The following is a 138,308-nucleotide window of genomic DNA, read 5'->3' on the forward strand; positions in this document are numbered from 1 at the left end:
GGAGCATTAGTGACCAGAACTCCAAATAAATCGCAACAAGCAAATTTTCAGACAAGAAACAGAAATATGATGAGCAACACAGGAACAAACAATATCCCAGTACCTCACAAGCTGAAGGTTATCAGATGTTACCCAGCAAGATCACTGGGCAAAAATTGAATCATCACATGCATATGATCTTACCTTGAATACCAGTTCATTGACAACCACAAGAAAGAACAAACAAGAAAATAAGAAATCATCAACCACAACAAAGAAATAATAGGTCCATCACAACCACAAGTTCAGGTGTTCATGTCTACACCTCACAACCTCCTCCTCATTTCCTGAGGATCACACATCCATCACCATGTGTCCTATGCTATAAAAATATATGCAGCCTTGGACAGACTTCAAATGGTATCTCTATCATCACCAATAGTGGTTAGTGCTAACCCCGAAGGTCAGACTATAGCATGGACAATTAGTATGGCTACTTGCAAAAGCACAGAGATGGCATCTAGGAGAAGTAGGCTTGGCTCAGGTAGGTCCTGAGCCACAGGATTCTACGGGCTTCTGTCATCTGAATAAAGCACAGGCCTTCTGCTTTGTTCTTGAGCAGGTAGACAAGGGTACACATGAGTGCGTCATGTGAGTACCCAAGGCAAGCCATGACACAGCCATACAGATCTTCATGGACTTCATTATGCTGAGGAACCTTGAGGGCATCTGCAACAGAGGTAACAACTACAGTCATACGATGCATCAATTGGTATTCTTCCTCACACAACTTCCTCCTTTTACCACATCTTTCTTCCTTGTCTTTGTCATCACTACCTTTTGAGTTGTCTACCCCATTGGATGCTTCAATTGGTTTGCCAGAATCAGCTTCAGTCCCACCTAAGTCAATGGTCTCTAATCTAACATCTTCCTCAAGGTGGCCAAGGTCAGTTGGTACTCAAGGTGGCCAAGGTCAGTTGGTACACCTAAGGGTTCATTGGAACCCATGACAAATCTACCTGTAGCCTAGCTAGATCCAAATATGGCCTTTATCTGAACATAGTTCTCAATAGGGGTGTTCAAGAACTTGGCATCAACAGGGTGATCCTAGTTGTGCAAACAGATAGACATATGGTATAACAGTTAGACAAAGGGCAACAATTACACATAATAGTTAGACATATATGGTTGTGGTCTAACCTTGGTATGGCCAATCAGATGCTTTTCCTCAAGGACTATCGTGTGATACTTCTCATTTCACAAAGTACCACTAGGATCCTTGAGCCTAACAATCTTAACCCACCTCTGGTGCTATTTGCGCAGGTGGTTGTAAATCTGGTTAGCGGTGACATTGACCTGAGCAAATTTAGAAACCATCCTAGCAACTTGCCTAACATGAACCTCTTTGAAACCTTTGTCATTTTTCACCCCTTGCCCAGCCAGATCATGAAACCTCCTAAGCATGAAGGCAGAATAAACACTGATCCACTACATTGGCCCCCCAACCTGGGCTCCATTGGGTGGAGGGGATACTGGGTTGGCTTCCTCCCCAGCTGCCACCCCATCGTGAGCTCCAACCTCATTAACAACACCAACAACATTGGCCACAAGTTCCTCACCCATTTCCTAACCACAATTATAATACTAATCATATCCAGAACAATATAAGAAAATGTGCTTAATAAATAAACACTTGAAACAGAAGAAACATTAACACCAAAACAAATGAAGGTTCATGATTGCAGAGAAACATCACAACAAAGTGCCATAGGTCTCAGCAAATATTACAAGTTCCATCAATGCTACTTAATAGTACATAAACCCTAGGTACTTCATTGCAACATTAGATTTAAACTCTAGAAGAACCCCTATTCTGCTATATTTGTGCAGCCCATGCTTCCCTCTGTTGTGCCCAAGTTCCATTTTCAGGATCATGCTCTGCCTCAGAGGCAGTGTTAGTGGAGTTTGGAGTCCAAGCAGCTTCAGTGGGGACATGTTCATCATGACCATGCCTAAGTATCCAACTGTGCAGAATACAACAAGTAAGAACCAGCTTTACTTGGATTTTGTAAGGGTGGAAGGGCTTGTTGTCAAGGATCCTGAACCTATTCTTGGGAGCACCAAAAGCCCTCTCTATTGTCACTCTAAGAGAAGAATGCCTTAGGTTAAACAACTCTCTTTGGTTTTGTGGTCTGTTGGAACCAAAACCCTTCAAGTGGTACCTTGTACCATGAAATGGCGGCACGAACCCAGGCCTGGTTGCATATCCATCATCCACAAGATAGAATTTCCCTAGATAATGGAACAAAACAACATGGTTTATCAGTTTAGTGGGTGCAAATAGTTTGGCATGCTATAGATGTGTGATGTATGGTACCTTGTGGGACTCTAAGGCCATCAGCCCTTTCTAGAGCATCAACCAAAATTAGAGCATCATATGTAGATCCCTCCCAACCAGCAAGCATATATGTGAACCTGAGGTCAAAGTCCACTGCTGCCAAAATATTCTGAGTGATAGTGTGCTTCTTGCCTCTAAAGATAGCTTGCATATTCACATGAACTCTAGCCAAGACATATGTCCCATCAATTGCTCCTATGCGTCCTAAATCAAGTAAACAAATAACCATATCAAAAGGTTACTACCATATGGGTTATTTAACTTGGTTGCTGTGGCAGAACCGTCCAACTTAAACTGGTTTAAATGCGCCTAATTGCTGCCGACGCAACAATTATCCGAGACACACTTAAAACAGTATAAGTCCGGTCGTCCGTCGAGTGTCCTTAGGACTCCTCGAAAGATCCACGTTGTGTTTCATAGCCATACATCAGGATAGTATCCGCGATGGGATAACATCAACAACATTACATTTTTACATACATATAAAAGGTACGAGTTATTACAAAACATAGATTGAAGCAAACTTAACAGTGCAGTGTTAGACGGGGTTCTAAGATTTAAAACAAAAATAGTTCAGGAGGAGATAAGCATTTAAGAACTTTTTCTTAAGGGTATTGCGAAACTCATAACAATACCCTAGGGCTTCGGGGCTTCCTCCTCTGTGGACTCCTGCGGAGCTTCTGAAAGATAGCCACAAGGGATAACCCTGAGTACGGGGTACTCAGCAAGTCTTACCCGACTAACCAATATAATAGCTTTATTTGGGTGTATATGATAGCTTTTGGTGTACTTGGCTGATACAACTTTTGCCGAAAAGCTTACTACAAGTGATACCTTAGTTTTATCTTTTATTCGGGTTAAGTTATTACCTAACCATTCTAATTGATGATCAGAAAGTAAAAGCAACAATACATATTAAGTCATACATCAAACATTATCAGAAAGATATATTTTTCATGAGTTCATACTACGATGCTCAACAATGATCAAGTGCATTCATATCCGAGAATTGCGGCGATCTGGATCCATTTACATCCTGCAGGAGAGTACCCTGATCACCAGCTTTATACGACTGTCCAGGTCGTACATAACAACCTTTCGATTAGCAAAATCAATGATTGGGAATAAGACTACCCGGACCCAGGGATGCACCCCCACATGAGACCCCACGTCTGGCCCGATCACCATGTGAGTTTCAGGCTACACCCCTGCCAATCTCCAGCACGTCAAGCGCGGGTACGAAGTATTCCCGATCATAGAGTTTACTAACCTACTGGGCTTTACTGGTCCCATACCCAGTAAGTGATCAGATGCTTATCACTTGATCAAAGGTTAAGACAATGAATCGGGCCTTAACCAAATTAATCTAGCAGACATAACTACATCTCTAGCTTCTGTCCGCTTCTCAATTTCCAAGTTATCTTTTCATAAGCAACATGTATGACTCAAAAGTTTTCCTTAAGGTTGGTAAACCAAGTATGTAAGCAAGTAAGCAATTCTAGACTTGGGTTATCTATTAAAGGGTTGAACAAGTGGCAAAGATGTCCTTAAGCAAGGCATGATCATACACAAGAATAGGTTTCAAGCAATTCCTAGACGTAGTGCATACATATAGCAAATAACCGATAATTGGACACATGAAATAATGACTCTAAACTAGATAGGTATAGATGCACCGGGGCTTGCCTTGTTCGCTTAAAAAGTTAGTATTGTCTGACGGGTTGGCTTCACAGGGGACTAATTCAAAGACTTCTTCGAGTTCCGAGGATCCTTCTGAAAATTCCAAATAATCTGCTTCTGGTGCTTCGGGATCTATAGCACAACACATGCAGGGGTTAGGATTGCAAAATTTTGAATAAAAGACTATACAACTTTTCTTCATGATAAAGTTGCAAGCCAACAAGGACTATACAATTTATCATGATAAAGTTGCAAGCCAACACACAAAAACCTAACAAGATTAACCCACAATTTTATTTTCTCACCTAACCTTACTTAAGGCCTTTCTTTTATTTTTGGAAAAAGGTTATAATTATTTTCTAACTTGAAACCTATATTCCTATGAGTTGAGAATAATTTGTATTTATGAAAATGTTATTTCATATTTTATGCATTTTATAAAGATTAAGTATTTATTTAATTACCTTAAAAGAAAGGCATTAAATAAATACCTAAGCTTTTATTATTTTTCTAGGGTGTAAAAATTTTAATGCGTAAAGGAAAATAAAACAAGCCTAACAAAATTGGTTTCACTAATTTTGGACACTCCTAGAAATTTCTGTGATTTAAATGGTGAAATCTGGATTTAAACTAATTATTCTATAAAGGAAATCAAATTTTCCCGAAAAACACCCCGAAAAACTTTTCTTACGCAGCTCGAACCTACCCTCTCTCACACGCGCGCTGGGCCCACGGTGCGGACCCACCTTTCTCCTGTTCCACTTACCCGCCGGCCCTTTCTCCCTCTGACGGGCCTAGCGGGCCGATTCTTCCTTTCCTCGGTCCACTACCGGCCCAACGGCCCTCTTCTTTTTCTCTTTTCTTACGCGAGCGTGGCCTGCTTCCCACTGGGCCTCCGGCCCCTTTCTCCTTTACGGTCGACCGCCTCGACTTCCTGGGCCTCCGCTACGCCGGCCCAACAAAACGGCCGCGCCCCGGCCTCCTTCTCCTCCCCTCCTTTCTCTCTCTACCGCGCGGGCCCAAGCTCCAGGCGCTTCTTCCTCCTCCCGCCAAAACGCGCGCCCGACAGGGGGCGGCGCGACTCGCCGGCCGGCGCCCTACCGGCGGCGGGAATAGGTCAAGACAGCACCTCTATGCCTCCACGCACCCGCGCGCGGCAACAGCTCCTCGGGAGACGGCCGGAGCCACTCCCTCCACGGCGGCGGGCGGCGACACCTTCGGCCGGTCGCGACTACTCACGACGACGGCACAAACTACTCGAACAACGACTACTACACCATCCTGGCATCCTCTGGCGCCCGTGACTTCAGACTCGAATTGCGGTTGATTTTCAATCCAAGGGTCCCCAAGTATTTTAACCGAAGTTGGAGATAAACTTGAACCCTTCACTTTTTATTTTGGCTCTGACCCGAGATAAGCATCAAACATAGCTGAATTTTGAATTGTTTCTCCTGTTTGCCTGAATTTGACTGAAATCGGCATTCAGTTCGTCAGTAACACAACAGTGATATTTGCCTTACTTTGTGATTGAATTTTGTGATCCAAATCCTTCTTTTCCAGTCCAACTTCTTCCCATTCGTGCTCTACCATCTCCAAGGTTTCCATTTTGCTCAAGAACACCTACTCCTTTTGATCTACATTGCTCTGAAATCAACTCCAAAGTCGACCCTATGCTGCTGTTTTCAGACTTAACCATTTTCAGTGATGTCGTTTGCAGTGACAAGATGCTGACTTTGAGCTTGAATTTGAATTCATTCCCTTCACTGTTCCTGGCCAACAACACCCAATTCTAGGAGTCCAAAGTCCATACTTTGATATGGTGTAGTTGTTCTGATTCACTTGTTTGAAAAATTTGTCAGAATTCAATTTCCAAAATGGACTCTGAGGCTGTTTTTCTGAATTCTTGTTTTCGGATGATGAACAGTAAACTTCAGTTTTCTATTTTCGTTCTTCAATTCCTTTGAGAGATTTTTGGACCAGCTCTGCTTCAATTTCTTGATCCTTAAGTTCTAGTCACTCTTACACTTGCATTCCATATTTTTGCCGAATTTTTCTGAATTTCAAATTCAAAATTCAAATTTTGGCCAAATTTGACCCGAATTTGATTTTCGGCCAATTTCTTTTTCTTTTCTTCTCAATTTGCTTTTAATTCTTCAAAGTCACTTAGATGACTAAATTGGCAGCTGTTACAGCCTCTCCCCCTTAACAGAATCTCGTCTCGAGATTCCCGGGGTTAAATCCTCGGTTTTGAGAATGGAAAGGAAACTGCGTCAGGTCAACTACTCTTCTCTTTTCTGTACAGGGATAGTGGGGTGGTGGCTTTTGTTCATCTGTTCCTGACGGTTTCAAATAATTCCAGATATTTAGACTCTAGGTCCTCAGCTTGTTCCCAAGTAGCTTCATCCGGAGTATGATCTTTCCATTGTACCTTGTAAAACGTGATACTCCGAGTTCGGGTATCTCTTGTCTTTTGATCCAGAATTTTAATGGGCCTTTCCTCATAGGTTAGATCTGGCTCGAGCTCAATTTCTGGATCTTCTAAAATTTCTTCTGGAACTCTTAAGCACTTCTTAAGCTGGGATACATGAAATACGTCATGTATAGAAGCAAGTTGGTCTGGTAATGACAGCTTATATGCCACGGGACCTTTTCGTTCCAGAATCTCATAAGGACCAATATATCTTGGGGCTAACTTACCCTTTACTCCAAATCGTTGGACTCCTTTCATCGGAGATACCTTTAAATATACAAACTCTCCAGCATGAAATTCCAAGGACCGTCTCCTTTTATCCGAATAACTTTTTTGTCGGGATTGGGCTATTTCCAAATGTTTGTGAATCTTTTGGACCTTTTCCTCGGTTTCCATAACCAGGTCTGATCCCAAATGTGTCCTTTCTCCCACTCCTGACCAATTTAAAGGAGTTCGGCATCTTCGACCATACAGGGCCTCAAAAGGTGCCATTTTAATACTAGCTTGATAGCTATTATTATAGGAGAACTCGGCTAGGGGCAAACATTCATCCCATAGCTTAGAGAAGGTAAGGACACATGCTCTTAACATGTCTTCTAAGATTTGATTGACCCTTTCTGTCTGTCCTCCAGTTTGAGGATGATAGGCAGAACTTCTAATTAGGGTAGTGCCCATGTCCTTTTGCAATCGTTCCCAGAATCTGGAAACAAACTGGGAACCTCGATCAGAGATAATGGTCTTTGGTACTCCGTGCAAGGATACAATCCGGGCTATATAGAGTTTAGCATATGTCGACACCGAATAAGTAGTCTTGACTGGAATAAAGTGAGCTGACTTAGTAAGACGGTCGACAATAACCCATATGGAATCATACCCTTTTGAAGTGGTAGGCAATACAACTATAAAGTCCATGGAAATATCCTCCCATATCCAGACAGGGATTTCTGAAGGTTGTAGTAAACCTGCCGACTTTTGTAGTATGGGCTTGACTCTTTGGCAAGTATCACATTCAGCTACATACCTTGCAATTTCAGGTTTCATCTTGGCCCACCAAAATCTTTGCTTTAAATCTTGGTACATTTTATTGCTTCCGGGATGAATAGCAAACTTAGACAGATGTGCTTCTTCTAGGATCAATCTTCTTAGGTCCTTATCTTTAGGAACTACTATCCTTTTCTTGAAGTACAGTCCTCCATCTTCTTCTTGATTGAATTCGGGGACCTTTCCTTCGGCTTTTTGCTGATAAAGTATCTTAATCCATGGATCTTCTCTTTGGGCTGTTATAATCCTTTTCTTTAGGGTATCTTGGATCATAATATTCTGAAGGGTGCCTTGTTTCACCATTTCCAAACTCAAATCTTCCATTTCCTCACACAAGGTCTTAAGGTTAGACTGGATGGTAGTGCAGTGGCATTGGGCCTTTCTGCTCAAGGCGTCGGCCACCACATTAGCCTTACCAGGATGATAATGGATTTCTAACTTATAGTCTTTAATTAGTTCTAGCCACCGTCTTTGCCTCATGTTCAAGTCCATCTGGGTAAAGATGTACTTCAAGCTTTTGTGGTCAGTAAAGATACGACATTCACTACCCAAAAGATAGTGTCGCCATATCTTTAATGCATGTACTACGGCAGCAAGTTCTAAATCATGGGTAGGGTAATGCTCTTCATGACGCTTCAGTTGACGAGAAGCATAAGCAATAACTCTGCCTTCTTGCATAAGAACACACCCTATGCCTGTCCCCGAGGCATCACAGTACACATCAAAGGGCTTCTCTATGTCAGGTTGGGCTAGCACTGGGGCTGTAGTCAGCAATTTCTTTAAGACTTGGAATGATTCTTCACACTCAGGTTTCCATTCAAATTTCACTTCCTTCTTTAATAATTCTTTGATTGGTTTAGAAATTTTTGAGAAATTGGGGATGAACCTACGGTAATAGCCGGCCATTCCCAAGAAACTTCTTACTTCATAAACAGAGGTTGGTGATTTCCAATCCAGTATATCCTTGACTTTTCTGGGATCTACTTCAATTCCTTTTTCGGACAATATGTGCCCAAGAAATGGAACTTTCTTTAACCAGAATTCACATTTACTGAACTTGGCATACAACTGGTGTTCCCGGAGTCTATTTAGGACAGTGCGCAAATGTTGCGCATGTTCCTCTTCATTTTTAGAAAAGACAAGGATATCGTCTATAAAGACGACCACAAATTTATCTAACTCTGGCATGAATACTGAATTCATGAGGTACATAAAATGCGCTGGGGCATTTGTCAGTCCGAAAGACATAACCAAGTACTCATATAGTCCATATCGGGTTGAAAAGGCTGTTTTAGGTATGTCTTCGGGTTTTATCTTAATCTGATGGTACCCTGACCGAAGGTCGATTTTTGAAAAGACCTTAGCTCCAGACAACTGGTCGAACAACAAGTCAATCTGTGGCAGCGGATACTTGTTTTTAATGGTCACCGCATTCAAAGGACGGTAATCCACACATAGCCTCAATGTGCCATCCTTCTTTTTAACAAATAGAGCAGGGCAGCCCCATGGTGAAGTGCTAGGTCGGACAAAACCTTTATCCAACAGTTCTTGGAGTTGTATTTTTAATTCTGCTAGCTCCTTAGGTGGCATTCGATACGGTCTTCTAGAGATAGGAGCGGTGCCTGGTTCTAACTCAATAGTAAATTCTACCGCTCTATCAGGCGGTAGCCCCGGCAGATCTTCTGGGAATACATCTATAAACTCATTAACCACAGGAATAGATTCTAGAGTCACTGCTCTAGTCTTTTTGACCATCTGGTCCAAACAAGGATGAGCGGGTAATTGGAGCTCAAAAGAGTGGCCTTGGTCATCTTTCATACTAACGACCCGATTAACCATATCAATTTGAACTTTATGTTCCTTCATCCAATTTACTCCCAAAATAAGATCTATTCCTTGATCTTCCAGAATTAAAGGATAAGCACCCACCTTATTTCCTTCTAGGTTTAAAATGACATTGCGAGCTACTTGATTTGTATTCTGTGTAGCTCCAGTAGCTTGAATAGCATACTTGACATTTAAGGTGTGTACTTCTAATTGATGTTGCGTGATAAACCTTCTACTTATAAAAGTGTGTGATGCTCCCGAATCAAATAAAACCATGGTAGGGTAATTATTAACAAGGTACATACCTGCCAGGATAGGCTCTCCTTCTGGAATTTCCTCCACGTTCATATAATGAGCTTGTCCCGTCTTGGTGTTGACGAACTTACGACGGACAAACTTTTGCCCGGTACCTTGACCCAAGGTTTGAGCCCTTAAGTTTGCGTTTCCCCCAACCTTGGGGAAACGACAGTCCCGGGCGAAGTGTCCCGGCTTTCCACAGTTGAAACAAACCTATGGATTTCCTGGAGGAGTAGGGTTACGAAACCCGAGAGGTGGTGCAATTCCAGGACGAGGAGCAGCACTGGGAGCTCTAATATTCCAGGGCTGGAAGGGTCGCTGCTGAAATGAAGGTCGATACATGGGTCGAGGAGAACCTCGATATACCACCTTCATTCTTTGTGGTGCATTCCCAAAGTTTCCAAAAGAAACATTCTTCCTTTTCAAAACTTCTTCTTTCTTTAAGGTTTCATCCAGGATCCTCATCTTTTCTTCCGCGGTAATGGCTGTACTTACCACAGAGCTATAGTCGGCAAAAGTGCAGGTGGATAACTTCTCCTGCATCCTTGCATTGAGCCCTCGAAGATAGCAATCTCTTTTCCTGGACTCAGTATTGACATGTTCTGGTGCATATTGGGCTAAGTGGTCAAACTCACTGGTATACTCCAGAATACTGCGGTTTCCTTGTTGTAGCCCTAAGAACTGTTCCAGTTTCATCCTCATGATACCTTCCGGCACAAATTGTGTCCTGAAGGCTTCCTTAAAATTCTCCCATGTAACCTCCCTTCCAATTGGCTGCCTAGCCAGATAGCTGGTCCACCAGGTCCCTGCGGGACCTTGGAGCTGGAGTCCTGCAAACTCGGCCTTTTGAGTGGTGGTGCATTGGGGAATTACTCGAAACTTCTGTTCCATTGTTTGAAGCCATTCGTTAGCTTCAAGGGGATGTTCGGCCTTCAAAAATATGGGAGGACGGGTTTCCAGGAACTAGGTGTAGGATACACCCCGCTCTGGGTCCCGCCGATGTCCACCGTTACCAGTGTTCTGCACAATCATTTGAAGTAATCGGGCTTGTTCTGCCCCTGAGTTCATAAGGCTGGCTATAGCATCTGCCAGCGTTGGTGCTCTTGGTAAATTCTCCTCCTGACCCCCTGAACCTGAAGCTCGTGGTCCTCTGAGATTCCGTCATGCTGCCAAGAGTAAACAGAATATTAATATCTAGGGCACATTTTATCAACGGTTTCCTGCACACTAATATTTCACACCTCACAGCACGACCATACATAAACCACACTTATACACATATTTATTTATAATACATGCCCTGAAGTTACTTTTTACAAAAACCACCATATTACTCTGTCCATCACATATATCTTACATAAATATATTACAACATCTCTTAGACAAGGTTTCACTTCAACCATCGTAAGGAAAAATGCCTAGTTCCTCGGCATTCAGTCCTAGTCGGGCCATTGCTGCCTGTAGGATATCTTGGTCTACGGTCATCAATGTTTGCCCTGGAGGAGCAACGGGTGGGGCTTGGTTCACTGAATTTTCACTTCCTGATTCCGGCCCGGGGTCGCTTGAAGTATAAGAAGTGTAGGATGCGGAGGTGCTAACTCCGGAGTTTCCCTCCATTTCTTCGGGATCCTCCTCTTCTTCTCCATCTTCTGGTTCCTCTTCTCCCCATTGCTGCATTGGCCCGTAGCCCTGTGGATCTAGCCCATCGGCATTGGCATTGGCCCAGGCAAATTGTTGATTTCCCGCGGGAGCTTCACCCTGGTCGTCCTCCATGTCAACATCAAATCCTTCTAAGTTCTCATGAGCATACAGATCAATCTCAGGAACTGCAGGTGGAGCAGGATCTTCTTCCTCTTCTACCACAGGTACTAATTGGTCCGCTTCTTCTGGGTTCGGTGGCTGGGGCTCTTCTGGTGGTGGAGGTGGTGGAATATTGACGATATTTTGTGCAGGTACCTGGGCCTGCATCTCTTCCAAAGCCAGACGGAGTGACAGGATCTCGTCCAGCTGCTGGAATCTTTCTGCTTCCAACCTATTGACATTGGATTCAGCTTCCTCCCTTGCTCTATCTGCCATGCTCCTGCTGGCCTCGATGAACCCTTGCATCACCCTGAGTTTCTCTTCATAATCGTCGATTCTTCTGGATTGCTCCCTCATTATTTTCTCCATGTCGTGCTCTCTTGCCAACGCCGCCTTTTTGTACAACTCCTTGTCATGTCGGGCACCCATCAGCTCCATCTTAGCATCTTCATTTTTCTGCCTGTGATTGTAATACTCTCTGATGCAAGATTGATGTAAGTTGTACATGGCCGTCATGTAATCAGAAGCAGCAGCAACCAAGATATCGTGCTCTACCCGAGAAGTGTTCTTCAAAGCTTTAATTCTTCGCCTCCAGATCCCGTCATCTTGATGCTTGACAGGATAGAACCGAGCAGAGCTCGACCCTACCTCCACCTTGTGGTTTTCACATAACTCAGTAAGAGCAGTCATAGCCGCCCTTTCCATTGTGTCATTGAACTCAAAACCTGACTCCATCACCTCTTCCAGACGCCAATTGGGACGGGTGTCGTCATCGGGAATATGCACATAAACAGTGCAATACTGTTTATGACCCGTATCTTCCTTCCTCCAATAATATTCCGGGGGGTTGTGAAAGCCCAATTCTTGTAGCGTCTTCCAAAGCAACTACATAAACCCCAACTTATCCAAATAATGGCCGCGGGTCCATCCATCTTTATCAGTGTAGCCTTCTTGAAACATCCTATAAAAGAAACGAGGTCAGGTCTAACGGCACTCCCCAACCCCAAAAATTTTGAAAATATGCTTATGCAACATGATGCAACGATTCCTATGGATTCACAGACTCGTATACACACTCGTAAAGAAATTGGTGGCATCGTAATCTCTCCCTAAATAACAGACTACCGAATACTAGCGACACGCAGCAAACAGTTAGCATCTGCAAAACAAACAACCAGTTAATACTACTGCCACCTGTGACTCTTCTTTCGTTATTTGAAAGTAGAGTCTCAGTTTTAAAAGGTAATATCTGTTGATTATCCCAACCTACGGCTCTGATACCAGCTGTGGCGGAACCGTCCAACTTAAACTGGTTTAAATGCGCCTAATTGCTGCCGACGCAACAATTATCCGAGACACACTTCAAACAGTATAAGTCCGATCGTCCGTCGAGTGTCCTTAGGACTCCTCGAAAGATCCACATTGTGTTTCATAGCCATACATCAGGATAGTATCCGCAATGGGATAACATCAACAACATTACATTTTTACATACATATAAAAGGTACGAGTTATTACAAAACATAGATTGAAGCACACTTAACAGTGCAGTGTTAGACGGGGTTCTAAGATTTAAAACAAAAACAGTTCAGGAGGAGATAAGCATTTAAGAACTTTTTTCTTAAGGGTATTGCGAAACTCATAACAATACCCTAGGGCTTCGGGGCTTCCTCCTCTGTGGACTCCTGCGGAGCTTCTGAAAGATAGCCACAAGGGATAACCCTGAGTACGGGGTACTCAGCAAGTCTTACCCGACTAACCAATATAATAGCTTTATTTGGGTGTATATGATAGCTTTTGGTGTACTTGGCTGATACAACTTTTGCCGAAAAGCTTACTACAAGTGATACCTTAGTTTTATCTTTTATTCGGGTTAAGTTATTACCTAACCATTCTAATTGATGATCAGAAAGTAAAAGCAACAATAGATATTAAGTCATACATCAAACATTATCAGAAAGATATATTTTTCATGAGTTCATACTACGATGCTCAACAGTGATCAAGTGCATTCATATCCGAGAATTGCGGCGATCCGGATCCATTTACATCCTGCAGGAGAGTACCCTGATCACCAGCTTTATACGACTGTCCAGGTCGTACATAACAACCTTTCGATTAGCAAAATCAATGATTGGGAATAAGACTACCCGGACCCAGGGATGCACCCCCACATGAGACCCCACGTCTGGCCCGATCACCATGTGAGTTTCAGGCTACACCCCTGCCAATCTCCAGCACGTCAAGCGCGGGTACGAAGTATTCCCGATCATAGAGTTTACTAACCTACTGGGCTTTACTGGTCCCATACCCAGTAAGTGATCAGATGCTTATCACTTGATCAAAGGTTAAGACAATGAATCGGGCCTTAACCAAATTAATCTAGCAGACATAACTACATCTCTAGCTTCTGTCCGCTTCTCAATTTCCAAGTTATCTTTTCATAAGCAACATGTATGACTCAAAAGTTTTCCTTAAGGTTGGTAAACCAAGTATGTAAGCAAGTAAGCAATTCTAGACTTGGGTTATCTATTAAAGGGTTGAACAAGTGGCAAAGATGTCCTTAAGCAAGGCATGATCATACACAAGAATAGGTTTCAAGCAATTCCTAGACGTAGTGCATACATATAGCAAATAACCGATAATTGGACACATGAAATAATGACTCTAAACTAGATAGGTATAGATGCACCGGGGCTTGCCTTGTTCGCTTAAAAAGTTAGTATTGTCTGACGGGTTGGCTTCACAGGGGACTAATTCAAAGACTTCTTCGAGTTCCGAGGATCCTTCTGAAAATTCCAAATAATCTGCTTCTGGTGCTTCGGGATCTATAGCACAACACATGCAGGGGTTAGGATTGCAAAATTTTGAATAAAAGACTATACAACTTTTCTTCATGATAAAGTTGCAAGCCAACAAGGACTATACAATTTATCATGATAAAGTTGCAAGCCAACACACAAAAACCTAACAAGATTAACCCACAATTTTATTTTCTCACCTAACCTTACTTAAGGCCTTTCTTTTATTTTTGGAAAAAGGTTATAATTATTTTCTAACTTGAAACCTATATTCCTATGAGTTGAGAATAATTTGTATTTATGAAAATGTTATTTCATATTTTATGCATTTTATAAAGATTAAGTATTTATTTAATTACCTTAAAAGAAAGGCATTAAATAAATACCTAAGCTTTTATTATTTTTCTAGGGTGTAAAAATTTTAATGCGTAAAGGAAAATAAAACAAGCCTAACAAAATTGGTTTCACTAATTTTGGACACTCCTAGAAATTTCTGTGATTTAAATGGTGAAATCTGGATTTAAACTAATTATTCTATAAAGGAAATCAAATTTTCCCGAAAAACACCCCGAAAAACTTTTCTTACGCAGCTCGAACCTACCCTCTCTCACACGCGCGCTGGGCCCACGGTGCGGACCCACCTTTCTCCTGTTCCACTTACCCGCCGGCCCTTTCTCCCTCTGACGGGCCTAGCGGGCCGATTCTTCCTTTCCTCGGTCCACTACCGGCCCAACGGCCCTCTTCTTTTTCTCTTTTCTTACGCGAGCGTGGCCTGCTTCCCACTGGGCCTCCGGCCCCTTTCTCCTTTACGGTCGACCGCCTCGACTTCCTGGGCCTCCGCTACGCCGGCCCAACAAAACGGCCGCGCCCCGGCCTCCTTCTCCTCCCCTCCTTTCTCTCTCTACCGCGCGGGCCCAAGCTCCAGGCGCTTCTTCCTCCTCCCGCCAAAACGCGCGCGCGACAGGGGGCGGCGCGACTCGCCGGCCGGCGCCCTACCGGCGGCGGGACTAGGTCAAGACAGCACCTCTATGCCTCCACGCACCCGCGCGCGGCAACAGCTCCTCGGGAGACGGCCGGAGCCACTCCCTCCACGGCGGCGGGCGGCGACACCTTCGGCCGGTCGCGACTACTCACGACGACGGCACAAACTACTCGAACAACGACTACTACACCATCCTGGCATCCTAGGGACTTGCCTACGACTACTTAAGAAAGAAGAGAACCGGCGTAAGGTGGTGCTCACCGTGAGCGGGAGGCGCGGCGACAGCGGACAGAAGCGGCGGCGGTTCAAGGCGTGCCGGCGAAGAAGCTAGGCGACAAGCTGCTAGGGTTGCTGGTGGGATGTGGGCGGAGGTGTGGACGGAAGGAATCGACGGGAGGTGCGGTGTGGCGGTGGAATTTTACTCGGCGGCGGTGTTTGACAGAGAAGGCGGCGGCGGTAAGAAAATGATGGCGGTGAAATGGCGGCGCGAGAGCGGAAAATATACAAACGTCTTACCGCGCGCATGGTTGCCACCGTGGTCTACCCATAGGCTTGCGTGGTGAGGAGGTGGCCTATCCGTCGTGCTGGCGAGCGACCGAGAGCGGCGGCGGCGACACGTCGAGCTCGCTCTGTCACCGCTCCTCTTTCCTACCTCTGGCGCCCGTGACTTCAGACTCGAATTGCGGTTGATTTTCAATCCAAGGGTCCCCAAGTATTTTAACCGAAGTTGGAGATAAACTTGAACCCTTCACTTTTTATTTTGGCTCTGACCCGAGATAAGCATCAAACATAGCTGAATTTTGAATTGTTTCTCCTGTTTGCCTGAATTTGACTGAAATCGGCATTCAGTTCGTCAGTAACACAACAGTGATATTTGCCTTACTTTGTGATTGAATTTTGTGATCCAAATCCTTCTTTTCCAGTCCAACTTCTTCCCATTCGTGCTCTACCATCTCCAAGGTTTCCATTTTGCTCAAGAACACCTACTCCTTTTGATCTACATTGCTCTGAAATCAACTCCAAAGTCGACCCTATGCTGCTGTTTTCAGACTTAACCATTTTCAGTGATGTCGTTTGCAGTGACAAGATGCTGACTTTGAGCTTGAATTTGAATTCATTCCCTTCACTGTTCCTGGCCAACAACACCCAATTCTAGGAGTCCAAAGTCCATACTTTGATATGGTGTAGTTGTTCTGATTCACTTGTTTGAAAAATTTGTCAGAATTCAATTTCCAAAATGGACTCTGAGGCTGTTTTTCTGAATTCTTGTTTTCGGATGATGAACAGTAAACTTCAGTTTTCTATTTTCGTTCTTCAATTCCTTTGAGAGATTTTTGGACCAGCTCTGCTTCAATTTCTTGATCCTTAAGTTCTAGTCACTCTTACACTTGCATTCCGTATTTTTGCCGATTTTTTCTGAATTTCAAATTCAAAATTCAAATTTTGGCCAAATTTGACCCGAATTTGATTTTTGGCCAATTTCTTTTTCTTTTCTTCTCAATTTGCTTTTAATTCTTCAAAGTCACTTAGATGACTAAATTTGCAGCTGTTACAGTTACATTCATGAAAAGACCACCAACCTTGAAATATGGGTACCATCTCCTGTTGGCATGGATCCTAGGATGGACACTAGTGGATGGTGGAACAATGAACTCATTCCTCAACTCACCAACTATATACAAGATTTGGTGAAAGAACCTACTAATAGTCTCTGGTGACCTCCTAAATGTCATGTTAATCACCCTGAACCGCTGGTTGTGACCAACAACATGCAAGAACATTGCAATTTGTTCTTCAATAGTGGCATGTATGCTGTCCACAACCAACTGTCTTGTACGAAACAAGTCACACAGTTGGAAAAAAGGTGCGTTTCTCAACCTTAGCAGGTTTACACAATGGACATCATTAGATTCATAAATGAATCTTAGGTTACTGATCCTCTCTGGGTCCCTCTCTGCCATGGGTCCATAGGTAATGGAGCGAGCATCCTAAGCTCTCCTCCTAAACACATGAAAAACCATGCAGCCACTGTAGCAACCATAGCAGCAGCAGCCGGGCGCCTAGTTCGGAAATCCATGTCTACCAATACGATGCAATGTTAATTAGAATTGAGTACAAGAACTTGGGGCCATGTTGTTAAGCAAGCAAACATTCAAAACTAAATGGTTATTCAAGACACGGCTGCCACACCCGAGGGTGCTTCTCCGGCGGCAAGGATTCATCATCGATCTAGGCACTTTGCTCAGTAATACATAAATCGATAAATTCGATCCACATGTTTGAATCAACATAGATCCACATCACAAAAATATAGATCCACATGCACACGAACAAAAGCACCGCATAGATCTAAGAATATAAGAAGCTAGGGTTCCTCATCGGCAAACAAAAACTGACGAATCAACAAATCAACGCACATCTAGATGGGAGAAGGGAGGAAGCATCGTTAGGGGGAGATGTATCGTCACACCACCAGAGGACCAAGAGTAGGCTGCCAGAGGACCTCGACCCGATCGGCGAACCGAGATCGAAGAAGGGGAGGGAGAGGAGAAGGCGCACTAGGGAAATGGATGTGAGTGAAGGCAGTGGCGAGGGAATGGGGTGGTAACCCTAGCTTTCCACGCCTTTATCACCAGGATAGCGCCATCTCCTGCGCTCGCCCCAAATCTTCCCGCCTTGCATCGTCCCGTCTCGGCTCGCGAGGGAAGGAAGATTTCGGCGGAGGGAGGGATGTGGGATGGGAGGGGGCAAGTGAACGAGGGGGTGCAGGCATATGGTGCGGGTGGGGGAACCAAACTAGGTCAAGGTGCACGAGACGGTGCAGGATGGTCCCTAGGATGCCCCCCTCTCAGCTACCAATCACGCCCTCACTGGTCACCTTCATGGTGGCCGGATCACTGCATGCTTCCTTTGCCGAGCTAGCCAGTGACAAAGGAATCTCTCAGCTTCCTCAGCCTAGCAATCTCGTTTCTCTAAACTCTACCATAGCAATCTATTCTTCGTCGACTTTATAAGCATGGTTGTTTTTAGGCGTAGGTGCAAAGAACTATTGAGATGCGTCCAATTCATCAATCGATGCCACACATGCAAACATCACTTGGCCCGATGGTGGATAGTAATATAGTGGCATTTTGATGCCCGTAACTTAATTAACTTTTAGTTTGTATATATATAAGCATATATAAAATTATGACTTAATTAGCTAAGAACTCCATTTTCCTTTTGTGAACTAAGAAGTCCATTATTGGAGCAGGCTAAAGTTAACTTGTGCTCGTTTGAGCTGTGGCTTTTGAAAAAGTAGCTGTGAGCTGTGGAAAAGTAGTTGTGAGCTGTGGGCTGTGGAAAAGTCGTTTGGTGTAACAGCTGTGGCTTTTGGAAAACACTTATGAGCGGACCCCACATGTCATTCATAGTCCACCTCACTCGACCCTCTCCTCTCTCACTGACGAGCGGACCCCGCTCATCAACCCTTCTTCTTCCTCCTCCTCCTGCTGCCAGTACCGGCGATTAGTCGCCCACAGTCGATTCGTCGCCCACAGCTTCCCCTCGTCGACGACCCGCAGCTCCGTCGCCACTCGACCGCCGCTCTACCTCGTCGTGCCCAGCTCCCGACGACCACCTCCGCCCGCCTCTGCCACCGACCCGAGCTTGTCGCCGGCCCTGATTCGCCATCGTGGATAGGCCTCTGGCTGGTTTCTCGCGCCCTCGGCTTCCCCTCGAGCTCCCGCACCCATTCCACCCCTCACCGGCCTCTCTCGTCCGTTGTGCAGGGCCGGAGGAGTGGGCCCACTGGGGGAGCTCGCGCGGCTGCCCGCGGGGGAGCTCGAGCTCGCGGCGCCACCCCTGCTAGGAGCTCGCGCCGGCGCCGCCACTGGCTGCTCACTGGAGGAGGAGAGGGGGGCGGAGAGGGCCGCCGCCAGCGTGGTCGGCTGGCCGCCGCGTCGGACCCCGCCGCTGCTACTGGTTGCTCACGGGAGGAGGAGAGAGGAGCTCGCAGCTGGAGAAAAACATCGGGAGAGACAGGAAAGAAATGAAGCAATATGCTCATAACGAGTAGCAGTGGGTAATTTCTTCCAACTTGAGAAAGCCAAAAGCTCAAGGAAGCACCTCCCCACCTACTGCCAGAAATGTAATTTCTTCCAACTTGAGAAAGCCAAAAGCTCAAGGAAGCACCTCCCCACCTACTGCCAGAAATGAACTAACTCTGCTTTTGGGTCGAAGCAGCTGAAGCTTTTCGGCCTTTTTGGTTGGTTTTTAGCTTTTGGAAAGCAAAACAGCCCCAAAAGCTCAACCATAGCAATATCGTCCTGAAAGAACTTTCAATAGCAATATTGTCTTGAAAGAACTTACAATGACAATAGTACATGACTGAAATCGATGATACAAAAACAAAAGGTGTGACTTTTTATTTCGGTTGCTTGCGGAGACCTTTCTGTCATCTGTCAATGACATCAGACGACTGATCCAGATCTATTCAATGTACGCCGTATTATTTTATCTTCAGATCCGATCAGGTGATCTGAAATCGGATGGCGATTGGAAGAACAGGTGGCCGGACTTGGCAGCCGCAGAACTGGTGCAACCCAACTGAGTAACTGTACAGTTCGAATTGACCCTTTAGTCGTGCTGTGCACTCAAATCATATCTTATCTGAATACCAGTCAAACAATCTCTATAAACAAAATCAGGTATTTCGACTATGCATTTGCAAAACGATTCCATAGGTAATTGTCCAATTCAATTTCTGGCTGTCCTGCAACCATTCTGGCCCAGATACATCCTCATCAAAGGTCCAGACAATGGATTTCTCATGATGAAGGTACATATAAACAGGCAAATTGGATGAATACGGACATTTGTATGACTCCCGAAATATTATGCCAATGCAGCTGCCATCCTTTCAGATCTGCACACCACTTCACAAGTAAATTGGTTATGTGGAGAACATGCACGCACCTCGGACACCCAATGTCCAGTGATCATTCATCAGATCCGAGAAGGAAACAAACATGAAAGCATCTTAATCATTGGCCTTGACGGGGTACTCTTCAGGCAAGACAAGCTGGCATCTTCTGTAAGAGACTCTGGGGCATCATTGCCATCCAAATTTGCTTCTGTTACTGGTATGGCGTCCCCTGCTGCAGTTGCTGTTGCCGAACTGCTTGTCACAGCAGGAAACTCAGCGTTGTTCTTGCTGAATTCTTGGACCACCTGCAAGAATCAAATCCACCTAGAATACATGAATTTTCATTGAATAATGAGTTAAACTGCCTCTCACTCTTCTTCCACGCGAATAAGATTGAACGAAATGAATTGGAAAGGCTTTCAGGACCTTCTAGAAACATTCAGAATCCCTGGTGATAACTCTTTCTCTAATTAATGGGCGGTATTTGGGTCCATGATGAGTAAATTTGGTCCCATCTAAATATGATTGCTGCATTATCAGTCACCAGACAGAAGTAGCTGAATGTCACAATTCCAAACAGCTAAAGGATTGCAGCACTGCTCTGCAAATATGAGTGTATGTTTAATCATCTTTGAAACACAATAGAAAGTTTTAAATATAGGTGTTCAGTCAAGCAGTAGGAATATTTCCTTACTGAGGAAGAAAAGGCTGCTAAAATGTGACATATACACAGCCTTTCCTAGCTAGTTATACCATTAGGATCAATTGCCAACTGCATTTTATCACCGATAAGAGTTACATCTTTCAGCGCATATAAATTATTTAAAGCAGGCCAATGCTTGCAACTTCCCAAGTTCAAGAAAATCACAGCAGGGGGCAGGCAGTAAAATTAGAAATTCTTGTAAGTGCAAATAACTGGCATGTTTTAAGATGGAAGAATGAGTCAGCGTGTGTTCAGTAGGGCGGTACCTTCCATTGCGAACGCGTCAACAGCACTCGAGCCCTTTTAGATCGTACATACTCGAAAGCTTCTGCAGGTGTCATATTCTTGTACTTCACCTGGTGAAATTAAGAAACATACCAATATTATATTTTCACTGAGACAAGATTTTAAATCAATTCCAAACAGGTAGTATGCTATGACTTCTTTCTAACTATGACCTGAAGGTCTAAGCTCAGATTTTGACATATTATTGTTCTTACTAAAAGATAGTAAATAACTAAATTTACCAGGTAGCACAAGACAATTGTTGTACTTCGGCCCCTTCCAGCTTTGCAGTGAATATATGTTATTTTCCCAGAAGATGCATTTCCTAATTAACAGTGCAGAAATGTCAATGAAAGTTTCTGTAGTGAAGAGAAGGAAAGTTTCTGAAAAAAAAGGAAGCAGCGTCACAAATGGTCAACAATCTAATCAGTAAATCTGGGATGATTGATTCATAAACTATTACTTATTGCAAAAGGGTCACTTTGGGCATAATCTGCAGCTCACTTACTATGAATGAAATCAACTGCTTGATTAATATCCACAAGTGAAGGAGCAAACATATAATCTCTTGTAGGAAGAACAAGGTGATCAATCCCACGTGACTGTAAATTTCAGCAGAGCAGAATTTATGTCACAACTTATCCCTGATTGATTAACTTGGATTGGAGGAATTCTGTTCGTAAGTGGCATATGCTAAGATTAAGGGAACTCAGGAGCATATGATCTGTGAAGTGACATACAAGTTTTAATATAAAAAGGTAAATAAATAGCAAGCCACTTGCCTGATACATTGATGATGGTACCAAAGTCTCAAATGGTTCATTTAGAGTTATCACACCACGTACCCCAAGCTTCTGCAAGCGTGAAACATCTCTGCGGAACGGAACCGCTCCAAGCAAAATGAACTGGTACAAAGGTCAACATGTGCATCTGTATAATCAGATCAGAGATATCTATGACTCATCAAATGGAAATATCTGCTCAACCACAAGGCAGATAATACAGCTCCAGAATATCCCCAGATACAGAGCTAAATTCATGCATACAGATATTGCAACTATGACATTCTTTGGAGCGAACAACAATGAAGTCAGCACCATTTATATACTAACGCTAAAATTGTTAACTTCCTAGCCTCCAGACAGATCCCCAGAGGAACACCGACGGCTCTAGTTTTAGTGGACCTAGCAATCTAAGTCTCTCAAGCCAATCTCTCGCTCAGGAAGCTGTTAGTGAGGAGAAACGAAAACGAGAAGTCACCTGATCGACCTCGTCCCACCACCGGAACTCGGCCTGGGCCTTGCTCCGCACTACATTGTATAGCAGCGTCGGGTAGAAGAGCACCCTCGCGGCGACGCCCACCGCGGCCTCCTTCGCCTTCCTCCGCGCCGCCGCCCCCCGCCGCCCCGCCGCCTCCGCGGCCATGGCGAACGCTCGAACGGCTGGTGTCGATAGCTTCCAACGGGGAGGAATTTCCGATGATAGGGACGGTGGGGGCTTGGGGTGAGATCAAGGAAAATTAAGCGCTAAATCGCGCCCAATTTTCTCTTGATCGTTTAGCGCTTGATTGGGAGTGGGGAATTGCCGGCTGGCATCAGTTTCTCCGTTATGTCACAATTACATGGTGACTGACATTTGGACCCGCGTCTGCCGGGGCCCACGTGTCATTGACCATGAGTGTGCGGTAAGATCAGATAATCCCCTTCTTGCCATGTAGAGAGGGATGAAGCTTAAGCAGAATGCAGAGAGAGAGAGGGCGTAGGGTTATATTTTGGAAACTTTGTCTTGAAAAACCAAACACTTAAAATGTATTTATCTTTTTTTAACAACTTTGGGAAGATCCCCACCTACTTAATTCTCATTGATCGAAAGTAAGACGGCAGCCACGTGGCGAGAAGCAAAGAGAAGTTAGAAGAGAAAATAGGAAATATCTCCAAGCTGATAAATAGGGCGGTGCAAGCTCAACGCAATAGAAAGTCCCTAACGAAGCTGAAGTGTATTCTACCAATCATCCATGAGAGCCAATACCGAGCAACTTGCTTGCCAGATTCATTGGAACTAAAGTGACACAACAACAACCCTCATAGCTACGCTGCCCTATGGCCACCCTCCAACGATTTGGGAGGGTTTGCCAACATAACAAGGGTTAAGGGTGGGGTAAGCAACTTGACCAAAATATCGTCGGAAATGACGACCTCCCTTCAAGCTGAAGGCAACACCAATTGAGGCACATCCAGGTGCCACATACCGCCATCCAATACCCTTCGAGGGGAGGAAGCCCCAAAGGAGGGAGGGCCGGCAAAGGCGACACCCAGCATTTGATTTGGTATCTCCATCAACAAGGAGAGCATCGACGAAGTAGAGGCGCCAATGGTGGACACTTGCGTAACCATAGTAGAATCCAAAGGAGCACCAACAACTTTCTAGTTCTGCTGCAAACACGGAGGCGGCGGGCGGTGGTTGCCGATGGCGGTGATGGCACAGAGGAGAGGAGGCCATCGATGACGCCTCCAAGAAGGTAGACGACGTCCGAGAGCATCGTCATCATCGGCCCGCCAACAAGCAAAGGCTTTCGCCTAGGCCCAATCCTCTTAGCACGCCGATTTTGACCATGGAGAGGATAGTGGAGGTGAGGGGGAGCTGTAGGCAAGCACTAGCTTTGGTGCTGTCGGCGGCCGTGAGCCAACATGGCCCGCACCGTTAGGACTGCACGCGCGTGAACTCGACACGAACGCCGCAAGCTGAGCACCGCCACTCCCTGGCTAGCGCCCCCCCAGCGGATCTGCGAAGGAATCCGCCTCAAAGCTCAGAGGAACGCCGGATACAGGCGTCGACGTGCCGGATCCGGGCCTAGCCAGACCAGGGCCGCCGGTCACTATCGAAGCTACCAGTAGCGACGCCTCCTCCGGCGGTGGCGAGAAGGAGTGGAGGGGAGGGAGAGGGTGGCGCCGTGCCTAGCCGCTGCCTCGCTCCACGTGCGCCGCTCGCTTCGCGCCGGTGCAAGGGCGCCGTCTCGCCGCGCGTCATCCCTGGCCAGAACCATGCAGGCGCGGCAAACGAAGGCGAAACTGCCCCGCCGCCACCTTCCCAGGGGTTGCACGGGCTTCCAGCGAGCCCTCTGGCAGCGGCGAGGGAGGAGGAGAGGGGAGGGGAGGGGAGGAAGCGACGCAACGGCGGCCAGGGTTGGGCCGCCGCCCGAGCGAGGGCGGCGACGCAGGGCCTCAGGATTTCCCTCGAAAAGCCTAGTCGCTGATAGAGACCTTCAAGTAAATTCATCTTGATGGTTGAACTTATGTCGCGAGTGGATAAATAGATCATGGCGAATGCTTTTTAAAACTTGGTTTGGTTAACTCAATGGAATTGAAATATAACAAATGTTGATCTATATATCTTCCTCTCATGAATGGATAGGCCTAAAGGTGCTACTAGAAAAGGTTGTTTTCGAATTCACTAGAAATGTATTGTTGGAGTAGTTTAGAGCCTGCTCGAAATGCGGAAAATTTGTAGTATATGAGGAGAAAACTCTGTAAATTTTGGTAGCAGATTTGAACGGAGCCTAGACTCGGTGATTTTGGTCGGCAAACGGACGGAGTACGAATCACCAATCTGTCACGTGACCGTACTCGCAGCATCCAATGGGTAGAGAACACGAATCTCGGGGCCCGGTCCCACACCACCTGAAAGAAACGCCCAGTCCCACCAAGTGTCAGGCCGCGCATCTCTCCCAGTCCCCGTCCGTCCCCAACTCCTCCACAGGCCGCGTCGTCCTCGCCCCGCATCCCATTCGCTCGTCTCCTCCGCCGGTCGCCGTCACCCCTCGTCGCCCCGCACTCCCGGCCGCCGCCGTCGCCGTCACCGCCCCCCCCCCCCAGGGCCACCCGGACGCCACCCGCAATGGATTTTCCCACCGCATCCTCCTCCTCCTCCCGCCATGGCGCCGCCGCCCGCGCCGCCCGCTGACTCGGCCCCCGATCCCAGGCCCGCCGCGACCGCGAGCCCGCGCGTGACGATCACCGTGCCGAGCCCGAGGGACCACCTCCTCCTCCACCACCACAACCACCTGGTCGATCGCCGGGACACGCCGCGGGGCCGCGCGTGGGAGCCGGCGCGGAGCCGGCGCGGGGAGGCGATGGAGGGTGCGGCGGCGGTCAAGCTGGTGTCCGGCGAGGCCGGCTACGTCCTCGAGGACGTGCCGCACGTGTCGGACTACCTCCCCGATCTCCCGGTGAGTGCCGCCATCCCGTGCGGTGGGGGGTCGATCTGGTGGTTGACGCGGGGAGCGGCTGATCGGTCGCTGCTGCTCCAGGGCGAGGTTGCCCGCTGCGTGGCATCGTGGTGGTGCACTGGTGCGGCCCGGCGGCCGGATCGTAGGCGAACGTGGAATCTGATGATCATGATTCGTGCGATCTAAAGCTGTCAGCGACTTTTATTACTTAATGCCTTTTTGTTCGTTAGTTATTTGCGTTATGGCGTGGGCTTTTTTGGTGATTGAAGCAGCTAGTGCTTTTTTAGCACTCGCCTTTTCGAGTGACTTCATACACTACATTTTTGCTCTTTCCTTGTTTCCAATTTGGCCATTTAGAGGTAGTGATAGGCGATTTGCCATTAGTTATGGAGGCTACGGATGAAATGTGGAATCTGAGAGATACCCATAACCGATTTGTGATCATGATAAATTTCTCATTTGCTGTTGCAGACCTACCCAAATCCATTGCAAGATAACCCAGCATACTCGGTTGTGAAGTAAGTTTGAACCTGCAAGCTTGAAGCTCACATTCTTCCCTTACTCATTGTAGCTAACTTGTCCTTTTCTTTCTCCCCTTCAGGCAGTACTTTGTAAACCCAGACGACACCGTCTGCCAGAAGGTGAGTTCTTGAGGGACTTGTTGTCCACTCTGCATTTTTTCCCCTGACAGGAAATACTTCACTTCTACAAAGTATTTACACCAATTCTGTGATGCGTACTGTTGTCCAATGCAGATTGTTGTTCACAAGGATGGTCCCAGAGGGAACCACTTCCGTCGTGCTGGACCTCGCCAAAGGGTATGTGAACCTTGTGCTTTTCACTTTTTGTACGGGAACAAAGCTACGTAGAAGGGGGAGATACTATGGCTAACCCTGTAAGCTTTTTGTAACCTTGTGCATGTCTTGGGTTAGGTCTATTTTGAACCTGATGAGGTCCATGCATGCATTGTCACCTGTGGAGGATTGTGCCCTGGACTTAATACTGTGATTAGGGAAATTGTATGTGGCTTATCTGACATGTACGGTGTCACCAAGATACTTGGGATTCAGGTGAAAACATTACATCATGCAATAAATCGTTCTCCCCATTGAGTTCTTCAAGCACTCATTTGTTGCCCTCATGTTTATTTCTCATAGGGTGGGTATAGAGGCTTCTATGCTCGCAACACCATCACCTTGACTCCAAAGAGTGTAAATGACATTCACAAAAGGGGTGGAACTATTCTCGGATCATCCCGAGGAGGCCATGACACCATGAAGATCGTTGACAGTATTCAAGATCGTGGCATAAATCAGGTAAATGAAAGAAAATGGCATTCTACCCCGCATCTTTTTGTCTCATTTTCTACTTTTAATTTCTTGGCACCATGAAAATTCTTTTACCAAGCTGAGACACTTAAACTTGCACATTGGTTCAACTCTTTGATGATTTGTTCAGGTCTATGTAATTGGTGGTGATGGTACTCAAAGGGGTGCAGGAGTGATATTTGAAGTAAGCACAATTGTAGATTTGCTGAAAGTTTCCAGACCTGTTTGAAATATAGCCTTAGCCGATCATATATTATCACAACCAATTAGTGCAATATGTTTATAAGTTACTCTTTACTTGAATCCTCTTCAGGAAGTTAGAAGGCGTGGTCTGAAAGTTTCTGTTGCTGGCATCCCAAAGACCATTGACAATGACATCCCTGTAATACACTTCTCCACATTTTAGTGATATTTTGGTGGAATATGGCATTTGGCATGTAACTCATGGTTACCTATGTTTAGGTAATTGACAAGTCATTTGGTTTCGACACGGCAGTTGAGGAGGCTCAACGTGCAATAAATGCTGCTCATGTAGAAGCTGTAAGTGCTGAGAATGGTATAGGTCTTGTCAAGCTAATGGGACGACACAGTGGTAAGCTTCTATGAATGTTGTGCTAGTAATATATAGTACTTGTCTGTTGTACGCTTCTCTGCTAATATCTTATTCTGTAAGCTTTACCTTTGAGGAACTTCTCTGCCTTCATTCTTAGATGGGTGTATGCTATATCAGTTTCCTGATGAACTTCTATGGAAATTTAAACAACATTTTATAATCTCTTTGAGTTTATATTCAAACAGATTTCCATGTCTGATGCTACTATGGCAAATTGTTACTTGTTATGTTTCATGCTTTCTTGAGTAGAAATATCACAATAGCTGGTGTATGTGAGCTTATTAAGTTGTGGGTGTTCCACTTCCTTCTAGGCTGCATTTTAGTTCATTTCCTTGTTTGTAGATGCAAGAACTTAGGTAACATGGATAAATAATCAACTCAATGTGCCTATGTTCCTTCCATCTAGTTCAAATTTGAAGTAAATCCCATAAGTTCTTATTCATATGCCCCTCACTGGTTTCAAGATTAACCAACTTGTTCATTCATGCTTTCCTTTATATCATAAATCTGACTGATGACATTTTTTTTTACTGATGCAGGTTTTATCGCGCATTATGCTACTCTGGCTAGCAGGGACGTGGTACGTTCACATCTCCATTGAGCCAAAACTATTTTGGGTGTATTTTCATGTTTGCACACAAGCATAAAGGATCAAAATGTTTTCCTTCTGTCAGGATTGTTGCTTGATTCCAGAGTCACCTTTCTATCTGGAAGGTGAAGGTGGCCTTTTCAGATATATAGAAAAGCGTTTGAAGGATAATGGTCATATGGTTATTGTTGTTGCTGAGGGTGCCGGACAGAAACTTATTGCTGAAACCATGCAGTCAATTGGGAAAGATGCCTCAGGCAATGAGCTGCTTCTTGACGTTGGTCTTTGGTTGTCTCAAAAGATAAATGTAAGACATGGATATTCCACTTGCACCTCCCATCTACTGTCTAGATGTTGTTCTTATCTGCAATATAAGCACTTGTTTAATTGATGTTTTACTTGTGAATTCAGGAGTACTTCAAGAAAAACAAGATGACCCTTAATCTGAAGTACATAGGTACGTAATTTTCTTTGATATTATGTTTCAGTGTCCAGAATTGCTAGTTTCACAGTAACAGATCTCAGATGCTGTTCCACTATTGCAGATCCGACGTACATGATACGTGCCATCCCTAGCAATGCATCTGATAACGTCTATTGCACACTGTTGGCTCACAGTGTGGTCCATGGAACCATGGCTGGATATACCGGTTTCACCATTGGTCAAGTGAATGGTCGGCATTGCTACATCCCCTTCTATGTAAGTCACCCTCTATAGGACAGGGAGTTATCTTTACCGCGTTTAGCATCACAAGTTAAACTTAAAACCTGTTCTGCTTCAATGCCCTTTGCACTGACTACTTTGCATCGCTCACTTCAGAGGATAACGGAGAAGCAGAACAGAGTCTCGATAACCGACAGGATGTGGGCAAGGCTGCTTTCCTCGACCAACCAGCCAAGCTTCCTCTGCAACAAAGTTGTCGAGGAGGCGAAGAAGGAAGAGGAAAGAACGGCCCAACTTATAGATGGCTCGCCGTCCCATCGGAAGGTTGATAAGAAGGTCGCAGGTTCCAGCTCCAGTGCTACGAAGTGAGGTCAACGTCCGCTTATATTCTCGGATGAACTTTTTCCAGTTTAGTTGCCATGGCAACTGACGATGCTCAGTTACCGCTCCGATTTTTCTAGAGAAAACATTCTCCCAATCTAACCTAGTGTTAAATAAACATATCTTATGTATAGTTTGGTTGGCAGACTATCTGCACGTACCATTGTCGGTGCCATTGTACTGCTGTTTATTTTGGAATAAAGTTCAGGAAGTGATAGAGAATCTAGGACTGTAGAGCACAGTTCCTTGGGTAATGTGATTGTGTCATGCTATTGCCGGATTTGATTTGGAACTACGTGCATGTCATGTGCCCAAGCCGATGCAGTAACAGCGAGTGAGTTGAACGGATGAAGAAAAATTGTGGCCGCTGGAGAAAAGGCCACGAGGGTACCCGGCCCGAGACAATCCCACCAACCGGAGCACACATTTAGCACGGCCCGTTGACGACTTCAATAGGGCATGATGGGCTGCGCGGTGGCCCATTAAATCTCTGAATCGGCCCAACTGGAGACGCCCGCGTGACTTGCGTGAGCGATCGGTCGGGTTGCCGGATGCTTTTGTCCCACCTCGGTAGCGGAGAGACGCGGAGGCAGGGGAGGCGGGTATAAGATCGGGGGGTGGGCGTCAGGCAGAAACCATCTTTGCGCTTGGGGCAATGACGCAGCTAGTGAGGTAATACCGAGGCGCGTCAATTGCTGGTTGAAAACTATTTCCAAACCCCCTCTTTGGCCCTCTGGGCCACTGAGAATTTCTGGAAGGGCTCCTTCTCTTCGGAGAGGGTAAAGCCCTACGAATCAAATCAAAATTTCTGAAACTTGCTAGTGCCTTTTGGCTATCTAGTGGTTGAAGACTAGAGGCTCCTCATTTCTAGCTGAACCAAAATCAGCAGAAGCTGGGTTTCCATTTCTCTCTTTTTATTTTTTGAAAGGAAGCCGGATTCCATTTCAACTTTTCTGTTTGGGTACCGTTCGGAATTGTGGTAATAGATAAAGGGTAGATAGTGTGACATCTGGCGGGGAAAGGGACCTGCCGTGGCCGACCAGACTGCGAAGGAGCCGGCCAACCATGGCTCAAGTGCGGCGAGAGGAACGCTGGGGAGGAATCTGGGCAAGCAAAGATCAGCTGCCATGAAATTTAAACTCATTTCAATTCAGTGGAGAATCTAGCAAACGCATTCCCTATGTAATTAGTTTCCAAAGATTCCATATGCCACAATTGAGGGGATCCAAATGGCCAGATATTTGATTTAAAATTGAGAAATTTGTTTGCCTTGAACCCTCTTGAGAATTAAAACATAGAGGAGCAGTTTTCCTTTTTGCTGTACGAGTGTACCACATTAGATGAGTGGAACCAAACCAACAGCTTGACAATAGATTAGCTAGAGACAAGATACAGAATAGAACTTCAAATTTACACAAAAAGAATAATGACAACCAAATTCGTGGCCGTCTTAGGCTTACTAGCAAAATGGAGAATACATATAAATCGGCTGGAAGCCCAACACTGACCCATCCACTGTCCAACTTGCACTATGCTACACCAATCCAATCCAACTTGCCATGTCCTCGATCTACAATACTCTAATATCTAACCCTAAACACCTACGGTCAGCTTTGGTAAAGCAGGCATCTTGTACACCAACATCAATCTTGGGGCCTAAATATGGCGTTTATGAACTGCTTCAGGTTGCTGCAGGGCAAGATCTCAATATCAAGCTTAAGCGGTTTGAGCAACTTCTCAGAGGTCTTGGGAACAACACACTTCTTGTATCCCAGCTTTGCAATAGCCATCACCCGCTTGTCCATTCTTGGCACCTTTTAAAAGGGAAATATAAAGAAAAGTTACTACAACTGGTTACAGTTAAAACAACTGGCGAAATCAGGATGAATTCAGGCGTTCAGCCTGCTTCCCGCATAGTACTCAAAATTTTGCTTTGTACTTTTTTGCGAATTCCATTTCACACTTCATTGAAACCATTTCAAAGTAACAATTATCTGACTAGGTCATATTTATTTTGAAGGGCGTAATTTACATATGAAAAAAAATGCATACATGGTGTACATATCGGGTAGCAGGATTAGCAAACAGGTTGAAATTCCATCTCATCATTAATTACCTCCATTGGGCTGTGTTTCTAATTTTTCAACAGAAACAAATTCTACATAATGCTAAAATTTGGGAATGAGTTCCAATTTTTCACTCTGTTTGTAGCTAAGTTTTTTGGGGCCAGAATATACACGAGTTGTTTTTTAAAAAAAAAAGAATATACACGAGTGACAGTATATTGGCTGGGATATAGTTTGTGGTCACTGATTACTTGTTTAGACAGTAAATCTTAACAGCACAGTAGACATTTGAGAAAGCTTGGAAGAATAAAATAGGCGATTCTTTTTTTTAGTTCAAACATTAATCTCTGCTATTCTTTTCACTAACACATGTTATCTCTTTCCTGTCAAGTGTTAACTCAGATTACGGATGAAGCGGACATGAAGGAGAAGAAAGCTTACAGATCTAAGTTCACCGCCAAGGCCGATCTCTCCAATAAATGCAACATCATTTGGGATAGGAAACTCCAAGAAACTGAAGACAAGAAGAAAAGAGGCTTCCTTAAAATGGACAAACAGTGGAAAAGATAGACCAAAACAGGTGTCCCACTCAAAAGAAATCATAGAACCATTACTTTGTGCCTCACCAATCTGCTTAGTTGCACAAAGTTTATCCTGTCTAACTACACCCCAGAATTGCAAATGACTGTAGAACATATCGTAAGAACAATAGGCTGCGAAATAGTTGAGTGCCTTAGGCACCAATACTAACTATAACGAAATCTTGTATTGCTAATGACTCAAATAATAAAGCAGTAAACTTACTACCTGCTGCAAATTGAAGCTGCTATGGCCAGATCTCCTGCGGTCTCAGCCAACTCGAAGCCACTCACGACATTCAAAAAAATAGCCTGCAGCATGACCAGAAATATAGCACCAGAAGAATATGGAAACAAACATAGAAAGTACGTACTACGTAGTCACTAGCGCATTGCTGTAATGTCCTCAAATCTAAAAATTGGCAAATTACTAGATTTAGTGAACATGGTCACAGTTATGCCATTATCATATCACAAATCCCTTAATACAATCAGAATTAGAGCAGATGATATGTTGATGTCTTGATGAAAACTAGGTCATCAGATCGCATCGATGCAAACAATAAGCCTATATTGTATGACAGCCAACTGATTGTATCTCAGAATTAACACCAACATATTGTAAAGAAACAGATATTGTCTGACATAGTAATAATTAAATAAGAATCTCTATGAACTTACATTATCCTGAAGTTTTAGGCCTGCTTGCTTCATAAGAACCTACAAACAAGAAATGAGATTATCATTTCATAAAATTTAGGAAAAAATGTATTGGCCAATCAGTTGAGTTGTGGTTGTGGATGTACGACTCCGCCAACTAGGGATCCAATCTTGGTTGTACAACTTTACTCAGTGTGAGCACATCTCTATGGAAAGTGTGCACCTGTGCTCCTTGAGGTCATGAACGTATCCCTGGTTGATGCAAATCGACACATGTGCTAGCACACGGGCATGTGAAGGCATGTGTGTTTGTGTGTCAATGGTTATAATGTCAAAGAACACATACTCCCGAAACATCTCATCCCACACATATATTCCTGTCATCTGGAAACTACAACCTCATTTTCCTCTTATTCCAGCAGAGAAGCAAGAAAACATGCAAAACTAAGTCTGCAAGAGGGCTAATATACATAGGATAAACTTATCAGAGTGCCCATATTCATAATAAGCTACAGATATGATGTTGAGATGGCATGACATCTAATAGTAACTCAGCTTAAGGTGCTATGTTTGCAAAGGGTTATAAAGCAAGCCTGATCAAACTAATGTGAATTCGGCTGTAAAAGAACAATCTAGAGCTGAATAAAAGAAGTCAGGTCTGGGCACTATTTATGAAGCTCTAACGCCAAAATAACGGTGTTATCAAGCTAAGATAAACTAGCAACAATATTCATTTCACGGGATCTCATTTTACAAGTCCATCCTGCTGGATCTTATCCATAGATTTACCCTCAGAAATTAACATGAAAATGACATTTTATCACGGGTGCAGTGCTTTATTGGCTGGATGTGTTAAACTTGACACTTACAGAGATTATGACATCAGCCCTTCTTGATGGTATGCCAACTACTTGTCCAGAGTGAAGAGAACCAGAAACACACAATGCCTGCAAATAGAAAAAAAATTGCAGCTCACAGAAGTATATGAGTATATGACAATATGAGAACAAAGATACAATAAGTATTGGAAGGAAAATAATTTAGCCACTTAAGTAAGACCCATTGACCATACTATAAAGACTGAAGTACCTGAACTTCGATAGCAAAGGTCCTAGATCCATCTAAAATAACAGCTACAGCAAGCCCGGCCAGAATTTCAGAATCAGAGTCATGCTCAGTTAAGAACATCTGGCTAGGATTCAGCACAGCTTGCAAACCAAATTCGGCCATCTCAAATACACCAAGCTGGAACAATAAGAGGAAACAGAACAAGTGAATACATGTTCTTCAATATCTTCCAGAAAGAACAGTTTGGTGACTTATGAACAGAAAAATGACCATGACATATAAAGAGAAAAGGTAGACATCTCAAATGGCAGGTTTACAAGCAACTATTCACAAGAGAAACTGTAGCAGGGATTCTGATCGGACAGTCCAAATTATGGAGTTACACAGCAGTACAGCACTATGCTCTCCTGACAGAGGATCACACTCCTGTAACAAGCAATCACCTTCTAGATGCACTAGGATGAGTCTTATTTTAGGAGGACAATGATGACCATGAGCAAGAGTGAAGAAGGCAGCACCCAACCTGGAAAGGGGAGTGGCAGAGCTCTAGATGGGCATGCCAGCACATGACGGGGAGGCAAAGGATGGATTGATGGAACAACCATGAAAAGGAAAAAAATAGGGTAAATGGAGAGGGAGGGCTAGGGCAACACAGAAGTCAGATCAGAAGGGGGAAAATTAATGATTATTGGGTTCTCTTTTCTTTCGTGAAACTAGGAATCATATTGCATTATCCATGAATAGGATACAAATCAATCATGATCTGAGCAATTCACAAGGTTGTCGGGCACCTCATTAAGCCATGTGTACCATAGCCCTGCATTAGAAGCTTGTTTGGTACATAAGTTTGGAACTTTGTTACAAGCACAAGGGCAAAGAAATGTTTGAATTTCTGAACGTTTAAAATAATAGAAGATGAAAAATAAGCTATGACAACGATTACAGTTTACTCCAAAAATCTCTATTAATCTGTGCAATATGATGGTCTAGCCTTAGTTCAAATACATTAGCATCATCACAATTCACAAGTAAATTATACTAGATGAATGCCTGAACTGTATCTTCTAGGGTTTGTCAAATCAAAAAGACTACTGCAACCAACTATCCACACAAGAATCAGGCAACAGTGTTGATGTTTAACATAACCATGTTGAACCCATTTTGCATGTTAGTCCCGTATGGCAGTATTGATCTTTTTATGGACTTGTGGAGCAAAGTTGATAGTTGATAGACAGACATGGGAGCATACCTCATCTGTTGAACCGAAACGATTCTTAACCGACCGCAACAATCGATGGGATGAGCACCTCTCTCCCTAAAAAAAGAGGAGGAATATTTTATCATGTTTAACATCTATAATATGCGAAATGATGAAAATAAACATAAACCTGAAATAAGGAGAACAATTTTAGGCTTTATTGCTTTAGCATTTCACATGTTTATCATCTGAAGGTGATCTAGTTGTATGAACTGGATCATTCTGCCTTCTATGATATAAATGACAACACATAAAAAGCACTCAAATGTTCAAGAAATAATCATATTTTGAGCTTTAAAAACACTTAGCATTGTCCCCCAATATTTGGAAGAGTAATCCACCAACCTCCATATACAGAACAACATCCACTATGTGCTCTAAGAGGCGAGGACCAGCGATATCGCCGCTTTTTGTAACATGTCCAATCTGAAAAGTAAAAAAGAATTGACAAGATGCTACTAATGATAAAAAAATGAAGGCAGGAATTTGTCTAGGATATGTCACAAATAACGGCAAACTTCTTGAATCGTGGTTAGCTTACCAAGAAAACAGGGATATTGGTCAGTTTTGCAAATCGTAACAAGGCAGAGGTGCATTCCTTGACCTGTTGTCCACATAAGGCAAAGATTTATGATAACAGCCAACAGGGATGTGAATTTTTCAGTACCATATATAATATAACATAGTCTACTTCAAGTTCAACAATGTGGACTTCCATCCCATAGACTTGGCACAATCTCAAGCTCAAGATGCAAACTGTTGCTAGATTCTATAATAAGACTGAAACTTAAAAATAAAGCCAATTCCTCTACCAGTGTCTATTGTACTAATACATACCCATGAAATTACTTTTGCTTGAATTGAGACATGTTCAAGATTATAAGTGGTGAGTCGAGCATTGTAGCACAAGAACAGCACGGGTTACTGTGGCTCATCTGCTGTGCAATCTCAAGCTATTATCCTGCAACTGCAAGGTTGCCTCTGTCATTTAGCTGCATGCATAGCTTCTTGTCTGGTTACTCTAGTACGCAATTATGTTATTTGCATATTTTACAGCTCTTGTTTAGTGATAAGTTTCTTAGAGGTCAAGCCATCCCATCTACATAAACATGGGAGTGCATCTCTAAAGGATCAAGAACTAAGAACCAATAAAGAAGTTCTCTTCTCTAACCAGGTTTCATAGATCTAAACAGAGAGGTGTGGAAAAAGAAACTCCCGGCCAGCTTGCCAAGGGCGAGAGTTCCCCTCCTCCGGGGTCTACAAAATCGGGACTGCACCAAATGTGCTCATAATATACAAAAAAATGCATATTACATAGCAAGCTCAACCTAAATGGAAAGTACTGAAAACAATGCCTGACCATATACAAGAAGTACCAGGACACTATATATCATTACCATGGCAAAAGCAAATGAAACTGATGGAGTGTAACAGTAAACAAATTTAACATAAACAACTAGTTTAATGGCAAGACATGACATGTTGCCATGTTGGCATGCAAGGCTGGTGTCAATATAATAGAAAATTATTAGGTGAACTAACAGAAGCACCTGTGATAAATTGCCAGCACTTCCAGCAAATGATCTGACATAAACTGTTTGAATTGAATCGATAATTAGAGCCCTTGGAGACAGCGGTTGGATTTTGTCCAAGATATCCTGTCAAACAAGATTTTTGAGGAATATATATGGTATATCAAAATCAGAGGGGCTGTTAAGGTTTCTTCTGAGAAATGTTTTAGTTAGGAGAGATGGTAAGAAGAGATCCTATTCTACTTTTAGTCAAGGCCATTGTCATCTATAATAAATACTTTTTAGATAACATGCAGATTGCTTAGTTTTATTAAAAAAACACTCTTGTAGAAAATCTTTGAAATGTGTGGTTCTCAGATTGTTAATTTTGCCTTGTTGATACGAATTACAAATTTGAACAGTATAAGTATAAGACATTAGCAGTTTTTTAGATAACTACAGATGATGGGTGTTATCAATGCATGTGAAATCACAAAATGGCAAAATCGATGAATAGATGAGCCCAGAACAAAGTACCTATGTGTCAGTAGTCTTATTATCTGGTATATATGAGGAAAGCTCATATAGGTGACAAATGAGATCTGAGATGAGCAAATAGTTTTCCTACAAACTTTATTCAATGGAATTATAAGGATTTTCCCAAAGGTAATAAAAACTAGAGTATGCTACATTACATAAAAATGGGTTTATAATCCAAAAAACAATAATAAATTTAGGAGTATGCACAAGTGGTGCTGGCTGAACAGATTACCTCAATATCCGTACCAGAGTAGAGGTACAACTTGCTAGACATGATACTCATCCGATCAGCCCTGTTTCCAATTTGCTCAATACTCTGGAGCATAGTTACAAAGTTATAGCAAAATGTGTTCTAAGATTCTACGAAACTCAATAATGAGAAATTCTCAAACAATGAAGGCTGACAAAAGAAACATAATCCAAGAATTTTCAGTGAATAAGACAACTTAAATAAGATGTAAGTTACGGAGATTGGATAAGGCCATAAAGGTTTAAGATTCTGTAAAATGCCAGCCATAACTAACCTCCTCACCAGACACATATACAACAGGAGAAGAATCGTCGGACTTGAAACCCTCCAATATATTAGAAGCAAGCTATGGATACAGAAAACACATTTTTCAGATTTCAGAGACAGGAACATCTGTTATACTCCAAAAGCTAAGGAATAAGGTTAAGAAAACTGCATAACTCAAAATGTAACAAACTAATTAGAAATATATTAAATGGTATAGGGTGGAAATGAATACAGCAATCATATTGAATTGAATGCACCAAGAAAAAATGCAGGTCAAACGTGCATAACCAAATGTGCATATATTTTACCTGTAACATCAATGAACTTTTGCCAACACCTGGATCCCCACCGACTAATATCAAGGAGCCTGCAAAAGTTTGATGGAATAGGTAAGGCATTGAGTCATGGGATAAACTAATGTTTATGTGACTTGGCAGTTGTCACATTCATATTTACTTTTCTGAAAAATAATGACTGTAACAATGAATGCTTCTTTTGGTGTTGGGACTCTCCTGTGATAGGTAGTTCACCAAATAACACGTACAGAAGAAATGTGCAGGAAGCACAATGCAGAACAAGCGCGGCATGTAGGGCAGAAGAATTGTAATACTATGAGGTGCAGCTATGAGTCCTAGGTTAACTCAAACCACTATTGCAAGCAGCTCAACAGCCTACATCTCATATGTAATTTTCAGCATGTTACTTACTAGCATATAGTTTGCTATAGATTCGCTATGTTGTACTGTAAGCTTGATTCAGGACCATCTCAAATATAGGAGAAATAACATAAAATTATAAATAAATGGCAATCAAGCAGCATCATATTTACTGGCACATGATTCCTATAATAAGCAGTTTAAAAGGATTTAGCACAACTGAAAATTTATACAGATAGAACCCTGATCTGTGCCTGGCAGATACAAGGTTCCTTTCAACCAATGCCATAAAACATAAGAGATGGTTTACCAGGAACAATGCCACCACCAAGCACTCGAGAGATCTCCATTCCAAAGCTCCCTGACCTACAAGCAAGACAACCATAAATGTCATCAGCTAATAATGAAAGAACATAATCCTCAGAGAGTTGCCTAGCACTCGAATTGCACGGATATATCTGAAGCTGACTACCACGTACACATACAACAATAAAAAATTTCAACACCGTAACTTCATTTATCTATACAATTACTTTTCCCCATGGTGATAAGAAGTCACTGAAGATGAGACTTCAAAATTTCTCATAGTAACGAGATACTGAGCTGGGTAAGAAATGTTACAGGGGTATGCGCCACGACGCCTGATTGACCCCCTTGTTCACCTCCTGAAGGCTCTGCGGCACCATCTCCTTGCTCTTCTGAGGAATCCACGACCGACCGACGTGTTGTGACTGCGACCCCCCCGCGGACGCATCGCCATCAGGCCCCGGGACGTACTTGTCCACGGTCCCCGTCGCGTTGCAATAGCGGCAAGTGCCCCACCACTGCGAATAGGCCTCCCCGCAGTTGCTGCACGCGTACGAGACCCTCTCCTTGCCGCCCTTACCCGGGGACTTCCGCGCCGCCGCCACCGACGACCACTTGGTCTGCGCCTTCGCGACACGCGCGCTCGCCCATACCTTCCCCTTTTCCTCGCCCTCGCTCTCTCCCGCACCTTCCCCCTCCTCCTCCCCCTCCGCCGCCGCCGCCGCCGGAACCGCGGTGGTGGACGAGGAAGCAGGAGGGGAGCCCTGCATGACGATGCGGCCCGCGACGGGGTCGAAGAGGCCCCACTCGGACTCTGGGGGGGGCTCGGAGTCGGAGGCGGAGGGCGGAGGGAGCGCCGCGGAGGCGCTGAGAGTGTCGGTGAGCGGGTCGTAGGTGGCCCACCCGGCGCCGCCGGGGGCGGGCGAGGTGGAGGAGGAGGAGGAGAGGAAGCGGGGGCGTGCGGAGAGCGGGTAGCTGGGGAGGCGGGGAGTCAGGGGGCGTGGGAGACGAGGAGGGTTCGGGGGCCGGAGGAGGCGGCCGGAGTGGCGGAGCAGGGAGCGGAGGGAGGAGGGCGAGCGGAGCATCGCGGCGGACGGGGCGGGCATGGAAGGCGGACGGGTTCCCAAGGGGGTTTTGGCCCGGGTTTTGGAGGAAAATGGAGGGCCGCGCGGGTGCCGGCGCGGGAAGAAGGGGAAAGGGAGACGCCGGACTCGGGAGGTGGGCCGAGTGCGCCACGGGTTGGTGTCTCGGGTGGAACGAGCTGAAAGCGCGACGACGACCTGACGCCCTGGGCCCTGGCTGACCCCTGGCCCCCTGCCACTGCCAGATCAGTGAGACGAGACGCAATCACACAAGGTTGACTGCTTGACGCTGTGACATGTCAGGTGTGCGTGTCCGCGTGAGCCACGTACGGAGCCTTTCAGCTTATAAGCCCACCGAAAAGCTGAAACGGTTGATTTATTATGAGAGGAAAATACTGTTTGGTAGCTGATAAGCCGACTGAATAAGCTGAAAGCCGACTGAATAAGCTGAAGCGAACAGGTCCACTGATTTGGTTTCACTCTCGTGTTGATGATACGAGACCATCCGAATCAAACTCAAAATTTGGAAATTAACACCGGCACTGTGATGACAAAAACAAAAAAAAATTATCGACTGCATTCTAATTCAGCGTCACACCTTAGATTCTATGCATTGGAGAGCAAGCGTATAATTCATCAATTTAAATTATTTCTAGATGATGTGCTACTCTTGAACCCGATAAAATACGACTCCACATTTGGACATGGACATGTTCGCTTCAGCTTATAAGCCGGCTGAAAAGCTGAAACGGCTGATTTGTTGTGAGAAGAAAATATTGTTTGGTGGCTGATAAGCCGACTGAATAAGCTGAAGCGAACGGGCCGATAGTCCCCAACAAATGAAATCACATAGAGAAGTATAGCGTACATTGTGTTCCATCTCACCACCATTCAATCATATGTCTTGCAACGGCGAAGGGGCAACATGTGAAACAACAAAAAAGAGATATATTGCATCAGATGGATTGTTTCATTCACAGCTCAAAAATCACTCTAGATGATGCGGCACCCTTAAAACTTATAAGTAATATAATAAAATAAAACTTGTTATTGGGTTTCACCTATGCTACAATAAAGTAAATATTGCTTAAGGGGTATTTTAAATCAATGGCTCGATCATTTTACAACGTGTGATTCATCTATAATACATTTTTATGTTAAAAAAGAAGTCCATGATAAACATGCGTGCTTTCATACATATAGATGGATCATATTATCCACAACGTTACATTTCTCTGGCTGAACTCGATTGAGTAGGCTCATGTAACAATATATTTCTCCATGATGCCTATTAATACATCTGTTTTCAAAATAATAACTCAACTTGTGCGTGGGCCGAATATTTGCTTGCAACATCTTCCCTCCCACTGAGCCCATTAACCAGCCCAGGGTCCTCCTTACGATCGGTCTGTACTGTCTACTCCGTTGCAGGCGCGCACACTTGACACAACCTCCGCCCATCTCAACGCAGCCGAGCGCCGCGCGCCCCCGCCGGCGGCCCCCTCCCGCAGCCACTCCCGCCCGCGCCCCCGCAGCCTGATCCTCCAGCTCGCCGCTCCTTGGTCCTACAACGGCCGCTCCCGCGGCGCCGCACCCCCTCGATCGACAGGAGCGAAGCGGAGTGGAGATCCAACCGGACGTGGGTCGCGATCTCCTTTTTAGCTGGTGAGTAATACTAGCGCGCTCCATGAGGTTCATGCCATGTTTACTGGTTTGTGATATTGGGATGTTTCGTTCGGAGGAAACCTTAACTCTGGATTGTATTTTGCTCGGGCTCTCGGGATTGATGTTTCTGCTGAATCCGTCCCCTTTGATAAGACGACCGATGTGCAGTCCTCTTGCAAAACGAAATGGGAAACCTATATCCATACCTCTCCGCTGTACCTTGCAACTTGCACCGAGCCTACACACTTACATAATCCTATATCCTAAATTACAAATAGGTGGGAATATAGTTTTTTTAGATCTTAGATGAATTAAGTCTTACAGGAGAAGATAATAATGCGTGCTTATGTTTTTATCTTTTTGAGTATCACAATGCAATGTATTCAGTGAGATGTTGCTTAGACAGATAGAGTCTCTTCATAAATAAGTAAAGACAATTTACTGGTTCATGACCAGATGAATCATTGGACATGAACTTTCGGATCAGATATGCATTTTCACTGTATATTAACAGAAGACATTACTGCTTAAAAAAAAGACATTACACAATTTGAATAAAAGGCAGCGGTACCGAATTAACATTTTGAGTGCATGATGTTCGTATTATATTGAATTGAAATGACAAAGAGATCTTAATTGAAAAAAGTCCATTTAGGAAGTTGGTGCAATCTTTAAACATCTATTTAGAAGTATGAGTTCTTTACTAGTTGCCTGTTACTGTTACATCTATCAATGATTTCATGGGGCATGGTATGTTTCTCTGCAGCTGATACAGGAAATTTACCTTTATCTCTACTCCACCTTCTTTTGCGACTATGGCATTAGCAGCTATCTACAGCCTTTTCATCATTAACAAATCCGGTGGCCTTATATACTACAAGGTATATTCCTGGGCTCCCCTTCTCTTTCTAGACCTAGAGCTGTCACCTGAAGAATCTGCACATCTCTTCAGGACTATGTTTCAGCAGGGAGGATGGACACCAATGACAGTCTAAGATTGGCTAGTCTCTGGCACTCGATGCATGCTATCTCCCAGCAACTCTCCCCTACCCCTGGTTGTACTGGCATTGACCTCCTACAAGCCCATAACTTCGATCTCCATTGCTTCCAATCTCTCACAGGTATGCAAGCTGCTTGATAGTTGATAGATCTGGCCCACATCTTATAGTTCTGAACTAAAGTATATTTGGGGCACTTTGGGTACACTTGCATCAATTCAAGGTTTACAAGCTCTGACTTAAGTATGCCGTAGGTCCCTTAACTTTCATAAATTTACCTTTTTCTTGTTCATGCCAACTGGCTCATCTCATGATATTGCATATAGCACCAAAGCACATGGTTGTGTGCCAGACCATCTGCTATGTAGCCTTTTCATGTGTAGGAATACCTACATTAATATTACTTTGCCCCTGCAGAATTATGGCACTAGGTAGCTGCATTTGTTAAACTCTAGGATGGGAAGATTTCATAGCATGTCAGATATTTTTCTCTGGGAGTAATGAGGGTGTGAATTCATGGCTGAAAATGAAGATTTTTAAACTTGTTATCAGTTTGTTACTTCGTTTGCCAAACAATTTTTTCTGGAACCATGTATAATTTCATTTGGGTCATTGTGCAGCTAAGATAACTGTCTTGTGCGGTTCGTTCAAAAAAAAAGGGCAGACCATCTTTAGGGTTAAGTTATGCTGTTATCTAGTTGTTTGAGATGTGATCTATATAATGAGCTAGTAGTAAGTTGCCCAAATTGGCCTGAATGCCTGATTCACAGATACCATGATCCACCTGTTCTCCTATGACCTATGGTGTCTTTAGACTCTTGGATGTACCTTTTGATGTTATCAGACCCAACTGCACTCGTATGTTTTTGATTCTTTGGCTCGTTTTTTTGTCACATTTAGCACCTCTGCTGTATCTGCTCTGCTCTGATTTCTCCACTTGATTCAGGTACAAAATTTTTCGTTGTATGCGAAACTGGCGCTCCAAATATGGAAATGCTACTGAAAGTGATCTACGAGTTGTACACAGACTTTGTTTTGAAGAACCCGTTCTATGAAATGGAGATGCCGATTCGGTGTGAGCTGTTTGATCTCAACCTGGCACAGTTGATCCAGAAGGACCGTGTTGCGCTTCTGGGTCGGTGAAACTTGGAAACCTATGGTCTAAACCCCATCATGTACCCTGTAGTTTTTCCTTTCTCTAAATTACACAGATTTGCTCAGATGGAATTCTAAGATCTACCGGTGTGTATCATCGATTACTTGAATAGTGTGTTGCTCATCTGTAATCTTCTCCGTGATGTGATGTAACTTTGAGTTTTGCGTACAGAAAAATGTTGCTGCAAATAATAGCTCTATGCAAAGGAGCTTTTGTTCTTGCATAGAGTACCTGTCATTGTAAGGATCAGGTGTTCTTTGGGAACCTCTGTCATAGGAACAGAACACCTGTGTCGTGCCATGCGCCCATGCCAATCCGTCCCTGGCTCCCTGACTTCAGAAAGAATCGAACAGGCCACCTGTGCTTCCGCTTGCCATGGACTCAAGCCACCGGCAAAATTCAGTGCAAGTGAAAACGATTTTTTTGCATGCAAAGTAGCACTGAAACTTTATTTTGAGACCTAGGACCGACCATTGAGCAAAGTGTCAAAGTGAAGAAAAAATTGCTACTATTCCGTGGGCCGTAGCTGCATTTGGTTCCTGAATTTCGCCTTCCAAAATCAGGCGCCGAGTGCCAAATCGTAAATCGACAGGCTCATCGGGCCCTTCTCGACGCTGCAGCAGCAGTCGCAGTCGCGCCGCAGTGAATCGCAAGCAGCCGGGAGCCCGGGAGGGAGGGAGGGACGCGCGCAAGCCCGCCGCGAGTGCCGTGCCTACTGCCGAGCCGGCGTCCTCCTCCGCGGCGCGCCGAGAATGAGCCTCTCCCACCGCCTCCCGCCGGGCGCGCCGGCGGTGGACCCCTACTACGTGTACGCGCCGCGCCCGGACCCGCAGCGGCACGGCGTCCTCACGCTCTTCGTCGCCGGCCTCCCCGACGACGTGAAGCCCCGCGAGATCCACAACCTCTTCTCCCACCGCCCCGGCTTCGACCACTGCCTCCTCGAGTATACCGGCCGCGGCAACCAGGTCCGTCCCCCTCAGCCTCTCGCTCGAACCTCGGTTCCCCCTGCCCCGTTCTCCGCCGCGACGCCAGGCTAAACCCTCCATCCGGGTGCGGGGTGCCCCCTCCTTGAGCCTTTGAGCTCATCTAAGATTTTACTGTAGTTTAGGGCACAATCTGGATTGATATAGTAATGGAGAAGATATATTGCTTCAGTGATAGTTCCTCTGGATGGATGTGTGTGTTGAATGTCGATGCAATGATGCTTTTTACTGAATTTCTAGTTCTTATGCTGCAGGCGGTTGCCTTTGTGACGTTCTTCACTCATGAGGCGGCCCTGTCGGCAATGACTTCGTTAAATGTGAGTTACACTACCGAGCTCAGATTTTGCTGTATCTGTTCAATAACTAGCAACCATGAAGTCGGTTGCCTTCAACCTTCTTAGTGATGTAAGGACAAGGGAGAAAATTAATCAAGTTTCTTAGCAATGCCCGGTAATGCTGGTGTTGATAAATAACTGAATACTCTATGAATTCAGCCTAACCATCTTACCTAGTTCCTTCTTCATTGTTCTGCATCATGTGAAACTGACATGTGATCCAAACTGATTAGAAATTTGAAGATTGAAGTGTATGAAGCTAAATCATTAGCAATTAGCAAAAGAACTTAAGAAGTGAGGCATTATTGGACATTTTGTGGACTCTAGCTCATGCTACTGACTCTATAGGACTAGGTAGCCTTACCATTCATCCTGCCAGATGCAAATAATGGAAAATTGCAGTCCACGGTCACAGGAACTTGGAAACTACTGCTGTTTTATCATATGCGCCACTTAAGCCTACTAATGAATTACGTTGTCTTAGTGTTATGTGATTGCTAGCACCTTCAATTCAATCTCCTTGTCTCTCACTACTTAAATCAACGTCTTGTGTAACGGTGTCTGTAGTCAGTTAGCTTGTACAATGTGCCTGACTTAACACGGGTAGACATGGAATACTGAAATGTGTCCATAGTCGTATCCAAATATTTCTTGAGCATTTACCTGTAATGTAGTGAGTCAATGCAAATTCTATGGGAAAACATTGCTCTGGTTACACAGAGCTATAAAGCTACTTGGAGTTGCAGAAATGCTACTTAAAAGAATATATGCTTGTCAAACCTAACCAACATGTAAACTTTTACTTATAGTATGTAAAGCGCAAGTTTAACATATGCAGTAGTTGCTAGAAATCAGAGTACAAATTAATAAGTTTTTATTTTGTAGCTTGTACCTGTATTTATTCAGGGTTGATTACAATTGTCAATGATCTAATATTTCGATCCATTTCAGGGAACAATTTTTGATCCAGAGACTGGTGACCGTTTGCACATTGAGCTAGCTAAATCAACTTCACGAAGACCTCGTGGAGGTGTCTTATGTGCCATTACAATTTTTTCATAATATTGCTAGAGTTTCCTGCCTGGCTGGATCGTTATTTATGTTAACATGCCACTTTGTCAATTCTTATATTTAATGTAACATGCCACCACATCGATTCTAATCAGATGGCAATTTTTTATTAGGTGGTGAGGTCTACCGAGTTATTGACAAACGGGCTAACAAAACAGAAGGAAATGCTGATCATGAGAATGTTGGTGATGAAGGTGATGAAGCAGCATGGGGGGAGGATGAAGATGGTGGCAGTGATGATAATGGTCAGCATTATATTACTTGATATCTAAGTCACTTGTTATTTTTGTTAATGAGCTTACACGAAATGGTGTTTATGTGGTGCAAGACCATAACTCAGTGGTGACGTTCTAATCTTGTTACTAGGGAATGTACAAATCTTTAAGAATGCATATATAAACTAGCCCATGGATTTATAAAGCGGACTACAACTATCTAAATTTCTAAATTCAAGCCTGGTTTGTATTTACCTTTCTCATATTACAATATCAGGTTGTTGATGACTCTGTTAGGACCTCTTAAATTATTTTTATTATTTGAAAATTTTCGTGTTTATTGCATGTTGTACCTAAAAGGACTGAATTAGGATTGAGATAGCACCGAATTATGGGCCAGCAACTATCTCACTCATTTAATAAAACAATACATTCTAGGATTTCTGAAGGCACTATAACTAAGACATAACATAAATCTCACTTGCACATTTTTGTTGGCACCAAACGTTTAGGTGATGGAGGATCAGATGAGCCATCGGGCACAGAAAATGAAAATTCCAGTGATAAGAATGAATTGTCTGCGGATCAGAGGTTGGCATGCACCTCACATCACACATAGTTGGAGATGATGTCCTTTATATTTCATCCTAATAAGATACCAAAGCTGCTTCTCTTGTGTTATCAACTTACAATCACTCTTTTAGTGGTTTATTGCTAATGTTTCCTACTTTCCTTTAATGGGCAGTGATCAACCAGCACACAAGCAGCAGAATGGGCAATCTCCCTCAAACGTGCGTTTATTGTTATGGTTTCACTTCACATATTTATACCTGCCATCATAGTCGTAATACATATACTGCTACAAGCCTATGAAACATTATAAGTGGTTGTAAATTTGTCATTAGATTGGAACTTGAACGGCATGCATTTGTGCCTGTAGGGGATAGTAAATTTAGTAACAGCTAGAGAATGCTTGCCAAGCTGTTCTTAAAATGTGTATATATGCATGTCTTGTTTGGAGAATCATCTGGTATTTTGACTTATCTACCAACCTAACTAGTGGGTGGATTCATGAGAACTGATTTATTCTTGTGTTCTTAATTAAAGCTTGCTTGACATGGTTAAAACTTGAGACAATATGTCATGGTTGGTGCAGGATGGACGAGACAAGTCATCAAGTGATATACCACCTTGTTCTACTCTCTTTATTGCAAATTTGGGACATACATGCACAGAGGACGAACTGAAGGAAGTTTTATCCAAGTATGATGCGTAAATTCTTCTAATTTGTTTGGTGAAGTGGATCCATAGCAAAGATATTGACTATCGTTGTTCTACATTGTCAGGGAACCTGGGTTTCATGTCCTTAAGATGCGTCGCCGTGGTGGAATGCCTGTAGCTTTTGCTGATTTTACGGTATACCTACCTATACCTCTATTATTTTAGCTAGTGAGCTACTTCTGTTTCGTGGTTAATAAAAATGAAGTATATATCCACATTTCTGAAGATCACTTAGTAAGTTAGTAAGCTAATGCAGAATGCTGGTTCTGTTGGCACAAATAAATAGGGACCATATTTTTAAAGGCTATAAAGGACACAATTCTTTTACATAGAGTGACACCTCATTTTTTCACCATAGTTTTATTTTTTTATATTTTTACTGAGAGCCTGAGACAGACACTTGCAATATGCAGGATATAGAATCATCTACAGCTGCTATGAATAGCCTCCAAGGGACTCTACTCGCTTCTTCTGATAATGACGGATTGCACATTGAGTATCCTCAATACAATGCTTTGCTTTTATTGCAATATTTCTGTTTCTTACTTATATATTTATGTTAATACCCATAAGATATCTTGTGGTACAAGACAGTTTCTCTTTTCTGGTTTCGGATTTCAGCGGGTTTGACATGGTGTGCCTCTTCGTATTGTTCACTTCTGGGTTTCTAAGACCTTCCGGCTCGTTTTGCGTTTGCCATGATTGCCGTGAAATGGTAACCAGTTGTTCGGTCCTCACATCAAATAGAGACCTAATTGCTTGCTCGAGGGCCAAGGTGTCAATGTGGTTAGAGTAGCTGTTACCATTGATATGATATGGTTGAAAATAACTGTTCCTTGTCATAGGCTCATAGTGTGCAATTCGCTCGATCGAGTGGAAACCACAAACCATTTTATGTCCTTGTTTTCTTTAACTCTAACCCAACAGGTACGCGAGGTCAAAGATGAGGAAAAGCTAAGCTGGTTGGAAGTTGTTGGACTGCAAGGTTTGGCATGTGATCTCCGGTTCTCCGCTCGTCCTGAAGGTATCAGTAGTGGGCATCCCTGCACATGTAAACCGCCTGTAGCATCCGGATTTTGCTTTATTTATCCAAGCATGAGAACCGAGAGCCGTGCTGACTGTCCCGTGCCAGAACAGCTGGGTTATTTTACTTGTATCGTTGAAGAAACTTCCCAGTCTGGAAACTGCTATGATCAGATCTGGCACGATCCGTACCGCACCAAAACAGATTTCACTTGACTCGTGGTTGGTTCGTGGGGGAAAAATTATTGTGAGCGTGGGATGATCTCTGCCTTTGATTAATTAGTTTAGTTTGACAGACAAGGAGGGAACAGACAGCGTTGCATGATCGTGCCATCTTGGTAGAAGACGGTCGCTGACCGACTCCTGCTTCCGTCCTGACAATCGTCCGGCATTGTTGAAAGGTGCAGTAGCACTCAACACTCGTGCACAGAAGTGACTCCTCACTGTGCATTTCGCTGAAACGTGCCAAGTGCCCACCTCCAGCTGCTCTACTGTTCTGCTCCGGAATCGTCAGATCTCGTGCCGATGGAATAGTGGCGGTTCACCGACAGCTTAACCACTGTACTTTCTTGAGAAAGTGCCGATCCACATCCACTGTACTAGTTCTGTTTTTTATTAGAAGATAACTGGTTGCACAGTACATCCCTTTCTTGCAGAAAGGACCCTGAGTAAAATGAGAATTACAACAAGATCCCTGCTACACCTACTGTTCTTCTTCTCCTTCGTCGGAACAAAGATCCGGTTCTGCTTCCCTATTCGCCAAGGCTGATACCCGAGTATCAATCCCCCAAACTCGCCAAGCCAAATCCAAGAACGGACTCCAAGTTTTGGATAGCTGCAAGAGGTTCTCGGTAATAGAACGTCAGCCGTCAGTCTCCTCGATCTGGCACCACCGCGCGCTTCCTCCACAAACCGCAGCCCAAATGCTCCGGTAACCAGCTCCGGCAACATCAGGAAGGGATCCAGCAGTCCAAGAACCGAATCCAAAGAAGAAAGAAGACATTCGAGCACAACTCGAATGCCACAAAAATTCCACTCCACCATGCCACCACAAACAGCAGCTAGCAGAGGGAAAAGCAAGCCGCAAAGGATTCGCCATTGCCTCCTTCAAGCGACCAAAATCGAACTTCGCCGGAGAAGACGAAAGCATCGACTTCAGAGCCGGCGAAGAAACTTATTCAGCAACGGAACAGCTCCTCCGCAGCCGCTGCTCCCCGCAACCCCAGCTCCGCCATCGCCGACGACGGCGAGCAAACCCTACGCGTAGATACTACCCTACCTACCCTATATACATCCACACAACTATTCCCCGGCCTTCCTCCCTCTCCGGCGCCAACCCGGCCGCCGGAGAGGAAAGGGCCCGGCGGAATCGCCGCTGGAAGGAAGTCCGCCTCTCGTTCGCCCGTTTTCACCCGCTCAGCACTGTAGGAGAGCTAGCTGTTGTACACCTGTTTGCGGGCACTGGTTCTGATTGATCTATAATCAGAATATCAAATCCGCATCCTCATAAAAAACTGCCTTCGTGTTGAAATATTATCGCTGCTGTAAAAAATTGTGTAAGTATACTGCATTTTATTTGTGACTTACTTTATTACGAAAGGTATTTTAAACATAATTTATTTTTACGATAATAACGATAAATATTTCGAGTAAGTAATAATTAAGCGGGAAACTGAAGACTAAGAATCGGGCTACGATCGACTCGGTTCCATCTCTCTGTTTTCGGGGTCCACTGTTACCTTTTCAGGGAGCTGGTCATGCTACCGTCTACAGGTGTACACTCTACACCCGTGCACGGACGGGACTCTCCATTCTCAGCCGCCTACCGACTTGGTCAGCGCTCTGCCAGACTGCCAAGTGCGAACGCTCCTCTTCAAGGCTTCCTCAAGTGTCCAAGTGCTGCCAACCATATCTTCCCGAGCGTGGCTACTTGCTCCGGGCCCGCGATCGTCGTGTCTCCATCGCCAGCCGCGCATCCCCCTGCCTCCGACAAGATCCCAAATCCACGCTCCCGGCCGGCGGAATGCCGGCCGAGCGCGTCGACGTCGCGGTCACCTCGCGGACGCTGGTGCGGGCGTCCGACCCGCCGCGGGGCTTCCCGGCCGTGCTCCCGGCCTCCAACCTCGACCTCATCCTCGGCTCGTTCCACACCTACCTCGTCGCCGTCTACCCGGCCCCGGCCGCGGGCTTCCCCGCGGTGGCCGCGGCCGCGCGCGCCGCGCTGCCGGCCTTCCTCTCCCGGTTCTTCCCCTTCGCCGGCCGCGTCGTCACCAACGCCTCCACGGGCGTCCCCGAGATCGCCTGCGACAACGCCGGCGCGGAGCTCGTGGTGGCGGAGGCCGCGGCGAGGCTGGCGGACGTCGATTTCGCCGACGCCGACCGCTCGCTCGCCCGCGTCGCCGTGCCGTTCCGCCAGGGCCTCGCGCTGTCGCTGCAGCTCGTCCGGTTCGCCTGCGGCGGGTTCGCGCTGTCGTGGGGCACCGACCACCTCCTCGCCGACGGCCACGGCCTCACGACGCTGCCCAACGCGTGGGCGGAGCTCCTCCGCACCGGGGGTCTCTCGTGGGAGCCCCACCACGAGCGGGCGTCGCTCTTCCGCCCCCGCTCGCCGCCGCGGTTCAGCCCGTCGCTGGACGCCGAGTTCACGCGGTACGCGCCGGCGGGGCTCCCCAACACCCTCCTGACGGCCGCCCTCGTGCGCCGCAACTACGTGGTCTCCGCCGCCGACGTCGCCCGCCTCCGCGCCGCGGCCAGCACCCCCGCCCGCCGCGCCACCCGGCTCCAGGCCCTGTCCGCGCACGTCTGGAAGCTGCTCGCCGCGGCGGTGGGCGGGTCCGACACCCACTGCCGCATGGCGTGGCTCGTCGACGGGCGGCCCCGCCTCGACCCCGCCAGGTACGACGCGGGCACCGTGCGCCGGTACCTCGGCAACGTGTTGACGTACGCGTCGCGGGAGGCGGCCGTGGAGGCCGTGTCGTCGGCGACGCTGGCCGATGTGGCGGCGATGGCGGGCGCGGCCATCGCGGAGGTGTTCCGGTCGGAGCGGTTCGAGGAGCTGGTAGACTGGATGGAGGCGCGCAAGGGGGTGTTCCGAGAGGGCGGCAAGTGGACGGAGGCGGTGGGCGTGGGGACGGGGAGCCCCGCGCTGGTGGTCTCGGCGTTCGTGCCGTTCCGCGTGGAGGGGGACTTCGGGTTCGGGCGGCCGCGGCTGGTGATGCCGTGGGTGCGGCCGGGGCGGCTGGGTTCCGCGGCCATGACGGTGGCGCGGAGCCCGCGGGAGGACGGGTCGTGGGTGATCACCGCCAGGCTGTGGCCGCGGCTGGCCGACGCCGTGGACGCGGACCCGGAGGCCGTGCTCAAGCCGGCCACGGCCGCGCGGCTCGGGTTCGGCGAGCCCGAGCCGGCGGCAGGCGTGGCGCAGCATGCGAGCCGCTTGTGAGGAGTTCGGACTTCGACCGGCGGGTCTCCCCGGGCTGTGCCGTGGAGGGATGCCGTGTGAGAATTGAGATGTGGCGCCGACACGTTGTACTGTCTCAATTCTGTCGACGCCAGCTCGAGACAAAGTATTTTGGATCTACTGCTAAGTTGCCAAAGTTTGGAGGTGCCACATTACTGTTACAGCACTGTAGCACATTGTAACGTTTCATTTGTATTTGTGAATTATTATCAAATATTGACTAATTAGGCTTAAAAGATTCGTCTCGCAAAGTACAACAAAACTGTGTAATTAGTTTTTAATTTTATCTACATTTAGTACTCCGTGCATATACCGCAAGTTTGATGTAATGGGGAATCTTCTTTTTGCATAGTGCTAAAGTTGGGAGCTAGGGTGAACTAAAAAGGGCCTAGTTGAATTACTTTTCCTTTATTTTTTCTTCTGCCGATCGTTGTGGCAAGTTTCAGTTGTGTCCAACACACGTAGGGGGTGTTTGGGGATAAGGGCTAAACTTTAGTCCTGTCATATCGGATGTTCGGATGCTAATTAGGAGGACTAAATATGAGCTAATTACAAAACTAATAGCAGAACCCCTAGGCTAAATCACGAGACGAATCTATTGAGCCTAATTAATCCATCATTAGCGAATGGTTATTGTAGCACCACATTGTCAAATTATGGATTAATTAGGCTTAATAGATTCGTCTCGCGATTTAGCCTAGAGATTGTGTAATTAGTTTTGTAATTAGTCTAGGTTTAATACTCCTAATTAGTGTCCAAACATTCGATGTGACGGGGGCTAAAATTTAGCCCCCTCCTCCCAAACACCCCCGTAGCTGTCAGACTATCTAGACCGAAGTAATCCTGGTCACTTTTTTTTCCAGAGTTGAATTATTCCACTCCCAATGGTAGGCGAAAAGAAATTCATTTTCATAGGAAGCATCGAATAGCGACTTTTCCGTTGGACATGGGAGCACTCGTTGGTTCGGAACAAATCTAAGAGCAAGCCGCCGTGGTTTACAAGGATGCTTGGTGTGTATGGTTGAGCTGTGATTTTTGGAAAAGTAGTTGTAGGTCGTAGAAAAACTACTGTAAGGTGTGGGCTGTGAGAAAATCGAAAGCCGTTTGATTGGGCAGCCGTGGCTTTTAAGAAAACTATTAAATGAATCCCACGTGGCATCCACAGTCCTCCCCACTCAATTCTCTCACTCTCACTGACGAGCTAACCCCACTCGTCAGCCCCTTCTTCTTCCTCTCACTAGCCAAGGAGCGGCGGCGGCCGGGGCCTCGCCCGCGCCCGTGCCCACAGCGACGGAGGAGAACACGGCGGCGGCAGAGGAGCTCGGGGCAGAGAGGAGCTCGCGGCGACGGAGGAGGAGCTCGCGGTGGCGGAGGAGCTCTGGGCGGAGGAGCTCGCGGCGGCGGTGGAGGAGGCTTGGGGCGGAGGAGCTCGCGGCGGCGGAGGTCGCTTGCACCCACAGCGGCGGCGGAGGCAGCTCGTGCCGGAGGAGCCCGTGCGGTGGTGGAGGAGGTCGCGAGCTTCTTTTTCGTCGGGGCGTGTGAATCGAACCGGTATCCTCACTTAGGAGTGGTAGGTAGGTAAATAAATTGAAGTTTTTCCTTCGACAGCCGGTGAAAGTAGGCTCGGACCGGTTTTCACATTCCTACTCCAAAATAAGTTACCATTTGAGAAGCCATCGTTAGAATGGCTCCTGAACGAAATTACCGTTTGCTGACGTGGCAAGCCACGTGCCCTTACCTATGCCATCCGTTCCCCTCTCTCCTACCACTGACGTGTGGGCCAGGTTCACCTTCAACCTCTCGACGTCCCAGCACTAGCAAACGGCAATGGCGGCCCTGCTAAAGGCTGCGCCACATCAGGGTGGCAACGGAGCGGGGCCAGGTCCTCGTCGGGTCCGTGAAAGCGCTAGCGCAAAAATCCCCTCCGCAGACATCCCAAGGGACAAACACAGAACATATGCATAAGCCAATCCGCAAGAATTTGAGAAGAAGCCACTTCAGAGTTCGTTCAAAAATTATGGCACCAAATAATTAAACAAAGCATCGGTAACATGCTAGCTTAAGAAACCACGTGGATTCAAAGAATCTCGGTGACGACGGCTTCCTTGCCTCAGATTTGAACGACGGACGACGGCAACGACGGCTCGATGAGGGCCTGTGGCAACGGCGCCGCCCTTGCCGCGTCCGTCGGCGCATCACCCTTTGCCTGATTGTGGTTGTCGCATCTGCAGGAACGGAGGGGATGGAGGCCTGGCCTGTGGCCTCACGGCGGCGCCGGCAACGAAGGCGTCGTGATGGGACCGAGAGTGGAGATGCGATGTGAGCGAGAGAGCGGCGGCCGGAGCGAGGGGAGAAAGGGGACGAGCTTTCCTCAGTCGGCCGGCACGCGCGCAAGCACGGGCCGAGCGGGCGGATGCCACCAATCGGCCATGCTACTTGACGAGCTCATCCCCAACGATGGCTGAGAGGTTGAAGGTGAACATGATACGTGAGTCCCACACATATGTGGCAGGAGAGAGGCAGGGGCATCACGGTCATTGTTCATGCTCAGTCCATACGATGGCTCGCCACATCAGAAAAATGATAAAAATGATAATTACGTAGACTTGTTCGTTTAAAAGTGATAAATATTTTAAACCATTATAATAATGGTTTCTTAAAAAGTGACATCCGTCAAAATGACAAATAATTAAATATCCTAATTTTCTGAACACTTTCCAACAGCCGTCAACATGACAAATAGTTAAATATCCTAATTTCCTGAACAATTTCCAACAGCCAGCTGCCATTGGTTCTTTGAACATGGGCGCAAAGTCCAAACAAGCTGCTCCCCAATAGGCACGGCGATGCTCGCTGCAGACCTAATGAAAGTACACGAGATTCTGCGTTTGGATCACGTTGCAGATTATGAGAATCTGGATTATGGATGGAATTTACAAAATCTGGATTTTGAGCAAAATCTAAATGCGCTTGTTTGGATCACTGGATTGTCGAATCTGATTTTACGGCATCTCCAGAAATCAAGGCCTTTGTTCGCCGGACATTGCTGCTAGCTGGACTCGGCGGGCCACTTATCTGGCGCCAGGCTCGACGGGCGAGAGGAGGCGACCGGAGATGGACCAGCAGGAGCTCGCCGGCGCCTGGGTGAGGATGGGTTGCGAGGAGGCGTCGCAGGGTTGGAGCTAGGGCGGTGGACTCTACGGGCGGAGGCGGCGATGGGGAGAGGACGCCATGGTGCTGCAGTCCTTGCCGCTGGAAGCCGGGCTCCTCGATAGTCGCACCGCGACGTGATGGAGGCGCCAGAGGGCCGCTCGCTAGTGACTAAGGAAGGGGAGACTCGGCAACCAAGGATGGGCGACCACAAGGTCGGAGGCTCGACAAGGAGGGGCAGGAAGGAGGCGGTGACCACCGGCGAGTTGGAGGTGAGCGCGGCGGCTGGCGAGCTGGAGGCGAGCGCGGCAGCCGGGGAGCTAGAGGCGAGGTGGAGGCGAGCGCGGCAGCCGGGGAGCTAGAGGCGAGGTGGAGGCGAGCGCGGCGAGCTGGGTCGGTGGACCCGCCGGCGTCTGGGCATGGACCGGCGGGGAGGAGGCACGGTGGGGGCGGAGCTGGGGGCGGCGAGCCCGCCGACATTTAGGCGGGAAGGAGGCGGCGGGGCTGCAGGAGATGGAGAGCCGGAGGCAGCGGATGAGGATGGGATAGAGCCAAAGAGGTAGGGGCAGTTGGAATGGCAGATTGGGTGTAATTTCACTGGATGAACTGGGCAAAACGGTAATTTCTTCATCCAGAATATGCTAAAAGCTACTCCGCTCCAGCTTTCGGGATTTTGAGAATCCGAAAATCTGGATTTTGGAATCTGCAGCAGAATCTGGTATGTTTGGAAGCTGTCCAGGTTCTGGATCCCGGATTCTCAAAATCTTGGAGGATCCAAACGGGGCTAAAATAGATGCGATTCTAGAAATCTTACGAAGAAATGCAAAATGACGTAGGTGCTCACGCAAATGGCGTCAATTTTACAGTGTGAGAGGTCTTCGATTGGGCGGGGCCTTCCAAGTTGGAGGTGGCCCAGACTGGGCCCAACGATCACGACGGCCCGGACTTCTTCTTCCGGGTAAGCACAGCCCAGCCAAGCGCCGACGACGCAGGTCGGTTGAGTTTCAGCAATCTTGCACGGAATCCAGCAAGCCTACGCGCCCTCTCTGATCCCAAATGAGACTCCTCGGCGCGCACGCCAAGGCCAAGGTAGGGTTGGGTCCCTATAAATTCCTAGGGCCGCCCTCTTAATCTCCTAAGAGCAACTTCGAAAGACTGCTAATTTTACCCTCCATACCTCTTTTAAGGATAAAAAGAGAAAAAAAGAACTCCAATGGTCCACCTAAAATTCCCCGAAATATTACAGCTGCGAAAAAAACACCGCTCGCCCCGCGTGTATTCGCGTCGGCCGGTCTTCCCCAATCCGCCTCCCTCCCCTTCCCCGCGCGTGTTTTTTCCCGTCGTGCTATGCCCGGACTGCGGCGACTCCGTCAAGCGGGCGGCACCGGGGCAGGCTGACATCCTGGACGCGCACGCGCGGTCGGGCAGCTGCAACCTAGCGAGGAAGCGCAAGCCGCAGTGCCCCGCGCCGCGATGCAAGGAGGCGCTCACCTTCTGCAACACGATGCAGTGCAAGGGGTGCGGCCTCAAGGTGTGCCTCAAGCATCGGTTCCCGACAAACCACAGCTGCGCGGCGGCGAGAGCGGCGGCCGCGAGGAGGGCAGCTGGTGGGAAGTGCGGCCACGACGCATGGAAGAAGGATGGCGGCTGACGGCCACTAGTGGTGTCCATCCGGAGCTTCAAGATCTCTTGAGGTTTGATGTAGCTGTAGCTTCAAGATCCGGCGGGGCGGCGTCGGCGGCGGGCGGCAGCGATGCGCGCCTCGCGCACTCCGGTGGGCGCCTGCACTATGTGGCCAGGGACGGCGCACAGCTCAAGGTCAGAGTGCTCGACGACGACGACGGCTCCTCACCTGCTGCGCTCCGGTAGCACCTGAAGCACGCGATCAATTTTTCAGACAGATTTTAGCCTTACACCGCTGTTCAATTTTTCTTTCTTTCTTCTGCATAAGTTCTTAATTTCTTAGTTCAACTTTAGAAACTTCCCATTCTTACAGTTGCATAATACTCACCTCATGTTGTATTCACTTCAGGTTCAAGGAGATAGAGTAGAAGCACAAAGCTCCAAAATGCCCATGGAGCTTGTATCCAGGCACTGCGACAAAGACACACTGAAGATAGCCATGGTGAAGTATGAAGAGACTTTCGGACAAGTAAAGCTGAAAAGCTTCGATCTCTATAGCATTCCAATTTTAGTGTTTGGAGAGTTGCAGGAACATTCTTTCTAGCAACAAAAATTCTTGAATTAGTATAAAAACACTGTAGTGGTGAATGGGTGTTTACAGGGACTCAGCTACTGAACTATTGCTGCTCCCATATTACATGTTGTAGTGCTCATAATTCTTGAAGATTGTCGGTAATTATAGTGTATAAGAGTTTGGATTCTGCGTACCTTGAACTTTACTAATATCAACTGGGCTATACTGCTAACGGATAATCCAAGTACAAACGTTGTTCTGCATTTTATTTCCTTTTCTATGCAGATCCTTGAAAGCTCAAACAACACTAAAAACAAAAGGGGTTGAGGAGGTCCGGTGCATGGCGCTGCACCCGGAGAAGGACGCTTGGTGTCATGGGTCCAAAGGTGGGCAGGCCAAGTATATTGGCCTTTTTTTAAAAATTATTGGGAGATAGTTTTTAGCGTTCTGTTGTGGTCTAATATGTTTTTTGAGGAAATTTTTTTTAGCATAGCTCCCAATACCTCGTTTTGGGGAGAATTTTTTAAAAAACTCTCGAAGTTGCTCTAAGTCCCAAACCCAATTTCCCGACATCTCGATCTCTCCCGGTGAGTTCGTGACCCCTTTGTGGATTTCAAGGTAGGCGAAGTTGATTTGCTATTTGATTTCTTATAGAGTTCAATGTAGTCAGTTTGGCAATCGATCTCAATTTGAAACTTTGTTTGAGTGATTCATTGATAGATACGGTATACAGAAAACTTGTCCTGCTTAGATTGCATCTGCATGTTGGATTAGTCTGATAGAAGGTTGTATGGGATATATTAACTGCGCTTTCTTCTGATCCTCCTTTTGTAAAGGAAGAGATTGTATCGAATTGTGTTAAACTTGTGCCATAGATATCTTATTTGATCGGACCATGGACATAGTTTGGAATTTCTGGGCGGATGTGTAAAAAAAATTACAATTTGGTAGTACCCATGTCTTGGACTTCTTCAATAGTGCAATGCCCTGTTCTCTTCAAGATTCGTTGTAAAATTCACTGTACTCTTTGTAATTGTTCTGCCTTGGAACGCCATCCGATTTGTTTGTTGGAATAGACTGTTTGATTCCGCTGTCCTAACTCTCTGTCTGTCTTCTCATAGACTAAAACACCTGATTAGCTTCACTGATATTCAGTTCCATTCAACAGATGCAGATCACTCTCGAGGTCGAGAGCTCCGACACCATCGACAATGTCAAGGCTAAGATCCAGGATAAGGAGGGCAGCTGGAGGACGGCCGCACCTTGGCTGACTACAATATCCACAAGGCAAAATAGTCACATTAATCCCTCAACTTTACTCAAAGGGTCGGTTTAGTCCCTGAACTGTCAAAAGGTCAATTTAATCCTTGAACTATTGTTTCTCGTCCAATATAGTCCCTGGACTTATGTGGCATGCCACGTCGCTGTATCGGTACATCCACTTGCGAAATGTCTAGATAGCCCTTTCTCTCTTCACCTCTCCCTCTCACTTCCAGGCAGGTCCTACTTGTCAGGGTTGTCCTCTACCTCCCCGCTCCAGGATGCGGCTCGAATCCCCCGGCGAGCTCATGCTCTTCCTCCAACAGCGAGCTTAGGGGCAGAGCGGGCGGAGGATGGAGGGCCTTCAGATGATGTACAGCATGTGGACGAACAGCGGCATCGCGCGTCCACGGAGCCTGCACTGGTGGATTTCAGCAGGCGGAGGTGGCACGCAGCGCAAGCGGGAGCTTCGGCCATCAAGAGCTCCGCCACCGCAGCAGGACGATTTCGTGCAATGCGGTGGCGCCCATGTGGTTCCTTGCCCGCAGAGCCGCCGCTGCCTCGTCCGCTTCATCGGCGGTTGCGGCGCACATCTGCGACAGGAGGCAGGCCCGCCACGTCCCTGGCCGCGGCTGGCAACAGGGTGTTGGATTTAATGTGGGCAAGCCTAATATTTTATCTAATTAAATTAAATAATTCTAAAGCATGTATTAAATGCTGTGGGTACTATTTGATTTAGTACCACATGGGAATTTAACTGAATGTTGACTCGATTTATATACGTGAAATATATTTGCTCATATTGAGAAGTTAAGAAAAGGATGAATGCGTGCCACATGCGTGCACCGCTGCCGCCGAGCCCAGCCGAGCTGTGGCGTGTCACTCAAGGCAATTAAGCAATTAATTAATTCTAGTAGCTTTTAATGGAGAGGAATTTCTGGAGTTTAAAACTGGTATCTGCGGGGTTACGAGAGTTACTTCCTGACTCCTCCATTCAGCTTCTGCGTATGAACCGTCTATGAGATCATTTGCCTGCGGGGTTACGAGAGTTACGAGATCATCTGCTTCGGGTGAAGGGTGGCCATCTTGAGGAGTGTCCAGAAGAGACGCGATTGCTCATTGGACGACATCTGCTGCGTCGAGAGGTGAATGGTGGCCATCAGGTTCTTGGTAAGTGTTCAGAAGAGACGTGACTGCTCATTAGACGACATCTACTTCGTCGAGAGGAACGACTACATCAACAGAAGCTTAGATCACCCGAATACTTACGCATATTTGATGTTTGATGATACAATCTTAGTAGTATTTTTTTGGATTAAATTAGTATGAAATGGTCTAGTTTTCTAACGTATGGTGCAGCGCTGTGTTCTCGTTGCTCGTCATGCCGAGGAGGCAACCTGTTCCCACCGGTGGCGGCACTGCGCCTAGAGAGGCGCCGTTGACTTCAATCGTGACGTGGCCATTGGGTTGCGGGCGGCCTTCGCTGCGCAAGGGCTCCTTCAAGCGGTCCGCATCGCCGGCGGCAAGCACTCTCAACAGCTCCGTGCCCAGCGTCCTCTGCTCGATCGGGCCCAAATTCCACCGGTGTGGCAAGAGCTTCCGACGTGATTTGCTAGGAGCTAAGCTCAGTTGCAACGTTATTTCTTACTAGTATTTATATTGCTGTTGGTTGCTGTGTCCTGTGTGTTCTTAGCTTGGACATTAAAACGTTCGGTGTGAGCTTGCAAGCGGAAAAAAGGGAGGAGCGGACCTCTGGAGCAAGGAGGTAGAGGACAGCCTGACAAGTAGGACCCGCATGGAGGTGAGAGGGAGAGGGCGAAAAGGAAGGGCAATTTGAATATTTTGTATGTGGGCGTACCAATCAGATGACGTGGCACGCCAACATGGCATGCCACATAAGATGAGGACTAGATAGGATCAGAAACAATAGTTGAGGACCTAATAAGCTCTTTTGATAATTCAGGAAAAAAAACAACCCTTAGAGCAAAGATGGAGGACTAATATGACTATTTTGCCTATCCAGAAGGAGTGCACCCTCCACCTCGTCCTCCGCCTTCGTGGTGGACATTGAGTCGTTATAGGTCCAATCTTCTTTCTTATCAGGTCGTAGGTTCAGTCTTTGTGAACTCGTGTTAATGTGAGTGGAAGTACTGAAAGAACGTGTCCAATATGCTGCCTCTCCCGTTGCTTCTGGCTGTTTTGCTACTGCTGCGCTTCTACATTTGAAATTCAAAGTTTTGATGATAAAGTGAGCAAATAGTTTCAAGTTTTTGGCGCAAACTTAACCCAATACATCGAAGTTACTTACGTACAACATATGCCACACACTACAACAACAAATTGAGCACAAATTACTTACATACAACATATAGCACAAACAAACACACATAGGCATACATCTTACATCAATGAGATTCTTGCCGCGATCCAATCTCGTACACTTGCCATATCAGGAGTAGCATTTGCTGCCACCCATGCGGACACGACGTAGTCCGGAGTTCGCGCCATGTTCGTATCTGCAGTACTTGCATCGGTACGGTCGAGCAAATAATTGTGGAGTGCAAAGCAAGCAATAACGATCTTCGTTTGTCCCTCTTGATCATAGAATGATACTTGCCGCAAAATATGCCACCTGGATTTGAGCACGCCAAAAGCTCGTTCCACAACATTGCGAAGACTCGAATGGTGGAAGTTGACTTTCTCCTCCAAACTTTCAGCCGCTCTTCGGCTGAACTCCTCCAAATGGTACCTCGTACTTCGATATGGCCCCAGATAGCCTTCACGAACTGCGTAACCCGAGTCCACCAGATAATACCTTCCTACACAACATCAAACATATTCACCATTAGTGCACCACTTTTACAATTGTTGCTTCATGAGCGTAATTAGGAAAGTACCATACCCGGAGGTGGATGTGGGTAGTTCAGTGTCTCCATACACTCCTGCAACACCGACATGTCATGACTGGACCCTGCCCTCCCCGTTGCTACATATGTGAACCGCATGTCCATATCCACTATCGCTAACACATTAAAGCTTGTCCACCCTTTCCTATTAATGAAGTCCAAACATGACTCACGCCCGATTTGTATGGGAACGTGAGTTCCATCTAGAGCACCTATACACCCATCAAAGAATGGTGCATATGGGTTCAGCCTATGATTAACCTTGGAGTACGATGGATCCTTTGGAGCGATAACCGTCTGTGCAAATGAGAACATCACATCTGACACATGAGCCATCTTCCTACTAACTGTGTCCAAACTCCTCTTAAATCTATCTCTAATTTGTCGAGAAGCCTGTTGTGTCACACAAGCCCAGACGAACATACCTAAAGCCTCAATAGATTCTACCCCTTGTGATGATTGCAGTCCATGATTGTTAACCAAGATATCATGCAACTGAAGGAATGCGTCAGGATACCTACTGTTGACGTCAGATTTTGACACGTGTGAAATCGGTGACAAGAAAGGAAGAAATCAGGAGATGCGGCAAAACACAGAGGTCACAATTGGAAATCGGTCGATTGGTGCTACAGTTGAGGATCGGCCGATTGATGCTGCAGTGTTTCCGCGGATGGAGTTGGTGGAAATCGGCCGATTAGGAGGCTGGAGCGATTGGGACGGTATGGGCTTAAAGTGAATTATGAAGATGAAGAGGGAGTCAGCTCATGAGAGCACGATGATCAACTCTAGTACGAATCATACTTGTAAATATTTGTTTTCGTTTAAAATTAGAGATAGAGTCCTAGTCGGTTAAGAAATTGGTTGTAACAGGCTATAAATAGCCACCTTCATAGATATGTAATGAGCACCAAATCAATACAACAAACTACTTTTTCCTCGCACTTACTTTCGAGCAGGCGACTTCGCCAATACTTTTCTTCTTTTCACGAGTTCGTACGGGTTGGCGGGGCTGCATCAACTTGACCTCCAGCCGATTCTGTAAGTTTCGTTTACCGAATAGTATCTAAGCTTTAACTTCAGGCGCATCGCTGTCGTTTCGTTTAGATTTATTCACTAGTTATCGATATTTACTAGAATTCTAGGTTTTGCCTGTTGTTCTAGTTTTATCACCAGTTATCCAGCTAGGAATCGGAACTTTCGGCTCTCTTGTACTTCATTACTTAATCTCTTGCTTTCTGCATAGCCAATTCAGATCTATTCCTAGTGTTGTTACTGTAGCGTTGTTTAGATTATTCTAGTAGTTTTCTTTACTAACGCTGCCCGGTAATTGGCCGTATTATAGCCGATTTCTTTATTACAGCAAATCGGCCGATTCGCTGATAAGCTTTCTCGAGATCGGAACCTTAGCCGATCGCAACCTGTGGGATCTGACACGTTTCTCTCCTTGCCAATCAACAGGTCAGATTGGCTGGCACGCCGCGCGAACCGCACCAGGGCGATCACCCGAACAGGAGTTAAGCAGATTCTCCCGGGTCGTGTGTCCGACGCTGGAGATTCGATCGGCCGATTTCTAGCGCCAACACCTACAAAAATTGTCATAGCACCTCTAGCTTTTCCACATATTCAGCTCAACCCATTGACGTCTGGTCATGCGTGGCAACTCCACTGGCGGGTTCACCACAGGAGGTGGACTTCTGTTCACGACTACATATGCTGCTACAGCTGCTGCTACACTCGCCAGCTGGTACATGATGGAGCTAGCATCACTGCTAGTGTCGCTGTTTGATTTCTCAGCGCTACTTATAATTTAAGCAACCTGTGCACAGGAACAGACAGTAATGTATCGGTCATCCAAACCTACACACTAAAGGTTCCACCACAAGTTACAGAGCAAACTGTTTCAAACCTGCCAACTGTCCTCCCTATCCTCCTCCCTGGATGCCTGGACAACTTCCCAGTCCTCCTCCCTGGATGCCTGCAGAGGTCCTCAATTGGCCTTCCCACCTTCCTGTTCACGACACAATGACAAGCAGCATCAAACTTCCTCATCACTGATGAACATGCAATGCAAATCACAAGCGTTTTGACATAAGTCAGAAATAGATGCACATGCAGTACAGATCACGGGCCACATTGAACTTGGAAAAATTTGGCATGCAGTACAACACATTGTTCATGCCACAGGACACGTTACATGCTAAGATATTGTTTGAAACCATCAGTACACGACACTACAATAAAACCAACTCATGCCACACTGGACTAATTGTTCTCCCTGTCCCAGTTGAATTGGATCCAATTCAGTCAGCCCTCTTTGGTTTTCATCTTCGTGAAGGCCCTTCGATACACTACATTCTTGCATAAATATAATGCCATGCAGTACAGCTCAGACGCCTCCTCGATACCATCTTTTTCTATAAGCTGCATTGCACGGTTCAGCTCCTCCTGCTCACGGCTGCCACGTTTCTAGCTTCTTGTTGCCACAGTTTCGGAAAGTTCTCTGACGTAGTCCTCCAAGCTACCACTTTTCTTTTTTGGAGGATTGTCAACAGAGATTTCCCAGGTTGGCCTTTTAGACAAGTTACGGGTACTGCTAGCAGCCATGGGGTCTAGGTAAAAGTCTGCTACATTGTCCTCAGTCCCCACGCTGGGTGTTGCCTCACGAACACCTCCTTCCATTTGCAAGGTTCCCCTGTCTTGGGTGGTGTGGCCGAACAACATGTACAATTCGTTAAGGAACGGGGGTGGCTGTGGCGGAACACCTCGGATTAACTCAACTAAAGCACGGTTAAGTCGCTTAACACGCGATCCTCATGCCTTAATCGAGTTAACTCGATGTGCCGTCGGATTTCATTCGATTTAACCACTTAACAAGACCGAGTTAGCATAACCCACACGAAGGTGAGCGGTTCCAGAGAATACAACAGATCCACCATTGGTTTAACAATGTATTACATGCTAGTTAAAATCAGAGTTTTACAAAGGTTGAAAGAAAACAACGGAAGGCAAAAGCACGGCAGAAGCTAATCGTCGTGTCGGATGTCCCTGGTGAGGCCAGCCAGGACATCAGTGATCCCATTCCCCGCCGTCCGAGGAAGGATCCCACTCGACCGTCCAACCCGGAGGGAGCTGGGGCGGCCAATTGCCAGAAGCAAGCTCAGAAGTTGCAACTTCACCTGAAAAGAGAAGCCACAAACAAGGCTGAGCTTCTAAGCTCAACAAGACTTAACCGACCGGTGGGAAAAACTACTCCACCACGTCTAGACATGCAAGGCTCTTTGGCTGAGGGGTTTGTTTGCCAAAAGCGACTATGTTAGGTCCTTACTTTCAAAGTTTTAGCTCAAATTCTAAGTTCATGAACCAGTCTATATTGGCAACTTACACTAAGCAAACATAGATCCAACTTTATGTATATAAGCTCATCATCAAGACCATGTCATCATCAGACTCCTTCATTACTCAGTGTAGCATTATGATCAAGCAGTCTCAAACTGTGAGAGGCAGACGAATCGATTCGAGTTCTTTAACTATGCATGGTGAACCTAACCTCACGACATCCGCGCACCACCGAGGGTCGCTTCCTGTGTCGGCCTTCCCCATCAATTTCCTAACCCATGTCGGGTCCACTTCCTTTGGTGCAAGGTTCCACAGACCCGGCCTCTGCCGTTCTGTGACCACACTTGCCACCACGTGCGGCCGCAGGGGAACTTTGTTCCAAGGACAGTGGAGCGATCGCTCACGTTTAGGTTCAATCAGGTACTAGGCTTCCCCATCCCATACTGGGTATGAGATTAGTACTTTCAAACACTTGATCACGAACACCACCACTGTCGGGCCTTAACAGATTCAATAAACAGACGGGACGATCAGCCGACCACCCAAAAGAGTTAACCATAACCCTGCCCCATCCATTGTCCTTATAGTTGTAACAGAAGAAAACAACCAACTCCTATAACTCGCGGGTGACAGGAAATAACTCGACTTTTACCGAGTCCTATTAAGCATTGCAACTACTCGACCCAACAGACTAGTGTACATTTCAAAGGAACTATGGCATGCATCTATGGTTGCAAACAACTCCTATACGTAAATGCACAATCATGAGAAGGAAGGCATGCGCAAGTTTGGAAAAATGGGTTCATGCTCCGGGGCTTGCCTTCAAGCGAAGGGGAGGGAAACTGGTCTTCAGCTGGGGCTGCTTCGGCTTCTGGGATTGGGGGCTCTGCTACAGATCCATCTTCAGGCGCCAGGTGTAGCTCGTAGACGCCGTCGGCTAGATGTAACTCTACACGAATGCAAATGTAGGAGTTAGTGTTTAGATAATTATTTCAACGACACTTGCAAGTTAAAGCTCGGACACTTGTACTACAGAAAAGGTGGGGGAAGTTCAACTTTAGTTGGTGGAGAACAGGATAGAAGGGTCGGGTGGGGGAAAACGTATGATCTGACCCTTAAAGTTAAGGAGTAACTGTGTCGGGGTCCTTAGACTTAACACCAAGACGTCCCCGATAATTTGCACAGATACCCTCGGGTCAAGGAAAAAGATACAGCCGAGCCCTCGGATGAGGCGGATAAGGGTAGGCGAAACAGACAGGGTCGGACGAGACGGAAAAAGGGGTCGGACGAACCGAAAAGGGGTCGGCAGCTTACCTTCAGGTTTACTGGTGAAGGTTTGGGGTCGGAAGGAGCAGACTTGGACGGAAAGACTAAAGCGCTAAGGCTTGAGCGGCGGCGAGGTTTGACGGTGCTCCGGCGGCGGCGGAGCTTCTCGTGGGCAACAAGAAAGCTCTAGCACAGCGCAGAGGAGCAAACGGCTGGGTGGATTGGGGAGAAGCGGGTCTGAGCGGAGAAGGGAACTTTTCGAGATTTCATCGAAAGTGCTCAGGTGCGCTCAGAGTAGGGGCGGTGAAACAGCAAAGGCGAAGGAACTCCGGTGGGACTCTGGCATTCCCTTTTATAGCGGCGCGGAAGAGAGAGATTTCGAGCAGCACGAAGACCAGGAAGAAAAGGATGGAGTGCGCTGCCATGGCGGCGATTGAGCGGCGATGGGCGGCGGAACAGGACCTTGGAGATAGAGTCTTCGGCTACTGGGCATTGGAGACAAGGCGGCGCAGACGCGGGTTTGCTGGGGTTTAGATTTGGCAAAGGCGGGCGTAGTCTGGTCGTGTTGAGCGGCGGATTTGACTGGCGTGACAGGGAGAAAGGCGCTACAAGCGAGGTTGCAACAGGCGACGTGACTGGGCGAGCGGCGGCGCGGGCGAGCGCGAAACAGCAGCATTGCCGGGGCACATCACTGGCGAGGCGAGAAAAGGAGCTGTCGCTGCTGGAGTCGGGGTTTGCGAGGGAGGTATCGTCGTGTAGTGAGCTCATGGGCGGTGCCACTGTGGAGGGGCGGGAAAACCGGAAGGCATTGGGGCTTGCAGCCGGGGATCCGGCGAGATGATGGGCGCGGGCCGCGAGGCGGTCTGACGCAGCAGCGGCAAAACTCTGCCACGGTGGCAACGGGGTACCTTGGCGCGGCCGGCGAGGGCGCGTGCGAGACGAGGCGAAGCAGAAAGGGTTGCAGGGGGCTTCCGCTGCGATTGGGGAGGAGGGCACGTTGATCCATCCTGTCGTGGCCGGCGACTGGGCGAGGAGGTGGGCGTCGAAGGGATCAAGCCACGCGGCGGGGGAGTTCTGAAGTGGGCACATGCTGCTCGGTGCGTGTGCCTCGGGAGATCCGGAGAAAGATTTCGGGTCCACCAGTCAGTCTCGGTTGTTCCACAGCTCCAAGATTGAAAGGAACACTGCTTTCGGGACTTAGAAGAAATCGGCGGTGTTGGGTTGGGTTTTCAGGGGTCGGGACTAAGAACCGGTTTTGGAGCACTTAAGCTTAGGGAAGCTGAGACAGAGGGATTAGGGACTTTCGGTTGAGGATTAACTCGGCTGATTTAACCAAGGTCGTTACAGTGGTTTAGCAGAATTCGTCTGGGCAGCACCAGCACTGGTTTCCTGCAGTTGAGAATAGTACATGTTAGGAAAAAAATTGTTGCTCGACATAGCATGAGCAATAAGTAGTGGTAATGTCAAAGGACGTACACCTTCATTGGCAGCCCAAAATGTGGAATCAGCAGCAATGCCACCAGTATATTTGTCACGGCCTAGGCTTGATTGGACTTCCAAGTCCCTCCAATTAATGAACGATCTTCGCATGGTGCTTAGCCTGTTCTGCAGCTGTTTGCTGCCCAAATTCAGACCAGTATGTTGTTTGAAGTTGCGGTAGATGTGCTGCCGTCCCAACTTATTTAGGCACTTGTTGCTCCAATTCAATTGGTTCTTCTCAGCAATGCAGAGGTCCAGGAATGTTTTCGTTGTCACCTCATCCCAATTGGCACGGCTGCAAGCCATCTGAGCCTAGTTGTACAATGCATATTCTCAGTAGGCAGCAGCTGCAATTTTATTGTAACAAAGAATAAAAAGTAGGAGGCATACAAGTAGACAAACTCAACAGTAATGAATATGTCACTTGCCTTAGCAGCTGTCTTGGCGTTTTTGTAACGGAAATTGTATGGACAGACTGGTGGGGGAGAGCACAAAGAAGTGGATGACGATGCCAGTGTGGGCACCATTGTGAGTTTGTCAAGGGTGTGCTGCTACTAGGCTTCTAGCAGACACCTGCATAGGTGCAAAACAAGTATAGACAGATTACTGCTTCTTAGTTTGTTGGTTAATGGTTTGCAAAGATCAGATGAAGAACATGCTATAAGCATAATGCACAAAACTCCTCACTTCATCAACGCGGCCACTATCATGCTAAATGTTGAACAAATTGAATTAGAACATCAGTTTCAATCAACCTTATGTGATATCTTTACTTGATTAAAAAGACAAATTACCATACCCATTGACTTGGATGAGTAGGATAAATCTACAACAGAACAAATAAGCTCTGCTAATGAAACAAATAACTGAACAAAAGAATCCAAACTAACAAAACAAATGTACTCTCTGAACAAATAAAAAGAACTATATATGAAATAGACAGGTGACACCACCATGTTTCAGAACCAGGCACATAACATATTTGCTTTGGTTTTCAACAAGGATAGGAACTGGACAATATAATATTCGTGAAGTACCACAATGTATTTACTAATCCAATAACAGGAACCACATGCACCAACCATAGACTTACAAAACTTACAGTGACAGATGTGAAGGTTGGCCTGAAGCAGCTGCTAAGCTTCCTGTCAGTGAAATGTAGCTCAAGGTCCTGACCAAGCAGAAGATATAACATTACATTCAGTGGCTGGAGCATATACTGTTAACTGTAGGCAAAATCCAAAAAGGCATTTACATAAGCTACAAGCAAGAATGGAAACATAAGCATGAGGATAACACAGTGGTGAAGCAGCAGTGCAACAACAACATTGTAGAATCAGATTGCCTTGCATATTTCAGCAAAAACATACATCACATTTGAAGCCACCACACCTGTAGCATTTGAAGTTGATGGAGTACCAAATAGAGTACTTATTTGTACTAGGAATGGAGCATTTACTATGAATTTGTAACCATCACTCCATATGCCAAATGCCTCGGATCAGTAAGAAGAGAATAGATGCTCGGGTTTATAGTATGAGCAAACATCTCATGGATAGAACATTATTCTATACTTGCAGTAGCTAACGCCTCTTCAAAGTAGGTAAGATGACTAATTATGAACTCATGTTCTAAACACATGGCTAATTTTCAAAGTAGAACATCAAAGTAAAATACTAAAGCGTGTACCCAAGTAGCAAGAGTAAACTAACATTTCCAATGCAATACGACACACAACAGCAAAGCAGCGTCAGCTTCACAAAAATGTACCTTTCTTGAAAGCAGCCATCAAACTTCATAAATATAGGAAAAGCAGCAAAAACCAGGGTTGAACAAGCATAACTAAGGAAGTGTTGAATAATCAAGGGAGGAGTTACCTGAACAAAATCAAGAATTTATTATGCTACCCAACTGAATCTGAACCATCAAACTGCAAATACAGAGGAAAATGAACTCAGGATCAGCAAAGGTTTACATCCCAAGAACAAATGGCAGAGTAGTATATTTGCAAAGATTTAGGTTATGCAGGCAGTGTCAACCGAAACAACACCCTAATACTAGAACCAACCCTACAGATGCTACAAAGGTGCAGAGATGTCCCAGACTCAATCGCGAAGGAATCCAAAATACATGAGTTAAGCACCCAAACCAGCACCACCACTATCGCTACCAAAAATTTCGCTTGAGCAAGAAACCTATGGTGGTAAAACTGCTAGAAAAACGGGGAGTACCTAGATCTAAATGGGGGGCTTCGTCAGGGTACGGCGGCGCCACGGCTGGGATGTGGCGGATGGGAGATCTGAGTGAGGACCTATTGCTCGAGTTGGCAGGCGGAGGGGGGGCACGGTGAAGGCCACGGTGGCCGCGAGCCCGAATCCCAGCTGCCGTGCTGGGCGGCGACCTGGATCCCTAGCGGCCGCGTTCACCCCGGGTGCCGCGACGCTGTGGGTAGATGACGGAGGACGCGGTGGGGGTGAATGGTCCGGCGCTGGCGAGGAAAAGGCCACTTGTGCTGGATTTGCTTGATGGAGGCCGCTTCGCCGATGGAGGGAGGAGGCCGCCGGGGACGGAGTAGGAGGGACCGACGGTGGCGGAGAGCGGGCGAGAGCGAGAGAGCGGGTGAGAGGGAGAGCGAAGAGGATAAGGACGGAATGCGAGAGGAGAGAAAATGACGCGTGAAATCGTCGGTGGGCAGCCGAACGGCTACAGTCGAGCAGCTGAATGGCTGGGCTGAACGGGCTGATAGTTTGAAGTAGTAAGTTTGGTTTGCCATATTATTCTGGTCACTTCTATTGCCCTTTTGGCTGACTTGTCATTTTTAAGCTATACAGTTTTTCTGTGCTAGCACAAATACGTCAAACCATCTTACACTGCCTTATTTGGCAAAGCACAAACATAAACAATCCACATGCCACTGATATTTTGACAATATTTATGCAATTAAACATCTACAGCCATGTACTGCATTATAAACGACTGCTATCTGTTAGTTTTTCCACATCACACAAAGATGACCACATAGTTGACATATGGTCTGTCTATGCATATGCCAAAAGCCATGCGATGAAGTGTAATTACTATTGTTGTGTACCATGTGTTTTCTTCCTAAAAATACACGCTCGTTGAAACAAATTCTTACACAGAATTCACAAGTCCCTCACGGTTATGCATATGTATTTATCTCTGAATTTTACTTAGCACTGAAATTTACTTGATGCACAACGCAATGCCTATGCTCCTCCCAACCTATAAGAATTTACTTAGTGGCTACATCATCTCCACTGGCAATGGTGGCCACCTCTTTGGAACCAATAAGTTTATTCCCAATCTAAAGTTTCTAGTACAAATTTTGATGACTTGTGGACAATAGTTTTTTCAATCTAACAACAAACAGCAAAACTTATAAAAATTTATCTAGTGATATTTTGTTTGTTCTTTGTTCGTTCAAAATGGGCTGCTGAAAATTAGCCAGTGGACAGTGACGAAGTGTTCGCCTGTGGCCGCTTTACCAGGTCAGCACCATTCGCTATCCATCCTCGACTCGTCCAAGGTCCCCGTCCCAACACGCTGAGCTTGCTCGGCGAAATGGCGGCCTGCAGGCCCTTGCACCTCGAGATCGCCTCCCGGACGCTTGTCCGGGCCTCGCGCCCACCGCCGGGCTTCCCCGCCGTCCTCGCCGTCTCCAACCTCGACCTCCTCCTGGGCCCCTTCCCCATATTCCTCATCTCCGTCCACTCCGCCCCCACCGCCGGCCTCGACGCGGTCCTCAACGCCGTGCGCGGCGCCTTCCCGACCTACCTCTCCAGCTTCTTCCCCTTCGCTGGGCGCATCGTGCGGGACCCGGAGACCAAGATCCCTGATGTCCAGTGCAATAACGCCGGCGCCGAGCTCGTCGTCGCCGACGCCGACGTGCCACTCGCGGCCGTTGATTTCAGGGAGGTCGACCGCTCGCTGGGCCTGATCCAGATTCCCTTCGACGCGAGCATCCCCATGTCGCTGCAGCTGGTCCGGTTCGCCTGCGGGGGGTTCGCGCTGACGATTGGCACGACCCACCTCCTCGCCGACGGCAGGGCGTTCACCGTCCTGCTGAGCGCGCTCGCCGAGATGGTCCGCGACGGCGGCCTCTCCCGTGAGCCCCTGTTCGACCGCTCCCTCTTCAAGCCGCGGTCGCCGCCTTGGTACAGCGCGTCGCTGGACGCCGAGTTCGCGCGGTTCACCCCGCAGACCATGATCAACCCCGTCCTGACCGCGGCCATGAAGCGGCGCCTGTACCGCATCGAGGCGGCGGACCTCGCCGCGCTCCAGGCCGCGGCGTCCCCGCCCGGCGGCCGGCGCCGCGCCTCGCGGTTCGTGGCGCTGTGCGCGCACGTGTGGAAGCTCCTCGCGCGCGCCGTCGGCGACGCCGACCCGAGCTGCCGGATGGCGTGGATCGTGGACGGGCGGAAACAGGTCGAGCCATCTGACGGCGCGCTGGACCGGTACATCGGGAACGTGGTCACCTACACGTCGCGCGAGGCGAGCGTGGCTGAGCTGATGCGCGCGCCGCTCCACGACGTGGCGGCCGCGGTGCGCGCCGCCATCGCGGGGGTGATGACCGCGGCGAGGTTCCAGGAGCTGGCGGACTGGATGGAGGAGCGGAAGGCGGCGTTCCGCGACGGCGGGAAGTGGACGGAGGAGGTGAACCTGGGGCTCGGGAGCCCCGCGCTCGTCATGTCCGGGCTGCTCCCGTTCCCCATCGACGGGGACCTCGGGTTCGGCAAGCCCAGGCTCGTCGTGCCTTGGGTGCGGCACAGCAGGCTGGGCTCCGCGGCGGTGACGGTGGTGCCCAGCCCGAGCGGCGACGGGTCGTGGTTCGTCGGCGCCACGAGGATGTGGCCGCGGCTGTGGGAGGTAGTCGAATTCGACCCGTTGCTAAAGCCGGCGGCAGACCTGGGACTGGCGACGCCGGCGGGACCCCGTTTGTGAGACTCTGACATGGTGGCGTGGCCACTGGCCACTATGCGAATTCCCGAAAGGAAAATGTATACTCCATTTTACGTCATTCGTATAGTCAAAATAGCACTATACAGTACTATATATATATATTTTCGAGGAAGCACTATATATATTTTTAATAGAATTGTTTTTGATTGAAACCTTCCATAAGTCACCAAATTTCTATCTTTTGCTCTTTCTCAATACAAAGATCAGCAGCTCTCCTGCGTGTTTGAGAAAAAAAAATAAGTCACCAAATTTATATCGGAAATAACATGTTTTCAATTATGGATTTGTTGGTAAATTTATCTTATTTTAGAGAACGATGGACCTTTAGTCAATACAGTAATGTGCAATGAACATTTTTGAGAGCTTTTCCTATCACCAACCTTTCCCAACTACCCTCCTCAACCACTTTGGCTGGTGGAGGTGGCACCGCCTCTGAGGGTGTGTTTGGTTGACGTATCATTTGGTTCATATACTAAACAGTACATGATAAATAGTGGTAATTTTATTTAGTTGGGTGGATTGTATCAACTCATATAGGTTGAAGCCATCCCACTTGGTACAACATCTTACTAAAAAAGTTGAACCATATGGTTCAAACAAATTGGTTAAACTGTACCATTCAGATCATCCACACTAAAACACACATATTTCATATGGCGCATTCAATCAAATACATCCTCATAGTCCCGTTAGCCGCTTGCCATCACCATTGGGTTGTCAACCTCCCCGGCCTCCTCTCTTGCACCGCCAATCACTCTCCAATCCAAAACTATAACATGAATCCTGAACTCAACAGAGAAGAGCCCAATGTTGGAGCATCGCTAGGGCACCGTCAACGGTAAATGAGGTGCTGGTCGGCTGCCACCGTTTTATTGTTGCACTATGCAACGGGCCCCGCAACCAAACGACAGTTCAACGCCCCGATCGTACATACCAGGTGGCAGGTGCTGGGTATATCTGGCCATGCAGCCCGCAGCCCGAGAGCCCGGCACAAAGCACGTATTTTTAACCCGTACCTAACTCGGCCCGGCCCGTAACTCTTCGGACTCGGGCTGGCCCGACCCGCATCATCGTGCCGGGCGTGGGCTGTTGGTTCGGCCCGACGGGCGGCACGGCCCGGCACGAAAATGCTGTCCCCGACCCGTTGCCGGCCCGTCAAACGAGCAGCAGCCCAGCAGGCTGGCCCAGCAACGGTCGGGAGGGGGGCATATATAAGCCCTCCGCGGCCGGCAACGCCCCCCCTCGCAAACCCTACCCCATTCTCCCCTCCGCCCGCCGCCTCCTCACCTCCTCGTCTCCTCCGCTGCGCGCCTGCGCTCCAGGCTCCTCGCCTCCTCAGCTCCTCCTGTCCCGGCGACGGCCGATGGCGACCGGCGCGCCGCCTCCTCGCCTCGACTCCTCCCGTCCTCCGCTCCCGGCTCACCTCTGTCTGCGTCCGCGCCTCCGCCTGAGGCCTGATCGCCTCCCTGGCTCCCTACCTCCCTGGTGCCTTCTGCCTTGCCGGCTTGCCACCGGCACCGGCCACCGGCACACCTCCTTCTCGCCTCGACTCCTTCGCTCCCCGCTCCTTGACTCCTCCCGTCCCCCCTCCCTGGATCTGGATCTACATCTAGATCCTCCTGATCCTTAGATCTAGATCCTCCTGATCCTCTTCTTGTTCTCCTGATCTTGTTCCTGTCGTCCTCTCCAGCCCGGGCTGAGCTGCTGAGGCGTCGCAGGTATGTAGATCCTCCTGATCCATTTCTTGTTCTCCTGATGTAGATCCTCCTGATTGTGCTCTTGTTTTCCTGGTCCTCCTCTTGTAGGTAACTGTCTTCTTCTCCTGCTCCGGGCTCCGGCATCGCAGGTAACTGTCTTCTTGTTGTCCTCCTGATCCCCTTATTGTTCTGCTATCTGCTGATCCTCTAGTTGTTCCAGATCTTGTTCTCCTATTTTTCTTGCAGGTATCCGTCGCCCCGTCGGGTGCCGCGCACCGTTGAGTGACGGAGCGGTTGAGGCCTGAGACCTGAGGGACGCCCCGGCCCCCGGCTGCCGCCTGCCCCAGGAGGTCGTCGTGATGGACAAAAACTACACCATCAACGACGACCTAAGGGCCTGTGGCCTGCCAGGTAACATCTTTCTGATCCTCTTCTTGTTCTTGTTCTCCTGATCATCTTCTTGTTCCTATCTTCGTGATCCTCTTCTTGTTCTGTTCTACCAGGCGACGATGAGGACCATGTGCCTGCCGGAACCGTGCCACTCGTTGGTAGCTCTGCTGCTCCCGTCAATGTGGATGCTGCCGGTGCTGGAGGTACTGTTCCACCTTCTACCCCATCTTCTACCCCATCTTCTACCCCAACTACATCAACGGGCACCAGTGTCCGCAAGGGGAAGCGACGATCTGCTGCCTGGAATGACTTTGAGGAGTTGTTCCAGGAAGGCGCCAACGGGAAGAAGGTAAGGTACGCTGCCAAGTGATGTCATTGTTCTCACATTCTTACTAGCCGGTCTTGTGCTGGTACTGGCCATTTGCTCTGGCACCAGAAGATGTGCTTGGCTAAACAAAATCATTCTTCTCTTGTTTAGTCGCAACTGCAATTCCATTCTGATGGCTCAATTATTAATTGGGAATACAAGCCCGATCTTGCTTGCAAAGAATTGTGCTGGTTGATTGCTAGACTTGATCTTCCCTTAGGCTTTGGTGAGACAGAGGCATTTGTGGAGTACATCCAGCGTGCTCATAACCCTCGTTTTGCTAAAGTTTCTAGACAGACCACTTCTAGAGATCTTGCCAAGTTCTTTGCCGAGCGTCGTCTTTCTCTTCTTGATACTTTGAAGCCTCATGTTTCTTCTGTTTATCTTACTTCTGATATTTGGTCAGGGAATGCCAAGGAGGACTACCTTAGTGTTGTTGCACATTTTGTTTCTGCTAATTGAGAATTAGAGAAGAGAGTCATTGCTCTTAGGTTGATTGGTTGCTCCCATTCTGGTGTTAACATTGCTGAGCGTATTGAACAAGTTGTTCCTGAGTTTGGTTTACAGGATAAAATTTTCTCTATCACACTTGACAATGCTTCTGCTAATACTTCTGCCATGTCCACACTTATTCCCAAATTTGTTGGTTATCTAGGTCCAGATCCAGAACCTCTTGATTCTGATTCTGATTCTGATTCTAATAAAGCAATTGTTGATCTTTTGCATCAACGTTGTGCATGTCATATTATCAATCTCATAGTCAAGTCTGGTTTGAAGAGGATCAAGGCGTATCTTGAGGCTTTTAGGACTTCAATCTCTTTTTTGAACTCTTCTAATCAACGCATTGTAACTTTCTATAACTTCTGCATTGTCAAGGGGGTACGCCCTCGTAAGTTTGGTTTAGATATGGATGTGAGATGGAATTCTACATATCTCATGCTCAAACATCTACTACCATATAAGAATGTCTTTTTTGTCTTTATTTCTGCTCATTATGTGCACAATGGCCAGCCACTTCTGACTGAAAACCATTGGGTAATTGCTGAGAAAATTTTGCTGTTCCTTGAAATATTTTATGATTCCACTGTTGCTTTATCTGGTGTTTACTATCCAACAAGTCCTTTGATGTTGCATCATATTATTGAGATTGCTGGCCATTTGTATGGCCAAGATTCTGATCCATTGCTCAGAAATATTGTTGTTCCCATGAAGCTTAAGTTTCTCAAGTATTGGCAGAACATACCTCTATTGTATTCCTTTGCATTCATTTTGGATCCTAGAGCCAAGGTGAGAGGTTTTCATAATGTTCTCCAACTTCTTTCTTAGACAGTTGGTGTTGATTACTCTTCTTATTTCACTGAGGTAAGAACTCAATTACACAAGTTGTTTAACAAGTATGAAAACAAGCTTGGTGCAGTTCGATCGCAAAGGCCCGCTCAACCTTCAGTTGCTACTGGTAAGAAAAGAACGGCATGGGGTAAGATCTTTGGTGGTCCTGGTTCATGTGGTTCTCCTGTTCTTTCATCTACACCTCCTATATCTTCTGCTTCAGAGCTGTCATCCTACTTGGACATTACTATTACTTGCTATGACGATGACTTCAACATACTTAGTTGGTGGCATGAGCACAAGCTATCCTATCCTATTTTGTCCATACTTGCTAAAGATGTTATGTTTGTTCCAGTTTCCACTGTTTCTTCGGAATCTTGTTTTAGTCTAACTGGCAGGGTGATTGAGGAGCGGCGTCGACGGTTGTTGCCGGAGACGGTGGAGATGCTGACCTGCCTCAAGGATTGGGATTTGGGAGATGCAAGGGCTCAACATGATGTTGAGAAGGAGATCAATGAACTGGAGGAAACTTACAAAAGCCCCTACCCAGACATGGATGAAGGCCAAGCTAGTCAGTAAGTCCATTACTAACTCATTACTCATCTTGTTCATTTGTTAAACACTTTCAATCACAAACACTAATGCTGTTGGCCTGTTGTGCACCTCTAGGCCTACCCCAGGACCAGGAGCAAGCTGAAGCTTGTTGCCTGTTGGACATGGAGACTTGGACTGTTGCGGTGTTGCCTGAATGCCTGTTGGAGTGTTGGTGTTGGCTTGGCGGCTTGGCCAGTTGGTTGTTCATTAGATGTTATGTCTGTCAGTCTGTGTGTGTGTCTCAAACTCTCAATGTCTGTAGACTGTAATGTTGAATTGCACTAGTCTTGACTGAGCTGGCTGTACTCGTTTTCCCTTCCTAGGGTTTTCTCACAAGGGTGAGTTTTTACCTAGGAAGGTTTTTAATGAGGCAGCCAACACTTGTTCACATAGATCAAGTGTTAATAGCTCTAATAATTCCTTTATTATGATTTCTGACTTTCTGTGTCACTGTGTGATTGTGTCCATGTGATGAATGTGTCATGTGTGATTATGCCAACACTTGATTAACCTTCTATTTTGATTTTTGAATGCTCGATAAACTTGAAATTTTTTGAATGTGTCATGTGATGAATGTGTCTGTGTTTTTTTCCTCTTGACAGGCTGTGGGCTGGCCCGACCCGTAAAAATGGTCGGGCTCTTCGGGCCGGCCCGGCACGAAAAAGACCTCACGGGCTCGTGCATGGGCTGTTGCCACGGCCTGTGGGCTGGGCCGGCACGGCACGACGGTGTTACCGTGACGGGCCAGGCCCAGCACAAAAACGAACGGGCCATGCCGGGCTCGTGCCGGACCGGGCCGGGCGGCCCGAATGGACATCTATAGTGCTGGGCCAGACCGCGGACCGCATGCGATCCTGGTGATGTTATAAGGGCAAGTGGGCCACTGTAGGCAGTATGCAGCATCTTTTCAAAAGCTAATTATACGGGAAGCTTCCAAAAGCTAGTTTTTAAGAAGCTAGAAAGGTTGTCTTTATGGATAATTTTTTAAATGAATGAACTATATAAGTAGGCAATATACTACGAAATCTAGAAAAAATTCTTCAGGTTCAGGCTGGCTTCTGGTTTCTAATACAAATATAGCATTTGATTCGTAAAGCCACTTCTACCTTTAGGCTGTTTATGTAACTAAATAATAATGAAAAAGCTGAAACAATTGTGCTAATGATTTCTATTTGGCAAAGCTCACAGAGTAGCTCCTAAGAGCATCTTCAAGAGTGCCTAAAATATATTCCAAAAACATATTTTGGAAGCAAACTAGAAAAAAATCTCACTCCAACAGTTGGCTAAACTGGCTGCCAATTTCTCCGCGTGCCCAATCCGTGCGGCCTTGCGAGCCAAATTTGCACCGCGGCCTAACACTTCCAATCCGTCGTGGTGGAGAGAGAGAAAGGAGTCGGAGGAGGAAGGAGCATTGGATCTTGCTCGGCCTGCGCCAATCTTGCATGACGCCACCATTGTGGCCTATCATACCAGCGGCAACATAGATTGCATACATAGTTGCCCGTGTTGAAATGATCGTGTGATGCCTAGAGAGGGGGTGAATAGGCTCGATCTGAACACCTGAAAATTCTTTGCAGCTGAATTAAATACATCGGAACTTCCGATATTGTGCCGGAACTTCCTACAAGGTCGGAACTTCCGGTACAGGGGCGGAACTTCCGACAGAGTAAAAAGTACTCTATGAAATTCAAATTTAAATATATTTCTGCAGAATCTATTTGAATCAAAAGTTCAGCAAAGATGTCTAGAGACTATTGCAGGTAAACTTTATAGAAGGAACTTTACGAGATAATAGATCGGCACAAAATAAGTTCTAGATCAACTAGAAACAAAGAAACTAATAAGCACTCGAGACCAAGAATTTGTTTACCGAAGTTCACTCCCATTAAGGAAGTTACGTCTCCGTTGAGGAGCTCACAAAGAGCCGGATCCTCACTAACCCTTTACCTCTCCCAATAAACCACGAATGAGGATTGAGTTACTTACTATTAATCCATGAAGGATGGGGTGATACAAATGTTCCCAGGCGCACCACACAAAGAGAGCACTCAAACGGATGGCACCTAACCATCTAGAAGCAAGATTCAAGAGTGACAAATGTGAATCGAAGATCGAAGATGCTTCAAGTGCTCTTAAGATGAACTTGGATCTTTTTGCGTTCCCAGGTTCTTCTTGCGTTCACGCCCTGCGAGGTTGAACATCTCGCTATTGTCAAGGCCACCAGAATGGAGGGGAAGCATAGGAAGAAGTCACACGAATCCCTCCGTGTCGAAGCCTCCGATCTCACGGCAACTCCGAATGGCTCTCGCCTCTACTCTGCTCTCCTCAGCACTCATTTGAAACCTAGCGAGGCAACCACTCTTGAAGTGTTATATGTGCTGACACATGTTCTGGACCCTTATCCAGCTGGGATTATTAGCTAGAGTCTCAGCTGGTAAACTACCATGACAGCGCGGTTCTTTTGTCACCCTACCATGTCCTGGAGCAGGTTACCTACATCAAAATGCCGAGCAATAGGATTGAGAGCTTCACAAAAGTGGATCCTACCAGCCGGGCTGGTGCTCAAATGAAATACGACACTTATTATAACCAGATGCCAATCACATATTTGCCAATCTCTGTGCACTATGAGGACCGTCCATTTGCTGTTGTTTAGAAACTCGAACGCAAGGTGGATATTCGTCGCCAGGGACACATCAAGATCGCCGATCAGTACAAAATGAGACAAGATGGTGCTTGGTACAAATGGATCTTTGCCAGGTTAGCTGCAAGAATCTTACCCCATCCTCTCTTCAGCTTATCAGGGTCTTAAAAATGGCCTTGCCACCAAACAAATTCAACTGCAAAAATGTGCAGTTGAGACAAAATGCCAGGGCCTGTGGTATCACTAACCTGTGAGTCACAACAGTTCCCCATGTCAGCGAGACCCAAAATGACCCTTTTCAGAACTGCAAACTTTTTACCTTCTTTGGCTGGGGATGTTTGAACCTTGCATTGCCTAGTTAAATAATCTCTCTTAGTATTTGTCAACTTCTTCAAATTATATAGTATATATTGACAAAATCTAAATATATGCGCTAATACCTCCTAGCAGTTCTTTGCTTCTGGTTATGTAGCGCATGTCATGCTGAACTCATATAGACCTAATAAGTTTCTATATGTGAACTCATATATGTTGAGTTATTAGCAGCTCATTAGGTCAACTCAGTTAAATGATTCATGGTTATACTCATTCAGAACTTTCTTGCTAGGCCTGAGTGTCCCCGGATTTGGCCATTTGCCAACACATTGTCATCATCAACATCAAATAAGGTTTCGCTTTATTTTACATTTCCAAGGCCCAAGGTATGGTTGGCATTGCACGTTCACCACCGCCTATGGTTTGCCAATGGAAGATTTTCTCTTTGAGTCAGTTGATGGCCGGCGCTACTTCAACCTTACTTTTGGAATCCGTGGTTGATGATTTTGCTACTATGGTAAGTGTGATGTCATCCTATTTAATTGGAGGATCATATTGAGAAGTGTCATGGTACAATCTGTGATGAGTATGACATTGGGCTGAGTCAGGTTGCTTGATTTAGTGTTTTCCTTTTTTTTCTTTTCTTTTTTTTTGGGGGGGGGGGGGTGCATGAGCATATTTACTTATGATATGTATGGTTGTATTTTAGTAGACTAACCAAGGTTGGTGTAAGAAGGTGGAAACATCAATGTTGTTACATTGTCTCATGATAGCAGGATTGGGACTTGTCAAGGAACCTAGGGTCATACTGATCGACTGTGTCGGCTCTGTTCCAGAGAGGGTTATGTTGTATTAAGGGTCATAGATTGTGTAAGTTCGGCACTGAATGTGTCGGCTTCAATCCCGTGGGTCTGTTCCTTGGTATGCTGTCCGTGTTGTACCCATTGATTCGGCCAGCTTTGCTTGTGTGTCCTATTTTTGCCGTTTTATCTATAAGTTATTTTCCGCTATGTTCAGGACTTCAGGTGTGTTTCAAAGGTGTCCTGGAGATGTTCCTAGGATTGGTACCTCCTGTAAGGGCTCAATCTCGGCTAATCGAAGAGAAAGCGTTAGGTTTGAGATTCGGGTCATATAGGCATTAGATTTGTGCGAACTAAGCGTAACTCAGTTAATAAGATTTCTTGTGGTGGAACCTGTTCATCCGGGTTCGAGTTCTCAACTTGGCACGGTGCTCGTATTTTCTTAGATTTATTAAGGAATTAACTAGCGGTATTTTTTAAGTGGTAGGCGAGGCGCTTGCGGTGATTTCGTCAATCTCAAGATCGGAGATGCTTAAAGGGTATGGTTGTGTGCGTGTATGTAAGCGTATGTGGTTGCATGAGTATGTGGTTGACCAAGTTTCTTGCAAAGTTCAGCTCTTTTACCCGTGAATAGTTGAACATGAAATGAGATTTTTAAGGGAAAAAATACATTGCTGCTCGTTGGGAGCAGTGATAATAATTTATGCATTTTCTTGGGTATTCATCACATCTAGCAGAAACATATGCAACCTTTTCAATGTTGCAGGTTGTACTTCCTGAACGATAAAAAATTCCACAGCCTATTGTTCCTTTCCCAATAGAGGTAATCCGGACTTTCCTTCCTATAACATTGATTGTGTCTAAACATCTTTCTCCTTTAATTTGCATTTGTAATCAGTGCCTTCCTCCATTTGCCACTGATGCAGAAGAGTTATTCATATATTTATGTTGCTGGAAGGGCGAAGGTGGTACTAAAGAAAAAAAATGTAGTGGCAGAACACAATGTTCCGTTCCAGGTACTACTCCATGTGTGAAGCCGTTTTTAGAATTGTTTGGATATTAGGTGCTAAACTTTAGCAGGTCACATTGGATGTTAATTAGGAGGATTAAACATGAGCTAATTACAAAACTAATTGCACAGATGGAGTCTAATTCGCGAGACGAATATATTGAGCCTAATTAATCCATCATTAGCAAATGGTTACTGTAGCACCACATTGTCAAATCATGAACTAATTAGACTTAATAGATTCGTCTCGCGAATTAGACTCCATCTGTGTAATTAGTTTTATAATTAGCCTATGTTTAATACTCCTAATTAGTATCCAAACATCCGATGTGACGGGTGCTAAACTTTAACACCCTGGAGCCAAACAGGCCCTTAATTAGTAGTATGCTTTATATCTATTCTGATCTTTGGAACATTCTGTCAACTTTAGGTGTACTACGAATCCAATCCGACCTTCATGCTGGCCGACCCATTAAGGGGCTGTTTGACAATAGGGTGTTAAAATTTAACACCCGTCACATTGGATGTTTGATGCTAATTAGGAGTATTAAATATAGGTTAATTACAAAACTAATTGCACAGATGGAGTGTAATTCGCGAGACGAATCTATTAAGCCTAATTAGTCCATGATTTGATAATGTGGTACTACAGTAACCATTTGCTAATGATGAATTAATTAGGTTTAATAGATTCGTCTCACGAATTAGCATAGGGTTCTGCAATTAATTTTATAATTAACTAATATTTAGTTCTCATAATTAGCATCCGAACATTCAATATGATACTATTAAAGTTTTGCACCTCGTATCCATACACCCTCTAACTCTTTTAGGCAGTCATTGGATTCATTGTTGCCTGCATCGCTTATTTTACCTTCACATGAAATTCCCATCGGAAAATCATCGTAGGCCGCCGCGGCTCCTTCCGTGTCACGGGGGGTATTATTTATGTTGCCATGTTTGTATATACTCTTTAGATAATGAATAAAAATATAATTTCGGTTTCACCCATCCTGCGGGCAACCACCGTTACAACTTACAAAAATAGACATATGACTTCAGGTCATATAGTCAAGACATCAGATAACATTGGGCACCAATGTAACACCCTAAAACGTCAAACCCAATACTCTGAAAAAATGCCAAACCCAACAATTAGAACTTATGACCTAGAAATTCCATTTGGAGAACTTGCTAGGCAAATCAAAACCTACCTTTCTGCCCTAGCGGAATGATATGGAAGATACCCTCAAACAAAAATTCAAATTCCTCAAACCAACCGCGCAAAAATTTCGATTTTCATAGAAGTTTAACTTCCAAGGAATTTGTAGGCGCAAATACACTTGATTTCACAGCACAACGTAACAGGGAAAAAAAAAACTTTCTGCGCTCAGTGTCTGTCGATCTCTGTCCTCTCACAATCCAATTAGCTGAACAGAGCGATGAAGATTGGAGATTGGAGAATCTTCCTTACCATAACGGGCACTCCCGTGAGTGGGAGTGGCACAGCGTGCGATGCACAAGCCTAGGCAAAGCTGCGAGTGCGAGCTCACAGACGGGGTCCCGCCGGCGTCGCCTGTCCCAGGTTCGCTGCAGGCTTCAGCAAAGGGTCGGATTCGACCACCTCCATCAGCCGGGGCCACATCCTCGTGGCGGCGAAGAACCACGACCCGTCGCCGCTCGGGCTGGGCACCACCGTCACGTTCGCGGAACCCAGCCGGCCGTGCCGCAGCCACGGCATCACGAGCCTGGGCTTGCCGAACCCGAGGTCCCCGTCGATGGGGAACGGGAGCAGCCCGGAGATGACGAGCGCGGGGCTCCCGAGCCCCAGGTTCACTTCCTCCGTCCACTTCCCGCCGTCCCTGAATGCCGCCTTCCGCTCCTCCATCCAGTCAGCCAGCTCCTGGAACCTCGCCGCGGTCATCACGCCCGCGATGGCGGCGCGCACCGCGGCCGCCACGTCGTGGAGCGGCGCGCGCATCAGCTCAGCCACGCTCGCCTCGCGGGACGTGTAGGTGACCACGTTCCCGATGTACCGGTCCAGCGCGCCGTCCGACGGCTCCACCTGCTTCCGCCCGTCGACGATCCACGCCATCCGGCAGCTGGGGTCGGCGTCGCCGACGGCGCGCGCGACGAGCTTCCACACGTGCGCGCACAGCGCCACGAACCGCGAGGCGCGGCGCCCGCCGCCGGGCGGGGACGCCGCGGCCTGGAGCGCGGCGAGGTCGGCCGCCTCGATGCGGTACAGGCGCCGCCGGATGGCCGCGGTCAGGACGGGGTTGATCATGGTCTCCGGGGTGAAACGCGCGAACTCGGCGTCCAGCGACGCGCTGTACCACGGCGGCGACCGCGGCTTGAAGAGGGAGCGGTCGAACAGGGGCTCGCGGGAGAGGCCGCCGTCGCGGACCATCTCGGCGAGTGCGCTCAGCAGGATGGTGAACGCCCTGCCGTCGGCGAGGAGGTGAGTCGTGCCAACCGTCAGCGCGAACCCCCCGCAGGCGAACCGGACCAGCTGCAACGACATGGGGATGCTCGCGTCGAAGGGAATCTGGATCAGTCCCAGCGAGCGGTCGACCTCCGTGAAGTCAACGTCCGCGAGTGGCACGGCGGCGTCGGCGACGACGAGCTCGGCGCCGGCGTTATTGCACTGGACCTCAGGGATCTTGGTCTCCGGGTCCCGCACGATGCGACCAGCGAAGGGGAAGAAGCTGGAGAGGTAGGCCGGGAAGGCGCCTCGCACGGCGGCGAGGACCGCGTCGAGGCCGGCGGCCGGGGCGGGGTAGACGGAGACGAGGAAGATGGGGAAGGGGCCCAGGATGAGGTCGAGGTTGGAGACGGCGAGGACGGCCGGGAATCCAGGCTGCGGGCGCGAGGCCCGGACCAGCGTCCGGGAGGCGATCGAGAGGTGGAAGCGCCGCGCCGCCATTTCGCCGAGCAGATTCGGCGTGTCGGGCGGGGATCCTGGACGGGGATGAAGCGTTAGTGACTGAGTGTTGCTGACCTGGTGGCGTGGCCACTGGCCACTAGGAGAATTCTCGATGAGCACGGGTGGGTGATACACTTTCGCTATTGGCCCACGAAAGGAAAATGTGTCCGTTCGCTTCTGCTTGTTGCAGCTGTTTGGCTGCGGCCGATCACAGCGCAGCGGCTGGGTCAATCACCACCGCATTCCTTACCGGCTGATCCTGACGCGAGCGACACCACCGTTTGCCGCCCGCGATGCCGGCCCCCAGCCATCTCGCGTTGCCCACGTTGGGGCTACGCTTGCGAAGACCTGCAAGGCTGCCGCGTTGAGGACGGCTGACGGCGACGAGGGCGGCAAGCATCAGCTTATCACGGCCACTGTCTCAGAGGGCAAGCTCTACATCAGCGTCGCATAAACACGCATTCTTTGGTTCAGGGACGCACCGTGTGTATGCAGATACAAAGGTTGAGCATGAATGTGTGCTCATTTGATTGTACATGAGAACAAAGACCAACGAGAGTAAGGATTGATTTCTGCTCTAATCCACGATGTGTTTAAGAACTCTATGTAGGGGCCTGGCTGCAATAGGAGAGGGTCAGGCAACGGCAACGAGGAAGAGCAGAGATTATATGGAGAGCACATGAAGAAACAGCCTACACAGGTTGAGATTGTGGATTTGCACAGCCAATCAACAAAGTAGCAGCAGTAGATTTTACCGCAGCAGGCTGGCTTCAACGCTTTTGGCCGACTGCTGAAGCTTTGCTATTGGCTGGCTGCACTCTGCAGTCACTGTAGTGCCTGCTGCAGGGCTGCAACTGCAGCTAGCACTGCCGCACGGGCTGACGTCATCCGTATCGCTAGTTTTCAGCAGACCTTTGAGGCCGAAAAAAAGAGAACCGACAAAACAGCACAATATTTATTTTGCGAGGGAAAATACTAAATAATATTTTAATAGAATTGCTTCGATTGAAACCTTGCTCATCCATAAGGCATCAAATTTATACTTGAAGTAAAAAGGTTTTCAAGCATGGATTTATTGCTAAATTTCTCCTGTTTCAGAGAAAGTCCAACCTAGTGAATAATACCGTGCAATAAAACTGAAAAGACACAGAAAATAAATAAAATCTTATTCTATTCAGAACACATTTATGAGAAGAGAACTCTTCAGATAAAATTTTATGAAGAACATCCTTCCCTCATCTTCCTAGCTTCCCATCTCTCCCTTATTTCCTTCTTCCCCATCGAACATGTCACCATCGATTGATACACCCCGTTTGCCCCTTCTAGCGTGCGCATGGCATCTGGCGCCACCATCGTACCCACCACAGGGCAGCCGACCTCCCCAGCCTCCTATCTAGCCCCGGCAACCACTCTCCTGAAGAAGAGTCCGTTGTTGGAGCATCGCTAGGGCACCGTGATCGTTGACTGGTTGGAGCATTGCCACCGGACAGATCTGGATCCGGATGTTTGGTTCCTTCGTACCATCCCTATTATAATTCTAGAATCTTTGATTCTATTTCATTTTCTTTATTTCGTTCCATTTCAAAAATATTGCTTCACACATGTTTTTCTTTCCGAATCATTTTAGGAAAATTATTTAGACCTTTCAATTTAAGGCATGATAAGAAAGCACAAACTTACTTAATCGGCTCCCTGTCCAAGGAGAACTACAGAATGTGTAAATAGACAGTGAAAAATACGATAATTATTATCCTAATATTTCCACAAAGAAGTCCACGGTACCCTGACCTCTGCTGTAAGTCTAAAACTCAACCCTCATATATGAAACCCTCTAATTGACACCCTCGATCTCCTCATACCAGACATCGGACACCCCCGACCTAAACTAGTCTGGTTTTCTACCTTGCTAGCGTCCACGTTGGCTGGTCATCCTAGTCAGGGAAGGTGAATTAAAACAGATGTGCTGCCACTTGCCAAAGTAGTAGAGGAAGAGCATGCGTGGAGAAGAGGAATCCGAAAGAGTCGTTGAGCGCGCCGGCGCCAGCAACCTGGTCACGAGGTGAGCGATTCCGTGATGGGAAGTGCTGCAAAAGATGAACTGTAAAAATAGGAGAGGTGGGCAGAGCGGACTTGTGACTTGTGAGGCGAATGGATGGATGCAGCCTAGCAGCTAGCAGCTCCCTCACTGGATCGGAAGGCAAAGCACGCAACACGGATAAGACATCAAAATAAGATCAGAGATGAGGATGAAAGAAATCCTAAAGGATTCTACGGTATAACACATCTCTTAACTCTTTTGTTCTGAAAGGTAATTATGAAATGATAGTACGAGTTCACTCTCAATTGCTGTCACTTCCAGACCAAACTCAAGCCAGAGACGCAGCACTGGAATTGTAGAGTGGATAAGACACTATCGCATACAGTTGCATTGTTCAGCGGCTTGTGGCGGTATCACTGCGCCTGCTTGAATAATTAGAATATATGAATCGTGGCGATAGGGAAGAACAATCACGCTAACCACGTCAGTAAAAAAGATTTTACGCCGTCCGATTTCATTTTCACGGCGCTCGCTATTGGTTGAAAACTCCGCAACATTGTTTGGTCCACGCGTCATACGGCGATTCCTGTGGTGAAAAATATCTACCATCCGAAGACTCGAGTCTACTCGCGGCCTCTCCTCGTCGCCTCTTTCACCCCGCTGCGCGCCGCCTTCACGGCTCTTGCCATTGCCATCGGTGCGGCGGTGCCGTAGCCCCTGTGCGAGCTCCCAAGTCCCACCCCGTGTGGCCACCTTGTCTCCTTCCTCCTGCAGCCGCCTGCTCCAACGATCTCGCGTTCGTGGCTGAGGCAGGCTCTTTCTTCCCCACCTGTGATTTTGAACTATAGGATTTAGTTGTTGATTTGCTCCCTTTCAGTTTCTACCAGATGTACCTTACATATTTTGGTAACGGATGGGTGCTTACCAAGCTACTCATAATGCTCAGAGGTTTTTCCCGTGCTCTCATTTCCAGAGATGCGAATTCACATGCATTCAACTGGCCATGTCATTTTACAATTTTCAGGTTCAATCATCTCCATTTTTGTGAATGGTAGCAGATTGAAGAGTAAAACTTCACGATAATAAACTGTGAAACACATCTTTTTTTTTTTGTTGAGTGCAAATTTAGCTTCCTTGAGCTAAGGCAAGCTTGCCCTTAACTGTATGATAATGTGCTAAATTAACTTTATCCACACAGCTTCTTTTTATTTTAGGCATAGGACCATTTTCCTGGTATGTATGGAGGTCTACCCTCAGATATTTATATCTCCAGGACTTACCTCTTTGGACTGACCTTTTCTAGGTTGTTTCCTTTTCAATAAAATATATAATGTAGAAACAAAATTATTAGCACCTGAACTACATGTCTAACTTGAACAACACCTTTTTAGATATGGGGTTCTTCATGATTTGGTTATACTTATTCTTTTCAATTTGTAGATAAATGTTTGCCCTTTGCTGTAATTTCCACACACATTCACCATCATCTTTGTACATTTATAGGTTTCTACCATGCCTGTGTGCACGCCAACAAAATCATGGACTATTTTTCAAGGTAGAAAATCAGATCGTCTCTGAGTTCAGGTCAAGATAGGAAGTTATTACTCTCCTATTTCCATCTGTTTAATGAATTGGGTCTGCCTTGAGGCTCTACGGTACCTTTACATATTGAATTTAATAGTGCTTCTAATGTCAAATATGGGTGCTATTTTCCTGAAGGTATTTGATTTAACAAGGGACCATGCACAACATGGCATCCTGGTGTTTACTATGGCTGCAATTTTATGTAAGCGTTTTAGTTCCTGAAATGTTTTGTTATTACAGCATTAATCTCCTAGATTGTATTAAAAGTTTACACTAAGATTTTGTTCCCTGCATATTTGCCTCATTGGTTGATGCATCTTCTTGTCGTTTCCATGACATTTGGCTTCCAAACTAACGGTTGAAGAAGCTGCTCTTTTGGTGTTCAGGTTTTCAAACCTGTATCTTAGGAGATGGCCAAATGTTGTTCAAGGATATTTATTTTTGTTATTACATTTTTGTCCTTTCCTTTGGTTTTGTTCCCTTCTATTATTTCACTTCTATAGCCTGAATTGGGAGTTATGGGTTTTGGTCAGGAGAGTGGACTTGAGCTGCAAGATGCATTTGCTAAAATGGTGATTGCTGGAAGCTTTAGCTTTGCTTCAGGTATGTTGTACATTGGATTCGTTCACTTGATCTATTTGTGAACATATTTGATTACCTCTGTTATTACTGGTTATGGTAATCAGCGAGCAATCCCACAGCTTCGAAGCAATGCAGGTACCTCTCTTCATGGTTCTAGGCCTCTAGCAACAGCCTGGTTACACAACAAAATTCCTGGCACTCCATCCCTACCATCTTCAAACACACCTTCACCACACCATGTAATTATACTTCTCCAACTCAATTATGTTAGCTGATTACTATTGCATCAAATTCCTTTTCATCTAACTTGGTTCTAAAACTCTCCAGACACCTCCAGCTACTCCATACACTGTCGAAGTTGCTAGCAAAGATGTGTCGCCTTTGTAGGATAAAAACACATTAGTCAAGTAGACTTTTCCTTTATGGACTAATAATGTGAATATTACTTTGAACAGGGAACCTGACACACCGGAAGATTCTTCAGCGTGGAAGAGATTATTACCGGGAAAAAAATTGATGGCAACCAGGTAAAGAAAAAATAAATAAATGCCTCTATTCCTACACTGTCACCATCTAACATGTCTTCATATTTGACTTTCTCCCTTTTTCTAGCAAAAGCAGAAAGTCGATGACGATACCACAAAAAAAATCAGGACTATAAAAGTTTCCTAGCAACATAGAAAGTGGCTCCTTGCATCCCAGCTCACCAAAGAGGTCATAACTGAAAGTACCCCATGTTCTGAATTCAGCAAAATCACTTTACCTTGTTCACTGCTACCCACACAAACAAAGAGATAACAGAACTGTGCTAACTACAGACACAAGTAAGCCATCTCTCTACAAAATGAACAATTCATTTTGTTCATCTTCGATGGTTTCATTGGAACAAACGACTGATAAACACCCTTTTCTTAGATACAAGCTGCTATTTATAGCCACGGATGGCACTGCAGAGGTAGAAATGATATGCTTTGGTCAAATTGCTCAGCGCATTATTGGCAAATCTGTTGATCTTGTCATAAGAACCATAAGGCGCGATGAAGATTTCCCTCCAGACATAGCAGGAATAGCATCGCAGAAATACACTTTTGCGATAACTATGACAAACCAAAGCTATTACACCCGCAACAAGTCATACATGGTCAATTCCATCATCGCCTCATATGGCAGACAACGAGCAATTCCTCAAGTTGGAGCCAGCTCATCCAATCGTCAGTCAGCCTATCGTAGAGGTTCTGCTGCATCCACATCCACAGAGAATGCACTGAGTTATACGCAGACAAACGCAACGTTATCACTTCAGGTTAGTTCAGCATCCTAAAACTTTAGAATGAAATTTTCAATACATTCCCTTTCACGCACAGTGCAGAAAACTAACACAGAATTTTATTGTTATTTAGACACCTCCATCCAGTCCAGCCATCTTTCGGACCACAGACAAGGATGCGCCTTCCCCGTAAGATATGCTGCCTCTTCTCAGTTAAAACTTGCATTCCTATGTTCTTGTTCATTTATGCTTCATTCATATATTGTGTAGGCACCTGACAGACACACCAGAAAACAATTCAGCTAGAAAAAGACTTTATCTTACGATACTGCTGAAGATGGACAGGTAAACAAACAGACAAAACCCTACATTTAAACAAGAACAAAAACATAAGAGTGCTGTGATTTCTTTACCACCTTACCGATTTGTTTATGTTGTGCTTTTTTAAAAAAAAAATGAAAGTCTAAATTAGCAGAGCCCCTTTTCCCTTATCATTTTGTAATTCCACTGCATTTTAGGAATCTGATCAGGAACAAAAAAAAAAGGAAGCTTGATAAACAGGAGATTACTGGTGGATCAGCAAAGCATCTGATCCAGCTTCTGAAAGGTTATACTCTGCACCTCAACAATCGCAGGTTCTCCGCAATAACTATTATGTTAATTCTAAGCATCAAGTTCTTTGTATTGGTACATGCTACATACAGATCTTCATCTGAGAATGGAAAGAAAACTGAACAGAAAGGTGCAGAATGCAAGGCTTCTCGCTTTCACACACACACACACACAAAAAAAAAAGGTCAGCACCTCATATCCGTTGCCTCTTATCTACAAAGGCCTTAGTGTACTATTGTTTAACAATGTCATTGCATCTGATGTTTTTCCAGAGTTTTGCTACAATCTCCACTGCTTTTGGGATGACTTTTGCCCATCAGCTACCGCGCCTATGTCATGTAGCGAGCTGTTAAGTGGTCTGAATTATTACCCATCTTTATGCTGTGTACATATATGTTAGGCTATCGAGTAGCCTCTGACCATTCCTATGGACCACCACTCTTCAGCCTGCAGCTGCATGCAATGTGTTAGTTTCATCAGCTGCATGCAAGTGAACTACCTATGTAACATATGTACATCTACATCTGTAGTTAATCTCATCAGCTTCATCGTAAAACGAATCTCATGTAATTTTAAATTTAGCCGCGCGCAAATTACTAGTTTACAAGGGAAGCGACCGTAGTAGCGTTCACCTCCTGGCTTGCTAGTGTGAAGTTTTGCAGTCTTGTTCCTTCTTGTAACAAGAACGCCGTCAGAAATCAGAATCTGAACACAGATACAGAACTGGTGATGGAGGCAGCGATGCTCGGCGGTAGCTAGCGCGGCCGGATGGCATGAGCGGTTGCGGGCAGCAGACGGCGTCGCCGAGCGGGGAAAGTGACCGGCGGCGTGCACACTCTCTTTTAGTCACCCCTTCGCTGACTAGAAAGTTTTAGACTTAGGGTAGAGGTTGGGGGGTAACGTGGGCTTCTTCCTTCCACAAATTTGCATGTACCTTTTAGATTCTTTTTTCTACAACAAACACATTCTTATATTTTTGTTATGTCCTTTCCAAAAAAATGTTTGCGTACACACAACATATTTTTCTGTTTTTCTAAGTATTAAAATGTGTACACTACACTAATAAGTTTTTCTAAGCTCTATTTAGCTAATTGAATCAACGTCTCTATGATTTTATGTTTATAATTTTTGATTGGATATCTTATCTAAAGACTTCCTGTTCGGCTATTCGGCTTAGAATCTACCGTTTTAACAACCTTTCCAAAAGATTCGTGCAAACACAAGTGTGCCTTCAAGTTTCGAAAAAAAAGGGGCGAGTGTGTGTCACACGGTCACGTAGCGGAACGCAGGTCTCTCACGAACCACGTCATGCATCCGACCTGGTCTCCTCCCATTGGCCCGTACCTCCCAACCACGTTTCCCACCCTTCGATCCCATGACGTGTCCGAACGGACGGCGCAGAACTCACCCACCACATGGGCACGCGCCGCACCGCTTCAACCTTCAAGTCCTCCGCCTGCTGCCGAACACCCAGCGAGCCGAACAAGTGAGCAGAGAGAGGCAGAGAGCCCATCGGAGATGGCGAGACGCGCCGCCGCCTTGCTCCTCGCCGTCGCGCTCGCGGCCGTCCTCCTGCACCCCGCGGCTGTGGCGGCGGCGGGGCAGAAGAAGCCGGCCACGGCCGCGAGGCGGGAGGACATCCCCTACATCCGGTGCCAGGTCTGCGAGCGGATCGCGCGCGAGATCTCCGCGCAGGTCGCCAAGAAGCAGCAGGCTCTCCCGCCCTCCAAGAAGGTACTCTGCTGCTCTGGCTCGATTCGGGCGGTGGGATTGGTTAGCTGGCTGGTTGGTGTGTGGGTGGCGTGCTGATGAATTTGGGGATTGGGAGTGCGCGCAGGTGCCGGAGATCGAGATCATCGACATCGCGGAGAATGTGTGCAACCTGAAGAAGCAGGAGGCGGACTGGATGCTCCGGATCGATATCGTTGAGAAAGGCGACAAGCTGGAGGTAAATTGGCACTCCCTGTTGGCTCTGTTGTTAATTTAGATTGATGCGGCCGGATTCGACGCCTGTTGATGCTTGATGTTTGCTAAATCTGAAATGTTCAAACCATTCTCAATTGCAAGCAGCCCATGTTAAGTAGTTTGAGTGGCAATTAAGTGTTAGTAATTAATCCATCTGGAAACGACTTAGCAGCGATCAAACTTGTTGAAATCTCAGTTTGAGTGGCATTATGAGTATGTTTTCAGTAAGTGCCTTAGTTTTTTGGCTACAAGTAACTCGGTGTGAGTGGACATCTCAAACTCAGCAGCTTTGATATGGGTGAACTTCAATGCGAACAATGTGGTTTATTCCATGTTTCCCTAATGTTTGCAAAATTGAAGTCATTATATTAGTACTTGGCTTGATTTTTCCCTTGTGAACACTGTAGGATCCCAACTGCGAACTATGTTTGTCTTTATCAGGGAATATAACTGATAGAAACTATTTTCAGACTAGTAGCTTCAAGCTCATATTTCAACCCCCCCCCTTTTTTTTTTCCTTTTTCGCCTACAAATAAAAGTGGTCTAAATGATTCTGAGCTTCTGAATGATGTAGCTTTATGTTTAACTTGGAGATTTATGCAAATGTATCGTTTGAGTCTAGTACTAATACATAAAAGTGTTTCGCAGCTTGTTGAGCAAGATGAGGAAGGGCATTGTAATGCAGAATGCAAGACCATTGAGCGTGCATGTCAGGAGGTGAATCAATATTAACGTTTCACTACTAATCATAAAGCAGAAGTCGTAGAGCTATTTTTACTAAAGTTGTCACATTGTTTTGCTGAATTGAATTCATTGCAGGTGATGGGGTATGCTGATACTGATGTTGCTGAGTTTGTGTACAAAAACAACCCCTCAGTTGACCAGCTGATGAAATTTCTCTGTAAAGATCTATCCAAAGCGTGTGCTAAGGATCCACCGCCAGTTCCAAAGGTGAGCCCTTTGTGCCTTGTTAGTGTATTTTTAGATGATTTTTTTCATGATACCCTGATATTATCATAATTTCAGCTTTAGCTGCTATTTTCCCAAGCATAAGTTGAATACTTGCTGACAAGACCTGTTTTAGTTTGGCAATACCTTGGATATAGTTAAGCGATTATACAAAATATGGAGCGGTGTCTAAACAAATTGAATTGATTTTATTTGTTGTCTGTAGTGAATTCAGTTGTTTTCTGAATTATACATTTTTAATGGAATTGGAATTGTATGTTACATTGCTTGGGTACAAATATGGTGATTACAAGAAGTTTTTCCTAAAAGGGAAGGAAAAAGAAGTTATGCAGGGGAGGTATATCATGTTCTGTGTTTGAAGGTGGGCATTGCATGATTTGGTATACCTGTCATATGCCATTTTTGGATGTTTCAGTTGTATAAAATTTGCTACAAGATGAGAGAGAAATAGTAGCCTTTGAGATTTTGGGGACCTGAGTGTCAAGATATAAATTCATTTTTGGGACATCATCAATTCATCATTAAATTCACAGGATCGGGTCCCTGGAGAACCATTTGCAAAAAAGCCATCGAAAGATGCCGAGATGGAAAAGATATTGAAATCAATGGAGGTGGATATTCTAACTATTGCTATTAGAGCTTTATCCAAGTAGATTCGGAATACTAAAAGTGCCACTGATTGATATGGCAGGGCATGCCAGGAGCCCCAAGCATGAAGATGTACTCTAGAGACGATCTGATGAAAAATAACTTCGGTACTGAAGATGATGATGATGAGGATGATGAGGATGAGGAGGATAACTTCCCGAAGAACTTGGTAAGGATTCAAACGATTTGAGCTAAAAATATTCAGTCCAGTTTTAACATCTAATCATGCCTGTGCCAGGGAAAGGTTCTGAAAGACAAAGGTTCTCAGAAGAAAGATTTGAAACAGCAAGTCGTGCAACAGTTCAAGGATACCAGCAAGAAGTTGAAAGGGCATGTAAACAAGGTTTCCAATATGGTAAAGAAATGGTGGCAAGGGACGAAGAAGCCTGCAAAATCTGGCAAAAGCAAAACTGAACTCTGAAGACTGAGCAGTGTCAAATCGGTTCAGTAAATTCATCCATCTTCCACTTTCCTGGAGCAAAGTTTTAGATGATCTTCGGAAGATAAGTCGCAGCGTAGCATCCAGATCTTTTGATAGAGAGTTTAGCTACATAAACGTGTACAATTTTTCAGTTGTTTTCACTGTACACTAGGAGAACTAGAATCTGGAGCTTAACTGGGAACTACCGAACTACTGATAGTTTATTACCAGGCTAGTAAAGTTCAGACTGGTTGTTGGTGTGAGATACTCTGTAAAACAATTGGCCATACCATTGAAAATTACGTTATTGGCTACCCTCTGCAAAACAATTGTCCGTACTAGATTACCAGTAAATTAGATTATTGGCTACCCATAATCTAGTTGTTCACCCTCTAAATCTTTTACTGTCAAGTTCATCTGAGCTGCTGGAGGTTTACACAGGCAGGCATTGTCCAAATTTTTGCCGTAACATTTTCTTTTCTCCCTAAAATTAGCTTGCCCCATTTAAGAACAAGGAGCAGAGCATTATCCCAGAGCCACACATCCTCAAACCGAACCGGCCCTCTCCAGTTTCCAATTTGGAAACGGGAGGTTGCCCCGCGCTCGCGGGAATAGAAGCTTCCGACGAGCATCTCCACGTTCATTCCTTCCCGGCGGAGAGCTTAACCAATAACTCCCACCGGTACCTCGCCGGTGACAATGGTAAGGTGGCCGGCGCCGCCGCCGCCACCCGACGGCGCGCAGGCCTTCGGCCATGACGCCATTGCGCTCTCCTTCTTCGTGGTGTGCGTGGCGGCGACCGTCGCGCTGGCGTCGTCCATGTGCTCGGCGTGCGGCCGCAAGCCGAAGGCGGCGACCCCGCCGGACGCCGCCGCGCCGGACCAGCCGGCCTGGACGGGGTCCGTCTCCGGCGGCAGCCAGCAGGAGGCCGGCGGCGCCGAGGAGGAGAACGCGGAGGTAGTCAGGCTGTCGCCGGAGCTGGCGACGCACGGCGCCATCGACCCGGTGGCGCTGCCGTCGTCGACGTCGAAGCGGCGGCTGTCGATGAGCATGAGCAAGAACCTGAGCATGAACATCCCGGACAAGCTACGGCTGAGCCGGCGGGAGCGCAAGGACCACCATCACAAGGTGGAGTCGGAGGACACGCTGTGGAAGAAGGGCATCATCCTCGGGGAGAAGTGCAGGATCCCCGGGGAGAGGGAGGCTGAGCTAGGCGACGGCGGCGTCGACCCCGCCGACGAGCTCGCCGCCGGGAGCTTCCGGCGGTCGAGCTACTCCCGGCCCGTGTCGCGGTCGAGCTCGTTCGCATTGCACCAGCAGCACCCGCCGCAGCAGCACGACACCCCCGGCTCGGATTCTTGACGCTACCGAATGCTCCGGGAGGGGACGCTGCGTGTGTAGGGGTCAATGGGGAGGGATGCTAGTGTGATGGGAAGTGCATTCAGATTCAGGTGTGGTGGCTCTTTAACTTTTTCTTGTGTCATGTGCTCATGTAAAGTCTGTTCTTTGTGAATTGTGCGCTCTGGATGCATGGATGATCTTTGGGAGCAAGGCCCCGTTCGGAATGTAGGATTTCGTATGAAATTCGAAAACAAAAATTCACAGCAGCAGTGCAAATCCTGCAGGGTCTAGTCCTGATTATTTCGTGGGAGCCTGGCAACGCATTATTAGCTAGTGATCTCAACGGGTGGCGACGAAGCAGCCGGCGAGCAGCGCGGCCAGCAGCACGGCGTAGAGGAACCAGAAGTGGAAGGCGAGCGCGCCGTGGACGCGGCCGTGGCAGGCGACGAGCATCCAGACGACGTCCATGGCGCGGTACGCGGTGAGCCAGCCCACCGCGTAGGCGAAGAAGGCGGCCGCCGGCGCTGACGGCAGGAGCAGCGCCGCCGCGGCCGCGAGCACCTGCGCCAAGGCGGCCAGCAGCAGCAGTTCCGACGCCGCGCGCAGGCCCGCCGCCTCCGCGTCCGTCGGCGCGCACCGCCCCTGCGTCAGTTCGCATGCAACAGGCCGGCAAATGATGATCAAACAACCGGCGGCGACAAGAAAATTGATGCACGGGTGCAACACTATGAGCAGTTTGATGGCGAGCGAGCGAACCAGGATGCGGGCGTCGGCCGGGTGGAGGGTCATGGCGAACAGGGCGAGGGCCGCCGCGGTGCACCCGAGTACGAGGAGGGCCGCCGCCAGCGCCGCGCGCGCGCACCGCGACCTCATCAGCGCCCATCGTGCTGCCGCCCTTCTCGCCGCCGGAGCTGGCGCCGCCGCCGCCGCGGCCACGGTCACCGCAACCGCACCTGGTGGCGGCACTGCACGTGCGTACGGTAACAGCCAAAAAAAGGAAGGGAAGGGAATCGTCGTGGAGTTCGATCAGTTCATCCACTGGGCACTGTTCCTAACGCGATCGATGCAGTAACGAACGAGTGAGGATAATCCGAGGAGAGTGTTCACGTACCAGCGTTGCTCTCAGCAGCAGCTGGATGATCCATCGCCACGCGCGATCACGATCGCAACCAACGCTGGAGTATGCGCCCGTGCCTGGCAGTTTTATACGCGCTGCTGCACCGCACCGGCTGGCAGTGGCACAGGCCAGGAACGCGCGACGCTGCAGGAGGTGGAAGCTGCGGGACGACAACGACGCGGGGAGCTGGCGCAAAGGCCGCGGTGCTCCGTCGCTCGAAATGGCTTCCTTCCATCGACCGGCCGGTGGGTGCGGTTGGGCGGAGGTTGGCGTCGCCGTTTCGAGCTGACGGCAATCCTTCGGGGTGAAGAGTTTCCATTACCGCCCCCCACCTCTGTCTGACTCATGCGGCTGCACCCCCGAAGTTGCAAAGCAAAAACCAAACCACCTCTTCTCTTCTAGTTCACTATATCCATTTGTGCCAAGAGTGGCCGCGCCGCGCACTCGCGTTTGATGCCGCGCGCGGCCGCTGTCGTAGGTGGAGTAGCTGTGGTGGTTGGACTTGGATGCGGTCGAGATCGATGCGTAGTGATGGGATCGGAGTCGCTAGTGCAAAGACCCGAGCGCTGCTTCGGTTCATTTTTTTGCTCGTGCCTTGCGTCGCGTGTCCGACCGCTTGATCGATGCCCGTCGAATGCAGAAAGCATATTCTTGCACAAGTTAGGGAGGTGAGAGTGAGACCCCATCGGCATAACGTCAATGAGTTCATGTCGTTGCACACAGTGATGGAAGCCATCAAATCACCCAAGTAGCATATAGACAGACTCTTTTATTCAGAGGACTCAGCTTGTTCATTACGTTCATTTTGATAGTCAACCCTGCTAAGCTTGGCAGCGATGTGCCATGGAGGAGGACGATGGGGGTTAACATGCTAACGCAGACATTGGCTCACATCATCACTTCATCAGACGGAAGTACTACTGGATCATGTGATCTACTACTACAAACCGTATCATTATTCGCGCGTGGGTTTGACACTGGACTCGGATCGACTACGCGCGCGCATGGCGCGGCAGTGAGAAGCTACCTCTACCACTAGCTACCATCAGCTAGTCATCATCTCCAGCGATGGCGCCGGCGATGACCAAGGGAACCGCGGCGGGCATCAGGGCGAGGAAGAACCAGTAGTAGACGGCGACCTCCCCGTGGACCCTCCCTCCGCCGTCCACGAGTATCAGCAGGACGGGCCACCCGCTGTAGTCGGCGAACGCGAGCGCGGCGTCGGCGTAGGCCGCGAACGCCGGCGCCGGAAGGCACCTGGCCAGCGACGACGACGCGTGCCCCTGCGCCAGCGCCGCCGACGCCAGCAGCCCGCACGCGCCCCGCGCGGCGGCCACCTCCGCGCCCGTCGGCGCGCCGCCGCCGCCGGGCACCTCCTGCCACTGCAACGGACAGACGCCCTCGGTTAGTTCAGTTGGTCATCGATGGAGAGTCTGGCGGATTAAACGAGTCGTCTAACGTGCCCGGGCGCCGAGGCGCGGCTACGGACCATGACGAGGTTCATGATGAAGAGGGCGAGCACCAGCGTGAGCGTCCACGTCGTGGAGAGGGTCGACTTCAGTGTCTTCACCGCACGCGGGCTCACCATTCGCCCCGCGGGCTCACCATTCGCCCCGATACTAAGTACCGGTTGGTTTTTGACCCGGTACTAATATGAGCATTAGTATCGGATCTAACAGCACATCTCGTGTCACTTTCTTGAACGCAACAAATATTTCATAACTTCTTCTACCATATATATGGTGTTTGAGGCAAAATGGGGAGAATAATTTATGTTGATACGTAGCATGTGAGTTCATCCATAGCTTTGTAGATCCCAAGCGTATAATCGACCACAAAAGTAAGTACACAAATTTCTTAATAATAAATTAATTTTAATTGTGCAGACCTATTGATCTACTATATAATAATATTTGCCAATGACACAGTTGATATATATGAAGGAAGCACTCCTCGAAATGGAAAAAATCAGGGCAATTAAAGAACAATTCTCTGGATTTCTTCTGTATGAGGTAATAAATCCAGCGGGGGAGTTCCATAATGATGATTAAATTTGCATCACCGTCAGGACTCAGGTTCAAAATAGTTGATCCAAATATTGAACTTCAAGTGTTGATGATTCATAAATGTGTATGCACAAGATGCGTGTGCATAGGGTGCGTCTATTTGCCACGCTGCGCGTTGAATACTATTCAACGCGACAGCCGGAGCTCCGGCGAACCCTCCCGGTCACAAAATTACTCCGTTTTTGTCCGGAGCAGTAAATCGGCCGCACTGCTGTTCATCCGTCCGTTTTGCATGTTTGTCTGCTGATCCGTAATTCCTCTCTTATTACAACCGGCGGCGCCCCGGCGGCTAGGGCGTGCAGCCGTAAATCCTCCGTGCGGGACCGTGAATCCCGTCCCGCTTCAGGTATGAGACGGGCGGGCCCGTAGGCGGCGGCGCCCATGGAGTGCAGCACCGGCTTCGAGCAGATCAGGGCGAAGCGTTCAGGCGTGGCGGACCGGCAGCATGCATGCAATCAATACAAGGAAATCGAATGAGGGGATCCTCGATTTGCTCCAACTAATTACATGCAGAGATAAGGATGGAAGGTTCTCCGGCCGCGCGCATGCAGCTCGTTTAACAATGCAAGCATGAGCTCCCTATGTAGTTTTATGCGGCATGGTGCAATGAGGGAGTAAAAGATGCATGGACCAGCCGGCAACATGCAGGCATTGACCAGGGGATTCAATCTTGCGTTCAATCAAGTGGTTACAGTGCGCGAGAGAGATTTCAGGGCGCGGTTTAAGACCGACATGCATGCTTGTATGATGAAAGAATTCAGTATAGCGAGAGAGATTTCAGGGAGCAATATACGCAAGTATGCATGGCTAATTACTCTGTTCTAATATATGAACCCAATTATGAAAAATTATTCCCATTTCTTCAACATTACTCCTTTGTTTTATAAAAAGGAGTATTCCTCGTATATGTGGTCAATTGCTGTGTTCCTACATGTAAACCTAACTATCGGAAATTACTCCTCCTACAAGATTACTCCCTCCACTAGTCTCTAAAATATTATTTGTTGTGGAAAATTACTCCTAGTTATACAAAATTACTCCTCCGGTCTCAAAAATATTATTCCTTGTGTAGATGGCCAACAAATATTTCTTGCTATACAATATTACTCCTTTGGTCTCTAAATACTAGTATTCATCATGTATGTGGCCAATTAGATCAAATTGGAAAATTATATAAAGCAATTAGGGGAAATTATTCCTTACTCTATAAGATTACTCCATTGGTGCATAAATGATTATTCCTTTTGTATATGGACAATTCTTTTGTATATGGATAATTACTCATTTCATCTCTAAAAGAGTATTTGTCGTGCTTGTGCATGTGGTCAATAGCTCCGTTCGTATATATAAACCCAACTATTATTTCTTCTTCTACAAGATTACTCCTTAGTCTCTACAATATTTTTCCTTGTGAAAATTACTCCCTGCTGTACAAGGTTACTCCTTTGGTCTATGAAATATTATTCCTAGAAATACTAGGTAAGATAATTACTTATATTTTCTCAAAAAAGTAATATTAATAATAAGAACACAACCGTAACAAGCAACTTGAATATCGCAGAATCAAACTTGTTTATACATAAATCATCATTTAATCTAGCATATGGCACACAAGCTGATCACAAAAATCACGATGATCAAACAGTGCATATGATATGTTCATTTCAGAATGCTAGGTAGCAGCGGTTAGGTGCTGAGGATAAGCGATGGTGCCAAAATCCATCACAACTTCAATTCCAATGCAGCATATCTCCAAAGTCATGCGCTGAATGCTGCAGTGGATATCTTGAGCACTTGGACGGTCCTCTAGATCAAGAAGCCAAAATGCAATGTGAAAACCTGGTAACATAACCAATCAGGAAAAAAACATTACTGTGTCAAATATGAGATGATATTTTTCTGGACCGTCAGTAGCCACAGACCCATAACCAATGACAACAGAACCAATGCACTAGAAATCAATAATTCTAATTTGACTCTAATCAATGGTTTTGTTTTGCTAAGATGCATGGCATTTCGTGCGTTTATCTGATTCGCAATTAGAGAAATAATTAGCAATCATGAACTGCATGCGACAAGCACGGAGGTTTAAAATTACCCCAGCACACTATGGTAGTGCAATGGATCTAAAATATATCTCTAATTCACAAGAAAAAACTAGGGTAACTCATTCACTGATTCACAACAAGTCACAGAAAGCAATTCTATTTATCTAGATCAGTTTATGAGAAGATTTTTTTTCTAGAACCACATAATTAGTATGAAAAATCTGATCCTCCACGAGGAGGTGCAGGGAATTGATCTAATTAAAAACAAGTAAACAAATTGGGTCCAACCTTGAATCTGCAGAGGTGCAGAGTTCCTGGCTATGTAAATTTGTTTTAGTGAACATGGGCAGAATGCATTGTTTATCTGCAGAAATTAAGAACTAATCAGTGCAAGATCCAAATTTTGAGATTAACTGTAGCACATACAAGAATGGATATCAATCAACTCCAAAAAATCAACCCAATATTGGCTACCCCACTAGAGAGCATCCGATGAGTTCGCTCCATTAGATTCAGACAGATCGAGCAAGTAATATGCAGCAATCCCTCTGCCAGGACATACCATATCTCATTAGACCTTTGAGAAAACAAAAGTAAATGATGTGAGACTTTTTTCCCTTTGGTTTAATCAGCTGGCATGCACGGAAGAACTAGTATTTTACTAACTTGGCATGGTAGGGAGCGGAGGAGCTGCAGCCTGGAAGAGAGCCCGCCGCTGTCCCCGTGACGAGATGGATCTCGAACGCCGAGATCTAGGGGAGCAGTAGCCATGTCGTGGGAACTCTGGGAATCTCCGCCTCGCCGGTACATCACCGTGCTCACGTGGCCGCCACACCACCATCCCAGCGCCTCAGCTGGATGCAGAGGAGGGTGAGTGGGAGCTGACGGCTGCAGCGACGCTCCGGAAGCTCTGGCCTCCAGAGAAGACATCAACGCCAATGAGAAGGGGGCAACCGAGCGCTGCCAGGCTGCCGTGCGCCGCCGCCTAAATTCCTCCTCATCTCGATCTGTGTCAGGAGAGAGGAGAGATGACGGAGAGAAGGGCAGGGGTTGCCGTCAACTGGATTGGACGCATCATCGGCGCCGTCGCGAATCCACGGAGTCGGTCCGTCATCGCCGGAAATCGCCTGGCGAGGAAAAAACAACGAAGAATGACGGGAGGAAATTGCGGGGGGAAAAGCAGGCCTACGGTGGCTGATTTTACGGTTTGGTTCAAGGCTTGTGCGCTCGCGGGATTCGTCGGAAGTGAGCGGCGCTCCGCCGGCGCGCTAAATAATGTTTAGCTCTAATGCGTAGCTATTCTACGTTCCGGTCGTAGAGTATACTCTATAACTCCTACGGCACACCGATTTATAGCAAATTAATAGATATATCAATAGTAAGTCAATTATATTATTATCGTAAAATATTCAAACTATTGTAACCATTCTGATTCGTTGGATAAGCTGGCCACATAATAAATTATTCTATAGCCGACCACAGAGGATACTATATATATATATATATATATATATATATATATATATCAAATGTAATATTATAGATCAAATACAATTTTATATATACGCGTATTAGAACTAGTATATGTAAAGGAAACAAATATGAATATAGAATAAAGAAATGAAAAAATGAGAAAAGAAAAGAAAAGGAAAAAGGTGTTAGCACCGATTGGTCCTCTGCCACGTGCAACATGGCAGCCAATTTAGTATCGATTGGGCAAACCAATTACCGGTTATTTAACTCAGTACTAAAAATCAACGCCGGTTTGTATCGAAGATGGTTTCCCAGCAGTGCCTATGCGGCTACCAACCAAGAGATCGAAAGAAAGTGCAGGGTAATTGGCTAGGAACCAGAGAGGGAGAGAGATCGTTGGAATATTTGGGCTAGGCCATTTAATTCATTTAATCTCAAGGCACACGTTTAATGCTGGGTGGTTAAAGTGGTTAATCTTACATGGGTAGTTAAGGAGTATCTTAACCATCGGTGGACTATGTGTGTACTAATTGAGAAGTTGAGGAAGAGAGAAAGGGTGCCACACGCGTGCTCGCTCGCCGAGCTGAGCCGTGCCGAGCCGCGCCACGCCTAGTCTGGTCTGGTTTTGCAATTTTTAATCAAGAGTTGATGAGTAGTAACTGACGTTGTGTTTAGTGACTAGTAGTGACGTGGATTGAAATGCTGACAACACTAATTAGTAACAGCTGGAGGTTACTTGTAACTGATTGGTCTGGTTTTGTAGTTTTTAATCACGAGTTAACGACCAGTAACTAACGCTGTGTTTAGTAACTGACGTCGATTAAAAAGCTGACAACAATAACTAGTAACAAGAGGTTACTTGTAACTGACGTATTTGAGGGCTGACATTAACTTATGGTAACTGACACTGTTGAATAGCTTATTAATGGCTATCAATCACATGAGACAGCGTCCAGACTCGTTGAATCTTCTTTCTCCTGCGTCTATAATAGAGGTGGTTATCCTCTGATTAACTTACTTGATTAGACCAACTTCACTCCCTTTTCTGCCATTGCCCGCTACTATCTTGGCATTCCCATCGCGGGCCTTTGCATGCACATAGCTTGCGAGAGTAGGCTTTCGAAACTTCGTCCTGCTGCGACATTTGCACGAGTAGGCAGGTGATCAAGTTTTTTGGGAGCGCATCTTTTGCGCGATTGCTTGCTGCGAACGATTACGTCCTACTATTTTCTGAAGGCCGTTCGAGGGATTGCTCTGCACCAACTCGTCACTGCATCGACTCTGATTGACTACATCAAACAGTCCGAACCGACGTTTCAGGCACAATGTCTGTGCCTGATATGTCCAGTTCTGGGAACGGCGCACCTATTGCCTCCGACGATGGTCCCGCCCCTGGTTCTTTCTTTTGATTCTGTTTATCTTCAAGTGTGTTTTAAACATAAACACTTGCACATGCTCTATGTCACTCACGATGACCATGATTTACTTAATAATATTTGGAATTAAAATATGCCGTAAAAAGCCATAAATCTTTAACAAGAGAGCTCACGAGCGATGCTTCTAGATCCATCGACGACGCCGGAGTAGTGACCCTGACCGGAGTGAAGTACTCGAGGGGTCGGGGTGCTCGTATATATGCCCTGCACTTTTGCAGGCGCAGCAGAACGCGATGCAGGGTGGTCGGCTGGGCTAGCCCGTGTATGTCACTGTGACTTCATGCCACATCACTCCTACAGTGAAAACGCACCAACTTTTTTTGAAGGCAAACTGATCCAAAATGGAAGTTTAGATTTCCCCAAATGGAAAGATCAAAGCCATATTGCTTTCGTAGGTCTCGTTTGGATTAGCTTTTAGATTCTCAAAAGCTGAATTTTAGGATAAATTCCAAAAGCTAGATTTTAGGTGGAATATGAAAAGATTGTTTGAATCTATAGATTCTAAAAGCTAGATTCTATTTTCTCTCACTTAGTCCTCAAAATCTAGCAAAAGCTAGCTAACTTCAGATTCTAGGATTTTGAGAATCTAGCTTCTAGATTTTAAAATCTGAGACAAAATCTGGAGTGTTTGAAACCCAGCCGGATTCTAGAAGCTGGATTCTGAGAATCTGGTGGAATCCAAACAGGACCTCAATGTTGTGGAATTAACAGTAGCTAGGTGTGAACTTGTGACAGTAGGACAAGAGATTCTGGGGGATCTTTACTGCTACCACTCCCAGCCTGTTCAGTTCTGTCAAGTTGTCCACAATCAGGGGTTGTTTGATTTTAGTCCCGACTAAAATTTATATCGCATCGAATATTTGAAGGCTAATTAGGAAGACTAAATATGATCTAATTATAAAACTAATTACACAAATGGAGGCTAATTCACGAGACGAATCTATTAAGCCTAATTAATCCATCATTAGCACATGTTTACTGTAGCATCACATTGTCAAATCATGGACTAATTTAGCTTAATAGATTCGTATTGCAAATTAGTCTCTATCTGTGCAATTAGTTTTGTAATTAGTCTATATTTAATACTCCTAATTAGTATTTAAACATTCGATGTGATATGAATTTTAGGAGCTACTAAAGAAACAAACACCCCTCAATCAAACACTTTAGTTTGCACAAGCATATATGTAAATCGGGCTAATGACAAGGCATGTCAGTGTCATCAATCCTAGTGGCTCAACGAATTAGGAGACGGAAACGTACGTGTAGCAAAGGTTCACATGCCCACCAAAAGCAGTACAGCACTATATAGTTGGCAGGCATAATCTTGGTAATTAAGCAGGCGTGGTGATGTAGATGCCACTGCTAGCATGCTGAAAACGCACTAGTCTACTAAATCAATGCGATCTGCTCTCGAGTGGTTAGTTCTGCTAACAGGTGCTGAATTGCTGATGCCATGGCAGCTACGCTACGCGTCGGGCAACACCAACCATGGTGACCGCCAATGAAGCCGCCGCCCGCCGGCCCGCGAGAATCACAGACCGCGTGCGTCCTGGACATGGACGTGCCAGGCGACGAAGCAAGACTGTGAGCGTGTGACAAGGCTGGCGTGGTAGGCCGCGCGCGCCTGGCACGGCACGGGCAGGGGCGGGCTGCGGGCGCGAGCGCCTGCAAGCGTCGGGCAAACAGCAGGAGCGCCGGCGCCGCGTCGGTCGGCCGGCGGGCGGCGGCGAGCAGGAGATCTGGTCGTCGTGGTGGCCGCGCCTGGTCGGTCAGACCGTCAGAGATATTCGTTTAGGCAGCCACAAGCCAACAGTCGTCGGACTTCATGCGAGACATGTTTGCATAATGCAACTGTGATACACTAGAGCCAGAAGTGATTTCTCTCGACTATCCGGATCACCCTGTCTAGGCAGGTGTTATGGCCTCAACGACCTGTGATAAGCGGGAGGGCTGAAGTGTGAGTATGGGCTGGTTATTGGGCCGGTCTGAATACTGGGTCGAGTGTGTGCGTGTGTGAGCCTGTGTTGCAGCTCTGTAAGCGCATATAAGCGTGTTGTTTCGGATGGTGAATGGGCAACTAACTGAATCGGTTATCGCCAGCTGTTCCGTTCTTCCTGTTCTTCGTTCTCCTTCCTTCTTCTTCCTCTGATTCTTCCACCATTTCTCTGGTTCTTCCCACAAATCTGTCTCCGTTGCGGTCAAGCTTACCAAGTCCGTAACAGCAGGTACCTCGCTGAAGTCGAGCCACGGGAGCTGACCTGCAATCCTGAATGTTGCTGTCGCTGTGAGATCTAAGCTGCGAGGCTAAACTTTAGCATAGGGAAAGGCGCGCCAAGAGAATGCCAGTTACTGTACAAGCGGTGGCAAACGCTCAATCGTCATGAAAGAGACTGGTAACTCCAGGATGATGATTCGATCTACTGCTGACAGGCACTGATTCCCTCGTCGTAGATTCGCAGCGCGCTCAACAGCGTGCGAGGCATGAGTGACTCGCATGCGGTGACCTGATGACCTCAGCGGGAAGCGACGACGAGGCCCACAAGAAGCGCCGCCAGGAGCACGGCGACGAAGAGCCAGTAGTGGAAGGCGAAGGCGCCGTGGACGTGGCCGTGGCAGGCCATCACGAGCTTCCAGACGACGTCGCTGGCGCGGTAGGCGGTGAGGACGCCCAGCAGGAAACCGGAGGCGGCGAACACCTGCGCCGGCACGAGCAGGGCCACCGTGGCCCCGAGCACCTGCGCCGAGGCTGCCAGCAGCAGCAGCTCCGACGCCGCGCGCAGGCGCGCCGCCTCCGCGTCCGTCGGCGCGCAGCTCCCCTGCAGTATAGCAACAAGCGACGGTCACGGCATTGATGGCTTGCTTGATCGATGAAAGAACTAAAGAAGCAAAGCAAGAGTGCAGGAATCGCACACGCGGCGTGGTTGGTGCGTACCAGTAGGCGGGAGTCGGCCGGGGGGAGGGTCATGGCGAAGAAGGCGAGCGCCGCCGCGGCGCAGCCCAAGGCGAAGAGGGCCGCCGCCCACGCCACGCGCGAGCTCAGCCGGGTCCACGTTGGGCGCGGCGCGTCCGCCGCTCGTGCCGCCGGTGCTGCTGCTGTTGCTGGTGCCGCTGCTCCTGCTGGAAGTGCTGCCGCCGCCGCCGCCGCGCCGGCCCCTGCTGCTGGCGGACGTCAGCAGTAACAAAGCAACAATAAAAAAGGGTGGAATCGATGCATGCACGACGAACTCGGTAGGTAACAGTAAAACAGAGAGCGAGAGAGATCGGCAGACCCAGAGGTACGATACAAAGCTAATAAGTGTGGAGCTCACGTACAAGCATTCCCAGCCGGATCCATCGAGCTCAGCCAACTCCACAGACTCGTGTCGTGCCCCTCCCTGTCTCGCAGACTGTTTGGAGCTAGCAACGAGTCCTCCGCCAGCCAGGGGATGCTGTGCGGACGGGGACGGGGGCCACCGAGCCGGGCACTTATACACCAGAGTCAGGGGACGGGGACGGACGGGGGCGTGCAGCGCGCCGCAGACCCAACGGCCACGAGGGGCGCGAAGCTGCCGGAACACCGCGTCGCGCGCGCGAGGCCTGTCACGAGCGGATCCATATCCACCACGACACGGCCGGGGTGGTGCATGGTCGGTCGCCGGCGAGCGCGCGCGCGGTTCAAGAGCTGGACGACCTCGCTCGCGACGAGACGAACGCAAGCGTCCAGCCGCGGCCCGATCGGGGAGAGCAGGCGGCGGGGCCGGGGCCTCTGGGACCACTCACCTTCCGAGCTGAAACCGGCAATGGTGGGCGCTCTCCTCTCTTGCGTCCGGCTAGGGTACTGCCATGTCCATGCGCGTGGCCGTCCGTGCATTGCCTTGAAGCAGAGATGCCATGGAGTCGAAACAAAGCAAAGCAAGACGCCATGTCGCGGTATTGGAGACGTTGTAGACTTGTAGTGGTAGTGGTATCCTTGGCTGGCTAGCTATTTGCACTAGGATATACTAACCGTATGCCAAAATGTGCCAACGATAGCATTACTTCACTTAATTGGAGGACGAAAACTGGTCATTAAGCGGGTTGCACACATCAAACCAAAGTACTCCATTTTCATAGGACTCCATTATCACCATAACCTTACCAAGCTAGGTGGTGACATATGCCATGGAGGCCAACAATTGACATGCTAGATCTAGGCGACACGCGACAGTGGACGATCAACTATCCAAGGGACTAGTACTCTAAGGATGCATGATCTATGTACTACCTAATAGTCTACTAGATACTACTAACAGGCGCCGATTCTGGCCACAGGAAGGAAGAGTGACCATAATGTGTCACTCCAAGAGAACAAGATAACTGAAAAAAAAAAGAAGCCCCGTCCTCCTGAGCCGTGCTGCCCGTCCTGCGCAGGAGATCGCCTCCCCCTCCTTCGTCGCTGGTTTCTTGCCCCCTTCGCTGGCCTCTTGGCTGGGGCCCGTAGCCGGCGACGAGACTTCGAGGGTTTGGGGAGCGAGGGATGCAGCGGGGCTGGGGCCTTCGGTGACTGATGCTCGCCGCCGCCCCTCCTCATGCTGACAGCAATGGATCCGTGCTGCGCCGCCTTTGTGGCAGCGTGTCCAAATGCTGCTGTCCGGTGCTCTTCTCCACCTTGCCGCTGCCCGGCGATTCGGCATGGGTGCTGCGGCGGTGATGCCTGGCTGGGTCGAAGACCCTGGTGATGTGCTGCGAAAGTACCGCGCTCGGTGCGCGGGGGGTGACCCTCACCTCGACACAGTCTCGGCAAGTTCTCTATCTCTCCATCCACCATCTGCCGTGCAGCGAAAGCGTCGCGCCTGGTGCGCGGGGGGAATTCCACCTCCGCACGGCCTGCAATTGGGGAGTTGTTCTCAGTGGCAAGTTTGTAGTTGCTAGTTTCAGCTGACTTGTTCCCGTCGGCATCTGAGGCCAATCTTACATGTTGTTCACCTTCATAATCCAATTGGGTGGCAATGACTTGATTCAGGTGGGGTTTAGCCCTCCCGTTGCCAACATTCATTGCTTCGGATTGGATTGTCTTGTTGCTCAGTTCGCATTCGCAGATGGTCTGGTGTTGATGTCTTCCGGTGGATCCTTCAAGCAGTCTGCTGCTTGCCTTGTCTGTGCACCTAGTGTCTTCAGCCGTTGTATCTTCAGTTTCTTCTGTATCGAGTGAGTGTGTGCTGCGATTGTTGTAATCCCTTGTGGTTCCCGTTCTCCTTCTATCTCAGATGTATCCTGATCACCAACTTCCAGCGATGGGGTTGTATGCTTGATCTTGTAATCTCTCTTTGAAGAAATGAATGTTCAGGTGGGCTCTCATAGCCCCCCGTTGACTCTTAAAAAAAAAACAGGCGCCGATTCTCGCGTCGGAATCTCGCTTCGTAGGTGCATCGGTTGCAAGGCATGGCAGCTAGCTACTGATCTCAAACGATGGAGACGGCGATGCCGACGAGCAGCGCCACCCACAGCAAGACGAAGAAGACCCAGCAGTGGGCGGCCAGGGCGCCGTGGACGTGTCCGTGGCAGGCGACGAGCATCCAGAGGACGTCGTAGGCGCGGGAGGCGGTGAGGGAGCCCAGGAAGCAGCCGGAGACGGCGACCGGCCGTGCCGGCACGAGCAGGGCCACCGTGGCCCCGAGCACCTGCGCGGACGCGGCCAGCAGCAGCTTCTCCGACGCGGCGCGCAGGCCCGCCGCCTCAGCGTCGGTCGGCGCGCAGCTCCCCTGCAGTGGCAAGGCAACAAACGGTTACAACACAATTACACCCTTGATCCATCCATAAACGATGCAAACAAGAGTGCAGGAATTTCACACGAAATGGTGCAAGATCGCCGTCAAAAAGCAGGTGTGCCTAGACGAGTAAGGCGCGCGAGTTAGGAGTACCAGGATGCGGGAGTCGGCCGGGGGGAGAGTCATGGCGAAGAAGGCGAGCGCCGCCGCGGCGCATCCCAAGACGAAGAGGGCCGTCGCCAACGCCACGCGCGCGCTCAGCCGGGTCCAAGCAGGCCGTGATGCTGCTACAGCTGCTGCTGGCGGCGGTGGTGGTGCCGCTGCTCCTGCTGGCGGTGCTGCCGCCGCCGCCGCCATGGGCACCAGTCGTGCCCTGCTGCCGGCGGACCTGAGCAGTAGCAAAGCCTTCACTCTCGTGGTCCTAACTTGTAGGCTGTGTGGAACTAGCAGCGCTGCCTCTAGACTCTAGTCTGCCAGGGGATGGCCGGGGACGGGGGGGCGGCCGGGCATATATACGCCGTGCACGTGCACCGCGCCACGGGCTGCTGAGCCAACGGCCACGGGGAACGCGCGAAGCTGCGGGGAAATAGCGTCGCGCGCGGGCGCGCGAACGAGGCCTGGCCTGTCACGAGCTGATCGTCCACGACGGCGTCGACGACACGGGGTGGTCGATCGCTGGCGAGCGCAAGCATCGTCCAACCGCGGCCCGATCGGGGAGGGCAGGCGGCGGGGCCGGGGCCGAGGGGACCCCTCGGCCTCCTAGCTGAAACCGGCAAGGGCGCTCCTCTCTTTCGCGCTCGGGGTAATGCTTGGCGTCGAAGGGTTTCCGCTGCAGGCTGCTGCTAGTGCCATACTGCCATGTGCGTGGCCGTGCATTGCCTTGCAGGCTTTGCAGCAGAGATCGCATGGCGTCGAGACAAGCTCACAACTCACAAGCACAGCAACACCGCGCGCATGCACGGTATTCTTAACCCTGCCGCATTCTCACCTGATTTTCTACAGTCAAGCTGTGATGTGGAAGGTTAATGGAAGAGAGTTCTGAAGTAATAAGAAAGAAATGACGGAAACCACATATGCCATGAGGCTTAGGGCAAATCATCCAGGGAGAGCGATTTTGTTTCTCATTTTCTATCATTGTTGAAGATGAAGGATGCATCAATAAAGTAAACCAAAGAATGTGTTATGGTTTATAGAAGCCGGCATGCACATTTATAATTTTATAAAGTTTGGAGATCTAGCTAGATGAGACCAAAAGAAAAAGGTTTAAGGACCACTTGGTGCACTTTACTCTAAAATCAATTGTGTTAAAATTTTATATTAGTAAAGTAACAATTAGCCTAATGAAGCGAAATTAACCTTATAATTTCAAATGGATTATCGGGACTCAATTACTCTTAAGTCTTAACAACTGTTTGCGTGATCGAATCACCAGCAAGAAGTCAAGAACTCAAGAACTTGATATTGTAATAAGTATTGTTCCTTTATTATTTTTTTAGTTGCGGTATTCCTTTTATTCATGCTATTAGTAAGTTTATTCACGCTATTAGTAAGTTTTGCTATTAGTAGTACTTGGATAATTATATCACATATAGTTATTCTTGAATTTAATTATTGATACCAGGTTCAAGAACAGTTACCAAACAATATGCATGGTATAGTTGATTCGCCGCAACTAACTGTCAGGAAATTCATTAAACATTTAGTTTGCGTAAACACATGTTTGGTTAATGATAAGATATGTCAACATCACTACTAGGCTCATACTGAACTAGGAGACGAAAACTTTAGTAGGCAAAGGTTCACATACCCACCAAATTAGTAGGACTCGATGGTAACCATAATCTTACTACGACTATTCAAGGCTTCAAGCTGAGTACTTAGTACATGCTAAGGTCATTTTAGTTTTTATAGATATATCATTTGTATGTAGATATAGCATGCATCTAGATACATAGCAAAAATTATATTCTTTCTAAAAACGAACTATAATTTGGAACGGAAAGAGCAGTTGCAAACTCAAGCCTAGCTGGGACGAGCCAATTCCTGGCAGCTTAAGCATCAGTTCATCACCAAACCAAATACGTATCATCATCTCGGGTAGGAGTCTTTCATAATGAACAAGGCACCTCAGCTTGTGCTGCAAGCCTACTACCACCTGACTACCTGCACGCGAGAGAGGATGATCCCTGCAAAGGCTGCAGCCTAAATGCAATTGAGGAGATAGCCTAAATGATTTCTCTTAACTGACCTGTAGGTGTTCGATCAGCTCAGAGGCTAGCTATTTGCACAAGAATATAAGTACTATTGAGCATACGCTACGATGTGCCAACAATAACAGGCGCCGATTATTCTCGCGTCAGAAACTCGCTTCGTGCAGCGGTGCAAGACTGCAAGAAGCCATGGCAGCTAGTGACATCAACCGATGACGGAGACGACGACGCTGACGGCGAGCACCACGAACAGCATGATGAAGAAGACCCAGAAGTGGAAGGCGAGCACGCCGTGGGCATGGCCGTGGCAGGCGACGAGCATCCAGAGGACGTCGGTGGCGTGGTAGGAGGTGAGCCAGCCCAGCAAGCAGCCGAAGGCGGCGACCGGCCGCGCCGGCACGAGCAGCGCCGCCGTGCCCGCGAGCACCTGCGCCGAGGCGGCCAGCAGCAGCTTCTCCGACGCCACGCGCAGGCCCGCCGCCTCGGCTTCGGTCGGCGCGCAGCTCCCCTGCAGCAGCAACAAACGATTATGACATTTCACACGAAATGGTGAAAAATTGCAGTAGAATTTCGCAGAAGCAGGTGACGCCTAGCAGTAGCAGTAGCTGCTGGCCTGCTGCAGTTCACAAGGGGAACGTACCAGGAGGCGGGAGTCGTCGGCCCGGGGGAGGGTCATGGCGAAGAAGGCGAGCGACGCCGCGGCGCATCCCAGGACGAAGAGGGCCGTCGCCCACGCCATGCGCGCGCTCAGCCGAGTCCACGCCGGCCGTGCCGCTGCTCCTGCTGGCGGTACTGTTGCCGCCGGCGGCGGCGGCGGCGGCACTACCGCTGCCCCAGCAGGATCCATGATCAAGGTCGTCAGAACCAACTCCAAATTGACTAGTACACCGGAAGGCAGATGGCTAGGTGGTAGGTGGGTGCTCACTTCACTCGTGCTCCTACCGTCTTGTAGGCTTTGGGGAAGAACTAGCAGCTCAATCTGCCTCTCATCTGCCAGGATGATGGCCGGCCAGGCATGTATACGCCGCACACTTGCACCGCGCCGCGGGCGCTGCAGAGCCAACGGCCACAGGGAAACACGAGAACATGCGCCGAGATTTCGTTGCGTCGCGCCGCACACGGGTGTCACGGGGCGATCGATCCACGAGAGAAGATGACGCGTAGAGGTAGCCTAGCCAGCCGGCGACGGCGACGACTACCGCGAGGTGGAAAGATCCAGGGGAGGCTCGCGATGGAACGGCAGGGTACATGTCCTTCGGCTCAGATCCGGGGGAGGCAGGCAGCAGGGCCGGGGCCGCGGGGACCCTCCGGCGTCGAAGCTGAAACCGGCAATGACTCTCCGGCCTCTCTCGCGCCCGGGGTAATGCTTCGCGTCGAAGGGTTTCCAAGGCAGGCCAGTTGCCATGTGCGCGTATTGCCTCGCAACAGAAGTTGCCATGGCGTCGAGACAAGCCAGGGTCGTTATATTGGAGTAAGTAGGTACAGTCGTAGGACCCGGTGGAGATTCTTGACTGTGTCCCGTGTTCGATCTTATGATCTTCTGAAGTTGTGATCTCAGCGGACGGAGACAACGATGTCCACGAGGAGCGCAGCGCACAGCAAGGCAAAGAAGACCCGGTAGTGGACGACGGCTAGGGCACTGTGGACGTGGCCGTGGCAGCCTGGGAGGCGATGATCATCTAGAGGATGTGGGCGCGGGAGGCGGTGAGCACGCCCTGGGAGCAGCCGGTGACGGCGACCGGCAGCACCGGCACGAGCGGAGCCACCGAGGTGGCCAGAAGCAGCTTCTCCAATGTGGATCGGTCGGCGCCCGACGTGGTTTATATGGGCCATACGGTGCACGACAGGAAATCCTATTCATCTTCCGGAAGGTGAATAAGCTCTTTACCTTCCGCTTTAAGATTCGTGCAAATATTACAATTAACGGCGCAGATCTCCCTTCTCCTCCTCACCCGAGCTCCAACCCTAGTCGCCGCCGTCGCCGCCACCGAGGGTCGGGGGTAGGAAAGCTAGCCGATGGGGTGGGAGGTGGGCGGAACGGCTCGGCGGGGAGGTCGCTGCCAGCCGTGGGTGGTGGTTGAGGTGGTAGCAATTAGGGTTTCAAGTTTCTAGGGGGCAGGGCTCCAATGTCCACCGGGCATAGAGGAAAAGGTCGTGGGCAGCAGCCAGCCCGACGGCAGAGGTGAGGTGGCGCAGGAGCGCCACTGGCCGGGCAGGGTTGGACACTTGGTGGGATGTGGTTGGCGGCGGGGGGCGGCGATGGGTATTGAATTAGGAAGGGCGGGGTGGCAGGGGAAGCGACGGTGGGTGGCTGAACGGCGCAGCGGCTGCCGGCTGGGGCGGTGGAGGAGGGGGCGGAGGTGGAGGCTGCCGGGAAGAAGGAAGACGAAGAGCATCGGGAAGAAGATGACAAGATGAGATGGGATTCAGTGAGCTGGAGGATTCATACCCTATCTATCTTGATAGATAGGAGCCCCTATGCACGACCCACATTTGTTTTTGACTGGGCTTCCTTCCCACATCTCATGTGCAGGCCTGATGTGGGGAACAGCCCAGACTTACTACTTCTGGTCTAATCTTGCTACCTTAGCTGTGCTGTGCAGGGGTTTTGGGATGAAATGCACTCAGAAAGTCAGAATCTTATCGTGATGTCGTCCCCAAGCTAGAGCGCAGAACGTTCATTGAGTTGGCAAGTGTTTGGATCATTTTGGACATGGCTCTTCCACAATGAACAGGGCACCCATTTGTGCTACCACTAGTCCACTACCAGCCTACCACAACCAAAAATGAGGGAGAGAGCAAAATAGATCAGAGGTGTTCCCTGTTCTGAAGATGGGTTATGAATATCCGTTCTCAACTTCTCATCCATGCAACTTCGTTCATAATACACAGAAAATTGCAACCTCTACTACACTGTCTCAATACATTGGAAGTGATAGAGTCGTAGAGAGAATGGTGAGCGGTCAGGCGACCTCCGGGTCCTCGACCCGCCGGTGACCGCTGGGCTCTCCTCCCGCCGTTGATCACCCGGTCCTCCCGTCCACCTCTACCTTCTCCCTCCCCTCCCGCCGGTGACCACCCGATCCCGGCGTCCACCTCTACCTTCTCCCTCTTGGCCATCTACAAGGATCAGACCTTGCCCAGTGTTTCTCGCACAAGCTCCTTCCCGGTTCCATGATGGATTCTTCCAACATCGATTTGCGTTCGAGGCTTAATTTCTCCGCCAAAGTACGATCTCTACTTGGTGCTCGGGTCACACCTCTCTCCCTAGATGATGCCTCAAGTTTCTGGCTTTTGGCTTCTTTTCCTCGGTCACGATTGAAATTGACTGAGAAAGAGTTTCAAATGAAAGAGTTGCTAAAGCAGTGGGCCGTCTACACTGCACACGCTGCTTATCCAATACTCACTCCCGGGCCAGATGTACTAGGCCGGTTAGATGTGGGCTTTGTTTTCGGTTGGGCCACATTGCAGCGTTCTGCAGGTTCCCGCCTTGGTTTCTAAGACTTCTTGCGATAGAGCCTTCTCCTCCGCTATTCAGCCGGCAGACTGGAATGGTCTCAACATTGACAAATGGTTTTCTAGCAAACCTTCTAGGACTGATGGGTCCAGATATGGTGGATCCCCTATGTTCGCCAGCCTGCAAGACTTGAGTCGATCCATCCTAGGTTGCACTTCATCTGAGCCTCTGATTACCATTGATTGGAAATGTTTCTCCCCCTCCGCAGTCACTGGGATGGCGCTCCACCTTCCATACCAGCCTTGGCATCGTTGCCGCCGCTCTGCTCGCCACGCTCCTCCTCCTGCCCAAACGGTGAGGCTCCTCAAGGTTCTCCTGTTTCTCCTACTCCTAGTCGTACCGCTCCCTAGCTCTCCCTGCATTGCGACTCAAAAAGCCCCAATGCTACAGTAAACCCACTATAAGAATTGTGCCCCTACCCTGATTCAATCATGGCCTACAAGTTCATGGATCCTTCTTCTTTCATGCCAAGAGGTTGTCATCGACAGATGGTCCTGATTCAATCATGGCCTACAAGTTCATGGATCCTTCTTCTTTCATGCCAAGAGGTTGTCATCGACAGATGGTGGGATACAGGAAGCCAATGACTAGAGTTGTTCTTGGAGAGCCATGCAGACGCAACTGTGATGTTGCCATCGCCACCATCGAGCCATTGCTGGACCAGCAGGTATCTTTCCAGTCAATCAGAAAGCTTCCTGATGACTTCTTGCGCAATCGTCGTAGAGTAGGGTTCGATTCAATACAACCATGCCCATATGGACAGGCTTATGTGCATTTTAACTTTATTTATGATAGAGACTTTCTGATTAGTGGTATTCCACATGAGTATGGCAATTATATAATCTCTTTTGCTGAACATAACAAAGGTTGGAATAATAAGACTATCACTATGAAATGTGAAGTTTGGCTTATGTTGTTTGGATACAACATTAACATTTGGTCCAGGGTAGATATAGAGAAAACAGTTGCTGCATTTGGGAAACTTTTAGTCTTGGAAGAGGACCTAATAATCTGGCCAGAATTGTTGTTGAAGCGAGAGTGGTTGATCTCTCTGAAATCCCATGGTTCATTGTATGCTCTGAAGGGGAAGATTTCAAAGGGGATTCCTAGACTGCTTAGTGTGAAATTCTACAGTACATAATGCTAGGAGGAGGTCCCAGGGATGAATACCAGCCTCCTGATGATGTTGATCCAAATTTGTTTTATTTCTTTGGTTATGGTCAGCCTACCAATGCAGGGTCTGCAAATGATGAGCTTAAGAATGCTAATCATGGGCTAACACCTTAGTGGGGTCTTTGGCCAGATGGGCCTAAAGCTCAAGCAGATGCACCCTTCATTGGGCCTGAAGTGAATCCAAAAAGGCCAGCAGCACAAAATGACCTAATTGCTCAACTTGAACCCGATCCTATCAACCTTGTGGCCAATGATTTCTTGGAAGTCAATGATCTTGCACCAAATGAAAATGCTCTTGATTTTGATCTTAATATGGCAGTAGAAGAGGACTTTGGGGGCATTGAAGACCTTATTCAAGCTGCAGAGAACCTGGAAGCTGAAATCCCTATGGAACCAGAACAGATTATTGATGGAACTGACTTCTCAGACAGCTCTATGGGCAATGCACCAATGTAGAATTTGGGTGCATAAGAAGTGCAGGTAGATGTTTTCATCCCTCGAACTAATGGTCAACCCTTGCATTTTATTCAGGAAGATATCCATGGAAATGAACTCATGGAGGGGAATATCAATGATGGTGGGCCTTAGGAAAAATGAAAACAACAATATGCAGTTAGGTTTTGTTGAACTTCTAGAACTAAGCCATAATCCTATCTTTGCTGCAATGGCTGCTACATAGAAGCATTGGTCTTTTCAGTCGAATCTTGAAGCAATAAGACAATGGGCCAGACATTTTTTTCCCCAGGCATGACCTCTCAGCAAGTGGATATCCCTCTTCTATGGTCTGACTTCTTCACTGCACAACTCATGAACCCTCTAAGCTTTATGTGGGCAAAGAACTTCCTGACATCTTCAGCCCTGTAATATTTCCAGTCAAGTCAAAGTTCAGTGCCATTCAGCCTGCCTGATAAATGCCCATATTCAAAGGCTCTTGACTGCTCTGTATTGCATATGAACAAAAATGGTTTTGAAGCCAAATGTAAGGAAATTATTTTTGAGGGTATCCCTTTTGATAGCATTGCCAGTTCATCTAAAGATCCCCCTGCTACCCTTGTCAATCCTATTAAAGACAATCTTTCTTCAAAAGCTGTTATCCTCCCAGATCATGTTACTTCAAGTGTTGCAAAGGGGAATTCTCCTGGAACTCCTGTAGAAATAATGTTGCAAAAGGTTTCCTCATCTCCTAGATCTTGGTCCAAAACTCTGTTAGAGCAAACTGGTCAAATTAAGAAGTCTACAAAGGAAGTAATGGATAAAGCCATCTCTGATGTGGATCTCAAAAGAAGCAGGAGATACCAAAATCATAACCAAGGTTTCAAAGCTTCAGGATGCAAGAATAAGAACTGCATTGGCTGCTCAGTTGACCCCCCCCCCCCACACACACTTTACCTCATTCAATAATTAGAAATCTTGGAGAAACTTTCTATAAAGTGGGCCCCTCCAAATTGACTTTTGTTGCTTTAAACAAGAAGAAGGCAGTAGCTCCCCCTGGTGGTAAGAAGCTAGCCAAGAAAAATCAAACACTAGTAAAGATGATGTTGATGTCTCTAAGATCTTCAAGAAGAAGCCCAAGAAGCAGTAGAAGTGGGTCTGATGAAGGGGTCTTTCTTTTGTTCATCTGGAGCAACTTCATAATGAAGCTTTTCTGGACATTGTCTTTTGGTTATGTTGGTTCTGTAATAATTTGTTGGAACTATCTTCAATACTTATTTCCAGTGTCTTTATGTTCTAGCCTAAGTGATACCCACTTGATGCTTCGATTCTTTTGGTTAATCGTGTTTAAATATGAATGTCACTTATGTTAAAAGAACTTGGAAAGTTATGTGCTGGAATGTCAGGGGTATCAACTCTGATAAAAAGTGGAATTATGTAAGGGATAAAATTATTGAAAGTCAATGTGACATCCTTTGTTTGCAAGAAACTAAGAGAGAACATATGGACTCTCTATTCATCAGAAATTTCTGCACCCCTTCTTTTGACCAAGTTGAATACTTGCCATCTCAAGGAGCTTCTGGTGGAGTTCCAGTTATATGGAATTCTGCCCTCTTTGATGGCCAACTAGTGTTCAGGAATGGTTTTGCCATTGATGTCGAGTTGACTTCAAAAATTAATGGTAGGGATTGGGTTCTCACAAATATTTATGGCCCTTGTACATCAGAGGGTAAGAGAGCTTTCATGCAATGGTTCAAACATATCCAAATGCCAGATGATGTTGATTGGCTGGTTTTGGGTGATTTCAATCTAATGAGAGACCCAGCTAACAAAAATAAGCCTGGGGGAGATTATAATGAAATGTTCATGTTTAATGAAGCCATAAGTGTTGTTGGCCTAGTTGAAATCCCTCTTCAGCTGAAATAATTTACTTGGTCCAATAAATAGCTCTCCCCTTTGTTAGAACGTCTAGATTGGTTCTTCACGTCTAACTCTTGGATCTTAAACTTCCTAATACTATGGCCTATCCTCTAGTAATGGAAACATCTTATCACACTCCCTGTATTGTGAGTTTCGGTACAGACATACCAAAGGGTAATATTTTTAGGTTTGAAAATTACTAGATGGAACATGATCAGCTGCGAAGAGTTTTAAGGGCATGGCAGGCACAACTATTTAACCTCAAGACCAACATCTCCAATGTTAAATTGATTCTTTCTTTCCTGAAATTGATTGAGGAATATAGAGATTTATCTCTTATAGAATGAAATTTCAAGGCAGCCTTAGATGATAAATTGGTGTCTCTTTTGTATCAACACAAAGTGTATTGGAAACAAAGAGGAACCATCAAATGGGTAAAACTTGGTGATGAAGGCACTAAATTTTTTCATGCCAATGCCACCATTAAACATAGAAGAAATTTCATCACAAACCTGTAAGACACCAATGATATTCTCCAATCACAACATCATGCTAAAGAATCAATACTATGGGAAGCATACAAGGAGAGGCTTGGTACTTCAGATTCTCATCCCATGGTATTTGACCTGGAACAGCTCCTTCAAATATTTGACAACTTACAATGCTTAGAGGAACCCTTTAGTCATGAGGAAATAGACTTTGTAATTCAAAATCTGCCTACTGACAAGTCTCCTGGACCTGATGGTTTTAATACCAATTTCATTAAGAGACGCTGGTCTCTAATTAAACAAGATATTTATGATCTTTGTACACCTTTTCATTCTGAAAATATATGTCTTAGAAGCATTAATGGTTCTTATATCACTTTATTACCAAAAATAGATGGGGCTTGTAAAGTGTCAAACTTCAGGCAATTCTCTCTTCTGAATACCTCCATGAAGCTTCTGACAAAGCTCCTAGCCAATAGATTATAGAAATTCATCATGGATATTATCCACAAAAATCAATATGGATTTATCAAAACAAGAACCATTCAAGATTGTTTGGCTTGGGCTTTTGAGTATCTGCATCTATATCATAAATCAAAGAAAGAAATTGTGATTCTTAAACTAGACTTTGAAAAAGCCTTTGATAGGGTTGAACATGAAGCAATGTTGACTATCATGAAATATAAAGGTTTTGGGACAGTATGACTGGATTGGATGCAACAAATTTTCAGTTCAGGTACTTCCTCCATCTTGTTGAATGGAGTCCCAGGGAAAACATTTCACTGCAGATGGGGAGTGAGACAAGGGACCCCCTATCTCCACTCCTTTTGTTTTGGCAGCTGACTTATTACAATCTCTTCTGAATGATGCTAAGAGATAGGGGCTTCTATGATTACCAATTCTCCTCTCTCACAGTCAGAACTTCCCTATTCTCCAGTATGTAGATGGCATGCTCATTATAATGGAAGGCTACCCCTCCCAACTGCAAATTCTCAAGGACATTCTTCAGTCATTTGCTCTCTCCACAGGCCTCAAAGTTAACTACTCTAAGTCCATGATGGTGCCAATCAATGTTTTATGAAAGGTTACAAACTCTATCTCAGCTCTTTGGCTGTGCAATGGGAGCTCTGCCATTCACTTATTTGGGTCTGCCTCTAGGTCTCACAAAGCCAAAAGTGGAATAATACCTTCCAATGGTGTCTAGATGTGAAAGCAGACTAGTCATCACCTCATTTTTTCTGTGTCAAGCAGGGCATCTGGAATTAACCAATTTTCATTGCTTTGCCTATGTTCTATATGTATACTTTTATCCTACATAAATTAGTGTATAAACAAATTGACAAGTACAGAAAACATTACCTTTGGAGAAGATCGGATATTAACAACAAATCACCCCCTAAAGCATTTGGGAGATGATCTGCCTCCCAAAGAAACGGGAGGTTTGGGTGTTCTGAATATCAAAACCCAGAATGAGGTTTTAGTACTAAAATTTTTGCATAAGTTCTTCAATAGAGAAGACATTCCTTGGGTTCACCTGATGTGGGAGAAATACTACTCTAGTGGAAAGTTACCAAACCAAGTAAAAAAAGAAGGTTCTTTTTGGTGGAAGGATGTGTTAAAGTTGATTGACAAATACAAAGATCTGGCAGTGATTACCATTAATGATGGACAAACATGTTTACTCCGGAATGATTTATGGAAAGAACGAGTACCTACCTAGGCATATCCTCACCTCTTCTTCTTCACCAAAAATAACACATCTCAATTCAGAAAGCTCAGGAAATAGTGGATATTCAGTATTTGTTCCATCTCCCTCTATCAGCTCAAGCTCTTGACCAACTGGTTCATCTCTCTCACAGTTTGGAGGACCTAGCATGAAATAATGATCTAAATGTGTGGACATATATATGGGGGAACTCTTATTTCTCATCATCAAAAGTCTACCGCCATCTCATTGGCCATAGACAGGTTCACTGAGTGTTCCAGCGGCTATGGAAATCACGTTGTCAAAACAAACATAAGGTCTTCTCCTGGTTGGTACTTAAAGACAGGCTTAGCACAAGGAACATTCTTAGAAGGAAGAACATGTTCCTTCCTTCATATGATTGTATTCTATGTTAGCATGGAGGTGAGGAAACCTTATTTCACCTTCTACTTGGTTGCTCTTTTGCTCAAGAATGCTGAATTCACCTTGGCCTCTTCTTAAATCTTTCTGACGAGCCATATGCAATTTTAGAAAGCTTCAGAACACAGCTACAGGTACAGTTCTTTATGAAAATTATCATTATTATGAGTTGGAGTATCTGGATGGTCAGAAATGATTGGATCTTTAAAGGGATCTCTCCTTCACTATAAACATATTTGATTCGATTCAAATTAGTTTTTACTTAGGTTATTTTTAGAGTAAAAGAGGACTAGAAACTTCAAATGTCTTCATGACTAGAGTAGACATTGTAATTTTTTTGATCTTTTCCTTTTCGTTCATTGTTTCATAATTTTTGTTTGTAAGTCAACATCCTCTCTTTAATATATTATATAATCAGTAGGGGACCTTCCCCTCCCGTTCCATAAAAAAAAACTCCGTTCGCAATTTGCTCAAAATCTTGATAAACACACAAACTTATAGTGTTTATTCGTCCCCACAACTGCATTTGTGGGGGGCACGCAACTGAGATAAAGTAGAACTAGAAGTGATTTCTCTTGTCTATCCGAAATTTTGAATTACCCAATCCAATGTACATACAAGTACTCTACTAGAATGATGCATAATAAATGGTCAGGGTTGAGATGAGAAACACATCAACGGATTGTTAGTGTGCTATCTCAGCTACGGGGCGTCGAGGCTAAATTTGCACAAGAATATACTTAGTAGAGGGCAAGACGCATGAACAGTGCAACATTACTTCACTAGCCTAATTAGGAGATGAAAGCTAGTCACCAAGGCCGTTTGCACTCAGCGAACGTCGAGTAATCGGCATGCTAGATACAAGCAATTTTCAAGGATCTACTACTACTGGCAGACACTGATCCCTGTGCCATGGCAGCTAGTAGTAAGCTCAACGGATGGAGACAACCATGCCCACGACCAGCAGCATGGTGAAGAGACAGTAGTGGGCGGCGAGGGTGACGTGGACGCGGCTTGTGGCCGTGGCAGACCACAAGCATCCAAGGATGTCGCTGGTGCGGTAGGCGGTGAGCAGGCCCAACAAGCAGACGATGACGCCGAACAGCCATGCTGGCACGAGCAGCGCCACCGTGGCACCGAGCACCTGCGCCGAGGTGGCCAGCAGCAGCACCTCCGACGCCGCGCGTAGGTCCCCTACAGTTGCAGCAAATGATTTTTTAAAGGAGCAACGGGGCCCCACCTGTTTACAGCTTACAAAGCTTCCTACGAGTTGCAGCAGACGATTACACCAAGAAGAAGCAAACAAGAGTCCAGGTAGTTTCACACGAAATGGTGCAAGGTTGCCGTCAATCAAGAGCGAGTGTGTAGTAAACTACACAGTACCAAGAGGCGGGAGTCATCGGCCTAGGGGAAGGTCATGGCAAAGAAGGCGAGTGCCACCGCGGCGCATCCCAGTTCAAAGAGGGCCATCGCCCACGCCACGCGTGACCTTAGCCGGGTCCACGGTGGCCGTGTTGCGGCCATCGGCGGTGGTGTCTGTTGCTGCTGGTGGTGGTGCTGCTGCTCCTGCTGGCGGTGCTGCCGCCGCCGCGGCGAGCACCACCCCTGCTGCCCCTGCGGCTGCTAGCGGACTTGAGCAGTATATAGAAAATCAAAGCAACAATTAGAAAGGGAGGGGAGGGATCGATGGAGTTCATCGACAGACTCTAACAACAAACAATCAAAGAGAGATTGAGAGACGAGAGAAGGATGGAGCTCACACCAGCAAGATCCATCAAGCAAGGTCGTCGAACGTCGAACCTACAACCCCGAAACTCCAAAGTCCAAATTGACTATACCGAAAGGCTGACTAGCAGAGTAGCAGTACCACTCGTCCGCGGCCCGGCATATATACACCGTGGCCGGTGGCTGTGCACCACTCCGCGGAGGGCTGCAGAGCCAATGGCCACAGGGAACAACCTGCGGGGTAGTCACTCCTATAGCTCCTTCCGCTCTAGCCAACCCAGTTCATCCCGAGGGCTCTCCTACCGCTTCTATCTCAGTCTCAAATGCCGACGCCGACATCTCGGGCTATGTGATGTAGCCCACTGAAGCAGCTGCGCCTTCTTCTCTGCCCTAGTAGGACTAGAGCTTTTAGCTTCCTTTTTGGTGCTTCGTTACCAAAGGGGGAGATAGATAGGGGGAGTAGAGATAGGGGGAGCTTAGAGGGAGTTTGTTGGTTCTTTTGTGGCTTTTCATGAGACATGTTATTTTGGATCTTGTGCTTGTTGGTGTGTTGACATATCTACTCATGCATGTGCTTTCCCTTAAGTTAATGCATGTGTGCTTGTTTACCTTCTCCATATCTTGTCATGCATTACTTATTTGAGATGTGCTTTTTAATTCAAATTCTATATCTCTACTTGTGTGTTATCATCTATCACTAAAAAGGGGGAGATTGAAGCACCTAGGCGTCATCTAGCCCTTTCGCACCTTTGGTAAGGGTGTATTTCGATGATAAATGACAACCGTTCACTTGTGACTAACCCGTATGTTTTGAAGAATCTATATTGGTTATCATGTCATGAGTTTATTGGTATATGGCCCCTCAATTTGAATTGGAAAGCGGCATGGAGCTAATGCGACAAGGCTAAGGACCTTTCTAGTACTAAATGTCACAAGGAGATGAAGGATACTTAGTGTATTATAGATTTTTTCTAGTTTGTAACTCATGGACCGTACTATTAAGAGGGATTTCAATGATAGTAGCTTGACCATACAAGGCTAGCCATGAATGTGATGCATACTTAGTACTCTCTAGCACTTGGTAGCTCAAACAACATATGGAAGAACTCAAGAAGCAAAGAAATCGACAAAAAACTCAAAGGAGATTGAATTGGATGAGTTGAAAGTTTAAGAATACCGTCGGATGTTCCGACCCCCAATTTTCTAGTTGCGTCGGAGCAATTTTCTCAGGCTGGAAATCTGGAGTGAGGCATCAGTTGTTACGATGCCACCATCGGGTGAATTTTTTTCATAGCACCGGATGTTCTGATGCTATGTCAAGAAGACTATCGGAGCAAGCATATTTACTTTGCCAACTTCCAGAGAGTTTTGGTCAAAAATGCCTTCAGCACGGGATGTTCCGACGCCTGCTAAGTGACCATCGGATGAATGCGTCGGAGCAAGCATATTTTCTTTGATTCCTTCCAGAGAGGTTTTGGCCATAACGTCTTCAGCACCGGATGATCCGATGCCCAGCTCGAGTCCGTTGGATGAAGCATCGGATGAACTTTTCACTATTACTTTTCTAATGGTTAAAATCTTGGTTTGTGAGAGACCAGATGTTCCGATGCCCTGGGGAGGAAGGACCATCGAAACATCCGATGGTGTGCTTTTCTATGCACACTTTTCCAACGCCTAGCTGTTGTTCCCTAGTCTATATATACCACTCCCTTGGGTCATTTGGGCTGCTCTTAACACCCTGAAGACTTCAAGCAACCCATGAGTAGTTGAGAGTGTGCTAGAGCTAAAGTGTGATTAGTGAATTGGTAAATCTCAAGATTAAGGACTTCTCTTAGAGTTGGAGGGTAGCAAGTGTGCATCTAGTTCATGGCTTAGCTGAGTGCTGGTCAAGTGAAGCATTGAAGCTTGTTACTCTTGGTGGTTGATGTCATCTAGACGGTCTTGGTCACCCGGTCGTTCTTGGTGAGTTCTTGCAGATTGTGGGAGCCCCAAGAAGAAGATCTTGTACATGGTGTGAAGCTCGCCGTTCTGGAGATAGAGAATGAGCATTCTTAGTGAAGCACTCTTATCTTTGTGACTTAGGGAGCAAAACTCTTAGTGAGCGCTCCAACGTGGATTGGGGAGGAGCGTCAACTCCTCGATACCACGGGAAAAAAATCCGGTTGTCTCGTATCCTCACTCTTTACATTTTAGCATTTCCTTTGAGCATTTACTTCCTGCAATTTACTTATCTTTTTGCTCTTGTTCATGATATGCTTATATTTTGCCTTAGGAAATGATGATCATGTTAGTGTGCTCTCCTTGCTAGCTTTCTTATTTGCTAGTGTGCTTAGTTTCTAGTTTGAACCTCGTAGATTGGGCAACACTAGAAATTAAGGTTAAGGTTTGATTTTATTATTCTAGAAATTTGAAAAAGTCCAATTCAACACCTTTGGGCCACCGATCCTTACACTCCTAAACATGCACTGATTCTCGATCGCATGGGAGAGAGAGAGAGAGATCCGCTTCGTGCAGCGGTGCAACCGTGCAAGCCGGCCATGGCAGCCAGTGATCTCATCAAAGGATGGAGACGTCGACGCCGACGATAAGCGCCACCCCCATCATGATGAAGTAGACCCAGTAGTGGAAGGCGAGCACACCGTGGGCTTGCCGTGGCAGGAGACGAGCATCTAGAGGACGTCGAAGGTGTGGTAGCAGGTGAGCAAGGCCAGGAGGCAGCCGAAGGCGGCGACCGGCCGCGCCGGCACGAGCAGCACTGTCGTGCCCGCGAGCACCTACGTTGAGGCCGCCAACAGTAGCTGCTCCGCCGCCGCGCGCAGGCCTGCTGCCTCCGCGTTCATTAGCGCGCAGCTCCCCTGCATTGCAGCAAACAATTTTACATAAGAAGCAAACAACCGACGGATCAAGGCCAATGCACGAATTTTCACCCGATGTGACCCTGCTAAAGTTTAGCACATCGTATCCAAACACCCCCGCAATCATCCACCTGCGCTACGCTCCGCTCCGATCGGGGAGGGCAGGCGGCGGGGCTGGGGCCGCAGGGACCCGCGGGTCTCTGAGCTGAAACCGGCCAGAAGGGCGCTCCCGCCAGGGGTAATGCTTCGCGTGGAAGGGTTTCCAAATTCCACTACAGGCTACTGCCATACTGCCATGGACCATGGTGCATTGCCTTGGAGCAGAGATGACATGTGGCGTCAAGACAGATTGAATCACAGCAAGGCCACGCGCGCATCAGAGTTGTAGTTGTAGGACCACCGGTCGAGATTCACCTTGTCGCATACTCGCATGCTCGTCTTATTTTCTACAAATTCGCCTCTTGTTTGAATAATAAAATGCATACACACGATCACAATCGTTTTGGCTGACTACAAATTCGCCTCTTAGAAGAGATTCAAATTCCATATGACCGTAGCCAAAAAAAAACTCATAAAGTTGAAACTCTATTTCAGATGTTAGGGGATTCCAACAAGAAAGGGAACAAAGAGGGACATTAGGCCTCACATTTGACATAACCATGATCGCATGGGTACTGACCGACCGTATCCATCTTGTTCCAAGGAAAGTTGTTGATTCGCGTCAAAATTCGCGCACCCATGTGTCTTATCTGGGCCGTAAGTACGCAGCGTCAGTACTTAGTCAGGCCCATCAATCAAGTCTACCGGGTGGGGCCCATCGACCGCTGCATACTTCAATTAGGCCCCATCCAATCCGCGAACCTTTTTGTAAGCTCAGCAGGTGAAAAGTGGGTGGAGGTGGTGAGATACCTTCTTCTTTTTTTCTTACATGGTGCAAAAGAAATGACACGCGATTTTACAAAGTTTCTCTGTCTCCATCTATCCGCGGTGACAACTATTGTGGGTGGAACGTTCGACTTTTCTATGTGATGATGCGATGGGCACTGCATGACGATGGGTAGCTATTAAGAAAAACAGCCACCAGCTAGGATCAAATTTCAAAGAGAGAAGGATACCAATCGAGTGCAGTGCTCACCATGAAACTCCATGCCCAAACTTGGAAGTGACAACGCACAAGCACAGCCGGCCGGCTGGTTGCTCACTGCAACTACCGAACTAACACCTCGCCTGCGACTCTGCAAAGGGACGGGACGGGGACCGGGCATATAAGCGCCGCGTGTCGCCGTGCGCGACGAGCGCGCGAAGCTGCAGTGTAATTGCATCGCCCGGGAATGAGACGAGACGGCCGAGGAAGGTAGGCAGCCAGCGAGCGACCGCGCGCAGTGAAGAGAGATCAGCCACGAGGCTCCGATCAGGGAAGGCAGGCGGCGAGAGCTGAAAACGACAAGGGGCTTAGATTAATGGTTCGGGGTGAGGGCGAAGGCGAAGGAGGTGAGCGCCATGTGCAGCTAGCAGCGCAATGGATGATGTTGCACGCTGCTTTGTGTCTGATGTGTGGACTGTGGAGTAGGAAACACCTTGTGACCTCATCACCTCAATGATGGAGCTAGTACATCAACATACAAGGCTGAAGGCACGTAGTTACTCTGTCAGACAGTGGATGTAACACCCAAAATTCCATCACAATGCAATGTAAGCAACTCGGTCTAGCCTTTCATGCTCTAAGGATTAAATAAATTACTTTAATTAAACTACGGTCTTAAATAAATTAAAGAGCACTTAAATTTAATTTTAGAGGCGACAAGTGTTTGATGAGTTTTTATCTTTCGTTTAGTTTTTGTTTGAAGTGTTGTTTGCAAAAGTTTCAAAATTTATAAACCTTTTCTTCTCCAATCCAATCTGCGGGCTCAATCTTCTTTTCCTCTCTCTTTGGGCCCAAACCTTCTCCCTCCCCCCTTCCTTTTTCAACCGGCCTACCTCCCTCCTTTTTCTCCTTGCGCCGGCCCAACCCTCTTCCTTTTTCTCTGGGCCGCCACCTCCCTCCTTTCCTCCACCAGCCGGCCCAAACTGGCCTAACCGGCCAGCTCCTTCATCTCCCACCTCCAGGCTCCTGAAGCGCCAGGCGCACGCACGGCGCCCGCCCGTGTGCCGCCCCCCCCCCCCCCGACCCCCTCGTCTCCCGGTGTCTCTCGGCCTCCCGAGCCCCTCCACGACCTCGCGTCGTCTCCTCTCCCCCACTCCCTGCCTCAAACTGCCGCCCCCTCTTTTCCTCTCCCCGGAAACGGCCGCACAAAGCTTCAAGGCCATTAATGGCCGGCCGGCTCTCGATCTCTCCCGGGAGCCCCTTCCGCTCCTCCCCAGGGCCTATAAAGGTCACCATTGACCTCGCCCAGAGTTCCTCTTTCCGTTTTGATACCCACTCACCACTCTTTCGCACCGCCGCGCCGTCGCCCAAGTTCTTGCCGCCGCCGTCAAGCTTCTGTTTCCTCCTGTTCGCCGCGTCGGTGAGGGCCCTCTCCTTCCTTCCCTCCTCCTCTCTTCCCCCTCTCCCCCACCGAGGCGCCGCCGCCCGTGTGCCGGCGAGGCCCCCCTCCCCGTAGGCCATGGCTTTGTGTGCGATAAGATGTTTTGCGATCTAGTCCCTGAACTCTCTGTTATTTCTTTTCTTTAATTCTTGTGTCTCACCAACCTTACAAATAACCCCCTGCAATTCTTAGAATCTTTTATTTTAACCCGAGCCATGTCATCTTGTAGATCTAACCCTATGTTTCTCTGTTTTTGCATGTACTGTTCAGTATATCTTTCTAAAATTCCTTGCTAGCCCCTGAAGTATATAGTTAATTCTGTTTTAGCCCCTAAAACTTGTTTATCTCATATCTTCTCCGTTTTAAATCCGATTTCAGCGATTCTCGCGCTCACGCGATCGTTTCTGCATGAACGTTAGTTTTAGGAGTTTGTTGTAAGCCTTTGCATATGTTTGTTGTACTGTTTTAATCATTCTTTGCTTGTTTTCCTTGGGTGATCGTGTAGACGATGTGACGTTCGCGGAGGAGCAAGTTCAGGAGCAGCCACCGTTCGAAGAAGAGTACTCCTAGTTTGCCGAGGAAGGCAAGTGGCCTTCTCCCCCTGCATATTCTTTTTGTCCCAATAATATCATGATTAAACACTTTATTTATTTCTTGTATGTGCATAAATTTGACAGGAATGCTTATTAAGGATATACCTAGCTTTTAATCATGTTTCCTTGTATGAAACTGTTTAATCATATTGGGTAGCCTTCTAGTTGCTTAACTATGGGTTGGTAATGTTCTAATCATGAAAGATGTTAATCATGCTTTATTTATGTTGCTATACCTATTTAATTGCAAGAACACTTGTTTTAATCGGAACATGGAGAACCACCCAAGAAAACAGTTCAACCACAACATCACATAGCTCTAATCTTAGCTGAATAATTAGGCATGTGGTTAGCTGGTGGCTTTACCGAAAGGGCAAGGAGGGGGAAGGTGTTGGGTGCACGATCCGGAGCAGTAGCCTTCGCTAAGGTGCTGTCTCATTAACGGGTTGTGGTCCGCATCGCTACTGAAACTCTAGCGGGCTACCAGTTATCTGCGTGTCTTTGTAAAGGCTTCGTAGTGGACCCCCCAACCACTCACCAAAGGAAGTGTTTAAGGGCTTTGCAAACCCGTGCGACACGGGGACCACGAGTTGTGGGCAAAGTGTACAACCTCTGCAGAGTGTAAACTGATATATCAGCCGTGCTCACGGTTAAGAGCGGCTTGGTCCCTCACATGATAATTGAACTTAAAGATGAGAATAAATTGTGTTACCTTTACCTTTGGGTTAATGTTAATGTTATATGCTTAATTGGGTTGGTATAAACTTACATCTAGTAATTAGGTGCTGCTAATAAAATTTGACCAATTAAAACGCTAATCGCTTAAAGCCTTGAGCCATTCCTTGTGAGCCTTGCATGTTTCCCCCACTTGCTGAGTACTAAACATAAGTGTACTCATCCTTGCTCAAACGCTGTTCAGAAGCTTGTGACGACGTGGAGTTCTTCGACGACTTCGAGGAGTTATAGGCAGGTGTTCACCAGTCAAGCCTGTGGAGAAGCTGCGCTGTGTGCGCGCGCGTGCGTGTTAAGTTATCGGTGAACGATTAAAGACCTTCGTGTCTATCACGCTGAGTGTAATAAAGTTCCTACTGATTTATGTACGTTTTTGAGCACTGTCTTTGATGTATTCACTGAGACCTTCGTGTCTATCACGCTGAGTGTAATAAAGTTCCTACTGATTTATGTACGTTTTTGAGCACTGTCTTTGATGTATTCACTGATGACGTCAACATATGTGTGAGAACGGATCCTGACACACATATGCGATGCATTCGGTTTTGTCCAGAAACCGGGTGTGACAGTGGACAGTACGCACGATCTACTTGGATACTCGTAGTCGTAGGTAGACACTGATGAGATCAATTGCACGGCCAGTGGCATGATGGCAGCTACTACTCTCCGAAAAGGACGACGACGGAGCCTGCGATCAGCGCCGCGAACAGTATGGCAAAGAAGCAGTCAAAATAGGCGGCGAGCGCGCCCTGCACAGGCCCGGGGGCCGGGGCAGTAGTCGGCGATCCGCAGGAGGACGGCGACGGCGTGGTTGGTGGTGCGAGTGGCCAGCAGCCAGGTGAGGAAGGCGAGCGGCCGCCACGGCACGAGCAGCGCCACCTGCGCCTGCCCGGCGCCGGACAGCAGCAGCAGCGCCGCCTCGGCGCGCAGGCGCGTGGCGAACGCGTCGGTCGGCGGCGGCGCGCAGGGGCGGCCCTGCGTCGTTGGCTAAGAAATTTCAACGAACGGGCGAACGAACACACGGCGGCCGGCGGGCGATCAAAATGAAGAAACGAACTTGCTGGAGCACGCGCGTGTGTAGCAGTCATCAGCACGTTACGTACCAGCAGGAAGAGGGAGCCAGTCGGGGTGAGCATGACGGAGAGCGCGAGCGCCGCCGCGGCGAGGCGCCAGAGGAGCAGCGAGCAGGGCCCTGGCCGCGGCGCGCACCCTCATACTTGACGGCCTCCTTGCTTCTGCTGGTTGCCCCGTAATAAGGCCGCAAGGGCACGGAAAAGAGAGACCGGAAAAGATCAAGACAGATGATGAAGAAGAAGCTCACAAGCGTCGCTCCCGGCAGGATCCATTGCTTCCAGCCGGGGCGAAGGAGCCAAGGAGAAACGGCAAGACGAGGCGAGGACAGAGAGGTGGTCGCTGGTCGATATGAGATGGGGGAGCCGAGGGGAGAATAAAGCGAAAACGAAGGACTTGATCGAGATGTCACCGGCAAGAGCAGCTGGCCGGCAGGCATGGGCAACGCTGTTACGCTTATGCTCACCCTTCGTCACATCAGGTTGGCAGCTTTGCGTTGCCATTGCCATGGCTTTCCCGACTAGTGTCGCCATGCACTGCAAGGCCTAGCTGGGCGCAGGTACTACCTCTTACCCGATAGATGCTTGTAGAGTAGCGGCCTTGTTCGTCAACCCACGTTCCCGTGAGAGACCACTGACCACAAACACAAGTACGCAACGCGCTGCCGCCCTGCGTTTGATTGAGCTCGCCAGATCCTTTCTTAAATAGACGGCAGTTTGTTAGTACTACCTCTTACTGTCCTTAGCTACGAGATGACATGTACTTGAGACATGAGAGCAATGATCTCTCTCAAGGACACTGCAATTGCATCACTGTTTTGTTGTGAAGTGTGTTCCAGTGTCTTGCATTAGGGTCGTCGATTTCAGAGGCTGTTCATTAGCACAAGTAAATTAAGACATGATGCCAACATCACTATAAGCTCAAGTAATAACTAGGAAATGGAAACTCATAGTTAGGTTACGCATACCAACCAAAGTACAATTTTCAAGAACTCATCACTCCGATGGTACTAACCATGCATAACCTTGGCTAATGAAGCTACGTGGCGACATATATGCCACACAAAGGTGAACAGTGAACATGCTAGATAGATGCTGTCAGTCAGACGACAGTGGACAACAACAAATTTGATCTACTTCGATTCTACTCTAGGCTTCTTGCATTGAGCATTGTACGATGCAGAGGCCGGAAAGATTGTTTCAATTATCTAACAAGCCTTGCCTTGGAGATTATTCTACTAGTAGGCATTGGTTATGATCAATTGGACGGCCAATGCATGGCATGGCAGCTACTTCTTTCCGAAGAGGACGACGGCACATGATGCGATGAGCGCCACGAACAGTATGCCGGAGAATAGTCCGAAGTAGGCGGCGACCACGCCATGGAGATGGCCGGGGCAGCGACGATCCTCAGGAGGACGGCGGTGGCGTGGTTGAAGGTGGGGGTGGCCACCACCCAGGCGAGGTAGGCGAGCGGCCGCCACGGCACGAGCAGCGCCACCTGCGCCGCGAGCGCCTGCCCGGCCCCGGACAGCAGCAGCAGCGCCGCCTCGGCGCGCAGGCCCGCGGCCTCCGCGTCGGTCGGCGGGGCGCAGGGGCCCTGCACACGGCGCGGCATTCCGCAAGTTATTTCAACAAGCCAAGGGACGAGCACGCGACGTCGCCGGCCGGTCGGCCGGTCGCGGCGGCGAGCAAAGAGAAGAAATGAAATAGCTGGGGAGCCATCGGTACGTACCAGCAGGAAGAGGGAGCCCATCGGAGCGAGCATGACGGAGAGCGCGAGCGCCGCCGCGGCGAGGCCCCAGAAGAGCAGGCCCCTGGCCGCGGAGCGCACCCTCAGCCTCAACGGCTTCCTCGCTTCTGCTGCAGCTGCTTGCCCTGTAACAACAACAGACAGGTAAGGAAAGGACACGGAAAAGATCAACGGAAGATGATGGCCAGGAGTCCAAGACAGTTGGAGAAGAAGAAGCTCACAAGCATAGCTTCCGTCGGGATCCATCTCTTCCGGCCGGGGCGAAGTACGCAGACTGCAGCCAGGGAAGGAGAAACGGCGAGAAGACGACAGGAGAGGTAGATGAGATGGGGAACGAAGCCGAGCGCTGGCCGAGGGAAAAGTGAAAACCAAGCCCGCTCGAGGTGTCAGTGTCACCGGCAAGGGGCAGCTGGTGGCCGGCATGGGCAACGCTCACCCTCACGGCCTCACCCTTCACCATATCAGCCATGCAGGCAGGCAGCAGCGCGGGGCCCTACGCACTCCATGCTAGCTGAAAGCAGCTATGGCTGCTGCAATGGATTTCCTGACTAGTGTTTCGCGATTAAAGTGGCTAGCTAGGCGCGGGTGCTACCTCTTGCTCGTCAAGTCCGCGTTCCCGTGAGCGACCACACACACGCGATGCACCGCAGCGCTGCGCTCGCGCTCGACAGCTGGATGGCTGCGTTATGTGAACACGCCCAGCTAGGGTAAGGCCAGTTTCAGCGCATGATTTCATCACATTATTACTAGGAGTGTCATGTTAGCTTTTTAATGGAATGAAACTGTCACTCTCGGTGTATTATCAGTTTTATAGATAGTCTAAATCATTTAATTTTTGCGTTATCCTATGATCAAATGTGTCATGTCATGAAACCATAGCGTGCCCAATACAAATTTTATTAGATTTCATGGAACTTGGTAACTGTACCAAGTGGATTTCATAGGGATGAAACTCCCCTCTCCTCTCTCCTCATAAATAGCCTGCCAAGTCAGCAGTTTTTGCTGATGTGGTATGTGATAAAATGCCAATGAAACCCCATAACACTCCCATTGAGACTGGCCTAAGACTACTACCAGTATCAAAGACTGCAACGTAAGACGGTTAGAACGACAATTAGTGTTGTTGCGCGATGCCAAAGATGCATTTAAGGCCCTGCTCGCGATGAGAGGATTAATTGCCGAAGTAAGGGCTGGTGCCAATGTTTACCCAACCAAAATATGCCTAAAACTTTTGGCTATCACTTGGTTCATTATCAAAAAACTGGTGCAACGATATTTGTAATTAAAATCATGTTCTTTAAACTCACATGGAGAAAAATATTGGCTGCCAAATTTTGGCACTAAACCAAGTAAATACAAAACTTTCTTCCCCTAACTTTGGTGGGCTCTGATTTTGGCTTGCCATGGTTTTAGCTTGGCAAAAGTTGGAATCCAACCTATCAGACTTTAATTACATCCTTCGGAATTTTGGGTCCGAAACGGTTGGTAATTCTACATGTACGGTGCACCTCCGATCGAGTCACTTCGGTAGAAGGGTGAAGAAGCACAAGGTGCGTGATATTTCAGGAACTAAAAATAAATTGGAAGTGAAGCAAGTGAAGAACGCAGACCTATATTGGGGATACATAAAAAGCTTTACGAGAACTCAAAATATACACGATGATATATACAAATTCTTCAACTTTTTATGTCGTATGGTCATGATTTTAAAATCATTAATTAAACAGCCCTTTATTTATGCAATAAGCTTATTTCATGAAGCTGAAACATGCTCCTGCCATTTGTTGTACGGTCGATCTAGCTAGTCTAAGCAGCTCCAGCGTTGCATTTTTGAGACTACTAAGAAGAGAGAGAGAGAAAGAGGTCATGGGGTGGCTATGCGCTGGAGCGACGGGGTGCCATTTCCAAATCGTGGCACCTGGTGCCCAACTTTTCACCTGGTGCTTTGATTAAAATATTGCCTCTCACCTCACCTGCTCACTGCACACCTCTTTCTTTTTTACTGCCATTCATTGTCTTCGTGGCTCCCACGGTGGTGCTTCACGCTGCAGCTGCTCTTTAGGCAGATCTCCCTCCTAGCTTATATTTATGGAGATCTTATGAAAACCTGACAGGACTAAAAACAAACCTGTCCTTTTTTAAATTATTACTACTATATAAAACTGCACCCATTTTCTATATATATCCCTGAAAATTTGAAATTGAATCCCTCACCTCCTAATTTTCTATTTCTTCGGGATTTCGGGCCGCAAGCACTTTGGCCCACCTCTTGCGGAGTTGCGGCCCAAGAATAGACTACTGACAGAAACACCTTAAAGCAGGATGCAAATACTGAATTTCTAAAGTGTTACTAGTGAAAATGAAGGCAAAAACTTCATATACCTACTCAGCTTCCACGTGTCTGTAAAACTTGAGTCGGTTTTGCGCAGAGAGAAGAATTACACGCAGGAACAAGCCAAAATAAAAATGAAAACATGCGTGGTAATTTTTTCCGCATGCCAAATACCGAATATTTCAATGCCCACGATAAACTGATAAAACGCATGAAAATCTCAAGCTTATTCATTTTATTCCTGAATCTGGGGGCAAAGTCTTCATCGCCGGACTCTCCGGGTAAATCTCTTGATACATTTCTACAGAGAGAGAAAAAAAAGAAATTATACAAGCACAATTTATCCTTCTAATTACAATGGATGATATATTCATATAATAAGCTCGGTTTCCCGGTCACTAGTGTGTGAGAGTAATTTTCGGTGCCACCACTGCTCACAAATGTTATTCAGTGGCAAACTTATTCGCTATTTGCTGATCTTTCACAGGGAGGGGTGATCACCCTGCATTATGCATGAGGATTGAAAAAGTAGAGAAAATGGAATTCAATCCTGAAAGTTTTTTTAAATAAATAATATTTGCCTTTTCGGGTGCAGCAACGAGCGCGATTCTGGAATCCTGGCCCGCGTGCAGGCAGCACCGCAGCAGCCAAGAGGCCTTTGCGAATTGCGACCGGACCAACGAACCCAACCCAACTATTCCGCCAGACCGGCGACCGAGCCCATCCTCCCCCACCCAGGCACCCAGCCCACCGGCCACGCTGTCCCGATGGCGACGGACCCCACGCCACCCACCGCGACGGCGGCGGCGTCGGCGCCGCGCTACTCGCTGCCGCCGGTCCGCCTCCCCGCGGAGGACATCCTCTTCTGCGTCGACGTCGACCTCGAGGCGAGCGCCGAGATGAAGTCCGCCGCCGCCTCCGCGCCGTCCCCCGGCTCCACCTCCACCGCGTCGCCGCAGCCGCAGCCGCCCGCGGGTGCCGGGGGCGCCCGGCCCGCGGTGAGGCGGATGGACGCGGTCAGGCAGGCGCTGCTGCTCTTCGTCCACAGCAAGCTCACCATGTGCCCCGACCACCGCTTCGCCTTCGCCTCCCTCGGCGAGACCGTCTCCATGGTACGGCGGTTTCCGTGACCCGATCCCTTCATTTCTCGGTTGCGTTTGGCGGAATTTTGAGTTCCTTGCCCTTTCCGATGAGAAATCGTAGGGGGCACTGCTCGTATTCCTGAAGAAATGTTTGATATGGCCCCCTGTCGTCTCGTACTAGAAATCATGATTCCTTCACTGATGCGTGGAACTATATATGTATGGGCGTCCAGTTCGGTATACGAGGGGATGTACATGCTGGAATTCTGTTTAGGTTGGGTTTAAGTTAGGAGTTGAGTGAGATAGTGCCCCCAAATTTATTGTAGAGGACACTATTCCTGTTTGTGCAGAAATGCTTGATGATTATAAATCATGATTCCTTCTGTTATGTGCGAACTATATAAATGTTTGAGCGTCCATTTGAGATATGAAAGGACAGAGGACCCACATGAGGGAATTCTGTTTACCTTTGTTTTGAGCTAGCAGTTAGGTGGGATATTGCCCCCAAATTTACAATTGCTCATTTGATCTCTGTTGTTTTTCCATATTTTAATGTTATGTTATTATGAGGTGATCCACTTGAGGGAGTTCTGGTTAGGTTAGGTTTAAGTTAGCAGTTGAGTGAGATTTTTGCCCGACTTTCCCCAATGTTATCTGCTGTTGTTCTGTAGTTTGCTTTAAGAGTTATTGGTGAAGATACTGGTTTTGTTTCCGGAATGTGACAATTAGTTTGGTTAATAGACCTGTTTTCACCCTTGAATTTTAAGGTTAAGAAGGACTTCAGCAGTGATGTTGGTTCTGCAATGGAGGCAATCCATTCCTTGTCTGCTTCAGAATCAAGATATGCAACAGCTGATCTCACACAGCTCTTCAAGATAGCTTGCCAGGAAGGGAAAATGGCAGAATCGCAAGGCCGGCTTCTCAGGGTGGTAAGCTTTTTGTAACTACGAATCAGGGTCACGTTGCTTTTAAATAATGTCTAGCTGGTAATTTTCTTCCATGTTAGTGTTTGGTAACCAATAACATATCAAGCAGAAGTGGTAGTCACGTAGATCCTTGTTGACAAGAATTTGTCTATTGTTGTCACGCGCATGTTATTTAAATTTAACATAAAGGGCTCTCTTTGTAAATTATTGTACTCTGGAAATGGTTGTTGGTTTCAGTATATGTAAAATGCTAAGATCACTTTTGTGTTGAGGTGCTAATTTTCATCGGATCACTATCTATCCTACTGTGCACAGCATGTTGAACATGGTTCATTTGATCATGTCACACTGTTTCATATGTAGTAATTTCCTTTGCATCTCTTCAATTATAATGCCTTGGGTCTTGACTGCGGCAAGGCTAATCATTTCAGGTACTCATCTACTGCCGTTCCTCTACTAAGCCTCACCATCAGTGGCCTGTAAAACCAAAGAATTTCACCCTGGACATAATCTATCTCCATGACAAGCCAACTGCTGATAACTGTCCACAGAAAGTATATGATGCCTTGGTTGATGCTCTTGAGCATGTCAGCCAGTATGAGGGGTACATTCTCGAGACTGGTCAAGGGCTTGCTCGCGTTCTCTTTCGTCAGATGTGCATTCTTCTGTCCCATCCTTTGCAACGTTGCATCCAAGATGACCTTGATATTCCCAAACAAGTTGCAAAGAAAACTCCAGCAATTGAAGCTGTGCAGAATGAAGATGGAGCGCCAGTCTCCAGCCAGCAGTAAGGTCTTCTAGTTGAATGGTATGCAAACATGAAGTACCTGCAAGTTCTTTAGCATTACCATTGTACTAGATCCGAATGCCTGTTCTGTGTGATAGAGATGCCATATCAGAATTTTGTGTACTATGCTGTAACTGTAAATGGCCAAGGAGATTTCCTTTTGTCGATGTGCTTTGCTAGGCTGGGCATGCGGAATGTAACTTCGCATGATACAAATAGCTCAAATCTTTGGCAGTTAAATCTCCTCTGTTTGCAAAGTTCACTAATTTTTCGTCTTATGCAAGGGGAACCTTTTCTGTCATGTAAGCATCGGCCCGTAGTTATCACTTATCATACACACATCATGAACTGCAGCTACAATTTACCTGATAAACCTGTTATTGTCCCACTTGTTTTACCTTCAGCTCTTGTTGCCAAAGTACCTTCATCCCTGGCCTTTTAGAGTCCAGGCACCAATGCCCTTGCTTGTATGCAAAAAGTATGCAATACTTGCATTCTGAATTGCAGCATTTACTCTTCAATTACAAGTCTACTTTCAGAATTGGACTGTACAGAAAATTATAAAAAACGTGGGAAATGGCTTTGAATTGTTCAGTCTCCCCATAGGCCATAGTACGTACAAAGATCGTTGCATTGCCAGTATAGCCACTCTGAATTTTTGACATATATACTCCCTTGCCTGAACCTCTGCTGCCCCAACTCCATTTTTTGTACCAGGAAAATC

General features: G+C 47.4%; 13 protein-coding genes, 1 long non-coding RNA gene, 1 other non-coding gene and 2 pseudogenes across 27 annotated transcripts in view; 11 read left to right on the forward strand and 6 right to left on the reverse strand.

Moving 5' to 3' along the window:
* Positions 1-1,828: 1,828 nt before the first annotated feature.
* Positions 1,829-18,159, reverse strand: LOC140222542 (protein ALP1-like; annotated as a pseudogene).
* Positions 18,160-19,575: 1,416 nt separating this feature from the next.
* LOC117851595 (phosphatidylglycerophosphate phosphatase PTPMT2) lies at positions 19,576-22,880 on the reverse strand. 2 transcript variants are annotated; one of them, XR_011897983.1, is made up of 7 exons: positions 22,430-22,880; positions 21,952-22,074; positions 21,678-21,771; positions 21,412-21,494; positions 21,151-21,240; positions 20,608-20,782; positions 20,347-20,486 (listed from the first exon to the last, which is right to left on the reverse strand). XR_011897983.1 is itself a non-coding variant. In XM_034733435.2 (6 exons), exons 1-6 carry the CDS (start codon positions 22,592-22,594, stop codon positions 20,262-20,264), a joined length of 780 nt encoding a protein of 259 aa, XP_034589326.1. In that variant the 5' UTR covers positions 22,595-22,843; the 3' UTR covers positions 19,576-20,261. The 2 variants fall into 2 exon arrangements, 1 of the variants encoding a protein (XP_034589326.1); XM_034733435.2 differs by lacking the exon at positions 20,608-20,782 and having other exon boundaries at positions 19,576-20,486; positions 22,430-22,843.
* Positions 22,881-24,993: 2,113 nt separating this feature from the next.
* LOC117853746 (ATP-dependent 6-phosphofructokinase 7) lies at positions 24,994-29,191 on the forward strand. Its single transcript, XM_034736035.2, has 14 exons — positions 24,994-25,394; positions 25,866-25,912; positions 25,996-26,035; positions 26,150-26,212; positions 26,327-26,464; positions 26,552-26,710; positions 26,853-26,906; positions 27,036-27,104; positions 27,185-27,314; positions 27,875-27,915; positions 28,010-28,231; positions 28,336-28,381; positions 28,470-28,624; positions 28,745-29,191. Exons 1-14 carry the CDS (start codon positions 25,101-25,103, stop codon positions 28,955-28,957), a joined length of 1,671 nt encoding a protein of 556 aa, XP_034591926.1. The 5' UTR covers positions 24,994-25,100; the 3' UTR covers positions 28,958-29,191.
* A 415-nt stretch (positions 29,192-29,606) lies between these two features.
* On the forward strand, positions 29,607-29,756 carry LOC117854296 (U4 spliceosomal RNA). Its single transcript, XR_004640227.1, has one exon. It is a non-coding gene; the product is annotated as a U4 spliceosomal RNA (small nuclear RNA).
* A 554-nt stretch (positions 29,757-30,310) lies between these two features.
* Positions 30,311-39,354, reverse strand: LOC117852963 (uncharacterized). Its single transcript, XM_034735285.2, has 15 exons — positions 38,445-39,354; positions 38,134-38,189; positions 37,476-37,534; positions 37,175-37,246; positions 36,883-36,966; positions 36,150-36,257; positions 35,141-35,203; positions 34,945-35,025; positions 34,591-34,656; positions 33,363-33,518; positions 33,143-33,220; positions 32,295-32,333; positions 31,843-31,925; positions 31,477-31,549; positions 30,311-30,783 (listed from the first exon to the last, which is right to left on the reverse strand). The coding sequence occupies exons 1-15, from the start codon at positions 39,233-39,235 to the stop codon at positions 30,613-30,615; spliced, it is 1,980 nt and encodes a 659-aa protein (XP_034591176.1). The 5' UTR covers positions 39,236-39,354; the 3' UTR covers positions 30,311-30,612.
* Positions 39,355-40,643: 1,289 nt separating this feature from the next.
* LOC117852402 (uncharacterized) lies at positions 40,644-43,253 on the forward strand. Its single transcript, XM_034734504.1, has 4 exons — positions 40,644-40,876; positions 41,643-41,757; positions 41,829-41,997; positions 42,821-43,253. Exons 2-4 carry the CDS (start codon positions 41,692-41,694, stop codon positions 43,015-43,017), a joined length of 432 nt encoding a protein of 143 aa, XP_034590395.1. The 5' UTR covers positions 40,644-40,876; positions 41,643-41,691; the 3' UTR covers positions 43,018-43,253.
* Positions 43,254-43,631: 378 nt separating this feature from the next.
* LOC117852401 (uncharacterized) lies at positions 43,632-48,200 on the forward strand. Its single transcript, XM_034734503.2, has 10 exons — positions 43,632-43,995; positions 44,268-44,330; positions 45,300-45,378; positions 45,533-45,664; positions 46,147-46,225; positions 46,380-46,425; positions 46,791-46,897; positions 46,981-47,050; positions 47,329-47,411; positions 47,843-48,200. The coding sequence occupies exons 1-10, from the start codon at positions 43,783-43,785 to the stop codon at positions 47,871-47,873; spliced, it is 903 nt and encodes a 300-aa protein (XP_034590394.1). The 5' UTR covers positions 43,632-43,782; the 3' UTR covers positions 47,874-48,200.
* A 1,288-nt stretch (positions 48,201-49,488) lies between these two features.
* LOC117852400 (coniferyl alcohol acyltransferase) lies at positions 49,489-51,744 on the forward strand. The gene has a single exon (XM_034734502.2). The coding sequence runs from the start codon at positions 49,962-49,964 to the stop codon at positions 51,375-51,377; it is 1,416 nt and encodes a 471-aa protein (XP_034590393.1). The 5' UTR covers positions 49,489-49,961; the 3' UTR covers positions 51,378-51,744.
* Positions 51,745-70,286: 18,542 nt separating this feature from the next.
* LOC117852096 (coniferyl alcohol acyltransferase) lies at positions 70,287-72,120 on the forward strand. Its single transcript, XM_034734033.2, has one exon. It carries the CDS (start codon positions 70,575-70,577, stop codon positions 71,952-71,954), a length of 1,380 nt encoding a protein of 459 aa, XP_034589924.1. The 5' UTR covers positions 70,287-70,574; the 3' UTR covers positions 71,955-72,120.
* A 1,908-nt stretch (positions 72,121-74,028) lies between these two features.
* Positions 74,029-79,213, forward strand: LOC140222543 (dolichyl-diphosphooligosaccharide--protein glycosyltransferase subunit 1B-like; annotated as a pseudogene).
* A 3,170-nt stretch (positions 79,214-82,383) lies between these two features.
* Positions 82,384-84,342, reverse strand: LOC117851560 (coniferyl alcohol acyltransferase). Its single transcript, XM_034733383.2, has one exon. The coding sequence runs from the start codon at positions 84,041-84,043 to the stop codon at positions 82,667-82,669; it is 1,377 nt and encodes a 458-aa protein (XP_034589274.1). The 5' UTR covers positions 84,044-84,342; the 3' UTR covers positions 82,384-82,666.
* A 2,251-nt stretch (positions 84,343-86,593) lies between these two features.
* On the forward strand, positions 86,594-90,757 carry LOC117853129 (uncharacterized). 10 transcript variants are annotated; one of them, XR_011897986.1, is made up of 14 exons: positions 86,594-86,890; positions 87,585-87,665; positions 87,801-87,867; positions 88,199-88,268; positions 88,383-88,486; positions 88,575-88,630; positions 88,703-88,774; positions 88,860-89,071; positions 89,163-89,550; positions 89,648-89,703; positions 89,785-89,859; positions 90,033-90,121; positions 90,219-90,310; positions 90,399-90,757. XR_011897986.1 is itself a non-coding variant. In XM_072293068.1 (13 exons), exons 8-13 carry the CDS (start codon positions 89,209-89,211, stop codon positions 90,477-90,479), a joined length of 735 nt encoding a protein of 244 aa, XP_072149169.1. In that variant the 5' UTR covers positions 86,662-86,890; positions 87,585-87,665; positions 87,801-87,867; positions 88,199-88,268; positions 88,383-88,486; positions 88,575-88,774; positions 88,860-89,071; positions 89,163-89,208; the 3' UTR covers positions 90,480-90,757. The 10 variants fall into 10 exon arrangements, 7 of the variants coding, with proteins under 7 accessions (XP_072149169.1, XP_072149170.1, XP_072149166.1 ...); XR_011897984.1 differs by having other exon boundaries at positions 86,598-86,890; positions 87,585-87,636; XR_011897985.1 differs by having other exon boundaries at positions 86,595-86,890; positions 87,585-87,867.
* An 833-nt stretch (positions 90,758-91,590) lies between these two features.
* On the forward strand, positions 91,591-94,443 carry LOC117853128 (uncharacterized). Its single transcript, XM_034735501.2, has 7 exons — positions 91,591-91,860; positions 91,964-92,074; positions 92,740-92,808; positions 92,911-93,042; positions 93,594-93,671; positions 93,752-93,877; positions 93,947-94,443. Exons 1-7 carry the CDS (start codon positions 91,645-91,647, stop codon positions 94,127-94,129), a joined length of 915 nt encoding a protein of 304 aa, XP_034591392.1. The 5' UTR covers positions 91,591-91,644; the 3' UTR covers positions 94,130-94,443.
* A 126-nt stretch (positions 94,444-94,569) lies between these two features.
* LOC117853130 (uncharacterized) lies at positions 94,570-95,555 on the forward strand. The gene has a single exon (XM_034735503.2). The coding sequence runs from the start codon at positions 94,829-94,831 to the stop codon at positions 95,489-95,491; it is 663 nt and encodes a 220-aa protein (XP_034591394.1). The 5' UTR covers positions 94,570-94,828; the 3' UTR covers positions 95,492-95,555.
* Positions 95,556-100,190: 4,635 nt separating this feature from the next.
* Positions 100,191-102,013, reverse strand: LOC117851653 (uncharacterized). Of its 3 annotated transcripts, none has more exons than XR_011898110.1 (3): positions 101,368-102,013; positions 100,990-101,278; positions 100,191-100,492 (listed from the first exon to the last, which is right to left on the reverse strand). It is a non-coding gene; the product is annotated as an uncharacterized lncRNA (long non-coding RNA). The 3 variants fall into 3 exon arrangements; XR_011898111.1 differs by having other exon boundaries at positions 100,990-101,828; positions 101,906-102,003; XR_011898109.1 differs by having other exon boundaries at positions 100,990-102,013.
* A 33,488-nt stretch (positions 102,014-135,501) lies between these two features.
* LOC117853031 (uncharacterized) lies at positions 135,502-137,850 on the forward strand. The gene is made up of 3 exons (XM_034735377.2): positions 135,502-135,901; positions 136,639-136,800; positions 137,229-137,850. The coding sequence occupies exons 1-3, from the start codon at positions 135,557-135,559 to the stop codon at positions 137,586-137,588; spliced, it is 867 nt and encodes a 288-aa protein (XP_034591268.1). The 5' UTR covers positions 135,502-135,556; the 3' UTR covers positions 137,589-137,850.
* Positions 137,851-138,142: 292 nt separating this feature from the next.
* Positions 138,143-138,308, reverse strand: part of LOC117853032 (uncharacterized) — a 2,217-nt gene continuing 2,051 nt past the window's right edge. The window contains exon 2 of the mRNA XM_034735378.2: positions 138,143-138,308. This exon is cut by the window's right edge and continues 346 nt beyond it. The gene's annotated coding sequence lies outside the window, so the exon portion shown is untranslated.

The sequence above is a fragment of the Setaria viridis genome, chromosome 4, assembly GCF_005286985.2.
Source record: "Setaria viridis chromosome 4, Setaria_viridis_v4.0, whole genome shotgun sequence".
Taxonomy (NCBI): Eukaryota; Viridiplantae; Streptophyta; class Magnoliopsida; order Poales; family Poaceae; genus Setaria; species Setaria viridis.

Excerpts from the sequence above, each read along its gene's own strand:
- LOC117851595 (XM_034733435.2), bottom strand. The coding sequence starts at position 22,594 with ATGGCCGCGGAGGCGGCGGGGCGGCGGGGGGCGGCGGCGCGGAGGAAG. Across the intron at positions 21,772-21,951 it reads TACCATCATCAATGTATCAG|TCACGTGGGATTGATCACCT; the intron begins GCAAGTGGCTTG and ends TGAAATTTACAG. Across the intron at positions 21,241-21,411 it reads CAATTGTCTTGTGCTACCTG|GTGAAGTACAAGAATATGAC; the intron begins GTAAATTTAGTT and ends TAATTTCACCAG.
- LOC117853746 (XM_034736035.2), top strand. The coding sequence starts at position 25,101 with ATGGCGCCGCCGCCCGCGCCGCCCGCTGACTCGGCCCCCGATCCCAGG. Across the intron at positions 26,036-26,149 it reads ACGACACCGTCTGCCAGAAG|ATTGTTGTTCACAAGGATGG; the intron begins GTGAGTTCTTGA and ends TGTCCAATGCAG. Across the intron at positions 28,625-28,744 it reads ATTGCTACATCCCCTTCTAT|AGGATAACGGAGAAGCAGAA; the intron begins GTAAGTCACCCT and ends CGCTCACTTCAG.
- LOC117852963 (XM_034735285.2), bottom strand. The coding sequence starts at position 39,235 with ATGCCCGCCCCGTCCGCCGCGATGCTCCGCTCGCCCTCCTCCCTCCGC. Across the intron at positions 37,535-38,133 it reads TGGTGGTGGCATTGTTCCTG|GCTCCTTGATATTAGTCGGT; the intron begins GTAAACCATCTC and ends AAACTTTTGCAG. Across the intron at positions 34,657-34,944 it reads ATGTTGTTCTGTATATGGAG|GGAGAGAGGTGCTCATCCCA; the intron begins GTTGGTGGATTA and ends CTCTTTTTTTAG.
- LOC117852402 (XM_034734504.1), top strand. The coding sequence starts at position 41,692 with ATGGCATTAGCAGCTATCTACAGCCTTTTCATCATTAACAAATCCGGT. Across the intron at positions 41,758-41,828 it reads GTGGCCTTATATACTACAAG|GACTATGTTTCAGCAGGGAG; the intron begins GTATATTCCTGG and ends ACATCTCTTCAG. Across the intron at positions 41,998-42,820 it reads TTGCTTCCAATCTCTCACAG|GTACAAAATTTTTCGTTGTA; the intron begins GTATGCAAGCTG and ends CACTTGATTCAG.
- LOC117852401 (XM_034734503.2), top strand. The coding sequence starts at position 43,783 with ATGAGCCTCTCCCACCGCCTCCCGCCGGGCGCGCCGGCGGTGGACCCC. Across the intron at positions 44,331-45,299 it reads CGGCAATGACTTCGTTAAAT|GGAACAATTTTTGATCCAGA; the intron begins GTGAGTTACACT and ends GATCCATTTCAG. Across the intron at positions 45,379-45,532 it reads TTCACGAAGACCTCGTGGAG|GTGGTGAGGTCTACCGAGTT; the intron begins GTGTCTTATGTG and ends ATTTTTTATTAG.
- LOC117852400 (XM_034734502.2), top strand. The coding sequence starts at position 49,962 with ATGCCGGCCGAGCGCGTCGACGTCGCGGTCACCTCGCGGACGCTGGTG.
- LOC117852096 (XM_034734033.2), top strand. The coding sequence starts at position 70,575 with ATGGCGGCCTGCAGGCCCTTGCACCTCGAGATCGCCTCCCGGACGCTT.
- LOC117851560 (XM_034733383.2), bottom strand. The coding sequence starts at position 84,043 with ATGGCGGCGCGGCGCTTCCACCTCTCGATCGCCTCCCGGACGCTGGTC.
- LOC117853129 (XM_072293070.1), top strand. The coding sequence starts at position 89,209 with ATGATATGCTTTGGTCAAATTGCTCAGCGCATTATTGGCAAATCTGTT. Across the intron at positions 89,704-89,784 it reads GACAAGGATGCGCCTTCCCC|GCACCTGACAGACACACCAG; the intron begins GTAAGATATGCT and ends TATATTGTGTAG. Across the intron at positions 90,311-90,398 it reads CACACACACAAAAAAAAAAG|AGTTTTGCTACAATCTCCAC; the intron begins GTCAGCACCTCA and ends ATGTTTTTCCAG.
- LOC117853128 (XM_034735501.2), top strand. The coding sequence starts at position 91,645 with ATGGCGAGACGCGCCGCCGCCTTGCTCCTCGCCGTCGCGCTCGCGGCC. Across the intron at positions 92,809-92,910 it reads TTGAGCGTGCATGTCAGGAG|GTGATGGGGTATGCTGATAC; the intron begins GTGAATCAATAT and ends AATTCATTGCAG. Across the intron at positions 93,878-93,946 it reads ATAACTTCCCGAAGAACTTG|GGAAAGGTTCTGAAAGACAA; the intron begins GTAAGGATTCAA and ends TGCCTGTGCCAG.
- LOC117853130 (XM_034735503.2), top strand. The coding sequence starts at position 94,829 with ATGGTAAGGTGGCCGGCGCCGCCGCCGCCACCCGACGGCGCGCAGGCC.
- LOC117853031 (XM_034735377.2), top strand. The coding sequence starts at position 135,557 with ATGGCGACGGACCCCACGCCACCCACCGCGACGGCGGCGGCGTCGGCG. Across the intron at positions 135,902-136,638 it reads TCGGCGAGACCGTCTCCATG|GTTAAGAAGGACTTCAGCAG; the intron begins GTACGGCGGTTT and ends TTGAATTTTAAG. Across the intron at positions 136,801-137,228 it reads AAGGCCGGCTTCTCAGGGTG|GTACTCATCTACTGCCGTTC; the intron begins GTAAGCTTTTTG and ends TAATCATTTCAG.